Source organism: Punica granatum, chromosome 3 (genome assembly GCF_007655135.1).
Source record: "Punica granatum isolate Tunisia-2019 chromosome 3, ASM765513v2, whole genome shotgun sequence".
Classification (NCBI taxonomy): Eukaryota; Viridiplantae; Streptophyta; class Magnoliopsida; order Myrtales; family Lythraceae; genus Punica; species Punica granatum.
The window spans coordinates 34,657,692-34,796,908 of record NC_045129.1 but is presented as its reverse complement, the minus strand read 5'-3'; the positions used below and the strand labels follow the sequence as shown (position 1 = coordinate 34,796,908).

Below are 139,217 nucleotides of genomic sequence, written 5' to 3'. Positions count from 1 at the left end.
CAATATTTTCTATCTAAATAAAAACTATTGACTTAATTTAAATCTTTGAAGTTTGTAAATTATGGATTATAGAAGTTTCATTGGCTATTCCTCACCAAATCACTGTACGGTGGGACCATTTAAGATTTACAACCGGTTGCCAACTAATTTTTCATATGCATCAAATATATAAAATATAAATATTTGCATATGATCAATTTGGCACTATTTAAAAGTAGTAAATGAATCCAATTACGCCGATTTGAAATTCAAATTACCTAGGATGCATATTTATTATGGGACGAAAAAAAAGAGAGAGAGATAAACATAATATATCTCCAATCAACTTTTTAGTGGCAGTTGTCAAAATTTCGCCCCTCTGTTCCTTGATGAACACCACTGTTCCACACACGGGACCCTCGAATATCACGTGAACCTACGGCTTTGTGACCGGCGCACCAGTTGGCTCGGTGGGTCCCAAAGAGGGTGGGAAAACCTGGAAGCGACACGTGGCAGGTTGAAACGTGTCGTTCTCCCATTGGTAGGAGGAATCTCCAGCGTGGACGATGCCAAGTAGGCAACCAGGGTCCCCCCACTACTACACTTCCGGGCCCCACCCCAAGGAATCTCGACGGTTTTGTTTCCTGTTTCTCTCTCTCTCTCTCTCTATAAAAACAAAACGGCAGAGGAAGAAAAAGAGGCGCGCCACTTCCTCCGCGTTCTCCGCCCCGTACAAACTCTCCCTCTCCCTCTCCCTCTTCCTCCTCTCCGGCCGAAGCTCTCTACTCGCTGTCTCAGCAAACCCTAACGGATTGCGAGCACGTCGTCAGTGGCCATGCTCTCCGCCATCAAGGTGGAGCCCCTGTACGCCTTCCCTGACAAGCCAGACCGGCAGCCACCCACCGCCTCGCTGATCGAGATCCTCAGCAGCGACGACGAAGACGCCGGAAACTGCTCCGAGGACTACTCAGACTGCGCTGAGAGCGGCTGCGAGAGCGACTGCAAGCGGAAGAAGACCCGGAGCTTGAAGGATATCAACGGCGGCTTTCTAGCGAAGAGGATAAAGCTGGAAGAGCCGGTGGCCGCCATTCCTCTTGAATTCCTCGCGCCTCTGCCTGACGATGATGATGATGAGGCGGTGCCGGTGCCACTGTCTCTGCCCGTGGTTGTTGCTGATGATGGCACAGTAGCTCCGGCTCGTCCTGTGAACAGACAGTTCTGGAAAGCTGGGGAATTTGGGAAGGATGTTTATTCGGATTGTTCCGAGTCTTCTGGTACATACACTCTCTCCATTGTTTTCTCTGTCCGATATATTTCCTACCCTGTCTCGTGTAGATACGCTCGTATGATTAGTTATGCACTAGAAATTTAACCTCAGTGATACAGTTTTAGACCGAATAATGATTGTTCTTGAGACGGTTCTTGAGAGTTTGAATGAGGATTTCCTTAGTCGGAAACTCCAAACTGGAATTTACTAAATGTGCACATATGGTCATTGTAAACTAGTTCAATTTAACTTGGCAGGTGGATTTTACCTGCATGGGGTTCGAAACCTAGTGGGAGCATTGCCGATTGAACGGATTGTGTTGTTGAATTGTGGAAAAATTAATTAATATTTGAGAGAATTTAGTATTAAAAATTGAATTGAATGGTTTTTAAGATAAAAAAAATTGAAAAAGAAAAAAGAAAAGTAATAATTGAGAAAATAAAAAGTAATGATATGTTGTTGAATTATGAAAAAAAGGAAAAAAGTGATGAATGATTGAAAAAATTAATGATTATGTTATTGAATTGTGAAAAAATAATGATTAGTTGACAGAATTTAATATTAAAAATTGAATTGAATGGTAAAGATAAAAAAATTGAAAAAAAAAGAAAAAATAATAATTGAGAAAATGAAAAAGTAATGATTGTGTTGTTGAATTATGAGAAAAAGTGAGAAAAAGTAATGAATAGTTGAGAGAAAATAATGATTGTATTGTTGAATTGTTGAAAAATAATGAATAGTTGAAAGAATTTAGTATTAAAAATTGAATTGAATGGTAGTTAAAAATAAAAAAAAAATTGAAAAAAAAAGAAAAGTAATAATTGAGAAAATAAAAAAGTAATAATTGTTTTGTTGAATTATGAGAAAAAGTGGAAAAAAAGTAATGAATGAGAAAAAGTAATTATTGTGTTATTAAATTGTGAAAAAAGTAATGAATAGTTGAGAGAATTTAGTACTAAAAATTGAATTGAATGATAAAGATAAAAAAATTGAAGAAAAAATAAAAAAAAGTAATAATTGTGTCGTTGAATTGAAGATAAGTGAAGTAGAGTAAAAAAAAATTACTCCAAAACCAAACAAAGCACTGACGTATTGTTGGTGATGATTTGCAGAGGGCGTGGATCGGGTTAGAGTTCATCCCAGGTTTCTGCATTCCAATGCCACCAGCCATAAATGGGCTTTAGGAGGTATTCTTTTGCTTCTCATGCGAGATGTTACTTGTTCTGTAATAACAGCCCGCTAACTCTGCTATTTGATCTTCGTTTTTCAGCTTTTGCAGAGCTTCTTGACAACGCTTTAGACGAGGTAATATGCTGTAGTCTTGTAAGTTGTTCGTTTGTAGAATTGACCATCTCATTGAAATTCAAATCTTTTCAGGTCTGCAATGGAGCAACATATGTTCTGGTAGATGTGTTGACAAACAAAAGAGATAATAGTAAAATGTTGCTTGTTGAAGGTACTCACTCATATTCACAAAACCATCTTTTATGCCTTTTTCTTTTCTTTTTTTTTGGTTCTTTGTGTTGCAGCCTAGTACTTTAGAAAAAAATGTATGTTTCACAAGTTAGGTTTGTGATGCCGTGGTAAGCATACCATTTGAGTACATGTCTTGCATAAGCCACTCTGCTATATTTCAGATGAAAAGGGTTTCCCATGTTTTTCTATGTTTCAGTTTGGCCAAACATTAGGATATCCGTACCCGTGATGTGCTATGTTTGACTTGTTATCTAAATGCAGACAATGGTGGCGGAATGACCTCTGTCAAACTAAGGCAGTGCATGTCCCTTGGATATTCTGCCAAGAGTAAAATTGCACATACCATCGGTCAATGTGAGTCTTCATATTTCATGTCCTTAGGTTACTTCAGATATTAACTGAACACAGGCATTTGATTGTCTCTTTCCTGTTTTCTGCAGATGGAAATGGGTTTAAGACAAGTACCATGAGGCTGGGAGCAGATGTTATTGTATTTTCCCGCTGTAGAGGCAGCGATGGAAAGAGGTTTGTGTGTCTTGAAAGAATCAAGCTGCAGGGTGTTTGTGAAATCACAAGTTTACAACCAAAAAAAGAAAAAAACCATTGGACTGGCATTAAAGCACAGTCTTTTCTGCCAGATTTGCTGTCTCAGAAATATCACTTATGATACCTTAGCTAATAAAAACCAAATGCTAAGGATTAACTTAATTACGTTTTCTACAGTGCATCACAGAGTATTGGAATGCTATCCTACACTTTTTTGAAATCCACTCAAAAGGAGGACATTTTTGTTCCCATGGTGAGATCATCAATTAATCTTAGCATTTTTATCCTCTCCTCACTATCTGGACATCGGTTACAAGTGGCCTTATATAAATTAACCATCCATAAATGAGATGTGCTACGAAAGAATCTGTCAAAATAAAGACATCGTCCTACCATATTCTCTCCCCTTTTCTCATATTCTGTTGTTTGTATGATGAGTTTGCACACTGGTGAAAGTTTGCTTTACTTATTTTTAAATGTTTTAGATTCTATATTCTTTTGTTAACTAGGTGTTCATGTGATTTTTAAGATTGACTACGAAAGGGGACAATACTGGGATAAGGTTATTCGATCTTCCTTTGATGATTGGAGCAAGAATTTAGAAACTATATTGCAGTGGTCACCATTTACAAGTGAGAGTGATCTTCTTAAGCAGGTAAATTTGTCTCCATATTTATGTTTCTAGCTCTTCTTCGTGGATGTCTACAGAGTAAGCTTAGGTTCTGGTTTGGTTTTTTCAACTTTGGTTTTGAAATTGCCGTTTCTTCATTTCAATGAAGAAGGATTGAAGTTAACAACCCTAATACATGCAATCGCCATCCTGGTGAACTAGGTGTCATATAACTCCTCTTTCTTCAAGCATTGGCAAATTAATACTTCTTAGTAGTTAAGGGTCAAAGAATAACCATAGATACAGAGAAAAACAGCTAACTTTTGATCACACTATCAAAAGTGTGATTCCAGACTTATTGAGGTTTCCAATTTTCTCATATTGTTGGGACCAAATTTTGCTTCTGCAGTTTGATTTCATGAAAAATCAAGGTACGCGTATAATTATATACAATCTTTGGGAAGATGATGAAGGACAGCTTGAGCTGGATTTCGAGACTGATCCCCATGTATGGATTTTTCATCGACATTTTTTTTCTTTCATTTATTATTACTACACATTGCAACTGAAAAGTGGATTTGCTGCTTCTAATTGACAATTGATAATGGCAGGATATCCAAATTAGAGGAGTAAATCGTGATGAGCGAAGCTTAGACATGGCCAGAATGTATCCCAACTCCAGGCATTTCTTGACTTACAAGCACTCATTGAGGGTATGTTGCTCATGCTGAACAGAAAGTTCAGAAATACGTTTCTTTATTATGATTAACCCACACCAAGACTGTCATAGGGCTTGAAAGATGGATCGGTGTTACTGAATTTCTTGGACAATATCTACAGCTTGTCTTCCTCATGTTTCAGCTGAATTTTACGAAAGTAGAAGTACTGCATTCTGTGTTGATAGTTCGCACCATTATGGAGTGACTTTGTCCTTTTGATCTAGACTTTGCCTATACCAAAACCATACTTTAACCAAGATTTCCACTATTTTGCTAGAGTTATGCATCAATTCTCTATCTCAGACTCCCGCCTGACTTCAGAATCATTTTGCGGGGAAAGGATGTTCAACATCATAACATAGTGAATGACATGATGCTGACTCAGAAAGTAACATACCGTCCTCAAGCAGAAAGGGCTGGAAATGATTCAGGGGTAACTATTTTCCATTTTAAAAATTAAGGCTGTACTTAACTCGGAGTTTCCTGATCTTTTCCCTCTGTTGGACAGATGGTGGCAGTCGTGACAATTGGATTTGTAAAGGATGCACATTACCACATTGATATTCAGGGGTTCAATGTGTACCATAAAAATCGGCTTATCAAGGTTAGTTCTAGCATATAACGTGCCTTTATCTTCCCTTTTTTGTTATGATGGATTCAGAGGAATAACATCTTGGTTGTAACAAATGCATTTTTAAATGTGTGCGTAATCGTATACACACACACACACGGGAAGATGGTAAGTTTATTAAGTTTGCTTCTGTATCAGCTATTTCCGACTAATCTAATTTGGCTTCATTCATCGTGCAATCTTGGTTGGCAGCCTTTCTGGAGAGTCTGGAATGCCGCTGGTAGTTCTGGCCGTGGGGTTATAGGTATTATTCTTCTCTTCTGAAAAGAGAAAAGATTATTGCACAACTAATTTTTACCAGCAACGTTGAGTCGGCCGAAAGAATGAACCTTTATTGTGGCAATTATTTTTTGATAACAGGTGTGTTTGAGGCAAATTTTGTTGAACCTGCTCATGACAAGCAGGGGTTTGAGCGGACGCTAGCCCTTTCAAGACTAGAGGCGCGATTAGTTGCGATGCAGAAGAGATACTGGTTTGTTGTCTCGTTCATTATGCTCCATCATTTTTAGGCTATCGTTGCTTCTTATTTTGCTTCAATCTTATAAACCAGGTCTGAGAATAGCCATTACGTCGGTTATTCTGATAAAAGATCAAAGAACAAGATTGCTGTTACTTCTAAGCAAGAAGATGCTCCACCCTCTGATAAGAGCAAGTCATCTTCTCGTTCAACTCAAAATGGGAATGGTCACACTTCTAGAATGAAGTCCTCCGCAGAGCTTGACAGGAGATCAACTCCTGTAGCTGATACAACTGAGGATAGAGGCTCTTACGAGGTCCCCTGTCCCTGCGATGATGTATCTCAGCGAGAGGTAGCAGACCAGAGAAAGAATAATCCCATAACCAGTTGTTCTAACCGAAAGGTAAATTATGACCCCTTCTTATCGTGCTATTTTCATCCTTGGTTATCTCGCTCATCTAAGAATCACTGGGAGAAGATATTCCTTGCAACGAGTATTATGAAATGGGATTCCAATTGCAATTTGCACTAAACTGTTCTGGTGCTTGTATCTGGAAACGTTTCATGGATCACAGGATGGTCTCATCAATGGGGATGCTCACAATTCGGCTTCCGTGACAGAGGGTGTCACCAAGGTGAAAGATGAGAAACTACAGTTGGCGACAAGGTGGTAGGATTGTTATTTTAAGATTAAACCTGAATCTCCGGAAGCAAATCATAAACAAGGCCCTATATATTACGAATATTTCCGTTTATTCTGTTTGTAGGGATGATGAAACCGAACTTCAAGCAGTGGTGCTGCTGAATAATAATTTAACTTCGGAGAATGAATCACTCAGAAAGAAAGTAAGTTAACAGTAACGGATCATTCCAGGGCTATTGAAAATTAGTTATAATGTTAATCTGCAAAGGTTTTTCATCTGTTGCTTGTGTCTTCTTCTCCGCGCAGTTGGAAACAGCAGAAAAGAAGAATGAGGAACTCGAAAAAGAGATAAGGATCCTGACAAACATGATCGCCGAAGAAAGGAGTCAAAGAGAGGAGGAAGAAGAGAAATTGAGGAAGAGATTAATGGTATGGAAGGGATATTATAATTGCTTCATTTTGTGCTTCATGGTCACATCTATGGTGCAACTTGGTTGTTCGAAATATTCCTCTTCTATGTTTGCCAATTGAATAGGCTGCCCTGGTTTTGTTATAGTATGCTTCGAAGACCATTGACGATTTGCTCGAGAAGGTGAGGCGGGGACAGCGGAGCCAGAATTAAAAAACTTAAGAGTCGAAGGACTGTAGGATAGATCAATCTCCAGGGCAAAGGGACGTATCAGTCGGTCCGTTTGGTTCTGAAGGAACTTTTCGATTTCTTTTTCAATGAGAATTTCTCGAAGAGTTTGGACTGATCTCGAGTTCTCGACAAAGTAATTTGAAACTCTTCCATTTCAGTTCGTTTTCAAATTTGTGATTTTCTCATTACCCCTTCCAAATCTGGAAGATACTTATTGTATGTATAGCAGTTTTAGACTGAACCAAACAGATTGATCCTGACCATTGTATTATTGGGAAGAGCTGTATATAGTGAAGAGACCTCACCAATACTTCAGGAATTTGACCGTTGTGTTTAGTTATGTTTTTTTTTTAAAAAAAAATTCAAGTTTTAATGAATTGTTCCTCAAACTCTAATATATTCAGCATATGTCTTAATTAAATCAATTTGATTGATCTTATGCAATCATTGCTACTGAGATTTCTGATCATATAGGTTGTACTAAATGTAACTTTCGAGTAGACATTAGCTGCCAATCTCTTCCCGGTGAGTTGAAAATGCAAGAGGACATCGATCAGGCTGCAAATATATGCAGATATTAGCTCTCTGTTGATTTATATGTTGGTGGAGAAGGGATGAGGAGTTGATGATCGGAAGTATGGTAGCAGATCGATCCGAGCCAAAGAGCTCCGGCTTCCTTGATAAGCGGAACGAGGGTGCTGTTAATGTGGGATGCCACGACCCAGTCCATGGCCCTGATCAGCCTACCTTCATTGAATAACATTTTAGGAGGCAATGGCAACTTTTTTTTTTTTAACTTAATTATTTTCCTCCTATTTTCACTCTATAAATACCAACAATTTCCAACTTTCTTCAACAAAAAAAGAAAACCTTTTCAAATTCTTTCCACAGAAAATCTACTCCTCCTTGAAATTTTTTACAAGCATATAGATATATACTCCTCCCTTCTTCCACAAAGAAATTTAATTCAAATCAATTTAATTTTAATTCTTTCCTCAATTACTTGCAAAATTCCAATTTTTCTCAAAATTCAAATTTTCGAAATTCTCAATTTTCAAATCCTCAAAATCTAAGTCATAATTTTTAAATTCGAAACTTCTTCCAAAAGTATTAAAAATACAAATGTTAAATATGAAAATCATGTTGAATCAAAGTTAGTCCCCTTCATTAGAGAGAATAGTCCTAACTCAGAAAGGGTCCAAATTTTTATCACATATCTTTTTTTTGGTTGCACATGAGGCACGTCAGTACAATGAAATAAAAATCTTAATAGATAATACAGAGACAGGTAATCCCTCTAGGTGTCGACGATGAAATCTTTTGATTACTAAGTGAGAGCGTACGTCAGGACGCTACATTATCTTTCATTTTTATGACATATTGATTAAGTGGCACCTATGTGGTACAGAGGGCCAAACTTGGGACGCAAAATGGAACCAGCATTGGTGATTCTCTAACGAGCCATCACACACTAACGCCTCAACTAGAAATGCAGGATTTTACTAAAGCAGAACACAATTTGGCTTTTGGTATACATAAATGGAATTGAATGGAGTGGAGATTCCGTCCTTTTACTCCATTTGCGAGGGCTTTAGTAGCGCTTCTGTGGCTTTCTTTAGGCTAAATGGAGAGAAAGCTGTCCTCCAATTCGGGTAAATCCGAAAACCCGAGCTGAACCGAATTAAAAATTTGATTCCTTTTTTGCGGTATGGTTTGATTCCCGGTAGTTTTCAAAAAAATTCGGTTCGGTTTCGATTTCCACCAACGGGGAGTCGACCTGAATTGAGAATCAAAATTATTTTATTTTTTACGAGTGAGTGGACTCAAATAGTTCAACGTTTATTTTTCTACCACAAAGTTTCGTGTTCGAGTTTTGTCAGTGGAAAAAAAAATCTCTGAGAGACGGCTCGTAATGCATTAGTTAGAATTTATTGGATTTTTGGATATCATGATACATGTAAATAATAATAGTAATAGTAATAATTTTTTGTTAGTTTGGATAATAATTTTATTTTTATAAAAAAATATAGAAAAGAGATTTCCCGCCTTCCTTTCCCCATTCCCATTGCCCACACTCCTCCTTGCCCCCTCTCTCTGCCTCTCCCTCCCATTCCATCTTCGCTGCATCGGCCGAGACCCTCAGCGGTTCTTTCTTGCCTTGCCTCGCCTCTCCTTCTCTCTCACGGGCTTAGACTCGGCTCTCCTCCGGCTTCAAGCCGAAATCAGCAGCAGCAGAGAGAGAGAGAGAGAGAGAGAGAGAGCTTGAGTGAGGGAGAGATGTTATGTTGATGGAAAAGATGAAGATTCAAGAGGTGCAGTCTACCACGAAGAAGCAGCGCATAGCCACCCACACTCATATCAAAGGCCTCGGTCTCGACGTAAGCTCAGTCATTTGAACCTGAACCTCCCTGCGAAATTGACTGCTGCTGCTGCTACCTACCTGCTTGCTTAGCTCGTTTATGGCATTGGGTCCTCTCAAGTTCTCGTTTTTTTTTTTCTTAATCATAATAATATCCATGGAGCTGACGATGTTGTTGCTGTATGTATCTTGAGGTCAGTGGAAATGCGATGCCTATGGCTGCTGGTTTCGTGGGTCAAGCGGAAGCGAGAGAAGCCGCTGGTCTCGTAGTCGATATGATTAGGCAGAGGAAGATGGCGGGTCGAGCTCTGCTGCTCGCCGGTCCTCCCGGTACTGGGAAGACAATACTGGCCCTCGGAATAGCCCAGGAGCTCGGGAGCAAGGTCCCCTTCTGCCCCATGGTTGGTTCCGAAGTCTACTCTTCGGAAATGAAGAAAACCGAGGTTATGATGGAGAACTTTCGGAGAGCAATCGGCTTGCGTATAAAAGAATACAAAGAAGTCTATGAAGGCGAGGCAAGTCGCACGTCCTCTGATCTGATTAGTGACTAGCACGGACCTCCTTTGCTTTGTTTTTGTTTCTTCCGACTTTGATGCATGCAGTTGGTGATGATTGCTTGCTAATACGATTTTATTTAGGTTACTGAGCTCTCCCCAGAAGAAACTGAGAGTGTCACCGGTGGCTATGGTAAAAGCATCAGCCATGTTATTGTCGGATTGAAAACTGTTAAAGTAACTAAGCAGCTGAAATTGGACCCGACAATCTACGATGCCCTAATCAAGGAAAAGGTGTATTTCCATTGAAGCCTGCGCGGCTGAAATTGCATTGAAGAATTTGGTTCGGTTATGAATTGGATTTTGCTTCATGGTTGACATTGCATATAGGTTGCTGTTGGTGATGTTATATACATAGAAGCCTATAGTGGAGCTGTCAAAAGGGTTGGTAGAAGTGATGCCTTTGCCACAGAATTTGACCTCGAAGCTGACGAGTATGTTCCACTTCCCAAAGGAGAGGTTCACAAGAAGAAGGAGATAGTTCAGGTAACCTGTTCTCGAGTTCCATGTCCAAATTGATGTGCAATCATTTCATCTTACTCCTTTGCTACTCGGGACACTTAACTGTGTTATATTTCATCAGGATGTAACACTCCATGATCTAGATGCCGCAAATGCCCAGCCTCAAGGAGGACAAGACATATTATCCTTGATGGGTCAGATGATGAAGGCCAGAAAAACCGAGATCAATGACAAGTTACGGCAAGAAATAAATAAGGTGAGATTTTTCAGAAATGTAATGGTATTTCTTCGTTTGCATGTCTGTTCAATGATAAAATTTTTCTAATGACAGGTAGTAAACCGATATATCGATGAAAGGGTTGCTGAGCTTGTACCTGGGGTTCTGTTTATCGATGAGGTTCTTGTCATTTTCCTTTTAAACCTTGTTCATGCTGTATTCAAGTAAAAATTGTGTCCCTGATGTCACGGTTTGCAGGTTCATATGCTGGATATGGAGTGCTTTTCGTACTTGAATCGTGCTTTGGAAAGCTCACTATCACCTATTGTGATCTTTGCAACAAATAGGGGAATATGCAATGTAAGGTATAAGTTATAAATTATCTTTTTGAGCCAAATTTTATATATTGAACTCTTTCAAGGACTTATTCTAAAATTGTGCATTGCAATGTGCAGGGGGACAGATATGCCTAGTCCTCATGGCATACCTGTCGACTTGTTAGACCGCTTGGTGATCATCCGGGCACAAACCTATGGCCCTGCAGAGATGATACAGGTTCTCCGCTTGCCTGTCCTTTCATATTGCAATAAAAATCCCTTTTTTTTCCTGAAACCCGGATCATTATGTCATACCTGCTGATTTTTGTACAAGCTTTTGTTCTTGGGCAGATTATTGCAATCCGTGCTCAGGTGGATGAATTGATGGTGGATGAGGAAAGCCTGGCCTATTTGGGAGAAATCGGACAAAAAACATCTTTAAGGTCTCGAATTTCATATGGAATTTCTCGTCGAGTTTAAACGTGATTCTATCTCTAATTCTCTTTTGCGTGCTTAGATATCTCAGTTGTTTCCTTTCTCTTTTCCTCAGGCATGCAGTGCAGCTGTTGTCCCCTGCCAGTGTCATGGCCAAGATGAACGGCCGAGATAACATTTGCAACGTATTTAACTTTTAGTGAGTCTTGAATCTCTCAACGTATGAAGTTGCCTGAACCCTTAACTTGTCATTCCATCTCTTTGCTTTCTTCTCTAACAGAAAGTTCCCTGTGTTTGTGTTTGTGTTTGTGACCTGGTAGGCGGACATCGAGGAAGTAACCAATCTATATCTTGATGCCAAGACATCTGGAAAGTTGCTTTAGGAGCAGCAAGACAAGTACATCTCATAGGAACACTAACGTTAATTTACTCGAGGAAACATAGTTTTGAGGAGATAGAAGAGTTTGAAGTAATTTTATTGAGTTTTTCTTTTTGGAAGTCGGTCGTTGTTGGACTTGGAGGGAAAAGGGAAACTGAGTTTCAGGAGTTAGGACTTTGAGATCAAAATCAATGTTAAGAGAAAATGTAAAAAACTTTTGTATATTGTGCATATTACAGTTTGATCTGGTAGCAAAATGTGGACGGTCTCTTGAATTTCATATATGGTTAAAGTTCTTGTTTCCTATTGATGATTCCTTTCCCGAATCTTGAGGAAGTCGTCTAGTCAGCCTGTCACCAAAAATATTAACAAAATATTGATTGTTGTGGATTTGCAGAAACGTTACAGACAGGGCAAGTATGTGTTGACACATTGAGCTGAGCTGAAACGAAATACTGAACATGTATTAGGCTATATGTATATTTCTTTGACAAGAGCTGACCTGAACCGAAATGTCTAGTATGCATTGAGCTGTGTCTGTATTGCTTCGACATGAACCGACCCTGGACCAAAACCCATAGCCCTTTCCGCTCCAGTCTTGAAGAATAACAAGGCCTCCAATGCTGCCTCCATTTCCGCTCAGGTCTTGAAGGATAACAAGGCCTCCAATGCCGCCTCCATTTCCCCTCAGGTCTTGAAGGATAACAAGGCCTCCAATGCCGCCTCCATTTCCACTCTCGAACTCAACGACAAAGCCCTCTCCGACGTATGACTGCCTCTCTGTCTTCGGTCTTTCCTTGCCTGCTGCCAGTTTCCATGCACTGTTGGCAGATGTTTTCCTTCTGTGATAGCGAGAGTTAAAATGAATCATTGTTTGGATTTCAGCTCTCTTCTCTCATATTGCCAACTTGAAGCCATTGACTCTTCACTCAAATCATGCATTGAGCTAAAAGAACTGAGGCTATCTCACAATAACATCAAGGTAAATATTCGAGTCTTTAGCTTTTCAATCATGTAAGGGGAAGCTTACCATTTCGGGGATCTAATGACTGCTTTTCCCGAGATTTTGGGACAATCTGGCTGCAGAATCAGGAAGGTTCTGCCGAATCTGCAGATATTCAATGGCAAGCCTGTAACAAGAGTTCCAAGAACGTAGAGCCATAGAATTGAAGCTGTTGATGATTCCTCATTCGAGTAAAATGTCAAAGAGGTTAAACAAAAGGATAGTGTCAGGGAGAAAATGCAACCGAACCATCTGTCACTCGCTAAGGAGAAAGATAAAATTGGTGATCGAACTGATGATCATCTTCTGGAGGAGGATCGGAAGAGGAGACGACAGAAATCACAAGATGATTTGCCGAAGAAAGACAGTCGAGCCCCTGGAGGGATACCGAGCCAGTGGAGAAGAAAGGGAAAAAGAAATCAAAGGGAAAGGTGAATACTGAGATCAATGTCATTGATGATGCAGAGGCTGCATTCTGGAACTTTTCCAGGCTCCGAAAAATTATTGGCTTGGAAAGAATTCCTAATGGTCGGATTTGTGATGTGTATATATATGGCCATCGTAAACTAGTTTCAAGTGTAGATTGCGTGTTTGTTGCTCTATCATGCTGCATTTGGGATTTGGGCTGGGATTAAACTCGGAAGTGGAATTTTTATTGATGATAGTGGTTGATGATTTCCAGAGGACATGGATAGAGTTAGAGTTCATCCCAGGTTTCTGCATTTCAATGCCACCAGCCATAAGTGGGCTCTCGGAGTTATTGTTTTGCTCCTCTTGCAGGAATTTATGATGTAATCCTTTACTTTTTCATGATTGTTTGAAAGAGTGGTCTTCACGTCTATAATAATTGCCCACGAACTCTGCTATTTGATCTTTGGTTTCAGCTTTTGCCGAGCTTCTTGACAACGCTTTAGACGAGGTAATACGCTGTAGTCTCATAAGGTGTTCCTTTTTAGCATTGAGCTTCTAATCAGTAATCACAAGTCAAAAACTATTCAGGTCTGCAATGGAGCAACTTATGTTCTGGTAGATGTGTTGACAAACATAATAGCAAAATGTTGCTTGTTGAAGATATTTCATACAACTTGGCTCTCATTCCTATTTTGATTTATATTTGTTGGTACGGAGGAAATAATGTATGCTTCATTTCATGCTTCGTATTCACATACATGATGCTACTTCGTTCTTCAAACTATTCTCTTCTACATCTGCAATCTGAGGTTTGTCCTGTTTTGTTGTAGGATGCTTCGAACTCCATTGATGATTTGCTCAAGAAGATGAGCGTTTGGGACAGCAGCCAGATTTGTAACCAAAGTGGAAGCACGGTGAAAAAGATCAATATCCAGTGTGCGTGTGGATGTATCGGATCGGTTTTTTTGGTTCTGAAGGAACTTTTCGATTTCATTTTCAGTGAGAGTTTTTAGGAGAAGTCATGTTGTCCCCGAAAAGCAAATCGAAATTTTAACTCTGAAACTAAACGCACTGGAAAAGTTTAGACTTAACCAGACAGATTGATCGATCGTTGACCAGAGCTGGAAGCTATTGATGAAACCTCACCATATCTTTAGGAATTAAACCGTTGCATTATATATATATATATATATATATGCTTTGACATGTTCAAATTTAAATGAATGAATTGCTCAGCAAAACTATGTTAATATATTCAGCATGTTTCATTCAAACTTACTTGATCCTCTGCTATCATTACTACTGGAATTGATGAACATATAAATCGTACTTTACGTAATTTAAAAATCAGACATTAGCTGCAAATCTCGTCCATTCCCCGTGAGTCGAAAACCAAAGGGACCCTCTGCCGTTAATAAGACATATATAGATATAGACCCTCTGCTGTTAATTATCTGTTGTTGGTCGATAGCAGATCAGAGCCACAGTGCTCCGGCTTCTTTGAGAAGTGGGACTAGGGAGCCGTTGATGTGTGAGGCCATGACCCGGTCCATGGCCCCAACCAACCTCCCGCCGATGAACACGACTGGGACGGCTGCTGAGCTCCCCAGCAGCCTAATGAGAGCCCGCTCTATATCCCTGCCCCGAGGGTCGAGGTCTAGTTCGTACACGGTGGGGCTGACCCCCATACCGCGGAAGAGCCGCTTCGCCGCGTGGCACATGCAGCAGCTGCTCACGCTGAACATCACCACCGCGCTCCCAGCAGCCAGCCTCGCCACCCTCTCTACAGGGTCCACTCCGCTGCCGCCTCCCCTCGGCCCTCCCATCGCGGCCGCTGCCACGTAGTGCCCCCAAGGCTCTGCCGACATCTGGTAATACATATCTGACGAAGTTGACTATTACTTGCAAGTCCAGGAAGATTGGAATGTGGGGATAATAATGATAGATGACGACTGATGAAGGGGAGGCCGGTGTGGTCCCTATTTATAGAAAGTTGGCCTTGGCCATGGCCATGGCCGGGGCGGTGCTGGCCTGCCTAACGGACACAGGGCCAATCCTAACCGTTGGATTAGGTGGGTCCTAGTGAAGTGGATGGCTGAGATAATTTCAGCCATTGACATTATTGTTTTGGTTTTTGTTTGCAAGTTGTCGCGGCGCGTGCATGGTTTTTGCTTTAAAAGGATACATTGGTTGTCCCCCTGCGACTGTAAAGTCAGGGCAGAGGGTAGGTAGAGGAGCGGCGGATGTCAGCCGTAGACGGCGGCTCCGGGGGGAGGGAGGGAGGGAGGGTGGAGACAGGACACGGACACGGTGACAGAGACTGAGAGTGAAGGGGACGTACTACGTAAAGTGGTACTTTGTTCACTTTTATGTCCTCCTCATCTCTTTCTCCTTTCATGTCCCCATTTCAGGCAGCGTCAGGAGGGTGTTGAAGAAACATTAAAGAGGCGTGTCAAGAGTTACTTTTTATGAATCCTTGGTCGGGATATTATCCGGTCCCTATTAATCGAGTCGTTCCTTAATTCCTCTAAGCCGTTGGATCAATACACGTCAACCCAACAATCCCTATGGACTAACTGACCATCCGATCCGGCTAAGCAACCATAGAATTTTCCACCATTTTTCGGGGATAGGTTGAGAGACTGCATGACATACATACGGAATGATCTTGTCTCTAAGTCGAAGTCTAAGCATACTAAGTACCCCTTTTCGAATACCGGTTAATTAGGTTAATACTTGGAATCAATTCTCTGTGTCCCCCAATTTTCTGGTTCTTGGCTGGCCGCATAATAAAATCTGCTGTGGTCTCAGGAGGACTGCTGCAGGCGTACCCTTACGCACGCGGTGAGTACACGGGGCTGCGCGATTGACTGACTAATGGATTAAACCTTGGGATATTGTCATGAGAGGATTGGGCCAATGACGGGACTCTCGACAGCATCTGCTTCTGCAAGGTTTGAAGACTGATGAGGTGAGATAAGAGATCCAACGTCAAGGATCAAAACGACGATGACTTGTGCAGGATTTTTCGGGTCGAACCGAATAGGATCTGCTCTTGTGGACCAACCCGACCCGATTATTTCATGACTGTGATTATCTAGAGATATTTGTGAGATCCGACATCCGATCTGTAATTACTAAATATAAATAGATAATTTTAGCGAACATACGATTTAGAGAGGGATTTCTTACTCCCAAAAAGTGAGAGAGTACAAGAGAGGATTTTTGTCCGGTGAAATTAGTAGTCTTGGCTCGACCTAGCAGCAAGGCCTCCTGCCGGTATTTATTTATCTTGCGGGACGTGATCATTCAGCCCGATTCTGGAGGTCCTAATCGAGATATTCAACAAGTAAGCCTAAAACCTTACCGATTCGGGTCAATTCTCCGACAACTTGGAAGCAAAATAGATTGGGTTGACCCTGTAGTAATTTTATTTTATATTTTTGCATTACAATGAAAGTCTATGAGTTTGCTCCTTCAATTATTTTCTTACTCCTGAAATAAGTCCGCCTCCCTCCTTCATTCAAAAACATTTTCAACTATAGGAGCCTGCTCTGTTTTTCTGCTGGCATCACTATTAAACGTTTTCGAGACGAACTCAAAGTTTACTCTGAACAACCGGTCGGGTCTATATGATACTCAACAATCATAACTACTCGCGTGATTGTTTCAATTTGGTGTTTCACCATTAGTAATCTATACGGCCACATGTTGTGCCAGTGACATGAAATACCTCCTCAAATTTTAGACATCGATATGTCATAGGAAGTTTTATTTGGCAACAAACCATAACCCTTACGTAGTTTTTTTTTTTTTTGGCTAACCCTGGGTGTCCAAGTTTCACCTGATTGATCTCCGAGGCTCCGTGAACCCCCGGCGGTGCACGGAATGGATAATCACGCCAAAAGCGCTCCGGTAGCTCTAAGGGATTTCGAATCCGGAATCAGATGGATACTTAATCTCCTCCTTATCACTAGGCCAAATTTCTTGAAATTATAACCCTTACATAGTTGATATTTGATAATGATAAATAGTCCATATAGAAACATCATCGCATCAGTTGAAACAAATCCGGGATTCGACACTAGTGTGTGTGGGATTGATTTATCATGGATCAACAACAAATCGTTTGTTGCCTTACATCACTCTCCTGATCTTCCGTGTCAACAATTCCATTTCCGTATCATCAAACAAGACAGACCAGATGAAGTATATGCATAATTTTACAACAAATTTACCAGAACAAAAATGCATAATATATATGTATGTGTATGTGTGTATGTAAACCAAAAAAGAAAAAAAAATTGTAACAGTAAAAACCGAGAATGATGAAATCCGTATCAGCTGCATATGGTCCATACCTCTATGGTTGCATCATGGTATGCTTTTATTCTATGTTCTTCGCCTGGCCATGGAGGTCCGGTTCCCGTCGAACAACTCATCGATGAGTGACTCAATATCCTCGGACTGGTACTTGATGTACTTCTCGCTCTGCCTCCCCGGGGCGAGGTACTGGTTGAACCGCCCTAGGAAGGAGCGGTATGCCGGGGTGACGACGGCGGAGATTGAGACACGGAGCTCCGACTGGAGCTGCTCGTCGCTCACGACCCACGCGCTCTGCGTCTTATGGATGTCATCGAACATGGCGTTGAAGCTCTTGAACCTCTCCTTGAGCACTGGCTTCGACACCTTCCCGTTCACCAGCAGCCCCTCGTGGCTCAGGCACTGCAACAGCCGGTACCACGTCTCCCGCTGGTAGTTCTTGTGGTAGCTCCGGAGGTCCGACGACCTCCTCCGGCACCACGTGTCTCCCATCACCTCGTGTATCTCATTTGATCCTTTAATCTTCTGCAGGATGTAACGCCCGTTATTCATCAGGAATATATACCGCAATGAAGGGTCCCGGTACAGCCTGGACTTCATATCAAGGTTCGCGTCGAGCAGCTCCATCACCCTCACCAGCTGCGCTGCAAACTCCGTGCGGCCTGTGCTTGCCTCATCCTCATCTTTCCCTTCGCTGGGTTGCGATCCAGCTCCTGCTCTGCGGCAATTCTGACGGAAGACCTGCTCGAGTGTATCTCTATACACGCACGCGTACTCAAGATAGTTCATGGTGTATCGGGTGAGCGGGTGGACCGCCCCGCTTGGGACCGGGGTCCGCCCGTTATCGCTTTGTATTGAGTTTTCCAGTTCACAGAACATGCTCACCGCAGCCTCTCCTATATGGGCCTTGGCCTCCTCTATCTCTGACCTTAGACTCTTCTCCTCAGGGTCGGCGCCATCCTCGGCCCCGCTGATGGAACTGCCGAGGTCCCGCATGGCCTCGTAAATATCCAAGAACTTGAACAGCTTCTCTGCTGACCGCTTTGTTAGCACAGCCGCCTCCGCAAAGTTCAGAAAGTGCACGCACACTGCCGTCTCAAGGTTCCCAAACAGTCCTCTAGCTATCTCAAGATGATTGGAGAAAACTGACTCGCATAAATTCCGCTCCTTCGAGAAGAGGCTTGTCGAACACTCCCTCACGATCCCGATCCATGACGCGATCTCCCCCTCGAGAGATTCCCATTGCATCTTTTGTAAATCGTCAATGCTTATGATTTCAAACCCGAGATTAATTAACGCGGACTTGAGAGTGTTCCTCCGCATAATGCTGTACAGGATGCAGCACTCATTCTCATAGCCTGCGTGAATCATCGCGCTGGCGATCTTGTTCATCTTTGAGACTGCCTCGGCGGAAATGCCAGGGAACGTCTCTTCCTCAGAGCTTCCAGCAGGCTCGGGCTCAGGCTTGTGATCCGTCGACTCGTGATGATTGTTGTGGTTATTGAAGGAACTGTGCTTCGCCGCGGACTTCGAGTGCTTCTGGTTGATGTTATTATCCGGCGGATGGTGGTGATCGACCTTGCCACCTCCGCCACCCTTTGCATTCTCTAGGATGGTCCGGAGCTCGTCCTCGAGACACAACATGGCCCTTTGCAACACTGCGCTTGTCCGGTTTAAAAAACTCGACGTGGTGGGACTTGGGGACAGCTCACCAAGCTTTTTGGTGACCTTAGAGAGGCGATCGATCGCATCAAAGAAGGACGAACAATCCTCATCATTAATCTGGCAGCACTTAGATTTCCCTTCGCCCGGGACGTAGTTACACTTTTCGATCACAGATTCCACCGTCCTTGACAAGACCTCGATGGCATCCGGGATCTCCATCGGCACGTTATTCTCGTCGGAGCCATTGGACGATGATAGTTTATTGAGGAAGGCGTCCACCTCTTCCAGGACCTGCGAGAGGCTTAGGTCGGGCAAGGGAGGCCGCTCTCCGTCGCCATCCGATCCCTTCTGCTCCTCCTCGATTGGTTCTTGCGACACGGCATTGACACTTGGTGAGGCAGGGCCAATATGCTTCTCGTTCTCGGCGTGTACGGAGCTGGCAGACTTCTCGGGCGGCTGCAAGGTCGGATGAGGCATTTTCCTATGATCAAAAAGTTCGTATTTTCGAATGAATCCCTCGATAATGGCACAACGATAGATTGAGTTGGAGATGAATATGGATTATCGTTTTGATCAACGAAGACACATTGGATTAAGGTTTTGATTTGGTGATCCTTTTTTATTTTCTTTTGTTTTTTGTTGTCGAATTTTTTTTTCTCAGTTTCGGTGTGTTCCTGAACAGAGTTTGCTATTTTGGTGGGATAGCCTGTGAAATGTAGGGAGATGGGGAAGCCGGTGGGGTTGACCGTTGACCTATTTTAGAATATCAATTATTTTTAATATATATTAACAATTAAAATGGATTTTTTATATAATTTTCACGTCATACTATATAGAACTACGAGAGGAATGGGTATTTTTAATTTTATACGGTTACCTAAAATGTGAACTCTTTCTTAATCAAGAGATTTTAAATTCAATCTTCACTAATGAGATTTATGTATCACTTTATTCAAATTTATTTTCTATTTTTATATAAAATCATGGATTTCCTTTACCGTAAAAGTGTGTATATATATATATATATGTATACATATATAGAATTATTATATGGGGTGCTCGCCACGTCTTTCCATCTGTACAATACAATGTATGTAGCTCTCACGTCCTCTGCATCAAATTATTCTTTTTTTTTTTTTTCGGTGATATGCATCAAATTAATTTCCTAAGTCACTATTGTAATCTATTTGATTTGATTGGTCAACGCTTTTGCTTTGCATGTTCTTTTTTTTTTTTTGCTGAGTTTTGGTTTGCATGCCGTTATGGAATATTATGACACGTATCGAAGCCAATCTTATGCAACATATCTCGTGGTTAATGGGCTGCGGCCTCAATGACTCGAATTTGATATGCATCCGAGCAACTGGATTCCGAACCCGAATAGCGAGAGAGCTTTTAACCTCATGACAAGTTGAATCTGGACATTTCTTAAGGTTCCATCAACCTAATCTGATCGACCAACAGTCGATGACTGAAGGACTACCGGTCATCGGACGTTATAACTACGCCCCCCAGGAGCCCTTTGGATCGGAGGAAAGTGCGTCGTCCGGCAAATAAACGACCGGAAAATATCTGGGCCGTCAATGTTATTATTGGGCTTCCTTTGCAGGTCTTGTTGATCAATCTGTAAGAGATAGAAGCCCATTTGTGGATAGGCCCAATGGGCAATTTCTGAGGCCCACATGAGCCCAATTTGGGTCGTCCATTAATTAATCTTCTACTAATTTGACAAAATGGCAACCTTATTCTGATCTGTTTATTTTGTTTCGCTGTCAATTATCAACACCAGTCGGATCTCAAAACCTAAATCGTGATCGAGCAGTGAAACGCCGGTTCGGAAGGTGCCAAATATTTGAATTGTCGGAAGTTACTAGCATCACCTGCATCCGATATGTGGATCCTGCAAATCCCTTCATGGACTATGTGCCCACAAACTAGTGTGTTTTCAATCTCTTACTGGCCTACTAAAGATGTACGCGGATCGTGTCAAGCCATTTCTCATTTCAGCACTTGTATTCGGTGAAATTTTGAGGTAATTATAACCATTTATTTCGATACATTAGCTTACCCAAAAATAAATTAAAAAAACTTTGATAGATTAACGAAGTTAGAGAGGAGGTGGTCTATTCATTCATTTATTCATTCAAAAATATTCTCCTCATGCTTGAGTTGGAATAATTTTAAAGTCCATCTTGTGAAGGTCACTATAAATAGAGTGGGGACGCGGAATGGGGTGGGGTAGGGCGGGAAACGCGTATGTTGTGTTTCAATTATGCGCGCTTATATTGGATGCGGTATAATTTGTTTATTTATTCGCTAATATATTCTGTCGAAATAAGGGAACCGCGTTCTTGCTATTTTTTAGGATGTGATTATTTGACGAGGTTGTACTCATATCATGCCATGCAATATACGTTATATGGGCATACGGCGCGACGCGAATACGGCTTGGTGGCATGGAAACTGCTGTCTCTATTGACTTATGAATCTCCTCGAGTAGATTATCTAGACATATCTGTGGCTTGATAGTGATCTGATTCCACACAAAACCAGAATGAATATCTCGACTGTATCCAGGACTTGCAATTTGTTGATTAAGGACACGGAAACCTTTGGACCACTCCACCTTATTTTAATATAATCATATATAATATAATATAATTCATTTTTTAATAAAAAATACATATTGCAAGAATCCAACTCAAATAAAAATTATTTAAAATTAAAATATAATGCAGTAACACTCGATTTTAACTCAAAATTAAGTGGTCTCGATTTCAAATTTTACCGGTAACCCGCCCTGAATTTTTTATGACTAAGACATATTTTTCTTTTTTCTCCCCTTCTCATGTGTCCTTTACGAGAATTTACCCATTTTATTTTAAAAAAACTAAATTTTATTTTTATTTAATTTGATAGAATTTTTTGAGACGGTCTAAAGTAATTGATGGGCCAAGGTCGCATTTCGGATGACCCACAAATTATCCCAATGATTTTGTAGCCTTTTTGGAAGCTTATTAAGCTTTGTTTCTTTATAAGCGTAGATGGCCCACGCATTCCTCCTGACTACGACATATTTCTATCCCAATGTATTAAACGTTTGTTTAAAAATATATATATGATATCTATTTTCAATAACTAAAAACAAAGAGAGAAAATCTTCCTTGATCAAATGTGTAAACGTTCATTATTTGTTTATTGTCTAATTACATATAGTATAGTTATTAGTTATCATATTTGGTAATATTGCCGAACGCAGCTATTCGGTTGCTCGCTCGATGCCATGCATAAATAGAATAGTTCACCACAGTTGAGGTTCGGTTGTGTTTGGTATTAAAGTTGAATTAAGTTGAATTTTAATTTTAATTGGTTTGTAATAATTGTTTTGTTGAATTATGAAAAAAAATTCTGAAAAAGTAATAAATAGTTGAAAGAAAGTAATAATTAAGTAATGATTGTGTTATTGAATTGTGAAAAAAGTAATGAATAATTGAGAGAATTAATATTAAAAATTAAATTGAATGGTTAAAAAAAATTTTAAAAAAAAGTAATAAATGTATTGTTGAATTGAAAATAAGTAGAGTAGAGTTGAGTTAAGTTAAAAAAAAAATTTTAAAGCCAAACAGAGGTGCTAGTAACACAACTCCAAAAGATTATGATCTCAGAAAAGTTATATGTGAGGATTCTAAAGAAACGCCTTATTAATTTTGTAGCGCATTATCACTTTGAGAATAGAGAGAATAATTATTGGGACGATTTCCATTCTCGATCGGTGCGGGGAGTATAGTGGTGGTGGCACGATTGACCTATGTCCCACGCGTCTAAAATGTCAACGTCAGACACACGGGGCATATTGAGCACAGCAACACCAAAACCAAACCCCCACACACCCCCAACCGGCCGCCCGCACCGCACGCTTCCTTGGATTTAAGGTTTGGAAGCCCCCTCGGTTGGGTCAAACCCCTTTTGGGATTGACAGTTGGTCTTTGGATTTGGAATATATATATATATATATGTTTGAAATATATTAATCCACACGAAAAAATTAAAAAAGAAATCACAAGTTTATGACTTGAGATCAGTAATCAATAAGCTTAAACTTTTGGATTGCAGATAAGTTCAAGTTCATGTAGGTCAAAGTGAGTATTTTATATGGTATAAGAGCAAGTTACACTTTTCACATGCACGTATGGGCTTAGACAACGCCATATTCGATTTTGAGGTGGCCAAAAGTGCGCCTCATGTTAGTTAGGCTCAAAAGTGACCCGGTCCAGTTCCGAAAGAAAAAAATTGTAAAAAAAATTACAAGCTTATATGAGGGCGGGTGTTAAGCTTTTAGATTGTTGAACACGAGTCTTATATGAGAATATATATATATATATATATATATCGGTGTGCATCATAGTATTTGGAAATTCAAAAGGTTCTCGACTAATACAGTAAAGTCGGGTCGGCCCACTAAGGGTAAAACTCTCCCAATGTGAATTTTTCACATTCACAAGATTCGAATTCGAGATATTGAGTAAGAGGAACAAATTTCAAACAGCTTGAACCAACTCATGTTAATATATATATATATATATATATATATTCAGAATATACGGTGAAATTCATGTTTTAACTAATCTAATTGGATCCAATTCGGCTCACTAAGAAGTAAAACTTTCACAATCAATAATTTTTCACATTCATAATATATGAATTCGAGACCTTATTTAAGGTGAACAAATATGTAATCGCTTGGAAAAATCCTTATTGGTCAAAAAATAATTTTTAATTCCTGAAACACATACACATAAACCATAATTAATTATATGCATGTATATATATATATATATATTGTTTGTCATATGAACCCTTACAAGTTGTTTGAAAATGAAATTAGAAATGACTGGCTGGCAGATAAATATGGATATACGCGTATTTTATATGCGACAAAAGCCAACTCTCATCACAATTCCATCCAAAATCTATGTACATACGTAAATATCATTAATTTAGAAAAAGCTGAAGGGATTTATTCCATCCCTTTGGGACATTGTCACATTTGCAAACTCTTGAACATAACAAAAAGTTGATCAAACATCTTATAAATATAAGAGATGACTTTTTTAAAGGACAGAATATATATATATATATATAATTTTCTAAAACTGACAGTGATATTTTGAATAAACTTAATGAATTAAAGTTTTTTTTCTTGCAATTATTCAAGGAAAGACTGAGATTTTGCTTCTTCTACAAGATCAGGTTCATGCCGACGTGTCTACTTTTCTTGTCAAATTAGAAAAGAGTAACATCTCTATTCTCCTGTGATATATCTGCTTCTATAGGTATTATTCATACCTATATATTTATCTTTGCACTAGCTGGTGATCTACTATCCTATCAGAATATACCAACTATTCTTTCAAGACTAATCATCATCATTATATTACGATAAATAAAAATAATGGAAACATATCTTAGTGAAAGGGAATGTTAATTAAGATCAACCAATGCTTCTTTGAGTTTTGACTAATGCAGTTTCTGTGACATGCCTGAAAGAAATTAATATAATAAAAATTAATTTTCAAAAACGAAAAAAATGGAAAGGGAATAAATAATGTGGAAAGAAGGAGAGGAGGGTAACATGGGATGCGTAGAACTTCCCTATTTATTAACCCTTTCATGACTCTGCACATACTCTTTAGGGCACACTGTTAGATATTGATTATTATTTCTCCAACCCCTTTGAATCTTTTAATTAATGGGAGAGTAAACTCGTACTAAGTCCCAGCATTTAGTTGTTTTTCTGTTTTAGTTCGCGTTGAACGCGGTTAGTATTTTACTGATGTGATAAAAAATATTGAGAAAATTAATAATTCAAAAAACACAGAAAATTATCTCTATCGTCATTTCCTTTAAACTTATTATTCTTCGGCTAGCTTCATTTCTATATCGGCCTCCTAGCGGTTCCTTGCAAGTTTCTGATCAAGGCTAGTGTCACTGCAACTAGCAACCCGCATAATGTCTTCCAACTTATGTAGTACAAATATTATTATTTAACCATTGCAAGAAATGCATCAACCGTCGAAAACGACACAGTTTAGACAGGAGTTGCTATAGATTCAAATTCAAATATGTGAGTTATAAGTAATGCCCGAATACTTATGAAAATATCTTTATTTTGGGCAATATTAGGAAACTATTCAAAGATTTTGCAGGACAGAACATCAAGAGGGGATAATTTATCACTACAACACAAATGAGCTGTTGAAACCATATTATATGCCTCTATATGCCATTTATTCGCCTTTATAACTTGTAGAGACAAATAAATTAATTGACAATATCGGTACTGTTCCTATAGACCTTTAGAGACAAATTTGACATTTGTTTCTAACTAGTGCAATTAGAAACAAATGATTTGGCTCTAAAAATAAGTAAAAATATCACATAAAATTGTCTTTGTATACTTTTTAAAAATAAATGCAATTGCCTTTATATTTTTTTTGATTCCTATATATAAAGCTCTACAAAAAAAGTAAATATTTACTCCGGAACTAAGTAGCAAGTCCCAAATTAGACAAACCAACTCAATCCATACTAACACAATTAATTTTACAACAAAAAGATTCCAACTTGCAACCTCCATTTTATTATTAAATCGCCTTATCCAATGCGCCAATGATCCTCACTTGTCTAAATTTACTACTTTTATTATTTATTATACTTGAATGATAATATTTACATTCTAAACAAAATCACTAATATTAACGTATGAAATAACAATATTTTTCTAATCAAATTCGTGAGAATTTATCTTTTCAAATAAAAACTTTTGATAGATTCTTGTTTGAAATTATATCGAAATTTTTTTAAAAAAAATTTGTAAACAATTTATATGTTGACCAGAAAGGTCTGAAATTCTTCGTTGATTTTTTTGGATAAGTGGTCTTTGAATTTAAGTAGAGAATGAAAAGAGAGATATGGTGGGAAGGAGAAAAGATCAAGAAGTATATGTAAAGCATGACCAGTGAAAATACTTGCACTAAAGAGAAGACCAAATGAAGAATATATAGATAAGAAATGGTCCTTAGAAAAAAGATAAAATAATGAATAAAGTAAAAATTTTATTATATGTTTCTTTATTCTTGACTTGTAAAATTTTTCCTTCGAAAAGTAAATGTTTTAAATTCAAATTAGCAACTCTCTATTAGTCTCTATATATGTTAATACTCTTTAAAATTGTAAAAATTACTCTCCTTTGTTCATACATCAACATTAATTAAAAAAAAATTAAATTAATTGTGTTGGAGAAAATAATATATCATATAGAGATACAATTTTATTTGTCCCTAAAAGAAAATATTTAGAGACAAATAAGACCATATATAGAGTCATAATTTTATTTGTCTTTTAAGGTAAAGAATTAGAGACAAATAAGACCATATATAGAGACACAATTTTATTTGTCTCTTAAAATAAAGACTTAAAAGGCAAATAAGACACTATATAGAGATACATATTTGTCTCTAAAAGTGAAGATTTAAAAATAAAACAATTATATGACTCTAATTTTTGTTTCTATAGATTATTTGTGTTGTAGCGTACGTAACATCATATTTGAAAAATGAGGGAAATGGAGTGAAAGGGAGGGAAGGGAGAGAAGAGAAAGTTCTTAAGAATGAATGATATAAAAAACCGAGTACACTTATTTACAGAACTTTTCCTCACTTTTCATGTCTTTCCTTCTATTTCTCTCGATCCAAATAGGGTTTAAGAATGAACGATATGAAAAAAAAAAAAAAGATGCAATGAAAAGTCGAGAACTATTGGTGGACTTTCTCTTGATTAATTTGTCGGCTGTAAAATCTATACTAATTTGCCTTTTACTTTTTAAATTTATATAATAAAATGATTTTTTTTCTTTTGCCTTTTTACCTCATTTTGGCGCCCGTCAGAGTTGACAGAAATTAAAATAGAAATAAAAAGTGGGGGATTGAAAAAAAGAAATCAAACCCTAATTTAGAAAAATTAAAGTTTGTATGCGAATGTGGAAATATGTAGTGGTTCCCACTAATGCTATGAAGATGGGAAAGGTGAACCGCGGCCGATTCCGGGAGTCCCGCCATTGTGATGTCTAATTCTAGAAATATTACCCCGTTTCATTCTTTTTTTTAAGCGAATTATCTCTATTCTTCTTACCGTAAATAAATAAGCCTCGACAAAAAATACAATCTCAAACCCATCAAAGGTACAATGTGCAGTTGTCTTAAAATATATATATTTGGCTACGGGCTTCGTCGCTAAAAGGAAAGAATCAATCTCGAAAATCCTATCAGAAATGAGATAAACATGGCTCCAACAAGAAAAGTCATTTTTCTTCGAGAAAATGTTAAATGGTCACCTATCATCGATTAAGAGATGCATTATTTTCTAGACACGGTATGCCAAACTCACTGCGAATTGATTTCGGAACATGACTAGTTCTTTCTTCTTTGGGCTTGGCAACCACATATTTTACCATTTCTTCTTGGTCATGAGTCAAGTCCAGCGTTTAAATCAATACCACTCCTTTCAGTCGAATCTTAAAAGCTTTTGAATTACCTTCAAAGCAAAAAAAAAAAAAAAAAAAAACTGGAAAGCCTTTTAATGGCATCTGAAGAACTCTGACACAGAGTGAGAGAGAGAGATCAACTGTCGTTAAAAAGGTGTGTTTTTATGAGGGAGGGAGGACAGGACAGGACAGGACAGGATAGATAGGAAGGATTAAACTAAGGGCGAGAGAGGGGGGCAAAAGCCGTTCCTTTCTTCCTCAGTCTTTATTAGTTTTGCAGTTTCTTTTCTCCTCCTCCTTCCTTATTATCACCAAATCCCCCCCCATTTCTGTCGTTGGCGTTGCTGCTGCTGCTGCTGCTGTTGTTTAAGCATCTCTGTCTGTCTCTTCCTCCTTTATCCTTGGCCTCTTCCTTCCACCACCACTGTCTGCCTCACCTTAACCCGCTTCCCCCACCATTAACTCCATGGGAGTGATTGCCCCTCACAGTAGCAGCTAGAGAAAGAAGCCTTCCCCCCACAACAGACGACACTGTTCCAATAAGTTTCCTTTTCTTCTTCTTCTTCTTCTTCTTCTCTTTTTCTTTTTGGGTAGGGGAAAGGGGGGGAAATGGGTTGCTTTCCCTGTTTCGATTCGAGGCAAGAGGTGAAGCTGAACCCCGAGAAGGAACCCGATGATCGGAATCAGAAGCAGGCCCCTCCTTCGGTGCCCGTCTCCTCGAACACCTCTAGATTGCCCTCAGGTCAGTTCGAACCAATCATCAATTTCGATTCTTTATCGAGTTTCAGCTCTTGATCTGATCTGGGCGTGTGCCCAATTCGCCAGTTTTCAACCTTGAGGGCAGCATACTGGTTTTGATGGTTGTTTAGTTCGGTATTGATTCATTAGTCCTCCCATTTTCCTGGCTTGATTTGATTGATGCGTGGCTCATGTTTCTGTCTCGGGCAATGAGATCTCATGGTGAAATTTGGGAGCTTCGATTGGATCTAGTTCAGCTCCCTCTTTGACTAATGAGGTCATAGCTCAGTTGACCTTTGGATTGAATGAGTTGAATCTTTGATCTTCATAAAATACTTAATTCGTACACTTAGAAGTGATGTGATTAGGTGAATATCAGCTTTGGGGAGTTTATTGAAGTCCTTATGTGGGACAAAGCATTTGATTGATTGACCTTTATGATGTTTCTTTAAATGGTTATTATGATTATTGTTGGAGCAGATAGACTCGGGATGAGAAGCAATGGTGGATCCAAAAGGGAAATACCCGCTGCCAAGGATGGGCCTGGGGCACAAATTGCTGCTCAGACCTTCACCTTCCGGGAACTTGCAGCTGCGACGAGCAATTTCAGGCCTGAGTGCTTATTAGGGGAAGGGGGATTTGGCTCAGTGTACAAAGGGAGACTCGAGAGCACTGGTCAGGTGAGTTATTTATATTCTGGCAGCACTCCAAATTCTCCATGTGGAATGTTTTTGGTGACGAAGTCGATCCCGAATTCGGGAATTTTCAAGGTTTAGTCCTTACATTATGTGCCTTTTGACCAACATTTTACCTTGACCAATAAATGCAGCTGTTACCTGTCTTCATTGAGATGAATTTATGCTTAAATGGGAAGTGGTGCTCTTGATTTAGAGTTAAGGAATTTATGCTTAAAGCCTTAAATGGAAAGTGGTACTCTTGATTTAGAGTTGAGCTTTTTTTGTAATCGTCGCCATAACTCGGTGGAAGAAAAACTAAATGAATGACAACATAGATTGGTAGTACGTTAACTAGCAGAACATTGTCATGCGGACTTTTGTCACCTCCACTTCATAGTACCGATTCCGTAGCAGCATAAATGCTAAGCACCTTCTCTGCTCTTCTTTCATTGGTGATACTGATATATGTGGACGTCCTACTTGTTCAAGAATCTACCAGCAGCACAGGCGTGGTTGAAAGACATACATAGTTCTAATTTTGTTGCTCTTTCAGTTCATTTAATGGACTTATTAATATGTAAGCTCATAATTTTAACTATAAGTTCTACTTGTCATATAAGTGCGCAGTGATGCAATTTAGAGTTGGCAACATCATGCTGCAGTTTAATTAGATTGTCATAAGTTAGAGAGACCAAGCTCTTGTTTGACTTGTGGAAACTTGTATCATGGAGTGATGTTGACTGTCCTTAACTTTCGTTTCAATCATTTGTGCTTCCTTTTTCCCGAATCAAATGTTGCAACTCAAGATAAGTTTGGGCAAGTTTGATTGAACTTTTCTGCTTTTGTTGTTTCTGGTATTCGTTTCCAATAAATGTAGGTTGTAGCAGTCAAACAATTGGACAGGAATGGTCTTCAGGGAACCCGTGAATTTCTGGTGGAGGTTCTAATGTTGAGCCTTCTCCATCACCCGAACCTTGTGAATCTCATTGGTTACTGTGCCGATGGGGATCAACGGCTTCTGGTCTATGAATTTATGCCCTTGGGGTCACTGGAGGATCACCTTCATGGTAAAAATTAAGTGAAATCAACCCCACTTCTTCAAGCTGAATTTTGGCTTCTCTTTGTGATTCTGTTCTCTCTTACTATTAGCTATAACACATAGTTCTTTGAGTAGTGCTTCACCATATACCTCAAATCCCGATGCCTCAATCATTTAGAAGATTCATTAAGCTGGGGCAAATTGAGCAATGTTGCATGATGTAAGGGAAAAAAGATAGGTTTGGCATGAAAGGAACAAAAATAGGATGAAACCAAAATACAATGGAATGATCCATTTCTGTATGAAGATTTCATTTGGCTTTACTTCTATTTCTTTTTATAAAACGTGAAATTTGTACCATTAGTATTGAAGTGCCTTGTGCTTTACCTAATAGATCGATTAGATGAGAAATGAGGTCGGATAATTCTATCTCATCGATATTGAGTTTCCTTTTATTTTCTCAAGTATGCAAGTGAAGTATTTTTTTATTGCTTCTCCAAGATAAAACAGGAAAATTAATTTCCGCCAACTGCTACTGACAGTGATGGGATTAACTTTGTGCAGATCTTCCCCCCGATAAGGAACCACTGGATTGGAACACCAGAATGAGAATAGCAGCTGGCGCTGCTAAAGGTTTGGAGTATCTTCATGATAAGGCAAACCCACCTGTTATTTATAGGGACTTCAAGTCATCAAACATATTATTGGAAGAAGGGTTCAACCCAAAACTCTCAGATTTTGGGCTAGCAAAGCTCGGTCCTGTTGGGGACAAGTCGCATGTCTCCACTAGGGTTATGGGTACGTATGGTTACTGTGCTCCCGAGTATGCCATGACGGGGCAGCTCACTGTGAAATCTGACGTTTACAGTTTTGGGGTTGTCTTTTTGGAACTGATCACTGGCCGTAAAGCCATCGACAGCACGCTTCCTCATGGAGAACAGAACCTCGTCACATGGGTATGTAATTCTGCTCTTATGAGACGTGCTGCATGCCTTCACTTTTCTTAAACTTGCTTTTATTGGATTTCCATATTAGAAGTCACGGTTGAAAGCGTGGGTTGATTAGATGAAGGCTTGATTCTCGGTATTATCCAGACTGCCACATAAAACCTCAGCCCCCCACATTTCTTTTTCCATTGATATTCCCTCTTGTATAACTAAACTAACCAATTACAAAAGATTTGAGTTGGGCATGTTGGTAAGTTTTTGATGGTTATCGACAAACTACCTAACCGACCACTGCCCAGTTGAACACTTTGGTGGGCTGTCAGTCAGGACTTAAATTGAAATTTTATTACTTTTCTTTCCCACCAATAATTTTATTGTCACTTCATGGTTTAATGATTGCTTACTACATTCATTGCATAAGTTCTTCTGAAGTGTTTATGGTCTAGTTCATTGTTATATTCATGGGTCGGCGGATGTCTATGGTTCACTGTCATATTCATGGTTCATACTACTGCATTAACAGGCACGCCCTTATTTCCACGATCGCCGGAAATTCGTCAAACTAGCAGACCCACGGCTTCAGGGGCGATTCCCGATGCGCGGGCTCTACCAGGCACTAGCTGTGGCATCAATGTGCATTCAGGAACAGGGAGCCGCTCGCCCTCTCATCGGAGATGTAGTCACAGCCCTATCTTACCTCTCTAACCAGGCTTATGACAACTCTTCTCGAGGGTCGGGTAATAAGGAGGGGAAGGCCAATGGAGAAGAGAGGGGAGGAGGGAGGATTTTGAGGAACGAGGAAGGGGAAGGATCGGGTAGGAGGTGGGACCTTGAGGGTGGGTCGGAGAAGGAAGATTCACCTAGAGACACCGCGAGGATCCTAAATAAAGACTTGGAGAGGGAACGGGCCGTTGCTGAGGCAAAGATGTGGGGTGAGAACTGGCGAGAGAAGAGGAAGCAGGATGCACAGGGAAGCTTCGATGGATCTAATGGTTAGTCTTCCCTTCTAGACTTGCCATCTCTGTTATTGTAGAATTGTTTAGATTACTGTACCCTCCTTCTCGACCTCAAGCCTTCCCTGAGGTGCCTTTGCTTTAATATGCCGAGCACCAAGAAGCTGGAACTCACAGAAAAGGTCATAGTGTTTCGCGTTCAAATCTCTTTGAAGCACATTTTCTTCCTTTTCTTATGTAATAAATACAACAAGATGGGAGTCGGTTGAGGAAGGTAATGTTATTTCGGCATAAATATAGCAAGGGCAGAGTGTTGGGGGTTGCGATGAGAGTTGAAAGCATGTCTCAGGACATTCGGGTTTGGCTCTTGTGAACCGGAACGTTTGTGTTGTCTGTTGTACCCTTGTACTCATATATTTTTCCTTCAGCAAACATTTGTCAACCCTGAAGAAGAGAAAGTTTTGAAAGTAAAGATGTCTCGAGTCAGATGATTGATGGCTTGCTTTAGGTTTCTCCTTAAACTCTGGATGACGCCTTAACGATTCTTTTCTCTTCCCCGACAACTTGGGCCAACCATTAGAGACTAAGGTCATAATAGAATGGAATGGAATGAAGTTGCTTTCATGGAATGAAATGTAAGAACATTGAGAAAGAATTGTTGTTGTTGTTGTTGTTTTTTTTTTTTTTTTTTTTTGTTGGACAAACTCTAAAAGGAGTATAATTGATACATTGGATTTGTTTATCAAATGTTATCATATATGTATACCTCTATATATATATATATATTTGTAAAAATATAAGACAGGCAGTTCTTACTTGAAAATTAACGTTGAATTGAATATTATCTAACTATTTTAAAGGAAGAAGATAAAGAAAAATCCTATTATTGTGAATTGAATATTATCTAACATTCGTTGTGATTTATAAAATCAACTCCCAATAAAAAAAAATCCTTCATTCATGCGTATCGCATGACATTTTAAGGGCGACAAGCTCCCGAGCTGTCGATCCGGTTTTGAAGATATGAACTACGATTCACCGGGACAATCTTTCCTTGAAAACCATATGCTGTTAATTCCAACTCATCTCTTTATGAGTCACAAACCTCGAATTCTTTAGTGACATGTGAGTTGGCTACAACACTGCACATGCCCATGTTAGTTGCATATTATTATTTCTTAAACCATATCGAAAACTTTGTGATCTTATGTGAATGTCCACTTTCCTTGTCACCACGCACCTGTCGTATCAGATGTCTACTCCGGAAGAGGAGTATTCAAATTCTTATTGCCCTCTCTAAACTATAAGATGACCTAAACAGAACCCCGGGTTCGAAAAGATGACATTTACCGACTGGAAGCATAAAGCGATCAAGTACACAGAAATGCAGTGTTGGTATCGCTCGTGTACTTGCTTCATTGCGAATGGTCGTTCGTGAGCTCCTCACACGCCGCATCGACCCGATCCACTTGCAGCAGCAGCAAAGCGAAGCCATTATTGAAGGGAATTAGACTGGACATGGAACACATACAATTTACAAAGATCGATTCCCTGTTAGAGCTGATGGTGAAGTGCCCATTATCTTATATCCTTTGATGCCTGTTTCTGGCTGCAATGGGCATGTGACTGAACTGTTATTGGCTGCTCTAGGAATCTTCTCTGCTCATGATTGACAAATGAATTGAAACGAAACCCGTCTTTGTCCCTTTTTCATTTTTCACGTTCTCCACGGACAGGATCAGTCCAAGCGTGTCATCTATGTTAATACTAGAGTGTTCGAGGGGAATTTCCCGCACTTCAGGTCATATACGACCCCAACTCAATAATGTGAAGAATTGAGTCGGAGCCAAACCTATTTTACACCTTCTTTAATCGCATTTCGAGAATTAAGGTATATAGCTGAACCACACCATTCTAATCTAGTACTGAAACACAGCCTTAAAACTGTCGTTTGGAGGGATCGGCAGAGATACTTCCACTTCGGTAGAACTTTTGTATGATCAACTAACTGGTCATATCATTTCCAACTATGCTCGGCTCTACGAGGAAAGAAAAGAGAGGGAAGTTTTGCCGTATGGAAGCCACCCAAATCCTTCTGTTTTATATTAGATGAACTGGTCACATCTCTTTTGTTTTGATTGCTGCTCTTTTAGAATATTCTCTTTTTGGTTTCTTGTGCGTAGATACGGATATCTCGGTCTATTGACTAAAATCGATCGTGGTCGGATTTTAATTTATCCATTTCATAAAATGCTTTCTGTAAATTTTATATAGATAATTTATAATCTAATTTCACAACTTGTCGTCTACATTAGACTTTGAGTTCCGTATGTACTAGCCCAGTGACCTCAGTGTTGTCCAAGAAACTGTCCTTTTTCATGTTCGCAGCTGAAGATGGACGTGAAAGTCTGAAGTAAACGAGACGGGCAAGATAAATAATGAACCAACACCATAGTAGATATAACACCGTCCCTAGACTAATTTAACAAGTGGTGCATCACTTGTAAAATTAGTCCCGATTTCACCCTCGCAGATTGGTCTCATAGATACGACCTTAGTGCCTCCGTCCACATAGATATCTCGCCCCTGACAGAAAAAAAAACCGATTTCGATCCGCTATCCTCTAGTTTGGAACGTTATGTTCCAGAAGAGAGATATTGTAGACTCCTTGGCGGGCGACCTCCTCACTGGGCGAGGTCACCGACCTGGGGGCAACAAACTGGGGCTCCCGTGGCGAGGTCGCAAGAGACCCCTGATGCATCCAGTGACTTCGTCGGAGAAGGCGGTTGCTGGCTTTAGGCCCCGCTTTCCGGCGCCAACTCTCCCCCCCCCCCCCCCCCTCCTCCACATTCCGTCAAAGAAAAAAGTAATCAAAACAGAAAGGAACGCATGAGAATTCTTGGAAAGTTTGGATTCAATCTGGAACATAACGTTTCAAGTCAACCGTATGCTTTTTTCCCTCTGTCAGGGACTGAATATCTTAGGGGATAGAGGGACTAATTAACGCGTGTAGAATTTGAAGTCAGCGACATCAATCTCTCTAATTGAAATCTTTTAAAGACTAAATTGTAGGTGCTTCATGATTTGACATTCACGAGCTAAAAATGAGAACGAGGCGAACAGTCTCATCTTGTGAACTATTAACCCCCATTATCTCCACCCCAAGGGATTTAGTCTAACGGTTAAGGTGCGCCTAAATTTATACCCGATTCCGGGTTCGAATTCTCTTAGAGCCACTGAAGCGTCTTTGACGTGATTACTCACTTTGTGCATCGCCGGGGTTCATAAAGCCCCAAAAATTAGTCGGGCGAAATCTGAATTATACGTTAGTGCGAAAAAAACCCCACTATCTCCAGGACTTTCCACGTTGCTTCCTTCAATGGTCTGGAAATATCAACCCGTCAATAGACCACCACTTTTAAATAAATTGATTTATGTAATATTTTCAATAAGAATATCATTTTAATCTTTCAATTTTAAGGGAAAATAAGTTAATTCTTTTTGGCGGCCAGAGAAACTTTTCAACTATTTATTTCTCGTGAAAGTCGACGTGATCTGCTCCTTCCACGTACATGTATATTTGGCATCAAGATCATATGGATTGAGATAGATAGATAAACTAGATCTGGACAGATGGAACTGTCTTGTTCTTTTTACTATTTTTTAGGCTGAATAAAAAGAAATTATTCATTTAATTTTATAAATTTTAATCAATTGCTCAGCCTATGATTAATTGAAACATAATATTACGACATCAGGATCATTTATTAACTATAATCGAACTTGAAATATATATAAATATATATATATATATATATTTGCTGAGTAAAACTTAAAATACCTTAATTACATGAGAGGGCATGTACCTTTTAAAACTATATTAAAGTAGCAATTATCTTACGCGTTTTGCTTACAGGAAATGAAAAGGGAGCAATTATCTTGATCCCCACTTTAATGCAATTGTCATGTATGAAGTAATCAAAGTTCGAATTACCCCATAACCAAGGAGAACCTTAACCTTACTATCAACGCACGCGTATCAAATTTCCCCAAGACCCTCCCTTGCGTATTTCTCCACCATTACTCCCCAATAAGGGGGCTCGGGAAAGTTAAGTGCATAGTGTTAGCTCTGTCCACACGGCGCCATTGGAGAGTTGCGACATGTGAAAACAAATCGCGATGAATTTCAATATGTAAATACCCTAAAACCCTAAATTCTCGGTACGTAAATAGTATGATTCCTGGCCGGTACCTACCTTCAATAACCATATGCATCTCATGCAATCCCTGCCAAAAAAAATAAAAATAAATAATAATAATACATCTCATGCAATGCAACCGAAGCATGGTCTAACTGATGGATAGAACATATTTAACTAATATAAGAAAAACAAAAACAAGAAGAATTGGTCCGTTGGTCCGTGAGGGAAATTCATTCAGGGCCGTCCCGTGTCGGGTCAAATCAAACGGCAAGACCGTCCCCCGCGACCCACTCGATTATTCCGCCTATGATATGGTCTAGGGGCTTCGATTGAGTTTCATTCATCAGTCTCTCCGAATAAAAAGAGAATATTCCCCCAATTTTTTCTGGGGGAAAAAAAAACCATCCAATTTTTTTAAAAAAAAAGACAGGGAGGGCTTTAAATACGGGTCCCGTGTCCCCTTCGTCTGCCACCACCTCCCCGGTCAGGTTGAGGCTTTTCAATCAGCTATCATCTCCTCTGTCTATCTGTTCCGGTCGTCGTCTTCATCATCATCTGCAAACAAGAATGGCGCTCAAGGCCGTACACGTCTCGGATGTACCCGTTAGCCTCCTCGACATAGTCCAAGAAAACATCGCATTAGCCCTCCCTCCGGCCTCCTCCACTCCTCGCTCCTCTCAAGGTACCGTACGAATTTAGAATCAAACATTAATTCGTTTCATTGTCAAAACATTTTGTTTTGCTGCTGTTGTTAACAGAATGTTGTTGTTGTTTTTGTGGTCGTCGTCGTCGTCGTCGTCGTCGTCGTGTATTGATGACGATCAGGAGTGGGAGATGAGAGAGGGGAGAATGGTAATGAAGTCGCATACGGGGTGCTGCCGGCGGAGAAGTTCGTGGTGATGGGGCACAGGGGGAACGGCATGAATATGCTGCAGTCGCCCGACCGGAGGATGAAGTCCGTCAAGGAGAACTCCCTCCGGTCCTTCAATGCCGTCGCCAAATTCCCCATCGACTTCGTCGAATTCGACGTTCAGGTGAGCTTAAAATTACACATTTTTTTGGTTGATAATTACATCAAATATCGATCGATTAAACAAACGATGGCCGATTGAATCACATCTGATAATTTTTTTTAAAAAAAAGTAATTTGGTCATGAAATGAAATTAATATAGTGAGGTGGTTGGGGAGAGGGGGAGAGAGAGTGGACAAAGGCAGGTGGCAGTTTTGGCTGTGTTCTGTCCGTTCGCCGCGGAGCTCTCGTTTTCTGTCTGTCACGGGGGCCGGAACCGGACCGGCCGGCTGTCAGATCGCGCACGTGGATCTTAAGGGGGGAAAAAAAAGAGTTATTAGATTACTTGTACCTTATTATTACAGCTACAAATATGGGATGGATGCTATGTGTACGTGCACCTCTCAATTAACAATTTGGACAGTCAATCGATTTGAAAATCGAATTCTCTTGCATTCTATAGATTTATATATCGAATCTGGAACTAGCATTCAAAATTGTTGGCCTGGTAGACCGTTCCTCGAGTAATATTATTATAGCTATTAAATTTGGTGGGTGTTGGCACCTGAAAATTACCATAATTTGGACAAACGCGATGACAATTGGGTACCAAAAGGAGCTATTCGATCGATATTCGTTTTTTTTCCTCCCCCCCCCCCCCCCCTCCTGGGATTTCTGCAGTAAAAAATGGCGGAGATTAAACGTGTCGGAATTTTATATACGCTTTTTTACTTAGAGATACGCCCAACTATCCATTTATCAGGTTAAAGAAGAACCGACAGGATGACAAATTTGGCACCATATGCATTTGCCTACGTGCACACAGTTTTATGAAATGTGGCACGTTTGACAAGCACTCGATTTCATCTAAACAATATCAAATTGTCTTGTTAGGCTTAGCATTTCAACCTTTTCACGTACCCAATCAATGATGGCATGGTTTTCGGTTAATTTAATTTTTGAAAAGTATCAGCGGGGCAATATGGTCATGCATGGAATTCAGCACATGAGAATATTATTATTGTTATTATTATTATTTCACTCCAAATTTATGACTTAATATAATAAAATAAAAATTTTAATATATTCAAAGAGGTTTAAGTAAATTTTCAATAAATATCAAATATGAAATTTTTTAAAATTAATTGATTTAATAATTGACTGAATAATATATATATATATATATATATATATATGAGAAATATCTCTTTTTTAGGAGGGATCTTTCCTTCTTCTTCTTTTTTCCCCCTTTTCTTTAGCGGGATTATTTATTCAGAAATTCGAGGTACTGATCGGTTTACTTTTGTGTCTTCTTCTTTTTTTTTTCCCCCCTTTCTGCCCTCGCCAATTTTGTTGCTTTTACTGCTATTGGTGCACGAAGATGATGACTGTCCCAATAAGACAGCAATTGTAAAAAAGTAAAACCCGAAAAAAAACCCTATTTTTGTAGGTCACGAGAGACGACTGCCCTGTCATTTTCCACGACAACTTCATCCTCACTAAACACAAGGTCAGTCCTCCATCTTCAATTTCTTATTTTCCTAATTAATGTTCCATGTTATTAAATCGGGAATATCATCCGGTCCAGTTCTGGACCGTTCAAGAGCCTCTGGGTCCTTAAGATCAGCACTTTGAGGTAAGCCTCATGCTGGTCTAACGACATCCGGTGGCCCAGCAGTCAGAACATAATCTTTTTCGATGAATTAATGTCAATTTAACATTTATCTTTTTTCTTGGAATGCAGGGTGAGATAATTGAGAAAAGGGTTACAGACCTTACCTTGGAAGAATTTCTCACATACGGACCTCAGAGTGACCATGAAAATGTAATGCAAAATTTGTATAAATTCTTTTTTTTTCCAACTAAATTAATTATTTTCATGAAATTTTCTTTCTAATGGGCAATGAGTTTCTCAGGTTGGGCAGCCCCTCTTTAGGAAAACAAAGGATGGGAGGATTTTCGAGTGGAAGGTCGAGGACGATGCTCCTCTATGCACGTTGCAGGAGGTCTTCGAGAATGTGGACCATTCCGTTGGCTTCAACATCGAACTAAAATTTGACGATCATGTTGTGTATCAAGAGGCTGATCTCACCCGCGTACTTCAAGCTATTATAAGGGTATATCGTCTTGCTAGTCCTGATTATGTATCGAGTGAATGTCTTGGCTTTAATCATCTTAGATTGTGAAATAAATGGTGCTGATTTCGTGGCTTGTCATGTGTAGGTGGTACGTGACCATGCCAGGGATAGACCTATTATCTTCTCGAGCTTTCAGCCTGATGCTGCGCTGTTGATCCGGAAACTGCAGAGCACTTATCCCGTGAGTTCTAACACAAATCATATGCACTTCAGGATGAGGGACTACCATCTAATGATGATCTTTTTTATAATTATTATTAGCTAAATAGCTACTCATGAATCATGATCTGTTAAAATTCAGGTGTATTTCCTGACCAATGGAGGAAACGAGATTTTCTCGGACGTAAGAAGGAATTCTTTGGACGAGGCAATTAAGGTATGCTTGTCTGGTGGGTTGCAAGGGATCGTGTCCGAGGTGAAGTCTGTGCTGAGAAATCCCGGGGCCGTCACCCGAATCAAAGATTCTCACCTCACTCTTTTAACTTATGGCCAATTGAAGTAAGCTACAATGCCACACTTTCACTTGGTTTCAATAATTTAAATTTTTCATGAAGCCATTAGATTTTAATCTCCAAGAAGAATTAACTAATTTATATATTTGCTGGTGTGGTCCAATTGCAGTAATGTTGCTGAGGTTGTGTATATGCAACATCTGATGGGTGTGAAGGGCGTGATCGTTGATTTTGTCCGTGAAATCACCGCAGCAGTCTCGGACTTCATAAGTAGTTCGGCCAAGGAAGCAAGGGAAGGTGAGGGATTGCTTGGAAAGAGTAAGGGCGACGAAGAGGCCAAAGTGGCTAAGCCCCAATTTTCACAGCACGAGCTCTCGTTCCTCTTCAAGCTTATACCAGAGCTGATCCAGGCCTCAGGTCATTAGATTAGTAGACCGGACTAGTTTTAACTCTTACTTTGTAGCCTGCACTCTAGATCGAATATCAAGACTTAGTTCTAGGGGAGACCGAAATCATTACTACTCAAACTTTAGGGTAGCCATCTTCGCGTAGTGGCTCGATGAAATGGGTCATAGACCTCCTGCTCTGGTCTCGGGTAGGTTCGGGCATCGTGGGGTTACCATTGCTGCTATGGAGGGAATGAAGCTGGGGGAGTGATTGATGTGGCATTCACTGTAGTAGGGAAGTCTTGCATGTTGGTTGTTGTAAATGTAGTGCCGTAATAGATGTAAGCCAGTACCAAAGTCCCTTGCTTGATCTGCTCTGTGTCTCATCTCTCACACTGTGCATTCCAACGTTCAAAAGTTATCGTGATTGTCGAACTCGAATTCAAGATCTTAGCATCCAACAAATCAGGAAAATTTTGGAGGGCGTTACGCACAGACCGATGAATGCCTGTGCTTCCATACACATTATGGAGCTGGCACAACTAAATTGACGGGCACGCAATCTTGTATCTCGAGTTGTAATCTCCCCGCATGGAGCCTCATTATGTTGAAGCAACGTACTGATTGACGAAACCAAGTTTGCATAGGAAAAGCACCATATCATTGCAAGAATGCGCTGAAACTTAGCGGGGCCTCTTTCGATGATAATTGAGTGGGGCCTTCAATTGAGGCCAAATTAGGTATCACGTAATGGGCTCGGCCCAGCCCATTAGAAATAAGTTCTAAAGTTTCGAGCTCATGAAAGATACAGATTTTGACATTTTGTATTTTTATATGGTATCAGAGCTCGCACACTATTCCTTGGAGGAGCGAACAAAAGATTGGGTGGCAGACTTACGTCAGAAGAGACATGTACCATAATACAACACAAGCAGTGGTTCTTCCTTTACGTGCTTATATTTACATAGTGACATCAAAAGTTGGTAAATAAAGCGAAACACAAAGAGCCAGAGAGAGTGCGTTTCGGAAATAGGAAAAAACGTAATTTGCTTCCCGGCGTGAGATTCAGTGACTTGCAAGTTTCCAACAACTAGGATAGATAGGAGGAGAAGGGAAACTCACAACAGGATCCTTTACAAGGAAGAAGATGACCAAAAATCTCACACACACACACACACACACACACGCACCTCATATGACAAAAACTTTTTGTTTTCTTGCCATTTGGGATCCAACCTTTACGAGGAAGCTTCTTTAGAAGAAAGCTGTGTGTTGTTCGGTGTGGAAAGCAATTTAACCCAATTGGTGGTTGGAGCTAATTGCTGACAACTTCCCCCACGCATAAATGGGTACTATTCCATGTACAATCATACGTACAAACAAGAAACAAAAGCTGAAGAATCCCATGATGTCAAGCACACCACTGGTCGTAAGGGTGGAAAAAAGTGCTAGTTGATGTGTGGAAGTTTCATCAACATCAGTCACTTCCACTTATTCGTAGCTTTCTTATGTATTATGGGTCAGATTTCGAGTCACCTCTACCTCAACCTTTTTAACGCAGTGGATCAGTTGCGCCCTGAAGTCACGTATTCCGTTTAATGCAGTTTTGGACGGTTTGAGCCAGAGATATGTTTTTCCCTTTGATTTCGGTAGAGTTATCGGAGATGGTCGTGTTTTTCCCATGAGGGTTCAGCGTAAGAGAATCCAGGCATTGCCCTTGGACCGCGGCGGCGACGCAGCATGGTTCTCGAGTACGACGGGACACAAAGAGTCAAGATTCCTATGATAACATACACCATTACTTGAGAAATCTTAAGATTCATTGAAATCGAATCGATTGATTTCACCTGTTTCCTTCTAAAAAGGAACTAGCTAATAAATTTCTTCCTCTCAAGATACACATCTACAATTCACTATCTTACAATAAAATTGCACCAACACATTTCGTGCACTTCGTAAGTTAACCAACAATGATTTTTATAGACCTTTTGGGAAAAAAGAAGAAGAAGAAAAACAGAAATTGTCCTCGGGCTGTATCTCCACCCATCGAGATAAATCCTTAATTATGTATAATTTTGGTAATTAAGCTTAATTACCATAGCAGAATGCGAAGGTGTTTCGACAGGGTGAAACCTACCGAGCAGTAAATACATAAACCATATTATACCTAATAAGATTAATTTTTATATTAGACAGTAGTGGTACCTCAAATTTTCACATGGTATCAGAGCGCGCAGATGTGATACACTGCACGCGTTTGCCTCAAGTACACGCATGAGGAGGAATATTAGAGTAATAAATACATGAATCATGTTGTGTATAACAATATTATCTTTTTAAATTAGACGGTAGCAAATATTGATGGCCTAGCAGCTAGTCCGTGTTTATCAAGCGCCATTTCCCGATTATGCAAAGGATCTTTCGGCTTTTACTTTACATATGAGAGCTTTTTGTTTTTTTTTTTGATAAGTACATATGAGAGTTTTCGAACGAAGTCCAAGTCTTTAATCAACATTGTGTCCCGAATAATGCTAAGCATGCACTAAAATCAAAAGATTTATCGCAAGATTGACTGGCACAAGGATCAAAAGTTCAAGCTCGAGTTAGATCTCATGTAAAATGAAAGGACCAAACCCGAATTTTATAATTTATATCTCATCGTCAGCGTGATTTTTCCTGGATTATTATGTGGTCAATATCCGATTGCCCGATCTAGCTGGTGCCGTTTTTAACATTCTTCAATTATTTGATCTTTTAATGACATATGACCCCCGATTGACTACAAGCAAGATGAAGAAAGAAATTCAATATGGAGGCTGATCAGATTATAAATTTTCTAATTTTCAATTGGAAGGGTTGACAAAAATTCACTTCAGATTCAAGAAACGGAACACGGAAGTTACTGGGCATCATATGATCAGATATTGGGGGTCAACTTTGAAATCGATTGAGACTTTTGAATTTCCATAATCCCTCGTGCTTTTATCTATAGAAAGTCCTCTCATCTCATTAGATCTTTTCTGGTTTTTGCTTGTTGATGCTTCCAATGATTAAAGTAAAAATAAAACTAAAAATGTCAGCAAGAAATAATGCATTGCATATATATATATATATAACACTAGTGATTCTACACGTGCGCTGCACATGAAAGATTTCTCGATTAAGTGGTAAGACGTAATACTTACAAAATGCTAGAAAATATATTAAAAAATTAAATCAAATTTGAAAAATATATAATTATATAATATCATTAATAATCTTATTGGTTGATTTAAAGATACCAAATCAATAAATATAAATTACTTACTATCATTAATGTAAATTGATCAATTTTATTTGAATAAAACATAATTGATATTATAAATAATTAATTCAATTTTCTTGCAAGAATTAAGTAGATTTACCCTTAAAGGAATTGAGGTTAATATAAGAAGTGAAGGTATAATCTTTTAATATTGCACATTACCAAACTATTATATATTGTTGGACTTTTGAAGGAGTTAATTGAAACAAAATGAACGAAAAAGCAAAGTAACAAAACAAGATCGTCTAATTGATTATAATTCTAATTCTTTATAAAAAAAAATTATCTCGAAAGTAATGAATAGCTATTGTTAATCTTCTTTTGAGTGTAAATCATATATAATTTTAGTTCTTCTCAATTTTTATTTGGGATAAATACAAAAAAAACATTTGAAGCATTTTCTCTTTCTAACCAAAATGGTTAATTTTGTATAAACATGACATGACATTTGTAAATATTTACATAAGGCATATTCAATATTTTTAATATTTTTAAATTTCAAAAGTTAAACCTAAAATCTGCAAAAAAAAATAGAATAATTATATATACACACATAAAGAGCAAACTAACGGGATCGAAGAACGAAATAGAAGGCAGATCTAGCCATTGTTGGTTCATCGGAGAGCACCACTGCCCCTTGCGAGGGCATTGGTGCGTGTTAGTTGTTGGCCATAGGCCCCACCCCCTCAATATCCTACTTACTGTAAAAATATGAACAGGAGTACGAAAAATATTGACAAGCAAATAGTATCTCGAAATATAGAGGAAAATCTATGATATTCTTAAAAAAAAATTATGAAGAATAACAGATAAACGATTATTCAAGAACCATACATAAATATTCTTTATTAAAGACCTATAAAGAATCTATAATTTATAAGAAATTACATATTTTTTGAAATATAAGAATACAAGCATTGAGATTTTCGAGTAATAAAGACGAGAATCTTTTAATACATCTTAATAAACTATCTAGGAGAAAAGTTTAGAGGGAGAATGGAGTTGAAATGACTTTTCATATGTCTATTTGAAAATTGAAAGGTAAATATATAAAAACAAATGCAACTCTTTGAATAGTCACATTCCAATGGCGATCACATCCTTTCACCAAAAAAAATCATATTTCACCAAATATGAAATAGTAGTTGATGAATGAATTTATCAATACTTACTTAACTATTAAATTAATCTTTTTATTAAATTATAACTTTCTCTTTTTCTTAATTGTCGAATCTTTACATTTTATTATTTTACTAAAGAAGATATAATTTTTTAATATAAATAAATAAAACATTAAGTGTTGTATGACTTACATTTAGCCCTAGGAGATGCAAGGGCTTCTTGAAATGTTGTTTGAGAAGTTGCTTTTCTTATATTGTTTGAATGAATGGACATTTACTAGAAGGTACGATGATTTCAAGAATTAATTTGGTTTTGTTAATGTAAAGCGGCAATTTTGTAATATCATTATATAAGGAAGGGAAAATGGGAAGAAAAGATGGAGAAACACCTCATACTTTCTTCTTCTTCTTTTTTGCCACTGATAGCGTGAAATGGTACAGGAGTTAAGGATTGTGTGAAGTCACAGGGCTACGAACATATGATATAGCGAAGTTAATTATATATTGATATGAAAAAATAGAACAAACATACATGCAATAAGGGTTACTTGGTTGAAATGGATGCAGGCGGAAAAAAATGTCTAAAATCAGTGATAAATAAAAAAAAAATCAAATATAAGCATTATGAAAGTATGTAACAAAAAAATAACAAATTCAAAAGGGTGTAACGAAAAATCACAAGGGTAAATGATATTTTTTAAATAATGAAAATTAGAGAAACACCTCATACTTTTATATAGGGAAAATAGTCCCATATAGCACAATTTTTACCTTATTTTTCACTTCTTAGCACGTTTTTAAAAGTTGTCACGATCTAGCACGAATCACCATTTTATTCCCGGATCTAGCACACCGTTAAACTCCGTCTAAAAACCGTTAGACGGGGGAATAAAATGGTGATTCGTGCTAGATCGTGACAACTTTTAAAAAAGTTATAGGAAGTGAAAATAAGGTAAAAATTGTTTTACATGTGGTTATTTTTCCTTAAAAAAAATATTTACCACTCTTTTCAGTGTTCTGATTTTGATAGTTTTTGTGAATTGTATAATTTTCAAAACGAGGTGAAACTTTTACCCCATGTTCATGATGTTATTATAAAGCTCAACACCAATTTTTAGATTTTTCTAGGCAGGTGAATTTTCAGATAAAATATATTTACCCATCTTTTCAATGTTCCAATTTTGATGGTTTTTGTGAATCGTCTGGCCTCAAAACGAGATAAAACTTTTACCCCATGTTTCTGATCTTATTATAAAGCTCCACACAAATTTTCAAATTTTTCTGGGTGGTGAATCTTCAGATAAAAAATATTTACCTCTTTTTTCGGTGTTGTGATTTAGATAGATTTTATAAATCGTCCGATCTCAAAACGAGGTGAAACGTTTACCCCATGTTCCTAATATTATTATAAAGCTCTGTACAAAATTTCAATTTTTGTAGGTGAATTTTCAAATAAAAAATAATTACCATTCTTTTCGGTACTCTGATTTTGATAGTTTTTGTGAACCGTCCGATCTGAAAACAAGATGAAACTTTTTCCCCATGTTCCTAACATTATTATAAAACTCCTCATAGATTTTTATATTTTTTTGGGCAGTAAATTTTCAAATAAAATATATTTACCTATCTTTTCGGTGTTCCGATTTTGATAGTTTTTGTGGGTCGCCCAATCTCAAAACGAGATGAAACTTTTACTCCATGTTCCTGATATTATTACAAAGCTCCACACATATTTTCAGATTTTTCTGGGCGGTGAATATTCAGATAAAAAATATTTACCCCTTTTATTGGTATTCTGATTTTGATAGTTTTTGTGAACCGTTTGATCTCAAAAAATAGCTTAAACTTTTAATCCATGTTTCTGATATTATTATAAAGCTCTACACTAATTTTCATATTTTTCTGGGCGGTAAATATTCAAATAAAAAAAATGAGAAAATAGCCTTATATAGCACAGTTTTTACCTTATTTTCACTTCCTAGTGCGTTTTTAAAAGTTGTCACGATCTAGCATGAATCAGCATTTTATTCCCGGATCTAGCACACCGTTAAACTCCGTCTAACTGCGTTTAATGGTGTTTAACATTTTTTAGACGGAGTTTAACGGTGTGCTAGATTCGAGAATAAAATGGTGATTCGTGCTAGATCGTGACAACTTTTTAAAACGTGCTAAAAAGTGAAAATAAGATAAAAATTGTGCTATATGAGATTATTTTTCCTAAATATGGAGAAACACCTCATACTCTTTTTTTTTTTTGCCACTGATAGCGTGAAATGGTACAGGAGTTAAGGACTGTGTGAAGTCACAAGGCTACGAACATATGATATAGCGGAGTTAATTATATATTGATATGAAAAAATAGAACAAACGTACATGCGATAAGGGTTACTTGGTTGAAATGGATGCAGGCGGAAAAATGTCTAAAATCAGTGATAAATAGAAAAAATTCAAATATAAGCATTATGAAAGTATGTAACAAAAAAATAACAAATTCAAAAGGGTGCAACAAAAAATCACAAGGGTAAATGATATTTTTTAAATAATGAAAATTAGAGAAACACCGGGTACTTTTATATATATAGTATATATATATATGTATATAACTTTTACCAAATAATACACCTATATTTTTTGTTATTATTTGCATGTGCATGTGTTGCACATAAAGACGCTATAGTATCACATATTTCTAATATATCAATTAATAAATTAATAATTTCAACTACTTTTAGTGTCTCTTTAACCAAAAATTATGAAATACTATGAATAATGAAATCGATTCCTGGATTTGCTGCTCAGTCAAATATAAAATATGTCTGCAAATGCATCCAAACTATAATATATATGTGTGTGTGTGTGTAATATCAGGTGAAATTAGCAATATGTATCTCTAGTTAGGTGGCTGCTTAAGCCGATGAAGGAACTCAAGCTTGAGATATTTCATTGTGAAGTAAATTCGAAGGGATTTGAAGATTTCGTTTCAATTTCAATCTGGCTGGCGGCGTGTAAGAAACCCATTAAAGCTTATAAGGGTTTATTTATTTTTGTTTCTCTTGAATAAACTTAAGTTCAAGCCCAGGGTTTTCTTTTGCTTCCAAGTATTAGCCTTTCACCTTTCTCATAATTAATTAATAGAAGTTGCTCATGTAATTAGTGCTATTATGCTCTAGCTAGGTCACGCCACAAAACTTCAACCAAGAAAAACGAAGTCACGGGATATTATGTACGTAAACTGCGCGATTGGAAAATCTAGTAAGAAGAGCTGAAGCTGAACCTTGCTTAAATGGTAATGGAAAAATAAATATAGAACATAATTATGACGAGAACAATGGGTTTCGAATAGATGATGACTGTAACTTCATGTTGATATGTGCATATTGATATGCTAGTCCGGGAAGCATGGTTTAATGCGAAGCACATGTAATGTGACAAAAGATGGGCATGTTGCTATGTGCATGTCCCTAATTAAAACAGTGCCAATGGAATCGAAATGCTTCAAAGGTGGGCAACCCCCAAAAGGATAAGCCAATTTGGAAAAACACCCAAAGTTCCCATTTAAGGGGCGCCAATTGGGCAATGGCAATTGCAAAATTAATCAAAGGAAATAATAAATAATAAATGAGCAGAGTGAGAAAAAAATGTGAAGCGGAAAGACAATTTACACTGAACAACATATTTTACTTGAAAACACAATAATTGTAGACTTTGACGTTTCTTTCTCTCTCTCTATCTCTCCCTATCCCTCTTTTTCCTCCTTATAAAACTCCCATTCTTCTTATCTTTCAATTCATCACCCACACGCAACTCAATCTCCTATTAGTTTTTGACTATCCCCAACCATATGATGATATGTATGTGTTTGTATACGTATATATGAAAGAGAATTTAAACCACAAGGGATGGAAAATCGTAGCCGCAATTTAGAACTAGAACGGGAGGTTCATAAGCCATTCATGATAATAAAAAAAATTACAAATAAATGAATACCTACTGTTGAGAGTCTAATTTAAAATCTGCCAGATATTTTTGTTTCAGATCGAAAACGAATGAGGTTCACTGAATCTCCTTTCTTACCAAAGCCGTAATATAAGCTCATCTTTCCCCTTCTTGCTCACAGCATTATATGCAAGTGGGCTTGAGACCATTTATTTGCTTGTGGGGCTCTCTTTTAATTTAAATTTTTTTTTTAGATTATCAAAAAAGTCTGTGGGTTCTCTTTATTTCCACTGATGAGAGTTCAACTATATACTCCACCGACGAAAATCAAATTTAAAACTTGTTAATTGGTATATTACAGCGTAAATTATTATGTTACGCCGTATTTTTATTATTTTAATTTATTTTAGTTTTTCCTTATTTCTATTTTCCCTTTGACAATTTACACGTTGTCATGCTTTTCATGTAGATTCTCCTTTCCCTTACGGAATCATCAGGGTTTCTTCAAGTCATCATGTTTCACGGTGAGAGGTCAAGGTCAAAAGTATAAGGTTGTCAATCAAATATGTATTTAGAAGCTACAAAAGATTTGTCAAAAACTAAATTACGTTTTACACTCTTCCAGGTTTCATTAAAATAAAAAAGTTACTTATATTCATATATTTCTCGAGATTTTACGCCATATATCCCAAAATTTTACCATTTTATCAAACATATCTCATATTTTAGAAATTATTCAAAAAGATCTATGGTTTATATTTTGTTTCAATTCTATCACGCCATCAATTTGTCCGTCAATAAAACTTATGTGGGCTCTAAATGTATCCAATGAATTTAATTTTTCTCTCAAATCTATTTTATGATTTTAATTTTTTTTCTCAAATCTATTTCGAGCAAAGGGCCATGGTGACAAGAATGGGCCCACTTACGTTCTACGTTAGCAACACCGTTAAATATTGCCAGAGAAATGAACACCAGGATAGATATATAAACCATAGACCTTTATGGATAATTTTTAAATTATAAAATAGATTTGAGAAACTGATAATGCCATGGGATATCGTAATAACCCCTATTTCTTAAACCAGCTAGTTTACTTGTACTTTTTGTTTCAAGTATGCTAACACATCATTGTTTTCAAAAAGACATCGAAACCCTTGTAATTTTATAAAATGACACAAATACCCCTGCTTGTTCGTCATAGGTTGGTTCGAGCGTGGGCATAGTAAAAAACCTAGTCTCAACAGTTTGAGTCAGTCATTCCATTGGCAATGCAGTGGCGGCTTCTTGTAAGTTATAATTAGAAGAGATTGTGAGTGAATACGAATATGTCAAGTTATTGGACGATCCTATTTGAGTTAGTCATTCCATTGGCAATGCAGTGGCGGCTTCTTGTAAGTTATAATTAGAAGAGATTGTGAGTGAATACGAATATGTCAAGTTATTGGACGATCCTATTTCGTCATGTGGCGTGAGAAAGCACCAATCAAAATGCACGAAACTAGAGATTTGGTGCTAATCACTCGGATAATTACCATAATTATTTTTCATTAAAGAATTTTCATTAGTTTTTCCTTACCAAGTCATTTGATGTAGGATCATCTAAAATTTTATTGTCAAACATGCAAGATACCGTGTCTAATTTGCGAAACTTCAAGGAAACTCGAGCGCTCGACTGATTGATTTGCCTCAAGATCACGACATAATTTTTTTTTCTCAAAAAAGAATATGATAGGATGTCTAAAATATGTACATTTCAATTTTTCGTATAATAAATTTATTTGCTGATATAAACTCTCAGGTAACTATCACTTCGTAAGAACATTAATCAAGAAATGGAGAGGGGCAGAACCGTCCCATCGATGGGGGGAAAGATTCTTGAAGCAGCGGAGACGACTTCTCTTGAATTTTCACATCTAATCTCAAAATCTAATCCACAAACAGTGAGACAAAAAGAGATTTAGGAAATCTTGAAAATAAGGATGGCACTTGAGGTTGGCATTTTGTCAGGTACCATTGAATCCGACTCCCGGTGCCCGTCGTTTTGGAGGCAATGTAGGTCCCTATTCTTTATGCTAATAGCCCACAACCATTAATTAAAAAAAATCAATTTTCCCAATTGAAGAAAAGGGCATAAATTAATTTAAACCGCTCATTAATTAGATGGTGCTTTTTTTTTGGTAAATCCTTAGTGTACATGTGTTCGTTAATTTTGATCTTATCGATACTCATCTGATAATGACTCTAAAATATGCGATGAAAGTTAATAATTACCATAGAGGAAATTTGGACTTTTTTTTTTGTTGGGAGAAAATGTCATAGACGAAATGTCAATGTCAAGAATCCCAACTTATAAGGGCATCTCTTTCTCATATTATACCATCCTCTGGCCGAAATGTTCTACTTGTTAAACACGCACCCCTCCTCAGGTATCCCATGCGTGCATTGCATCAGATCCTCAAGGAATGTCTTTCTTTTCTTTTATATTTTTCTTTTTTTCCCTCCCTCATATTATATATTCAATTAATTAATTTTGCTTTTTTTTTATATCTGTACACCGTAATTAAATCTAAATTAAAATGGTACAATAAGTATATATAAAAAATAATCAAAACTGTCGTTAACAATTACGCATTCCAAACACATTATTTGGCAAGGAACGTCGGCTTCAGCGAACTAGGATCTGTACTGTATTAGGAGGCGCTATGCGGTTCTTCCTTCGTACAAAAATAGCTACGGAGTGCTTCCTTGCCTGCTGAAGATGGTCTCGAGTTCGAGGAACCTCGTATATGTTTTTCCATGTTAATTCTTTTATATCCTCTGAATATATTTTTATGATGAAGTTTCGCCAATAATTAATATGGCTGGCAATAATAAGCAACTTTATATGGGTGGGTGGGTACTACGTTAACGTACGACTCCGTCAAGTGACGCGCAGTCATTTATCCACTTTGCGTGGGCAACTGCGCCGTTACCGTCAGTTGGGGGGCAGTTTCGTACTTCTGCCGTCATTAATCTGCGTGAATGTGAGCTCCAGCTGTGTTGCATGACAAGGGCTGACTTCATCCTTACGAGGCAACCTTTGCCGTGGATGTTAGTGAACTGGGCTCTTACTTGAATGACCAAAATGCCCATCTAATCCAGTTGCGGAAGGTCCATATTGCCCTCCAGGTGAAGAAACCTATCTCATATTCCATATTTATTGTAGACAACATTTGCTGTTGTCGACAACGACTCCATGCACCGGGACAACCGTACGGGCTGTTGGCGACAAGTTGTAAGAGAACCAAATCTAATCTACGATGATATACGATAAGTCTATTAATGAAATTGCTGTATATTTGGATATCGAATCGATCTTGTCGGCATGCTATAATAAGCTCTCAATCCTTGCTATTTATACGATTTTTCATACGCTTCTTATTCGCATTTTCGGTAACGCCTTCAGTGGTCCTATAATCAGCGTGTCTCTTGTTCTCGCAACTAGCTAGAACAAGTTGAATCTGTTAAATGGATATCGTACGTTTTTTTTCAGCATGAATCGTCGCGACGTTCAAACAGCAGGAGGAATAATTCAAATATCCCGGATGCAGTACACTATTTTCTCGGAAAGAATCTTCTGGAAGAGGAAGCCCAAGAGGACGTTAATCGATTCCATGAATCCCCTTGCAGGAAACGAAAATTATGAGTGCGAAGGAGCGATAACTCCGTTGCGAGATGACGCATCCGAGCGGGCACAACTAAGCTCTATGTTTTTTTTTTTCCCCCCTAATCCGGTTTCGTTTCGTTTTTATATTGAAAACTTTGGTTCGTTTATTTTGTAAGTAAGATTTTAAAATTTTATTTTAATTTAATTATACTCACAACAAAATAAAATAATTCATATAAAATTAAAGGGTGAGCTCCGTGCATAAAATATTTATACCACTCCATTATAATATAACTCCATAATTAATAAGTTCTCTACACCAATCCTTCAAAATCTGATTTTAAAATATTACTGACAAATCAAACGCAACGTTAACCATTTCGTGCATGTCCAAGAAAACTCACACAAGAAAATAAATAAATAAAATGAAAACAATCATAAAGGTAATTTATTGAGAAAGAAAATCAAACTGCCCTTAATATGCTCATCTGTTCGGGTTTGAAAAATATGGCGTCAAATGAATAGGGGAAAGGGATTGAGTCTACTTCACGCAAATTGCCCCAACGGGTCTCCTCTTCCTCTTCTTCTTCCCTCTTCCCTTCTCCTGCCCTTTTGCTATAAATAAAAATCAATCCCACACTTCTCCTCCACACACGCGCACACACACACCAAACTCTTCCTCCTCCTCTTCCCAACATCAATCCCTTCGCATTGTCCATATCACCGGGGAGGACTCGTCGTCGCGGCGATAAGCTTCGTTGCGGTAATACGGTCACCGGGGATGGATAACAATAATAAGGTTGGCTTTGTAAGGAACGGCGTGCTGAGGTTGCCACCGGGGTTCAGGTTCCACCCGACCGATGAGGAGCTCGTGGTCCAGTACCTTAGGCGGAAGGCGCTGTCGTGCCCCTTGCCCGCCTCGATCATCCCCGAGGTCGATGTCTGCAAATCCGACCCCTGGGACTTGCCAGGTTAGTATACGTGGACATCATCACTAATTTATTCCCCTGATCCTAGGATTTCACTAAGTTTAATGATCATTATTGAAACAATTACAAGTCGACCGACCGATAAACTGAAATATGGACCGACTTCGGGTTCCGGTGTTTTTGTGTGTTTTTTCAGGGGACGGAGAGCAGGAGAGGTACTTCTTCAGCACGAGGGAGGCTAAGTACCCGAATGGAAACAGGTCCAACCGGGCAACTGTGTCTGGCTACTGGAAGGCCACTGGGATTGATAGGCAAATTGTGACCTCCAAGGGCAACCAATTAGTCGGCATGAAGAAGACTCTTGTGTTTTACCGCGGGAAGCCTCCGAACGGCTCCAAGACCGACTGGATCATGCACGAGTACCGCCTCGTGGTCTCCGATGGCACCTCGCCCCGAAATGCCCACCTGAAGATGAACCTTAACCAGGTAGCTATTTGAGCTCCCTTAAGGAACCTTGTGTTTAAGTTTTTAGTTTTCCGGCCGGAAAGCTCGGAATTCACGGGTTTGTGTCTCGGTTTCCTGCAGAGCCCTGAGGCGCCAATTGAGAATTGGGTCCTCTGCCGGATTTTCCTGAAGAGGAGGAGCAGTACTAATTTGAAGAATGAAGACGTGAAGACAGAGGTTCACGAGGACGAAGAAGTTCGTAAGGCCCGAAAGAATGGCAAGCCCGTGTACTACGAGTTCTTCACTAGAAAGGACAGGACTAGGACCGACCTAAATCTCGTGCCGTGCTCATCCTCCTCTGGCTCGAGCGGGCTCACGAACATCTCCTCCAACCATAAGAACAAAGGCCTAGAAGATCATGAAGAGAGCAGTAGTTGCAATAGCTTTAACTTCCAGTGTTTTGTAACTAAACCTTAGCAGCAATATGGTCCCCGTTTCTTCATTCGTCGTGCCTTAGTTTCGCAAAGAGAGGTCTTGGAAGATAATTTAGTAATGGATAAATCGGCATTAACTTATGTTTTCTGACAAAGAAGTATCATAACGTACATATGTTAGCTGATTGGTATTTTGTGTGTATAAATCCCCCCGACTCTCAATGTCTTTTCTCCGAGCAAACGAAAAAATCCATTTCAGGTTCTGGATAGTTATGTCTTGGCATCGTTTAGCTTAAGCATGGAAGAGATGCTCCTTTTGGTAAAGGACGCCATTTTGGAGGGAACAAGAGGGGTAAAGTTGAAAAAGTTGCCTACGTAGAAGGGGAGATTTAAAGGAAAGGAAAGTAGAGGGGGTGAAAGAGAGACGGGTGAACTTTGTTAAAAGATGATGAAACTTTATAAGGAGCACAAGAATAAGAGCAAAGATCTTATCACCAACACGAGACTTCTCGTTTCTTCACCTACACACTAATCTAAAAGAGGGTTCTCTTTTCTTTCACATTTGCATGAAAATTGAAAGGGGAGGCCGCGAAAATCGAAGAATCCGATTCTCGTGGAGCATTCTCACAGTTGTTTTAGTTACACGTGATATTATCTCAACTTTGCATTCTCGAACCAACCCTTACAATCAACATATGACAGTTAGGATGCATTTGATAGTACTGTTGTCTGTTCGAACGAGCCAAGTTCGTAACTATCGAAATTCTATTGAAAAATGAGCTGGCTCACAAAAGATAAGATAAACTTCATAGAGATTTCTAGATTATCAAAATAAATAGAACCGCATATGTCATGGTGATTGGTTGCTCTTGAAATGAGGCGACAGCTGCACATCATGGTGGAAATAATGAAAAGGGCATGATTTGCAAATCACTTGTTCCATTGAAAAATGTTCTTCCACAGCAAATATTCCCAATGAGATGTATGTATGGGATAGGAAAGGGATCCTTCCACTATCTCCCAACCACTCTCCCACTTTGGCAATAACTGGTAAATTTTCTCCTCGACGGGATTGTCCCATATTTTCACTTATCAAACTTGCTAAAACTCATCGATAAACACGTAACAGGTTTCATTGCCGTTTCACATTTTAGTCATTCATGTCCGCTTATACGGAGGTAAAACTCGTATCAGGAGACAGAAGCATTCTCGTGACCGGTCATACTGTCTCTCCCCGAATATCAGACTGGATCGTCATTACGCGCAAGAAAGGCTTGACGCCATAACGATCAGGGAGTGGCGGGTTTTTTGGTTTCCGAGTGATCTCAAAATTGGTAAGCATAATTAGGAAAGAGTGTGGAACTCACATGGAGCCGATTGAGGTGGACCCAAGTGGGTCTGCCGGCATTACGAGAGGGTCGGCAACATAAAACAAATGGAAAAGACCTTTGGGTTTTGAGCACTTGCTACGATGCCATAACCGGAAGGGAAATGAAACCCATTATAGGAAATGAAGTTTTGAAAATGAAATTTTAGAAAAATAATTAATATTGCCGACCAAAAGTTTCTTGTCATACAGGTAATCTTAATTAGAATAAAACCTAATTAAGGATGTTGATGTTGGAGTTGTTCACGTCCCCACATCTCCCAATTTTTTCAAATACTCTCTTCTGTATAAATCCCCCTATCCATTCGACTTAATAAGAGTCAGTTCAATGATGACTTGAAACGTAACAGAACGAACCTAATGAAATGTCACATGTACTGGGATGGTTCTCGATATTTATGTCCACATATTTGTTTTTTTTAAGTCGGATTTTTTTGTAATGTTTGCTGAGAAAAGTATATTCGGGATGATCTTCGAAAACGAATTTGAAGGAGTGAAATCACATGGAAAGGCCACTATGAGGAGTGGTGGGCCACAAAAAATTTCTTCTTTTCCTTAGGATCACCTGATTAGGTCAAACTCATTAAAGAATCGAAGCTGCCCAAGAGGAGAAAAGCAGAGACGCTTGCACGTCTCCTGGTCTTCATTTAAGTCCAGGGGACGGGAAGGGCATTTTCGGGTTTTTGCATGCAGTTTGCCTTGCAGGCAGGGAATGAAAATTGAGATCAAAAAGAAAAAAAAATCACGAAGTGTAGTGCACCTGACAAATTGTATTTAAATGATAGACTTTATTTGCAGTGTTAGATATAGAAATCCAGTTGAAGTATTTCATAACGAGGGCAAAATCAATGTGCAAGCAGAAATTAATTTTGGCTAATAGAATGGAGATACTCCGTAATCATGTCGAAAACAGGAGAAAAAGATTGAGGTTGAGATTGAAAGTTTGAAAGAATTATATTATCAATCGATTAGAACGTTGACCTGTTCCAAAACCAACCACTCCTAGCTAAATGCCGTTTGTTAGGACAAAATCAAGCTCATGAAGGTTGCTTAGAATCAATGCAACAAGGACATCTATAGTTTTTACTTATTTTAAATTATGATAACATTATAACTCGATGAATATACCTTTTCCAATGCAAACATACATCACGTATTCAGGATGGGTCACTATCCATGTATTATGTACGTATGCATGTACCAAAAGTCGAACGATGAGCATCCGCTATGACAGATCATTACTTGCACACTATGACAAAAATCCTTACTAGAGACAAATAATGAGAGACAATTATAATATTAGTCTCTTTAATTTTCATTTTGAGACAAATACAATATACGTCTGTTATGTAAATTTTTTTTGCCTCTAAAAACACCTAAAATTAATATTTTACTTATTAGTAACAAATAAGTATTGCCTCAAAAGAATAACTTTTAGATACATATTTATTGAGGCATGTAGCAAATTTGTCACTAAATACTTTTTTAGAATGCAAAAGACTTAATTGCTTCTAAATTCAATTTTATTTGCCCCTAATATATTCTTTTAGAGGTTAAATGTAAATTTCTCCAAATCTAATTCTCATTTGCCTCAAACTTACGAAATTTTACCTACAAAGTAAGTAGATTAAATGTTGAAAGTTTGATGAATTATTTTTACCTAAAATAAGTAATTTATTTAACGTGAACTAAAGGATATTCAAATTACTCTCAACATAAGTTGAAAATATTTTTTATTTATTTATGGATGTGAATCACATTATGCAGATTTTGAATTAAATAAAATAGTACATTAGCATTCGTTTTTGTATATTTTACTTCATCTATTGTGTTTATATATGATTCATTACATAATCTTTTGGATAATTTAACAATCTTCAACTTACCACCCAAGAATTAACAATATATATGTGCACAATGCTTGATTTAATATTATATGCCTATTAATTATTCTCTTAATTTTAAATAATTATATAAATAAAAATTTTACATATTTATTTAGTCTTGATAAAAACATTTCATATAAATTAAATGCAATTCAATTCAAAGATGTATCGGTGGCGAAATGGTAAAGGCGCAAGACTAAAAATACTGTGCTAGAGGTTAAGGATATGAGAGAGATAATAGTCAAATATAAGTACCATCGTTTATTTTGAAAAAAATTTATAGAGGCAATTACAATTGTCCTAAATATTAAAATTAGTACCAAAATTTGTTGTTATATCTCCTTTTGGAGCAAATTTAATTAACACTAAAAATACGAATTATCGACTTTTATTAATTGTCGCTAATTTGCCTCTATAGATCTAAAACAACACAAATAAATATGGATAATTTACTCTTTTGTCTTTAATACCTTTGTGGGGAAATAAATGGCTTTTAGAAGCAAACATTATTACTTTTAAAAGGAGTTTTTATTATAGTGGCGCTCATATATAGCAGCAAGAATGATGTTACTTAAGTATGTATAGTTGTATCTACCCAAAAAAAAAAAAGTATGTATAGTCGTCGGTGTCAGGGCTTGAGCCTTTGCTGTCGTGAATTAATATAGATCGATTAAATATATGCACGAAAGTCGGCCGTGTCAATTTTCCATACAATTGACGTTGAAGTGTTGGTATATGTGAGTGAAAATCATACGCAACAAGGCAGCAACCAACAAGATTAGACACTAAATATCAATTGATAAGTACAATTTGTGACTTAAAGAAGAAAAGGAAGGTTATTGCATTAAGAATTGGTATGGACATAGGAAGGGACATTACGTGTCTGAAACTTTAAGCTCATTTGATTAACTTATTCAATGAAACCTAAGTGGGCAAGATGGAAGCATACCAAAAGCAATCTCTCTATACGGGGATGGCGAAGGAGAAATTACTTGTCGATCCAATCTCGTCACGTAATGTGATAAAATATCAGATATAATTTCGATAAATTGATGAATGACTTACTAGTATACAGGCTCCAATAGATCGTGATACTGTACAATGAGATAATTCTGTCAATTCTTATGTCGTCGATTAGGAATGATTATCTGAGATAATTTTTTTCTGCGTAAAGAGTTCCCGAGAAGTAATTAATTATCTTTGAAAATTATAGTTGAGGTAAATGTACGTCAGAGAATGCAAAACTTTCATCTGACCTCTTAAAATGTCAACATCCCCAGACATGGAATTTTCAAAGAGACCTCAATTCCCTTCCGGCGGCTTTAGTTTCGTGTCCCCTCCTCAAACCCAACCGACGCATATATTGCCAGTCTCATAATTTTCCTATCAATCCTCAGGTCCAATGTTGGACCACACAACACTTACTAGCTTCCATGAAAATTCGCAAGCTATATATTCATTATCTTGACTCTCTGATACTGTTTTCACGTATGTTGCCGAATATGTCTGTATATATTTATCTATATTATGATGTGACAGAGACCGTACATATATAAAAGCATGTTATCACATATATAACGCATGTTATGCGCACGGGAGCAATATTATGAGCCCGAGCTGCCCGTTTCGAGGTGGAGACGGACAGGGATCGAGGAGGGGACTCGATCGGGACACTAGCTAGGAACCAAACCTAAACCCTAGCATATCCATGGTAAACAGTCATATCCGGAGATTTGTTCCAATTGCCTGAAACCAACAACCAACCAATTGTGTGTGTGTGGCATCCATATCCATATCTAATCTAATCTAATGCATGCTAGTTTTCTCCAGCTATACAAATTGCTTCCATTTTCATGAATTGACTGAAATGGTGTAACTCAACGTTGTCATCATTTTTATGATATGATGAAGAATCTCAACAGGATCTATCTTTCATTTTTTTCAATTTAAGATTCGGATATAGACAAGTCGACCAAACTAGCGTTTAATCAAGTCATGGCGAAAATTGCACGAAAGAATGTTTATAAACATTTGATTATAGCCGGTGCATCCGTAGCACGCTGGGAAAAAGGTAAAGTAATGAACAAACAACACATGATGATTTTTGTGCATACTTATAGAATTGACACTCCGTCTTAATCGATCTCTCCTGACATGTTGAGTGGAGTCTAACACCAAACAAACTGATCGATTTTGTTGATGCTAAGCTCTATATAGAGTTGGGAAATGCATAGTAAGTTGTGTAAGGTGCCGCGCCTCTGACTCCTCTTCTTGTACGAGAAATCAAGAATTTTTAAGTAAAATGATCTGACAAATATGAACCACAAAATGATTGTAAAAATTACATTTACATTTTACTGCTACCTGCTTAGAGCATGTGTCATACATGTACAGTAATATATATATATATATATATATATATAAATGCCTACTGCTGTGTTTCGCTATAGAGCCATATTTGTTGTGTATACAAATCCTTTGTTTTTTCTCCAACTAAGGGAGAGTAGAAGTGTGCATCCACACTCTCCACCATAAGGTCCAAAACTACGGACAGGACTTTACTGTTCTTTGAAGAATTGCTGCCCGGCTCACTAGCCCAATCTCTCAACCGTTCTTCAGTTGGGCCTCTATGTTTTTGTACATGTAAAAGATTCTAATGGGCAATGGTCAACTTATGACTCATGGACTCTTCTTCTTCATTTGCCAAGATTAAAACAATTACATTCGAATCGGAACCCGGCCCACATTACACGCAATGCTGCAGGTAGCTTTAAATTAACTATATATATATATATATATATATATATAATGGGGGAAATTATTATCCGGGTCCGGGTATCGGTTCCGATTATGGGTACCTATATGCAAGAATCGAAACCGAAATCGATTTTTACCAATTTCATATTTTAATACCTTAACCTTATCTTCTTTTTCAATACGAGTTACTTGGACATTACCCTAATGGGCAGATTTCGAGCGGTTCTAAGTATACCCGGTATCCGTGCACATTCTTAGTTTTAATTCACCGTCCTTATCGTGCCATAGTGCTAATACCTAAAGCAGTAGACCATATACCTACTACAGGCCAAGCAACTAGGAAGAAATGTAAAGAACGAGAATTGTTGAAACTAGCGCATTGGAAGCTGTGTCTCTCACTCGATATACGTCAACCATTAATTATGTCGTATAGAGTTTATCTTATTGATGGTGTTTCGGTAAAACTATATTTCATTTAAAAAGTTAACCTGCAAGTATCGGAGAGCGCAAAGGAGATAGAGATGGTGAGTCTGGAAATAACGGAATCGATCGAGGCCAACATCTTCTGATAGGCTCACGAACTAGAACTTGATAAGAAAGAAGGGTGGATGGTAGAACCAACTAAATTCACTAGATAAAATAACTCGTCACAAGTAAGAAAAGTCGTTTTGATTCGCCACGCTCAAGGATGAACGATAAGAATCGGGATTTTTGCCACCAAACAAAGAACTTGTTTAGATAAGAAAAGAGAATAAACGCTCTAAGCAATTTCATTCAAAAATATTCAATCATAGTCTCTGATGTTCTCTTACAATAAGATGCATATTTATATAGAGGGAATACACTCCCCTTAACTCTATAATAGAAAACTGATATCTAATCTCTTTTATATTACTTTCCTAAAATAGAATAAGGTAATAATATGAAATATGAAACTTAAGAACTCTGGACACAAACTAAAATAGGAAGTAATATCTAATTATAAATATCTTTCTACCTAAATAAAATATACTACCTGATTAAGATTATATTATTCCTAATTTTATAGATCAAGACATATCATCTTTTTTTTCCACATCAAGATAATATTTCCTTGATATGTCCAAGATATGCTTCTTTGGGCATGAGCTTGTTGAGAAGGACATAGGCTGAAATCCGAAGCATATCATCCCCTTTCGATTGAAAAAATACTCGACCTTGAGTCTTCGTCGATCTTCCCATGATCTTCATGTGTGCGTTTCGGTTCTTTTTAACTTGTCACTTAACGACTAACTTTTCTATACGAACTTTCTCTTGTAATTCCTCATAGATCATATTCTTTGTTCTTCCTCGTCGATCAACTCTCTGGCTGGATTGTCCCTTCCTCAGCGGAGTCATATGCGCTTCAGGTAGCTCAAGTTTCACTTGATGAAACACCATCGATAGATCTTCAATAGCAAATTCTTCCTGAAGTTCTTCTTGGGCTGAGCTTAAAATAGGTTCTTTCAGGACTTGCTTTGGAGAGTTTGAAATCAGTACCTTTGGAATGTTCTCCAAGCACTCCCGCTGTTCTTCTAATTTCGATTCTGAACTCACAACTTGTTGAACCTTGAGCTTCTCACCCTCATTAGCATATTTCACTTTCTCCTTACTCATAACTCCACAAACATCTACAATGGCCTCTTCAACTTCACTTTCGACAGCGTGAGGGTTTTTGATGGTCACCTCTCGCCAATTGGGGAATTCAGAGGTAAAGTGTCTGAATCCATGGAATTCATAGGTAAAGTGTCTGAATCCATAAAATTCAAGGCACTTAATGTCTTCGAATCCATGAAATTCAAATTACAGCCCAACATGTATTCGAATTTTCAGGACCAGATACGCATTGTAGAAGACTCCGGAACAATAATTTGGCTTAATTAGATATTAAGTTTCCTATATTACTATAATATAGTTTCTCTTAGTTAGATATTATTTCATATATTAGCTTGAGTCAGTAATCTTAAGTTTCTTATTCCAAATTGTTTCCTTATTCTATTTTAAGAAAGAAATCTATAGGAGAATATATGTCAGTTTCCTGTTCTAGAGTCAAGAGAGGTGTCTGTCCTCTATATATATATTTGCTAGGAGGAGATTTGAAAGCAGACAAATGAATGAATATTTTTGAATGAAATTACTTAAAGCGTTTCTTTTCTTTTCTTATCTAAACAAATTCCTTGTTTAGTGGCGAAAACCCCGATTCTTATCATTCATCATTGAGCGTGGCGAATCAAAACGACTTTTCTTACTCATGTCGAGTTATCTTATCGAGTGAGTTTAGTTGGTTCTACCCTCTACCCTTCTTTCTTATCAAGTTATGGTTCGTGAGCTTATCATCTTCCGATTACATAAGGAGGCTATGGGACAATGAAATAGAAATCCCGATAGCTAATATAGAGACGTTGTTGGTCTCCAACGAATATCAAAGGCGTGCGTCACTACGCTATGCCCTCTTTGATTAATCTAAAATCTTTACGGTATGTCGTGACAAGAAATACCCTTGTTAGAGACAAATAGTGAGATGCGATTATAACATTGGTCTCTCAAATTCTCATTTGAAACAAATACAACATATGCCTCTTTTTTATTTTATTTATCTCTAAAGCAGCTAATATTAACGCTTTAAATGATAAATTTTATCATGATTACTAGAAGCAATTAAGTTTTTTGCCTCTAAAAAATAACTTTAGAAAAAATATATGTAGAGGCATATAAAAAATTTATCTCTAAATTCTTATTTAGAAAGCAAAAGATTTAATTGCTTCTAAATCCAGTACTTTTTAGAGGTAAAATTACAATTGCCTCTAAATCTAATTCTCGTTTACCTCCAAGTTATGAACTTTATCTACAAAGTAAGTATATAAAATGTTGAAAATTTGAAGGGTTATTTTTAGATAAACATAGAAAAATTATTTGATATGAATTAAATGATATTCAAATTACTATTTACATAAGTAGCGGATATCTTTTTATCTATTTATAAGTGTAAATTGCGTCATTCAAATATTAAATTAAATAAAGTAGTAAGCTAGTATTTTTGTGTATTTTATATCATCTATTGTTCTAGAAACGTTTTTCAAATTTACCATCCTTGGAGAAAAAAAAAGATTAATGACATATATGCGCGATGTTTGATTCACTATTATATTTGTATATTAGTTATTTGATAATTTAAAATAACTATATAAATAAAAATTGTACATATTTATAAAGGCTTGACATTTTATTATGAGATATAAATTGATTTTGTAATTCAATTCAAAAATGCCTTGATGGTGAAATGGCAAAGGAACGAGAATAAAAATGTTGGCTTGAGGTTAGAAATTCGACTTGGATTCAAAATACAATATAAACGTATTAGAGAGATTAAAGTCAAATATATAGACATTACTTTTCGACAGTCGCAAAACTTGTTGCTACCTCTCCTTAATGGAGGCAAATTTAATTAATACTAATAGTATTAATTAGTGACTTTTATTAATTGTTGTTAATTCACCCCTATAAACCTAAAACGACATATGTAAATGAGACAATTTACTCATATGCCTCTTATATGTTTAGTGGCAAATAAATGAATTTTAAAAATAAATTTCACTGTCTCTAATGAAAGTTTTTCTTGTAGCGTATGTTTTCAGTATATTCATCTTCGGAAAATTAAATTTTACTGGAAAAAAAATGATGGCTGTGGTGATGTAGATATGGATAGACTACATTCGAAGAGAGAAATGACATTTTGAATGTCAACTTTAATGAAAAAGAAGAAGATAAAAAGAATATATTCTCATATTTTTTTGTCGATGCCAGTCGCCAAGTCCTTTTCTAAAGTAAATTTTATTGCATCTTATTTTATAGGATTTAATGACACAGAAGATCACGTACATCTTTATTTTCAGAACTAGTATGTGTCTTCAAAAAGATTTTATTCAAAATTTGACGTTTATAACTTTATGTTGAAGTTACAATCCCATCCTGGTATCAAATTTTTGTCAAAAATGACGTTTATGTTCTAGAGAATTTTGGAGATATTAAATGCAAGATCGACAATCGTACGTAATTTGTATTACCCGACAAGAGACAAGAGTACCATATAGCGCGACTTTTACAGGTCGAGGCTGAAAAAATCAAGGGTCCACATTGTCTTATTATGCGTAAAAGATAGTTGCCCGTCAATTCTGAATCATGTCCCCACTCCGAAATTAGATATTTTCAAGTGTTGGAGAACTATACCTAAAAAAATTGGCTTATTCCGAAATCGAGTCCCTCCGCAATTTAAAAGTTTAATCAATAAATTATTAGATCATTATCTCTTATAAATCTATAAATTTTCTCTTAATTTTTCATGTGAAATTACTTTCAACACCCGCCCTTATTATATAATATTTTTTATATAGGAGTGAAACTGTCCTAATATGCCCTTCATAGTCCATTGTTAGCACGAAATTAGGCGGATCGTGCGGTCCGATTAGATGTAAATATACTTGCACGAGCTTACCTATCCTAAGACATTGAAATTCATGACCTCTGGCGTAGACGAAGAAGTACCATTATTCGATGCTTTGAAAGCTTAACACTTATAATTAGCCTATAATTTTATATGTAAGTTCTTTTCACGCATTAAAAATGAAATACAATCATGATTCAACGTATGTAAACAGATTATCCTCTCCTATTAGGTCCTTAACCATATTGTTCTCCATTAATGTTATCAAAATCAACTCATGTTGGGTTAAGCAGTTTAGCGCTTGTTCACATTAAGTAATAAAAAAAATTTACATTATGAGAACTTTATCCCTTTAATGGGTCAATTTGGTTCAAATATGATTAGTGGAAACCCGTTGAGCTTAGGATATATCCAAAAACAAAAAAAATAGATAATAAAAAAGAAATACATGATAATCATCCAATTAAGCTGGAGATTAACTTTAAAGGGTTCGACTTAGTGATTAATGTGCACCCAAGTTTGCATTGAGACCTGGGTTCGAATTTCCTTAGGGCCACCGGAGCGCCTTTGACATAATTATCTGCTCTGTGCGCCGCCGGGATTAGTTGGGCTAAGTTCGAACACGTTGGGTTAGCAAAAAAAATAAATAAATAATAAGCTGGAGATTATTTGCCTGTGTCGGGTTTTTGTATATGTATGGGATGGGATGGGCAAGATTACACGTAGGAATGAATAATAATAATAATCAACGGCTATGATTAATCTGATGTCAATTAATCCTAGAAAGCAAGAAATTTTCCTATTCAGAAAAGGATATAAATCCAGTGCCAAACGCAGCAGTAATCTTTTGACTTTCCCAACTGGAGAAATGGAATTTTATTTTCTTCTAAATTCTAATTGTATTTTCCATATTTTAAATTCTTAATTTTGCAAAAGCTCATCAGAGAGAATGAATAGATAAATGAGAAAAAGTAGTAATAATTTAGTGAGCGTTTGGTTGGTACCGGTAGGCAGAGGCTCTCCTTCACCTCCATTTCCCGATTCTGGTCACCTTCTCCATCCCCCTCGCGAAGCTGAATCCATCCCCACAGCAGCTTCGACGGATTTGAATCCGCGAGTGGTATGCTTCCTCTGCCCGTTCCCTCGATTTCGATTCGCCTTCCTCATCGGATTCGAGTTTTTTACCGCTGATTAGTTGCCTAATTAGGTTTTAATCACCCGCGGATGCTGGTGTTCGATCAGAAGGATCGGTTCCCGGCTCGGGGTTTCATGATTTCTCTTTTTCCTGTGTTTTCCGTGCTTAATGAGCTCGCGGAATGACCGATCTGGACCGTATGACTTTTTGATTTTGTAGATTGTTCAGTTCGGGAAGAAGATGTTTTCGATTGTTAGACAGAAGGTCTTCAATGGAGGCTCCGCTGCTACGGTAATGTGGTCGAGAAGATCATGATGTCTTAAATCTTCGGGTTTGAATGCTGCTTTGTTGGTTGAAGTTCTGTCTCAAATTCGATCTCCTTGTGTTCAGGCTCTAGGGCAGACATTGCAGAGGATTCGTCCTGCTGTAGCTGCTGCTAGGGGTTACTCGTCTGCGGCAAAAGAGGTGACTTTTTATCGTGTTGGTTTTGTGCTGTCTGGTTTACCTTCGTTTCCCAAGCAACTTGATACTGGGATAAGTTATTTATTGTGTGCATTTATCGAGTTGATGAAATTGGGAGTACAAAGCTATTACTGCTCTTTCTAAACATTTATATATAAAAAAAAAGAAAAGAAAAGAAATTTTCTGTTTCCAATAATTTTGGGAGTTTTGAAGGGATGGAAGAAATTTTATCACTCGGTTATGTTCTGCACTACTTCCAGCTAGTCTATCGTAGTGTGGCAAATGTGATGAATATCAACTGGGCAGTAGCAATAGTATTTACAAGTGGCACATGCATGAATTTTGATACTCTAGTCTTCTAATATCATTGGCACCACCTTTTCACTCTCGTTTTATTATTTGAGAGGGAACTGCGGATTATTTACTAATTCTTATTAGCTCTGTTTAGATAATATTCCGATTGAAAGAAAATGAAATCAGGTAGAAATCTCAACGTGTTGCAGATGACTGTTAGAGAGGCTCTAAACTCTGCACTTGATGAGGAAATGTCTGCTGATCCAAAAGTGTTCCTCATGGGTGAAGAGGTAATGTAGCAGATCAGCCTGGTTTCATGTGGTTTGATTGTTTTTGTCTCATTTCTTATCATTGTGGTTATGTTTAATGCAGGTCGGGGAATATCAAGGTGCTTACAAGGTCAGAATTAGCCCAATTTGTATTCTATGGTTGACAATTAGCTTTGAAATCTCGTGGTCATTGTGTAATTGGTTTTTGATTCTGTTTGGTGTAGATATCTAAAGGTCTCCTGGAGAAGTATGGGCCTGAGAGGGTTCTTGATACCCCAATTACGGAGGTTCTTTCCTGGTCCCTCACTTTTCGATATAATTGTTTATTACACATGATTGGAATGTTATTGCCATGTGTACTCCGGCACTTAAGACTATTGCTCTCCTTTGTTTGGGAAGATGAGTTCTGATTTGCTAATATTTCCTTTTTTGATGCTTCCTGCAGGCTGGTTTTACTGGGATTGGAGTTGGCGCTGCTTATTATGGTTTGAGGCCAGTTGTGGAGTTTATGACATTTAACTTCTCTATGCAGGTTGGAGTTTACCCTTTCAAAACAACATATCAATATCCTACTCTGTCTCCTTTTCATATTAAGCGAATGCTATGGATGACTGCATATTTGAATGGGATCTCCTTATGCTTCATCTTTTTTGTTTTATCATCTTTTTTATTTTTTCGTTCTGTTCTTCAACGCTTCTTTGGTAATCCAAATCGGTTCAATCCTTGTCTGTGCTGCTAATTACTAGGCTGATCTCTTAGGCCTGCAGCATTTAGATTGGCCTTCAGTTCTGCTGAGTGATCGACCCTTGTTTATGGTTCCTCATGCAGGCAATTGACCATATCATTAATTCTGCTGCAAAGTCAAACTACATGTCTGCTGGTCAGATATCGGTTCCTATTGTTTTCAGGGGACCTAATGGTGCTGCAGCTGGAGTTGGTGCCCAACACTCGCAAGTATGATTAGTTTGTCTGCTTTTTGCTCATGGTGGCAAGTTTGATTAATCAGCATAAATCTGCACTCCTTGTACTGAAGTATTAAACATGTTCAAATGTGTTACTAATTCTTCTTTTTATCAACTCTCTTATAGTGTTATGCAGCATGGTATGCCTCCTGCCCAGGCTTAAAGGTGCTGGCCCCATACTCATCTGAGGATGCTCGTGGCCTGCTAAAAGCTGCCATCCGGGACCCTGATCCTGTGGTTTTCCTCGAAAATGAATTATTGTAAGCGTCTCACTTCTCTTTAACTGGAACATTTTAGAAGTTTTGGTTTAAAATGTTATTGCTGACTTGAGATTTTGTGATATAGATATGGTGAATCATTCCCTATTTCAGCTGAAGCCGTAGATTCAAGCTTCTGTCTTCCTATTGGTAAAGCAAAGGTACTTTCTCTGATCTAGGAAAACTTTCTGTGACAAGATACTTCTTTCCTTTATTTCCTTAGTTGCTTTCTATTATATTTTGCATTAAACTAATCTATTCCCAATAGATTGAGAGAGAAGGAAAAGATGTGACTATTACAGCATTCTCAAAAATGGTCGGCCTAGCCCTAAAGGTTAGTAGTTCTGTGCAGTCTTTGAGCTTTGTATTGCCATGAGTTATAGTTTCAGCATATAAATATTTGATCTATGGTAGATGAGAAATTATAGTTTATCAAATATTGGACTCTTGCCTTGGCTTCCTATTACATTGCGTGAATATGATCTTTTAATTATGGACATGAAGTGGCCAAAAACGGAAATTATGGACATGGACATCCACGAGTTTTCTTTCATGGCATGTGCAATGGATATGCTTATTTCTTTCTGTTGAGGCAATTGCTCTGGTGGTTTTGTCATATCCTGTGGCAATTATTTCCTCGCAAAATTTAGTTCTCCATTGTTTAGATCGTCTTTCATGTAAGGCTATATTTTGCAGTTGATAATATTTCCTTTTTTCTACTTGATGTTCAGGCGGCTGAGATACTTGCAAAGGAAGGAATTAGTGCTGAGGTACATAAACATTTGCACTTGAGAGTTCTCTAGAGATCTAGACGACGTTCTAGTCTGATCTAGTTGTTTGATGCAGATTATAAACTTACGCTCAATTAGACCTCTTGATAGAGCCACGATAAATGCTTCAGTAAGGAAAACGAACAGGCTCGTAACACTCGAGGAAGGGTTTCCTCAGCACGGCGTTGGCGCTGAGATCTGGTTATATTCCTTCCCCCGCAACATTTTGTGCTACCACCTGTTGACTTGTGGAAGCACCGTATACTTACACTTATTTTTTACTCTGTACAGCACATCGGTTATTGAGGAAAGCTTTGGGTATCTCGATGCACCAGTTGAGAGGATCGCCGGGGCTGATGTTCCCATGCCTTATGCAGCCAACCTAGAGAGATCGGCAGTTCCTCAGGTTGATATTCCATCACCTGCTTGTGTTCTTAAAACTTCAATCTGATTCTGCTCATTATATTATATGCAACTTCATTGGATTTTTCTCTAAACGGAATGCATTGCACAGGTTGAAGACATTGTCCGTGCAGCGAAGAGAGCTTGCTACCGAGCCGTTCCCATGGCTGCCACTGCTTAAGTTTAAGAAGTACAGTTTGAAGAACTTCTGAGGTCTCGAGGTTGAACGGCACTTTCCTTTATTTTGTTAGAGACCTGTCTTGGGAGTGACCATCTGGCAAAGGTGCCTGGTGTGGGTATGTCTTTTGCTGTTCATCTGGTTCTTAGCTTTTCACATTGTTCTGGTAGGAATTCGACCTGAGCAAAAAGGAAAAGGAAAAAAGAATCTCACTCTTCTCCACATAAGTGTACAATCTCCCATACTCATCCTGAAGGAGGTGCTTCTCCTGAATTACTTTTGAGAACGCTGATGGCGGTGGGAACATTCTTTTTTGGATTGCTTATCGGTTAAGGTTAATTGTATCTGTCTCTCAATAAAATGTTGCCAAGTTGGTATTTTCGTTTTGGTTCTCTTTTGGAAGTCATCGTGCCCGTTGTCATGTGGGGGTGGACTTGCTGAATCATCACAAAAATTTGCTTTATCGTGTGAAAGGCTTCCAGTTTTGATTGGCAGTCATGAGTTTCAAAGGACAAGTTGTTTAATCTTTTAAGACTTGGTCAAGTTTCGAGCTCCTGCCCATGTGATATTAGTCGATCTCTGCTGTAAATGTAGGTTCTCATGGCAAGTGCGTACATGTTACATGGGAATGCCCTCCTCAGGTAGACAGCCGCCATAGGCTTCAAAGCCTCATGGTTACGGATATATAGATGGATGGATAGATAGATAGAGAGAGAGAGAGAGAGAAGGGGGTATGCTCTCTTGGCCCGCAAGTTTTGAGTATTGACCGGAGGAGAATGGGCACTGTTTTGGTCGAAGGTCTTGCAGTTTGATTAAGTGGTGATTTTGGTCTTCCGTGTCATAGTCATGAGTATAGTTCTTCGTACCAGTGGGCCCAGCACAGATGTTTTGAAGTCACGGCAATCTTCCAGCCGGTCGTCAACATCGGATGGAATAAATCGACAAATTTGGTAGCATTTGACTGAGCAGCAAACACAATCTCTCTCTCTCTCTCTCTCTCTCTTTGAATGACTTGCAGCTTTCCTTTCCAACAATTCCTAACTACGCCTTCGACGTATGCTAGCATGAAATATGAAATAGCAATAGAAAGTCGAGGGGTTTAGCTCTGTGGTTGTAGCGATAGGATTCAAGATTGTGTAGTTCAGTATTTAATCGTCTTTTAGCCCCTTCGGTTCACGCGATACGGACATCATCTTGTGAACTTCGTCGGGGAATGTGGTGGCCTTAGACTTGTCCGGAAACTTGACATTTTCCGACTTCCATGCAATCTGGCTTGTACCACTCGACCGCCTCATTTTATGGAATAGATTGATCGTGCAGCAACATCGGTTACTTTTTTTTTTTTTTTTTAAATTATGATTTTACTTTTTTGTCGAACTTTTCGTAAGATTCATCTATTAAAAATGTCGTCACACATTATCTTTTGCTGAAGTTATGATGATCTAGTGATGACCTGTCGAACGAAATTGATTAAATCATTAAACCACCGTTCCCCTTACAAAAGAAAAAAGAAAAAAAAAAAAGGTAAGACTCTTTGTTATTCAAAAACAATGCCAGTCTATCTGCTAAAGTTTGCCATTTTCTCTTTGGCTCCTTCACTGTTCAAACTCGTTCTTTCTTTTTGCCCAACTTCAAAAACTTTTTATCCTTTCTTTCCAAACGTTTTGCTAGCCACGTGAAAGCTTAAAAGACCATTCTCCAAATTTATTCGGAAAATCTTTATCATCCTACTATTATTTGTGATCGCTTATAATCGTCTGATCAACTTTAACCGATCCAATAGGTACGTACGAAATGTTTGGACCGGTCATGATAAGCATCTTTTTCTTCCCCTCTCTTCTAGTTGGATTGGGGGCTGTGCCTTCTTTAGAATTGCTGTCATAACTTTCTTGCTGCTTTTGCTTTCTAGCGTGGTCAAAACAATCAAATTTACCCCATTCCATTTCATTTTGTTTTACCAAATCCGGATACAGGACGAAGGCCATAGATCGGAAAAAATAAAAAAAAAATTGAGGTGTTGCAAAAAAAAAAGAAAAAGAAATACGCATTCCTTTCTCTGTAGATTTTTTAATAAAATTAATTTTAATAAATTCGAGTTGTGACTAGAAAAAATTTATACCGGAAGAACTTAACATTTTTAGTGACCAATTCGGCTCGAACTAAAACGGTCGGAATCCATCGAACTTCCGGATTTTAGGGTCACACAGAAAAAGATCCCTGTGCATAACACGAGTACATGTTCAGTATTTATTTAGATATATATGGCAAAAAATTGGGGCCAAGCGAGGCAACAAAGGCGAAATAAAAAAAAGAAAAAAAAAAAAGGGTGCGTACATTCAAAGACGCACGGAATTGCCGCATAGTGCAGACTTACCTTTACCTTTCCAGAGAGAGAGAGAGAAAGAAAGAAATAATAGAGAGAGAGAGAGAAGGGATATTAATTTCATTTCATTTTCATGTTGGGTTCGTTACTTTGACCTCGTTTACCAGCCAAACAACAAAAAAAGGAAAGAAATCGTCGACGACGACGACGACGACGAAGAAGAAGAAGCGAACTGCGATTTCCCTCTCTGAACAATCCTCCCTCCCTCCCTCCCTCGCCATTCTCGTCTGCTTCATCGGCGATCGACGAGCTCCGCATGAGATACGCTCGCCTTGCTCCATCCGAGAAGGAATCGATCAACGTCCTGCGGAGGAGCAGGAGGAGGAGGAGGTAGGGTTGCAGTCCTGTACTGTTCTGTCCGTCCGAGCTACAGAGCATCGAACTGTGGGAGGAGAAGTCGCTTTCCTTGGATAACAGCGTCAATGAAGACTTCTCTGAGGAAGTTAGGCCGATTCACTCTCCACAGGCACGTAGACCCCACGCAGCGGCGGTACCTCCGATCTCTCTCTCAATCGGACGAGCTCGCTCAGGCTTCTCAGGTACATCTCTCTCTCTCTCTCTCTCTCTCGCTTTCTGTGTGTGAGCTTTTGTTGCCTCGGCCGTAGATGGAACTCTGCAGTGGAATTGAATTGATTCGCTGCTGGAACGGACGGGTAGTTACTCGGATGGGATCATCTCAGGCTTGATATGTTGTTTTACATTGGATTTTCTGGGTACTTATCATGTTGGACTTAATTCACGTGCTACTGTTACGAGATCCCATATATCACTGTAAAGAAATCCGTTCGTCGAGAATTTGACGCACGTTTTGTCCTTGTGGTGAGTAAGAAATGTTTTGCTCTTGATCGGAATTTTTTTAGCGTCAGCTGCCATTTATGCAGCTGCTAGATGTTCATAAACTTCCGAATCTGTTTCTGGATGTGTGGCCTGTGATTTTCCCGTTGGCTTTTCCTTTTCATGAGCTCTTCATTTGGTTGTTGTTCTTTGCAGGACCTCGATGACATGAGGGACTGCTATGACAGCTTACTTTCCGCCGCCGCTGCTACCACCAACACTGCTTATGGTATTTGCCTCTATCACGTTTGATCAATATCATGTTTCATGAACTTATTCACGTTTGTAATTTGTTGCCTCAGCTCTATTTGAAGAGTTGAAAATTGGTGGATTGACTTCACCTATATAAATCCTAATCTTAGAATAGCAGAGTTTGCAATGGAAGGAAGGAAGAGATATAGCATATAAACCACAATTGTTAGGTTTCTGTTGCCTAGTACTACGGCTGAATGCTAAAGTCTTATCGAAGTGTAGAAATCTGTATTTCGATTAATAAAAATTTATAGTTGGTAAAATGCTATTAATGGAATTGTATGCCAAAGTACTGTAATGATTCCACGCTGCATTACAGGTGCCAGAAGTTTCATGCATCATGGTACCCATTTATTTACTATATGAATTGGTCAAAATAATATTAAATGGTTTAACCTAATTTGGCAAGCGATCCATATCTGCACAACATGGTTGGATACCGGTGGTATATCTATATTGTATTGCATTGTGTGTCGTATATTATGGAAAATAGGAAAAGTTTAGCATGAGTTACCGTTCTTTAAGGTCTTGTCATTAACTATCCGAGATTTTGTTTTTTGTTTTTTGTTTTTGTGCCTGAGAAATCTTATGCAGTTTCATTGTCATTGTTATTTTCCAGAGTTTTCAGAATCTCTGAGGGAATTGGGTTCTTGTCTTCTTGAGAAGACTGCATTAAACGACGATGAAGAAAGTGGTGAGTGAGTTCTGGTCTTCAAACCGGTGTAATTTATTGGGAAGTTCTAAGAAAAGGAAAAGTTTCACTTTCATGATCTAACCCAGATATAGCTGAAAAGATTTTGATACAATCAGCATATTTCTGGTTTCCTGTTATAACCGTCAGACGCCGTTCTAATGGACCACCCTAGGCACACTTTTCACCACCTTCAGTTCCACATTGTAAAACCAAACATTAAAGGCTCACTCTGCCTGTACTATTGGGTTACCTGGTAAGGAATAGTAGATGTAAATGACCATTTTGAAGTGCTGATATAAAGAAGGTGCGGCCAATCACTATTTTGACATGGCTCTATGCATAGTATCGAGCTTTTGATGGTCAAATTGGCTTTAAGCTTGTAGTTCTGCAAAAGTGTATTTCTATGTCATAATTTTGTTTCTCTTCTAATGAAGGTAAAGTCCTGCTGATGCTTGGTAAAATGCAATTTGAACTTCAGAAACTGCTTGATCGCTATGTAAGTCTTTTGAAACTCTGTAGTACTGTTGGAACTTTTTCTTGATATTAGCATTCACCAATGCTGAAATTCTTCTGTGATTATCTTCAGCGCTCTCATATATCTCGAACAATCACAATACCTTCGCAGTCTCTTCTTAATGAACTTCGGACAGTTGAGGTCAGTTTATTTGATATCTTTCTAGCCATGGTTATGATCAATTAGCTGATCGATGGTGAAAGTCGAACTTAGAAGTGAGTAGTTGTGATGGTTTAAAATATCTGATCATGTCCTTGCATATCTCATAAATGTATAATGCTAATGCTTCTGGTGTGAGCGATGTTTATTATAGACCTCATCAGTTATTTTAATCTCATTCATGTGGTCTATGTTGTCATGCTGTTGCAATATGCTGTATGAATTTTTAATTGCGGTAACCATTAATAAAGGTCCTTCTGTTGATATTATTGCAGGAAATGAAGCGACAATGTGATGAGAAAAGGTACATAATCCGTGCTCTTAATATTCTTGATTTATAGCTTTATGCTAATTTATACGACTAACGCCATATCACTTTCCTATGTTCCACAGAAGTGTGTACGAGTATATAGTAATGAATCGTCGAGAAAAGGGAAAGTCAAGAACTGTTAAAGGAGAGAACTTTTCCATGCAGCAGTTGCAGGATGCCCGTGAGCAATATGATGAGGAAGCAACGTTATTTGTTTTCCGGTTAAAATCTTTAAAACAAGGACAATCTCGAAGTCTCCTCACACAGGCAGCTCGCCACCATGCTGCTCAGGTTCTCTCCCCCTTCCTTTGTATGTTTGGACAACATCTTCTCGTTACAAGCCAAAGCTGATTGATCCCCCTCTTTTCTTGACAATAGCTGCACTTGTTTAGAAATGCCCTGAGGTCACTTGAGGAACTGGAACCGCATGTGAAGCTTGTTACTGAGCAACAGTATATTGATTACCAGCTCAATGGACTTGAAGATGATTATTGTCATGAAGTTGATGATGACGATGACGACGACGATAGCCACTATGGTGACAGTTATGTTGGGCATGACGATGGGGAGTTGAGTTTTGACTATGGGCAAAATGGCCACATTCAAGTTGACAAATCCACATTAAGGCATTCTATGGAGGTGAACATCTACTTATGCCACAATAAAGAAACTCTTTCCACTGCTCTCTCATAATTCTATAGCTATGGGGTAAGAGTTATAAGAGCGAAGCTACAGACAGATTGAACTTAGGCAAAGTAGCAATAGTAGAGGATGCAGATAGCAGCAGGACACTGACCAGAAACCCTAAGATCTGTCTCAGTTCAGGATTCAAAATGTTACTGTCTGACAGATGATAATAGAGACTTCACATAGCCCTCTTTTGACAGGGCGACCTACTAGTCAATTGATATCTTATGTAAACATAGGTCAACATAATTCATAATTGAATAAGATATTACTCTTATAGGATTAATCAAGGTGCATGTCAGATTGCTTGTATCATGGAATTATTATAGCATTGCCGGAGCCAAATGGATTTTCACAACAAACGAGGAGTGCTAGCTTAAAGCAGATAGTTGAGGTTGGAGTGACGGCTTTAATCAATTTTTGGAATGCGGAAAAATGCATACATTCCTAGTCAAGCATCAATTTTAAATATGGCATACATCTAGCACAGATATTATTTCATATCGACTCGCTGCCAAACATTGAATATTTTCTGCAGTTGGATCCGGCGGACCTTACATTTCCTCATGTTGCAACAACTGAAACTGTGAAGGTACTAAACTACTTTCCTGCCTATCACTTGATCAAAATATTCCATTATCCTAACCCAACCACCATCATGTAAAGGAGATTTAAGCTGAACGCTCATGTGATAGAAAGGATCATATCAATTTATGGTAACAAAAACTGCTCTGATGCCAATAGTTTGACCCAGGGGCCTGATTTCGCCTAGCTTTTGGTTGATAGAAGAGTGTTCTTCTAGATTTTGTTCATCTTTCAGGTTCTATTTTTAAGATGACCCTATCAAACGTCCAACGCAAACTTGTAAAGTTTAGGAATGCCAATTTGAATTTAGGAAGTTATAATATTGCAATTATAGGCCTTGAACTTTGAAGATTTACGGCTCAGCTTTGAAGCTTGTGGTTGGTTGTCCCTAATGCACTTTTAACTATGAGATGCTTGAACAATTAAGATGCAGCAGAGTTGTGTCCAGAGACATTGTGCATATAAGAGACACTATTTTTGCTAGTGCAATGGAAAAAAAAAGGGACCTGACTTACCTCTCTTATGCAGGAAAATTTGGAGAGAAACCCTAGAGAATTTATCGCTTTCAGTGGGGATTTTAAGGCATATACCCAGTCTGCTCCTCTATTTGCAGAGAAGAAATCATTAGATCTCGCTGATAGGATGCCTCCAATGCGGCAATCATCGATTCGGAAGCTTCAAACTTATGTCCTGCCCACACCAGGTGACCCAAAGAGTTCAGCTTCCACAAAACCAGTCGAAACTTTTGCTTCTACGCCAAAGGCCAATCTAAATGCACACAATCAAATGGTATGGCATTCATCGCCATTAGACCCACCAAAGTACGGGAAGAAGTCAGCCGATGAGAAGTACTCTGGAACTCCTGTCTCAAATACTTTCCGCATTCTGAAAGAGAGTAACAAGAAATCTGCTCCCAACATGTTACCTTCCCCTTTGGCAGAAGGTAGCCTGTTTTTGCAGTTTGATCCCATCACAGCTTCTAGTTCCAAAAAATTTAAAAGGCAAGCCTACTCTGGTCCACTGACCAAAAAACCGGAGCCTAGCCAACCTCTCCCAGAACATCCCCAGCTGTACTCTGGACCTATACTACGAAACCCGATGTCTCAACCGCTTTCATCTTCTCCAAAAGCATCGCTCATCTCTTCCTCTCCTCTTACATCTTCACCTAAGATAAGTGAGCTCCATGAGCTCCCAAGGCCACCTGCAAGCTCCACTGGCATCTCAAGTAGACCTCCTGGGTTGGTGGGCTATTCTGCTCCCTTGGTCTCTAGAGGACCACAAGACTCGTCAGTCAAGAGTGAAAACGTGGTTGCTGGAGCGGCTTCTCCATTGCCTAGGCCTCCTTCAATTATTTCTCGAAGTTTCTCCATTCCCACGAGTGGTTCAAAGCCGAAAATCTCGGGGGTACTGCAAGATACGCAAAATGGCGAGTCGCCTGATGCTGGTTCTTCACCTCCATTGACTCCGATATCCTTACCTAACAGCCGGCCCTGAGGAACTGATCAGGGTACTGCCCTATGACTGTTCAGAGGACAGGTATTTATATCCACGATCATATCCTATCCTGTGATTTATCCTATGATGTGATGTTGTGATTTATGTTCTAAGTCTGCTTTTTTAAAGGGTCGTTCATATTTTTCATAAACTGAACTGAAATTCTGCGAGACCCCTTTCATTGCAGTACCATGAACTTTTAATCTTATAACCAGTGAATTCTGTCTCCCAGTACCCTATGCTTACAGCTTTTGCTTATGTAATGATTCATATGCAATAAGAGAATTTACAAGGAGCGGCACGCACTTGGAAAAGAAGGCAGTGTACTATGTTAAATTGTTAATAAATCTGTAGTATTTAGATTTCCTTGCCAAATCAAATGGAACAGCTTTGCATCCCTAATGCTATATATGCTGTTAAATGACTGACTCGGAAGACCATTCCTGCATGACATTTTATTTGTGCAATGAAAATTTAAATATCGAAAATCGGTATCTAATAGTTGCTCATTCTGTATCCGTATGTGTTGCTAAAAAAGTCAGACTTAGCGCCCTTTTTGGACTGGGACGTTAGCATTCTTTGAATTTGGACCAGCTTTTGTTCCCTTCATTTGCTCATTCTTGTTTGGCTTTCCATTGAATTTCTAATTCTCAAATTGGTGGATACAGGTGAATTCAATTTTGTTAGTTTGCTGGGGAATTACTTTCGAAGGTCACTGAATGGCAAGAATTTCTAGGTAGCTTCGGGTCTCGTGTGCATGGTGCAGATATGTATATATATATATATATATGTTCCTCGTTCTTGTCCCGTATTGGTCCCTTCTTTTTGTGGCTAGCCTGCTGTTTGATCCTTTGTCAATCAATCTCTGATTCCGGTCGAATGTATGCGTATAGTAGTAGTTGTGAATGAGCCCTTTGCAAGAAATTTGTATATATGGTCTAAGTGACAACAGGGATGTGTAAGTGAATCCTCCTCCAATTTTATGTATCACAACATTTCTGAGAAAAATAGTTTACATCGTTTGCACTTTTAGTTTGTCACATTAGATCTCTGTGAGTTACAGGAATGCCTTCTCGTGCTCCTCCTGATCATGGCATGAGCCTGAGGTGCTGGAAACAGCCCGACTTGGGCGTGAGCACTGAACCCAATATGGAGACCAAGATGGTCCGGGTATGGGCCAACTTCGAGCATAAGCGGCCAAGATTGTTCCGTGCCTGGACCAGACGCGCTCCAGACATGTTAGTCTTGTGATGGGCCAGAAATCAGCCCTATTGAGCTAACATTAGATTGTATGGGCCTAAAATGGACCAGGACGAAGCCTAAACTGAACGCTATTTGCGTCTCGGATCGGAGCTGAGGGCTGAGACAGGTTAGGAGCCTTACCCTGACGAGTATCCGCCAACTCAAAAACAACCAAATAATTTTTCCAGTGCTGTCGGACGACCTAGCCAGGTCCATCATTATAAAGCCTACACATCCACCATCCTTTCTCACAATTTCATTTTTTAACGAGTGTGGTCGAGGGTAACCGATATATAAATGATCCAAATGTATTCGAGAACTTTAAGTCAAAAGGGCCTTGATTGTGCGGGAACGACCTGGAACTCTACTTGCCCTCTTGACAAATGCCAGAAGAAATTTCACGCTTTGCTCACATAACAAAAAAGAGCACAACAACCAGGCAACTTGGTAAGGCAGGAACAGCTCATCAGCCCCCATGAGGGGAATGATCTGAGGATCTTTCGTTGGGAGGGATTTCTCCCCAGTACCCGTGTTGAGGCCCAGTAAGGCCCAACAAGGGCCCAAAAACCCAGTCCACCAACTCTTTACGTAGAGCCAGTAAGTATGAACTCCAGCACGTGACCTGCTGTTCACAACAATAACTATTCATGTTGAACTGATCAACGAAAATGGTAAAAGGATAACAAAAGAGAGAAGATGGTCTTACCTGGTGCGGATGACTCAACCATCAGAGGCTTCAGTAGACTTAACGAATCGGCCCTTCACCCGTTTCCTTGTGTCAGCTCTTGCTTTTCTCGACTCGTACCTTATGTGCTTATCGTATCTGATGGAACACACAGGGTCATTTTCATCTCATCCCATAAACACAAGGTTCAAAGTCTGAAACAAAGAGAGAAGGCAATTGGTTCACCAGCTCGCACCTACGAGTCTTTTTCTTCTCCTTGTAGCGGAGCAGAATAAAATAATAAATGAAAAAGAATGAAAACGACATAAAATAAGAGATGTTATTGATTGATTCGATTTCCTCATCATTGTTTATTTCGAAGAGCGTCACGTAAAATTTTCTATAAAAAAAAAGAAAAAAAAAAGATTGGTGCTATCTGCACTGTCGCGTCATTACGAGTTTTAATCTACAAATTAGTGGAGGTTAAATGTCAGTAATTAATTTATATCATTTTTATTGGAAAGAATTTGAATATACTTTTGACAAGTGAAAATTCATAAATAGAATATATATATATATATACAAATCTCCGTCAGTTGTCTGGAAAATGGAAAAGATTGAAGAAGTCGTCCCCGGCCAGAAAACTCCCCGTTGGTTGGTGCGGCGAATTGGTCATTGGTCACATCCAAGAAAGTTCTATTTCTCCCTCCTCCCCTCTTTTTTTTTTTTTCCCATTAACATTCCTTTAGGAATTTCATAGGACAATATGGTTCCTTCCATATCTATTTACATTATTATTATTGCATTTATATTTTGATTGTGAATTGAATTGGATAGCTGGCCCATTGATGATGACGATGTTATTATTATTATTATTATTGGATAGCTAGCCCATCGTTGTTGTTTTTTTTGCTGGATTATTATTATTATTATTACTACTGTTAAATACTAACCATGATAGTTGCATTTCGCTGTGGATCCAAGAACAACATCAAATAATTTGAAAATTTTCAAGTGACATTGAGTAACGGAATTTATGATGTATTCTGAAAAAAAGAAAATGTTCCCTATTTATAAATTTTTGAAAAATAAATTAACAATGATAATCAACTTTCATGATTAGGCCTTCTTATATGGATAAAATAGAGAATAACTATTACTTATAATATAAAAAGATAAATGTACTGTATAATCTTTAACAAGATAAAATATAGAAGAGGTCAGTAAATGAATAAAAAAAAGAATACACATCGAAAGGAAGATATAATATTTGTAAAAAAAAAAGTGTAGGGTATGTGCATAATTTTTTAGAAAAAAATATTAGGTAGAGAGGATAAGTAGAACGTTGTGTCAAATGCTATAGTATTCGAGAAAAAATAGAAATGCTAGTACACAATAGGGACAAAAATGTGGGCATTAGAAACGATCAAGTCCTTTCGCTTGATCATTGAATTGTAAAATATCAATTGCTTGTTGAATCTTGTGAATTTCATGAAAGTATGAGCTTTAAAAAATGTGGGCATTAGAAACGAAAAATTAGATATCCGGGAATGAGAAAAGGTTCCTCACTCACAACCTAAAATTTGAAAAAAAAATGATCTCATCATAACGATTGGGTCCTTTCATCCGATCGTTTAATCGTGAAATATCAGTTGCTTGTTGAATCTTTTGAATCACGTGAAAATAGGACACTTTAGATCCGAGTGGTCGAAGAACTTTGAAAAACATGGGAATTAGAAACAAAAAATTAGATGCTAGGAGTGAGAAAAAACTCCCTACTCGCATATTAATTTGGGAAAACAACATCGCATATATCCTAGTTTCTACACCTAGCATTTTATATACGAAAATTTCTTCGGATTTTTTTGATGAAAGTTGGAGAACACATATTTCTAAAGAAAAGGTCCAATCACAACAACCAAATTATTTACCTGGACGGGTTAACCGAATTACTTGTTACCTTGACCTCATTGGGGTTAAAAGCACATTGAAGAGGAAATTTAAAAATTGTAAACAAAAAAGGAAATTTGAAATTAAAAAAAAAATGGTAACTTTCCATGGGTTAATCGAATTACCTATTACCTTGCCTTCATTGGGGTTAAAAGCACATTGGAGAAAAGAGGAAATAAAATAATAATAATAATAATAATAAAGAATAAGAAAATTTGAAATTTAAAAAAAACATGGCGAGTGGGGAAAAGTGCCCCACTCGCCATCTGGTCCCATTATGGAACCTGCTATAACATCTTAAAAAAAAATTGTTGTTATTATTATTATTGTGACGTTGACACAACCCACTGTCCGGCCCATTCGTAAATGGTCTGCTCTAATGGGCCATGCAATCCCTTGGGCCACTCCGAGACGCAAATGCTTTTGGATGAGCAATATGCATATGAAGCATGGTTTGACACCATCTCATACCCAGGCCAGATAACACGAGCTTACGTTATAAGGGACGCGATCAATATTACAGTAAGGTATCATAGCTTTTGGTCATAGCCAGCTGTCGATGACTTGGTACGGCATCCCGAATCGATGCCCCTTCAAAGAAGCCCACATATGTATACAGCAACATCATGCCAATGAAGAAGGAAAAATTCCGTGATAATGATTATTGGTGGTGCTAGAAAGTGTGTCACGGTATAGGACATGGTTTTGGAGGTGTTATGCGTAAACAGTATTTGAGTATTGAATCGGTGTCCGTAATATCACGGAAGTGGTCTCTTTTGATATACAAACCGGTCCTTTTCACCGTCAAGGCGATTGCACCCCCATGCTATAGATCGACGAACCAATCTTCTGAACATTATACATAACGGTCTCGCAGTTCCTCCCGAATCAAAAGCCGCAGCACTGTCGAAGTCATGCACGTGAATCCGACACGATTGAACTTTTACCGTTCAAACGACCCAGAAATTCTTTCCAGAAGAGTCTCCAACGTTGAAGATACTCGTGCTTTGAACGAGTACCGGCTGCACAACAGCAAGTCAAGAAGAAAGAAGAGTCCCAAATCGTTAATTGCGCAATTTCCACGAAGTCCATGGAATGGAAGCACAACAGCAACAACGAATCAAAGGAGCCCTATTCGGTCAACAGTACATATCATCATCATCATCAGCATCATCATCATCATCATCATCGTTATATTTTTTCTTAATAATTCGGGCGTTGCTGTCTGTCTTGCCTGTCGGCAGTTGGGGAAGATCTTATCTGCGGGCGAAGGAGATTCGTTCCCTTTATTACGGTAACGTGAAGAAAATGAGGATATCAAGAAAGAAAATCACCAAGCACGTGTTTGAATATCCCCGACAAACGTACCTTATGTTTTACACTGCTGCGACTTATCGCTATCGCGTTACTCCATTTCTTCTCCAGCTCTTTTTTTCTTTTTTCTTTTTTATAATATGAAATTTAAATTTTATATTTGAAACCCAATTATACTATGGCGGGAGTAATAGGTGTATCAACGAGTCGAGCCGAGCCGAGCCGAGTCCGAATATGAGAGGCTCATGCTCGGCTCGATCATTTGCTCATGTGCTCGAGCTGGGCTCGAGTTCGGTCGAGTCTGAATATCCGAATTCAAGATCGTCTAGTTATACAAATCGAAAGCACGAGCTTGGATTTGACAAGGCTCAGCCAACGTCAAGCAAAAGAGCTTTGGTTTGTAGAGGCTCCGATGAGTTCGAGTTCGCATAAGCTGAAGCTTGAACGTAGTGACCTCTTACCTGTGGGGCTCTATATGACTATATGCATAAAATCAAGAAGCTCGATTAAAGTCATGAGCTACTCAAGTCGAACACTATTGAGTTTCGCATGGCTTTGCTCAACTAGCATAGCAGAATTTGAGCTTTTATAGGGCAAAACTCGAACCATTTACGAATAGTCTCATATCATTCATACCTTCGGGCAAAAGCATTAAAATAGTATAATTAGATCCATCTACGCCTACAATGAAGATGGCCGATAAAAAGGTGTTGGCCGTTTATTGATTGTTGGAGATTGGAACCCGTCACCCGACAGTCCGTTAGGAAGGAAGTATAGGCCGAAGTAGAAGGATTTAAATGTGAAAAATGAGACAACGTAACAAATGCGCTGAGAACATAATATACGGTGAAGTACAAAACCATTAAGGGTGTGTTTGATTCTGGAGTAATATTCATTATTCTATTTCACTTTAATTCCATTTATTTTCAATTCAACAGCATGATTATTACTTTTTATTTTTTCTTTATTTTTTTAATTTTAAATACTATTCAATTCAATTTTTAATATTAAATTGTCCAAACTTTCATTATTTTTTTCACAATTCAACAACACAATCATTATTTTCTCTCAACTATTCATTATTTTTTCATACTTTTTTTTTCATAATTCATTACAACCACAAATTATACCCAATAATTTTCTCTCACTAAATTTCTTATGAGATGTCTTTACCATATCAACTGATATTAAAAATCTTTTTAAACACCAATTCTGACGGTATTCACGAGATGCATCGATCCAATAAATTCGAAAAAATTATTATAGGTAAAATCTGTTCACTTAAATTTCAGTCGGACACAAATAAGGTGAAAGAAGTTTCTCAGTGAAATGACATTTTTATCCAGCACGAGGAAAACGTTCAAGCCCAAGTCGTGTAATAATTCACTGCCAAGTGCCATCATACCAGTGGGTTAGGTGTACTTTTCCAATTGTGTCCTTCCCAATCCTATTTTTCTTCTCTCTCCCCATCCTCCATAATACGCAGCCAGCCTAACTGCCGACGTGCAAAGGGTGTAGCCGTGTAGGGTCCTCGTCCTTAAGGCTTTGTTGAAATGTCAAAAGAAAAACCATATACATAAACAACGACGTTCTCACAAACGCGGTTTCGCGCATGTTTTCGAGTGTCTACGTTTAATTAGGTCGGCATTCTGAATGTACGAGAGAAGTTATGCGCAGAAGGGTTGTGTTGTCTACGATGGGACGATGCGTTTCCTCTTCAAAGCGGGATACCGAATGCGATGAACTGTTCAACTCATCATGCATGTACAAAGGGATGAGTTTTCATCAGAATAATATCTTATCATCACCATCCACCGCTTTCCGATAGCATATGGTTTCGACTGTCACGGGTCGAAGATCACATGCGTGTGAACAAGTACTACAGAATGTGCAGCTTGGAATTTAGCAGGGAGGAGAGGACACTGCCATACAAGCCCCATAATGTCCTCAACAGTCTTGACAGTGTTTAATAAATTTAGAAACTAGCGGGGTTTTCTACTTCAGAAAACGCGTAGTAGGTAGGTCCACACATGTTCCACATTGGAACATCCTAAAAACGAGCAAATTATTGAGAATTTGTTATCCCACGTGGAAATATTGATAAAAAATTTCATGCATTTATAAGAGTAAACCCTTCGGACTATTGAGATTTTGGATTTAGATTTTACTGTATGGTCGTACGTTGAAAATAGTTATACGCTTGCGCTAGGTCTAACAGATCGTTTAAGCCTAGCGAATCCTAATAAATTCCGTGAGAAAATATTCAATGAGAATTGTACAGTCACATGACTTTGTAAAACTCTATCAACATATGATATGCGTAATAAATACAATTATAATACATAAAATCTCTCTCCAACTTCACTTGTATCGGTTGTTGATCGAGTTTTATACAACCGCTTGACTATATAACACATTAATACTCACGGAATATTTTCTCCCAAACTGTATACTTGATAGGAAGAGAAAGGAAAATAAGAACACACACGTTGAAGTAATGCTCTGATTAACCGAATATCTCCTTGTCCCACAAGGCACAGCAAAAGTTCCATATATCTTTACTGTCTCCAGAGGGACCGGTCATTTGCCCCGATTATAGTTGGACCGAGTTAAGTGGTGCTGGGATGATACTCGAGTTTGAACCAACAGTCATAAGTGACTAAGATGGACGAGATGAAATTCGCACTTATTACACCCGATTTTTGCATGACTCTGGTGGGGGCGAAAGGAACTATGTCTCCGGCTGCACCGAGAAGTACTATAATCGGCTGAGAGTGTATATATGATCAGTACATAGTTCACAATCGTGGCGAACACTATAGTACGATATATATCAGACTTCATTATTGATTGATCATAAGAAATGACAATTGCAATGAACACACATAAAATAATTCTTGGGTGGAGCCAATAGGCAGGCGAACTTTGTATTATTCGTCATGCCACCCCATCAAATGTGCTTTCAGGTTTCACAAGCTACACAGTAAGCGCGCCTGCTCGTCACTTATAATCAAAAAATTTTAAAATTAATAAAGTGAATTAGTTCAAATGGTTGAGTGTTGTTCATCTTAAATATAGTCTTATGATTGAAGAAAATACACGTCGGGAGCGGAAGAGCTTTCGTCCTCTGGTGGACCGACCCGGCTCCAATAGGATTAGTCGGATTAATTGGACTTGTGGATATCACGATGCACACCGTAAAAAGAAAAAAAAGAATTTTAAAATTTAAAATTAAAACCCAAAAAAAGGAGGCGGCAAAAACCTCGTGGAAGGCGTGTGCTGCCTGCTTCCTCGGTACCTTCTCTTCCGCTTCCTCCTCTTTCCTTTCGTTTCCTTTCCTTTCATGGCCTGTGCTTCCTCATTCGTTTAATAATAATCCCTCTCTTTCTCTCTCTGTCCACTCTCTCCCCCTGCGCTTATCTTCTTCTCTTGGGCCTCAGAGAACTGCTCGATCCATGGCGATAGAGACCGTCGAGATTGATTTCTTCGGGGTGCAGAGGGAGGAGGAGAAATCCGCAAAGTCTCAGCTACCTCCGTCTCTCGACCGCCGGAGGAGTTTCCGAGGTAATTTTGGTTATACTAATTTCTCGCGCTTCATTTCCATTCTCAAGCTAACCGTCCGTTACTATTACATGATCGCACACTGAAATTGTAAGGAGAACGGCGTCGCTTGATTGTTGTGATTACTTCGGTGTAAAGTAACCTCTGTACTTTTTACCGGCTGATGACTGTAGGAATTAATGGCGCCATTTCTAAGATCAATCCCGAGCTTCTCAAGTCGGTGATCGGCTCTGCTCGGACCGCGAACCACAAGTTGGAATGCGGTCTTCAATTTCCGCCTTCAGTGCCCACAAATCCCTCACAAGACAATCCAAAACGGGAGTTTCAGAGTCCGCTCCTCACCGAGCTTACTGCTGAGCACAAAGATAAGATTACTCCCCTTACGATCTTCTACAATGGAACCGTCATCGCCTTTGATGTGACCCATGATAAGGTATATCGTCCATTTCTTTTCTGTCAGCGTTACCGTCCTCGATGACTTGAGTCGCCGAATCTTATGCGCTTATCCGATCAATTAGGCTGAGAACATACTGAAACTTGCGGTGGAAGGTAGCTCGCAGAATCAGCTGATGGAGACTCTCAGTGGAGGTGAGTAACTGTCAAGTTTCTCAACCAAGAAAAGATTTTTCCTTCGGAATTTCCAGTTATAATAACAATCTGCATAAATTTGCGATTTGCAGATCTTCCGATTTTCAGGCAAAAATCGCTGCAGAGATTTTTGGAGAAGCGCAAGGAGAGGTAAAACTAATGCAACACCGTCTATCTAGTCCGAATATCGACACGATCCAATTCACTGTTCCCGAATTTCATTGCAGATTTTCAAGTTCTACTCTGCTATTTCAATAGAATTGCTTCGAACACATCCAAAATCCGATGTCGTTCTGCTGCCATTTCGTCATCTGATTCCATGACTAATTGTGATGTTTATGACAAACACATCTTTGCAATCCTTTGACACATCCAAACTTTGTAACGTCTGCAGGCTGACTTTCGTACACCCGTATGCCTGTCACGAGAAGTAGGCCATCACCTTAAGACCCGAAGTCTCTCCGTCGACATATAAACTCCCGATATAATATCCTATTTCCTCAAAGTATCTGATCTAGTCATAGAACTTAGAAGATCGCTATGGATCCTTGTGCTCGCGGTGGAGACAATATCAACTGCGCTATCGGGTGATGCAGTACTAGATTCACATTCTCGGTCTTGTAATGCTTTTGAGACAATTTCAAATGCGCTATATATGTGCAAGTTATGCAGTACTAGATTCGTGTTTTGCGTCTGGTGAACTAAATTTGGTCTTCATATTTTGTTCTAATACACAAATTCTTCTGAACTGATCCTAGTCGAGTTTGCACATCAAGCTAAATCACAATAACATCAATATATTCCATTAGTTCAGGAGCCACCAACCTATCTTGAACTGGCTAATCATCTTCCCCATCGAATTAAATTCGACAGTAATCCTGGTACGGTTCCCAGTAAATCATTTCCTTTCAGATCACTTCCCTTCAAGCATTACCAGATACCATGGGTCAAAAAAAAAAAAAAAAGGGCATTGCCAAAAACCTTTTTTACCTCTTTTTGTTTTTTTTTGACAGATCAAGAACCACCTATGATTTTGCCCAGAAAGAAAAACGCGAAAAAAGAAAAAAAAGAAAAAATATTGGAAATCTGAAAGATGGAAATCAAGGGAGAATGGAATGGGGAAGGGGCTGAGCATCAGTTTTAAAAAGCTCGATTTTTGAAACATCATCCAAATCAGTGTTTCAATCATCAATAATTCTCATCATCTGCTCAGCTCAGACAAGACCATTCCTTCCTTCTCCCCTTAACCCTCCGTTCGGATCGAAGTAAAGGAAAGGCAAGGAATGGAAAGTCGCATGGGAGTATTCGAAAATTCTATACAACTTTCCCTTCCCTCCCCTCCCTTTCCTTCCCTTTCCCTCACACACAACTCGAATCATAAGGAAAAACTCGGACATCGCCATGAAAATTGAACAAGAATGAAGCCTTCAGAAGCTCACAGTAGAGAGAGACTGACTGACTGAGAGGGTCGGCGGCTGCTCTTCTTTTATAAAGGGCAGGCAGGCAGGCCCTGAAACCCTAATCCTCAACGGCGTCGTCCACAGCCTCTTTTCAGCGGCCGTGCGTTGCTCCTGTTCTTGATGGGCCTCGTGGCCTGCCAACAAGGCTCCGTTTGGTGAACCAAAAGTTGAGGCCCATAGATTCATTCAAGACCGCCCGCTGCCGCAGGATATAGATGAGAGTAATGTTGCCTCAGGAGATGATGTACGTGCATGTATCACTTGCTTTGCCGCCTACTATCGCGAGACGAGAAAATCCAGATCGATTTTAGAATTCAGATACGGATGCTAGTGGTAGTGAAATGATAATCGGTGTTGGACCGCTACTTCCTATGCCGGCCTCCTAGTTTCCATGATGGCCCGAATGGACGGGCTTCTTCGAGTGCACACAGCCAGCTTATAACCTGGCATAGCATTGGATCTGGGTCGCATACCGGACTCAGCTAAGGCTCATGCTGCGTCTACTTAGGCAAATGTACAAGGGACGGCTCGGGTCCGTTCTGTTGTTTTTAAAGAAGCTCAGTTAGATGGCACCCAGAAACCAAACCAAACCACAAGGGACATGCACTCTGAATTCAGCATCCCTCGATACTGCATCTTCTTTCCCGGCCAACCCAGGAATCATTGTACTGTTGTCCTAGCATCGCCACGACAAATGTGTCGGCGGTATACGGTGTTGTTAAGAGAGTTACGATATCAAGTCCCGGAAATTAGTCTCGGGGGTCCAAAAGGCTTTAGCAGAATGCACTTTTACGTTCCTCGTGCAGTTGCTGTGAGTTGGGGGAGGGGACCTGCCTAGCGAGTACGGACACCGGCTTTGCAACACTGAAATAACGGCTTTTAAAGGCTCAAAAAGACAAATTTGTAAAAAAGAATTATTATTAATAGGGTTAATAAAAAAACATAAATTTTTTCATATTTTAACAATTTTACCACGAATTTTTTTAACCTAACATAAGCTTTCGATTTGATAACAATTCTAGCACGACATCAATTTTTTCGTTAAGTTGGACGGAATCGAGGTCACAGAGGGCACCGGCGACTCCAATTGGGAGTGATAGGTGGGGTCGTGGCTCCACTCATTGGAATCGGGAGAATTCACAATTTGAGAGTTCCTCTTGATTCAAGGAGGTCGGGGCCCTCAATTCCGACTCCCACTCCTCGATTGAGGTCACCAGTGCCCTCACTCGATTTGGATTGTCGACGTCCTCTGTGGTCTCAATTCCGTTTAAATTAACGGAAAATTTGACGTCGTGCTGGAATTATTATCAAATCGAAAGTTTGTACATTTTTAAATTAAGAAAACAAGATCGTGTTAGAATTATTACAATATGAAAAGTTTGTATTTTTTTATTATTAATCCTTATTAATAATCAGAGAAAAAAAATACCACTTTTGTAATTTTGTCATTTCCTCAATGGAAGTTTACATAACGGCCCACTTTTCAGACGGCTCTCCCGCCCCCATCCTGAATTTGGGCAGTCCTTTCCATCCTAATATCTAATCCTTTGAGGTCCCCAATCTTTTCCCTTTTTAAAAAAATATTTTGCCCCACTCTCACTGGTCTATTTCAGAGCACGCGCCTTGCCAGTTTTATTTTTAATCTTATTTTATTTTATTTTCAAGCCCCCAGTAAATAATTATTAAATTAATTAAATAATAAATATGCATTCACATTAGATTAGCTCGGAGCATTGGTCTCGTCCGCATGGAAATCAGTAATAACAAATAAATTCAGAATGCTTAGTTGATCGAACCGATAAAACGACTTGATGCCACGCTTAATTGTACAGTATGGGTAAGCTACTATTTATATAGTGAACAAAAAGGGGGACAAGAAGAGTAAACGGTAGAAGATGGTAACTTGGGGCAGTTGTTGGGCATGTGGGTCAGTGGGACTGAGGGGGCTGCCATTACCAATAACTAAGTAAACAATTCAAAAAGAAAAAAAAAATAGAGAAAAAAATATTTATATGAAAAGAATTCTTTTTGGGTGGAAAAAGGTGCGCATGGGAAAAGAAGAGGGAGACTGTCACTCCATCCCCCCTCATTCTAAAAGGCAATTTTGACCCTAATTGATCCTTATCTTTACCCTGGTCTTATTAATTAATCTTCATTTACTATATCAAAGAGCAGTAGCGCACGCTTTCGTTAGATATTCAAAAGATTTCGAATTCGATACTCATTGCAGACTACCCAAACCCTTATATTAAGTAATAGCATTTTTATTTTATTATATTAAACTCGTGTATTTTCATTGTAATCGAAAAATTCTCCTTTTATTGTTCCCTCTCATAATATTTGATATTTACTTCACTGGGGGGTTGAACTTGATATTCACATACATATTTACTTGGGTTCATGAAGTATTTTCTTTTTGTGAAGAGACAAACGAAATAAATCGAATGAAACAACCATGAGATTGCTGGCAACAGTCAAGCTTGACTATTCGAAAAATCTCGACCTGAAAGAAATGCTTTGCAACTTCTTAGATCCTAGGTTATTGTACTTCTATATATATGCCTCATTAATCGGTCGGTATGTGCTTGTGCGATTATGAGATCTTGATTCGATTCTTATCCTTCAAGAAAGGGATTAGTTAACAGGAATAGGTGGCGTTGCCTACATTGTTGGGCTTTGCTCATGATTATTGTGGAGAGGAATGATTAAGGTGGGGTAACTGGATTAATCATTACTGTCAATTCATTCATTCTTCTTCTTCTGCACTGCAGGTGCCTCCAGATGTCAAAGTTTGTGTGGAAGGGAAGTTAGTTGAGGAGAAGGTTCCACTTCACTCAACAAAAAAAACTATAATTAAGGAAAAAAAATCAAAGAAAAAACATGAAATTAAAAAGGGGCATGCTATTGCTCTTGCTTGCTCCACTCTAGAGAAAGGAAGTGGGCCCTCCCTCAAGGTTGAAGAAAAAATAGTACTGAAAATGTGCTGTGCTTTCTAATTTTTCTATTCAATTGGATCTCTTTCTGTCTTCTCGTGGCCTTGTTGTCCCGCAAGATGGATTGGTTTGGTTTGGGTTTGGTTTGCTTTGGTCTACTCTTAGCTTGATAACTATATAATATAACATAGTGCGTTATAGTCGATAAATTGCGCTGTTAGTCAATGGATATTCGAAATTCACTGAAAACACTTTAAGAGCATATATATTCTTTCTCAATCAATACGATATTGAGGAATTTATCGACCAAAAAAAAACATATAATAGCATGACCATTATAAAATAAATTGGTTATTTGATTTAAAAGATGATTAAGAAAAGAAGGACAATGGGGCGGTGATGTGAAGAAGACTGTGAGTTAGTGAGATATGGAAAGGATTCTCTTTTGAATTGCCATAGCCTTTTGATGGTATTAATTTTCTAATTTAATTAAGTTTAATGCCCAAGTGGATATCATTGCCCTCTTGACCTCATCATGACCTGTGCTTCCGTATAAAGAGAGAAAGAGAGAGAGGGAGAGTCAGAGAGATTGTCTTGTTACTGTTTGGGCAGATTTGATGTATATTCCATTCCTTCTTTTATAGATCAAAATAATATAATAATAAAAAAATTCTAATATGACTTAGTATCCCATAATATAAGGAGTCCCCACTATTGAATGTTTAGTGGGTGGGGTCCACATGCATCCAGTGAAGGAGAAATCGTGATCTCATGACACGGAGTCGTGCTATCAGATCCGTAATAAAAAATAAGCTGCTCCTTCAACCTTCCGTTGGAGATTTGTTTTAAAATTGACTTGTTTCGGAAATTTATTGTTTTCAAAATAATCTTATTCCAAAAATATTTTCTTATATAAATTTTACTTCTGAATTTTTTTTTCAATTCAATCCCCTTTTTTTGACCTTTTTAAAAACACCCTAAGAAAATATTGTCTTATTTGGATTAATTGCATATATTACTAATTATTAAAAAAAGGGAAACTTATATATAAGTCTAGAACTGGAAAATCAGTCTTATTCTCACTGAACCTCTACCTTCGATGGCCCAACCAATCGTTCCCAATCGGTTTCACCATATAATTAAGGCAAAATATTTCGCCTTCGTTGGAGTTGATAAGCGAGCCTGAGACCTGCAAGCTCTGGATGACCTAGCCTTAAGGTCACTCGAGCTGTAGTAAGAGAGCTCGAGGCTTGCAAGCTCTCGATAAACAGCCTTTGTCTATCGAGTTAAATTATGTATATATGGGTCACAAATTAAAAGGGGCAATGAGAAAGAGCGAAATCATGTGACTGACTACCAACCAAGGTTCGTGTTTTAATTATGGGAAGACACACATGTAGTGGTCTCATTCACTTATTTGAAACACATGATATGAGCTTAATTATCCTAATTAATCATCACATGATCTTTCGACCCCTGGCCCCCATTTTATTTTGATTTTGGGGTGAATGAATTTGCGGGGTTAAGTGTCGGATTAGAGTGGGTAAACAATCATAATAATGTGCATAAGCTATGATTAAAGATGAGAACATCAACAATTGAGAGGTCACTAATTATGGGTTATTAGCAGCATGCAACTTATATATTTACAGCTCAGCTACATCAAGCTTAGAGAAATTGATTAATGAGTCCCCCCAACCACAACCTCCCCCACCCACCCAAAAAAAAAAAACCAATTTCAGTTTGATTAAAAAGTGAGGCTGCTTTTTCTTTTTTTCTTTTTTTTTTGAATAATTTAGAAATAAAAGGAAGTGAAGAACTTTACTTGAATTTCAAGACTTGAAGAAAAAAGTTATCATACGACTTCTTCATTGCCTGCCTTCCTCCAATTCCAATTTCTCTGCACAATTCCCGGTATCTCACCTTTCTATTTTTATTCTATTTTGAATTTGATTCTTCCATTTTCTAATAACAAACCTAATCCATATTCTAATCCAAAATTGGGAAAAAAAATGTTGACCCGAATGAGATTCTTTTGAATGTTTGTTGAGGTTATACAAACAAGCACCGCGCGTACAAAGAATCACATTTTGATCATGATGATCGGTTTCATTAATCGTTTTACCTGAGGAGGAATCATATGACATTATCCGTACAATTGAACTCTGTACATCTCGATTAAAACGGATTCAGTTACCATGCGCTTCAAGCCAAATCACACGAGGCTTTAAGAATACAAGATAGGAGTCTTAAGCGGAATTTACCAGTTACCACTCACTCTCTCACACTTCTCTTATATATCGATCAATTTAATTAGTCGAACTCGAATAAAACCTAGGAATATGAGAGGTGTTGTGAGTAATGTAACAAAGACAAGACGGGCCATGGAAAAGCGAAGGGGGGGGGGGGGGGGGGGGGGGGGGGGGGGGGAAGTGGTGAAACAAAAGGAATCTTTGGGGGTCAGTGTCTAATTGCTATCGCAATGAGAAGATGGACACCGAGCCTTAGCTAATGAGCAAAGGCAGGACCATGCATGACTGTAAATTATTATCCCATTGAAAGATTAGGACTTGACACAGGCACACAGATATCATGTCCATATATAGGACCCTGTCCCTGCTGTGATAAACAGGAAAGGAATAAACTTCTTCTTGTCGTTTGTAACAATTCCATCCATGTGATCAAGAAACACACACTTTTTTTTTTTGGGGGGGAAATACAGTAAATATTATTTCTCGTTCTTCTTCTTTTTCTTTGCTGAGAAAAGAAGATGAAGTTACAAGCGGGATGTTCGAGTCCACAGTGACTCAGTCGGTCGAATGAACAGTCATTACACTATTGGGGAAAAAAAAAAAAAAGAATGTACGAGGGGGACAGAAAGGGAATGTGGAGGAGTGCGGGACAAGTCAAAATCTCAGCAATCCAATTCCGTGTATTTTTGTTTTTTTTTTTTATGGAAGGCAGTGTGAACCCATCTGCATGAAAATGTATTTCATTTATTTATTTATCCTTTATTTATATTTTTTTTTTTGCATGAAAATGCATGTTGTATTTTATTTTAGAGTTAAGTAAAGTTGAATTTTGATTTTTAATTGGGTTGTAATAATTATGTTGTTGAATTATGAGAAAAAAACGAAAAAGTAATGAATAGTTGAAAGAAAGTAATAATTGTGTTATTGAATTGAAAATAAATAAAGTTAAGTAAATAGAGTTAAAATTTATTTGTGAAAATAAACAAATCAAATGTTCTATTATTTATTTAATATGGAAGCATGATGAAAAGTATAGATAGATGTACAGCAAAAGGATGAATGCCTCCCCTAATAATCATGTAAGTGAAGACTAAAACCTATGCGGAATGAATGATCATGGTGAATGTTGACCACGTTACCTCGACACCAACCCGTATCCTACGCTTAACTTTAATTCTTTCCGGAAATGCTTTGATTCATTTCCAACCCGACTGTGCATTCGAGAAAAAAAGATAGCAGGAAATCACGTGCTTAAAAATCCTCTTAATACTTATATAGAAGACATATCATCATCCGATTTACACCTTCACTCCTGCAATGAGATGCGCACGATATGTCGGGATGCAGGATGGATAGTAGTATGAACGCTAAAACACATTCGAGATGCGAGGAAAATCAAACTGAGACGGGAAGTTAAATGTGAAATTAATCTTTGCTTATGTTATTATTAAGTTGTGTATTAGTAATTAAATAAAATAAAATTGAGAGGCATGGATGAAGAAGAAGAAGATGGAAATAGGGGCTTGTCTGGGGGTGTGTGTGGTACCTGGTGCCGAGGGAGAAGGCACAATCACTCCAATTCCTATCTTTTCCGTTTATGGGAAATCTAAAAAGGGTATACATGTCATGATATAATATATATATATATATATATATATAGACATATTATACATTACATTTATTCTTCAAGCATCATCATTCTGCCCTTAGCTTTTTCTCGATGTCACTGTTTCATCTCATGTGATGAATTTTTCTTGGGGCACATAATTACAGTATTTATTTATCTATTAAATTTTATACTAAAAGGCGTATGGGGAAAGAAAAACCCATGAAAGCCACTTCTTACTTTTGGATCGCATGAAAAATGGAGATATGATAAAGAAACATGAGTAATTCATTTGGTTTCGCAGTTAAAATCATAAAAATTTTAACTTTAATTTTAACTCAACACACTACACGATAAAAATATATATTTTCCAAGTAAAAAAATTTAACTTTAATTTTAACTTTAACTCAACACGCTACACAATCATTTGTCATTTTTCACAATCAAAATTAAAGTTACTTTAACTCTGAAACTAAACGCATCAGAGAAGTTCCGTTGATAAAAATCAAATTCGAAACTTTTGATTTCTAATAATAACCACATGTATGGCTGGACCGCACCACATGAGTTCTCCTGAGGAAGCTCCTATCTGCTATGTTATTGGTATGTTTTATGAGACTTTCTGCATTCTCTTCTCTTCTTTTCTCTGTGTCAGTGAAATGTATTCTGGTCAAAAAATGCTAAAAGCAATGAGTTTTTGTCCAAATTAGATCTCTTTTGTAATATATTTTCCATAACAGATTTCTTTACAAATTAATTCCCATAATAGACTTACATTATTTTATGTATTTATTTACATTCCCTAAAATATTTTATTTGTTTGATTTAAGTCATTGGTCCAATAAGGAATAGGTAAGATTATTTTTTCTTTTTACTTACATTCCCAAAACATTAAAGCCTCTTTAATTTCTAAATTCGGTTTTAAGATTTTAACTATAACTTTAACTCTACATACTACACAATAAAAATTAACAACACACTTATTACTTTTACATATGTCTTCAATTTTTTAAACCATTTAATTCAATTTTTAATAATAAATTATCTCAAATATTCATTACTTTTTCTACAATTCAACGATACAATCGTTACTTTTTTTAACTATTCATTACTTTTTCACATTTTTTCTTATAATTCAACATCACAATCGTTACAAACTAATTAAAATCAAAATTCAACTCAACCCAACTCTAAAACCAAACACACTATAAAATTTGTTTGATTTAAGTCGTTGACTCAATAGAGGATAGGTGAAAAACAAAAATACCATTATCATTCATCCTTAATTAAAACCTTAAACGTTTGCTCTTCTGCAAATCCCTAAGGGTGGGTATATTCGGTTAAAAAAATTTGAGGTTGTAGGTTGAGGATCAATTCTACTTCAATTAGGTGTGTAGCCAACAATCGATTTCATTGGTGACTTACTATGATCACTTTACCCAAAATTCACCGATCTTTAATTATAAATAATTTTAAAAATATAAAATATAAAATACTAAAATAATAAAAATAATTGAAAATTAAATTGACAAAACTAAAAAATCCACAAAATCGGCTCCAATTCAGTTTGACTCTGAAAAATTGCGTCGAACTGATTAATTTTTATATAGATTTCGGTTAAGCGAATTGAAAAAATGAGTATAGTAAATAAAACATAGGAGTATCGGCTTTAATTCATACTTGACTCCTAAGAATTTTATCAAAAATAGCCAGACCGGTCAATTTATATATCATTTTTTTAAAACGCGATTAACCGGTTAATCGAATTGGCAAAACGGCTAATACTTTTTAATAGTTATCTAGTTATATTTTTTTAGGGTTTTTTTAAAAGAGTTTAAAAAATGTGGATCGAATTGAAATGATTTTATACAAAGAAGTCTAGATTGGAGGTTATTTTTAAACTAAATCTAGTTTAAAAATAAGTTTTAATAACTTGGGGAAAAACTCAAAAAGAACCGGGAAAGTGTTTTGTTTTCTTTTGGGGGTTTTAACGCAATAAAAACCGAAAAAACAGGGCAGGGGAATCTCTGCAACTTCCGTGAACCAAATTCACAAGGCAACTTCATGAGCATGTAAGCACACATCCTCATCTTAGTTTTCACTTTTCACATTCATTCTCAATTTATTACGTCATCCATACGTGGGAAAAAGAACACTACACGGTCGGATTCTTTAAGCTCCTGCTAAGTCTGCTATTAATAACAGATAATTGTTGTGAATCGTATGAACATATTCCGAGGATAATGAGATATCGCATGGGTACGCTTGCGAAAGTCGAGTGAACAGCGCTATCAACTGAAATGAGGCCCGGGAGGAAGTATGATTGACTGATGAATCCATTCGGAATTCGGGATCAAACATATCGTGTTAGTCTTATATTTTGCTTCATCTATCTATCTATTAAAAACGAACGAACACCGGGCGTAGACAAGAAATTGCCTGTATTTGCGATTCTTATTAGCTCAATATTCCCTTCTTTTTTTTTTTGCTCGATAGCAATGAGCATTTTATCATTACTTAGAGAATGAGTACAAAAGCAAAATGCTCAAAATAAAAATTACAGGATCAGAAAATATCGAAGTGATTCTGCATGCTAACTATGAAGGAAAATCTACGTGAAAAATCACATCAGCAAGGCACAATAGACGGTTGCAGTTGACCTGCCAATATTGAAATCCTACTAATCACACAATTCCCTGTCGATTTATATCAACCATAGTGAAAACTGAAAAGGAGGTACAATATTCTAAAGGTACAAAGTTCATATTATTATTATTATTATTATTATAACTATTACATAGGAGAAACAGATATGCTCTTTACATACAAATAATGCACCAAACCCACAGACCCATCACCTAAGTCGCCTCCTCGGTCTCTCTCTCTCTCTCTCTCTCTGCCCTCACCCCTCTGTGTCCGTTTGTCTGTGGGTTATTTGCTCTCACAGAACACTTCCTTTGTACTCATCATCCACCATCAACACACAACAAGGAAATGCCTGCTCTAAGATGGGCCGCCATGGCAATGTCCATGGCTCTGCTCCATCTGTTCTGCTCGGTCACCGAGACCGAATCATTCCCCGGGATGCGCGACCTGGTCGTTGGCTTGCCGGGGCAGCCTCCGGTCGGGTTTGGGCAGTACTCAGGCTATGTGGCTGTCGATGGGAGGAAGCAGAGGGCTCTGTTCTACTACTTTGCTGAAGCAGAGCAGGATCCTGCAACCAAGCCCCTTGTTCTCTGGCTCAATGGAGGTCCTGCTTCCCTTCACAGACAACTGACATCACTTCACTATACTATACTATACTATACTATACTATACTATACTTAACTACCTCGGATATTGTTTTTGTCATTCTCACCATTATGTTTTGGTGGGGTTCTTAAAAAATTGCTGCAGGGCCTGGCTGTTCTTCACTGGGGGTTGGAGCATTCAATGAGAATGGACCATTCAGGCCCAGTGGAGAGGTTTTGGTCAGAAATGAGTACAGCTGGAACAAAGGTTGCTAATGCTCTCACCATGTTTTCCCCCTCAAAGTCCTTCTTCCTCTTTCTGTTCACAGAAAATTAATGAGGATGTCCTTTTTTGTTTGTTGAAACACTTTGCAGAAGCAAACATGTTGTATTTGGAGACACCAATTGGGGTTGGTTTCTCCTATTCAACAGATACCTCCTCCTATGAAGCTGTCAATGACAAGATTACAGGCACGCAACTGTCTCATCTCTCCTTCTCCACTTCTGTGAAATGCAAAGAAAGGAACAATTTTTAGAGTCAAGAACTTCTTCTGGGTTCTAAGAAAGATCCTTTCTTTCACTTCATGATGATGAGTGATGGGCTGCACTGTGTGTCTACAGTTGTGCCTTTGTCTTGTTCCTTGTTGGTGTGACAAAAGAGAGTGGGCAACCCTTCACAGTTGTTTACATATTGTCTTTGCCTTTTTCAAAATTTCCCCCTTTTTCTGAGAAGACCTTCTTCTTCTTCTTCTTCTTCTTCTTCTTCTTCTACTTCTTCTTCTGTCTTTCTTCAATAGCCAGGGACAATCTGGTGTTCTTGCAAAGGTGGTTTGTCAAGTTCCCTCAGTACAAAAACAACAGCCTATTCATCACAGGAGAGAGCTATGCTGGTAATAAGTCAAATCCCCCCCGTTTCCGCTTCAAACATTTCATGCCTTTTGCTTTGTTTGACAAGACAGATATCTAATAATATAGAATCCAATTATGGCGAATAGGTCACTATGTGCCCCAGTTAGCAGAGCTGATGCTTCTGTTAAACAAGAAGGAGAAGCTATTCAACTTGAAGGGCATTGCTGTGAGTTGGCAATATGAGTTTTTTTCATGGAAAGTCTGGACTTTCTTCCGGACAAATATGTTACAGAAATTTTCCATTCCTTTTTACTTTGATTTCAGCTGGGCAACCCGGTTTTGGAGTTCGCAACAGATTTCAACTCGCGGGCAGAGTTTTTCTGGTCCCATGGACTTATATCGGATTCGACATACAGGATGTTCACTTCGGTCTGTAACTATTCTCGGTACGTGAGTGAATATGCCCGAGGCTCAATCTCTCCTGTGTGCTCCAAGGTGATGGGACTGGTGACTCAAGAGACCAGCAAGTTCGTGGATAATTACGACGTCACTCTCGATGTTTGCTTATCTTCCTTGCATTCTCAGTCCAAACGGCTTAGTCCCCAAGTAAGTCCCATCCTATTAGCTAATTTGGCTTGGGTTATCACTAGTAATAGATTGTTCTTAGTTGGTTTGCATGTGTCTCTTCAGCGAGTAACCGACGCAATAGATGTCTGTATTGAGGATGAGACCGTGAATTATCTAAACCGACGAGACGTGCAGAGAGCTCTCCATGCGAGGCTTGTTGGGGTTCGGAGATGGGATGTCTGCAGCAAGTAAAAACTATTACTCTTCCAAATAATCATTCTATGATCTTTTCATCAGCTACTAGATGATGAATTTTTTGCTGTCCGCAGTGTGCTAGATTATGAGTTGCTTGACATGGAAATACCGACAATCATGATACTGGGCAAGCTCATCAAGGCAGGCATCCCTGTACTAGTTTACAGGTGAAAAAGCTACTCCTCACTTAGGAATAGGATGTCCATCGATGCTTGCCAAAAATCTCTGAGTTTAAACGTTCAATTTACTGCATAAATACCTCAGCCTATAAACATATGGCCTCAAATTGCAGTGGAGACCAAGATTCTGTCATCCCACTGACAGGAAGTCGGACACTGATTCACGGGTTAGCAGAAGAATTAGGACTAAACGCCACTACAGCCTACAGGGTTTGGTTCGAGGGACAGCAGGTGAGAAAGATACAGAAAATCGAACATTTGATATTCCGAAAACTGAACTCTGTAGATCCGATAGTTTTGATCTCATTGAACCCAGACTTAAGAGAGACAGAGGACTTACAAAAAATCTCATGTTTTATTCTTAGTCAATCCGAACATTTCTCATTTGATAATTTGAATGGGTTAATGAAAATTTTTGCTATGATTGTTGATTTTCAGGTGGGTGGTTGGACTCAAGTCTATGGGAATGTTCTGTCATTTGCAACCATAAGAGGAGCATCCCATGAAGCACCATTTTCGCAGCCCAAGAGATCACTTGTTCTTTTCCGAGCTTTCTTACACGGTCAACCGCTACCAGAAGCCTTCTGATCCATTTCCGAGCAGCTTTCCCTGTACAATGAGTCAGTCCAAGCTCCGAATGTTGATTTGACCCTGAAGAGAATTCGTTTTGTTTTTTGGTTTGTTAGCTTTGAGTTTGACCCCATGGCTGTGAAACATGTAGAATTTTGTAAATTTCTCGAGAGGAAAAGAAGACAAATAAACATTAAGAAAGTTTTGCTTCAATTTTATGAATTTTCCTACCATATTTGTGTATACAGTTCTCTGTCCAATTAAATAGTTTGTTATGCACTTTCTAGTTTTACCAATTAGTGAATTGCAGTAAGATATGCTGAAAGGCTAATGAACACGAACTCTTAACTAAGAAAGACGGTCGAGATGACAAAGGCCTCAGCATCAACTTATTTAGAGCAATATCGTATCAAAAGAACATACATGAAAGAATCGAACTAAGAATATCTCAGAGGGGATTTTGTGCAGTGGGATATTACAACAGGAGCTTCGACCTGCATCTTCAGGCAACTGAACTCCAATGCCAATATGGGCTTGGACAGCATCACTGATAAGCTGAGGTTCTGCTCATTCTCCATTGAATCCAGTCTTCCAGATTCCGCGACACCGGAACTTCTGCACTCATGATCTTCTTGTTCCCTTGTGATGTCTCCCATGTGAGAGGAGAGCTTGGTTACTTTCAGTGGACTGACTGCTCGGACTCTGTTCCAAAAATCAGTAGCAGATAATTAATGAAAATTTTTCCAAAGATCGCGGCCAAATCGGCTAAAAAGCTTAAGCCTTATAATAAATGTTGTTAATGATCAGTGCCCAGTATTCAAAGTTGAGTACAACGGAGGCAAATGAGTGGGTGCAAGAATCCACCTAGAGACTCCGACATCACCAATAGAACGGCAGAGTTCAATTTATGCCAACGAAAAGAGAGCGAAATTTGAATCAACTTATACAATTCAACATTCGCTTTGGTCGATACTGGAGAATAGGAAGAACTACCTGCAGTCGATCTGGCAATTGTATTTGAGGAGGTTGAGATTGTAATTAGTCCGACCACTGCGATTTCACGAGAAAACACAGTCAGCTGAAAAAGTACCAGAAATTATGTAACACAGTTGCTGTAAAAGTTGGCATCAAGTTAATGAATGTCTGTCTCTTCATTTTTTCTTGAAAAATGGAAGATCACCTAAAACTCGGAAGCCACAGCTTTACTGCAGGCCCTCTCCACTTGTTGACTCTCTCAGCAGGCACTGCACCGCAAATCCCGCGTACAAGAACAAACTAAGAACCAACTCACTAAAGGAGATTAAATGCCGAGATTTCATTTCAACCCAATCAAACATGCTGTGAAGATAGCAAACTAATGTGATTCAACAAATTACCGAAAGTTGTGAGGTTGATATGACATGGATCTGCACTTGCTGGACTATTCATTTCGGACACCGAGACCTCCATCTGGTTAGTTGCACTGGCACCACCAAAGCCGAGTATGCTTAGAAATCGATTCTTTCTCTTGGGAGGTTGCTGCGGAGCTGGAGTCAGTCTCTGTCGTGAAAAATTAGCTTATTGTAGGACAAATTTGTACATCCCCTTTATGCTACTAATATTAATCCCTTTCTCGGTAGAAAGATTTAAGTACAGTGTATCGGCTAAAGCAGATGGCATCATACAACACACGAAGAAGTCCACAAACAGCAGCTTTCACCAAAATGAGAATTATCAAAGACCAAACTTCCATGTACTGGTCTCTTCGGGGACTAAAAAGACATAGCAAATTTCGTGGCTAAACTTGAGCAAACAGTAATGTGCTTGACAAATATTATGCTTTTTTTTCCTTGAAAGAGTAATTCCCTAAGCATCATTGAAGAAAAAAAATGTCCGATTTAAAGCAGAAAGTGAAAGAGAGTTGAACATGATTTGGAAAGTGCACCTTTGAAAAGGTTGCAACTTGACTCGGAAGTCCCACGTCCTGTGCAGGATAAATTGGTGCATAAACATACAGTTAGCTCACTCGACTAGTTATAAGCTGACGAAAAACTCGAGAGTCAGGAGATATCTCACCTTCCGCCCATGTTCGCAAGCTTCGTCACTGTTCACGAGCACCTTTGCTGCCCAACTATATATATAGAGACACAAACCAAAAGCAGTACCTCCTTATGAGCTCGCAAACTTAAAAACTGTTAAAAGAATCACCACCACTTTGCAAGCCTATTGAGTCCATATATGTATGTAAACTGGGGTGTGTGTGTGTGTGTGTGTGTGTACACATAACGTATGTGTTGCAGAGAGAAAGAGACACGGAGAGACTATCCTTAATTCGAGATAAGAGTATCCGAAAAATTTCCAGCATTTATGAACATAATTTTTTTTTGAAAAAATCCAATATACAGTCTTGATATTTGAACAAGGCAATTCCTATGAACAAAAGAAAACAACAGAAGCATTCTCAAGGCGGGGGCATGTGCTATAATTAATTTAGTCTTCCGACAAAAAATGTTAACAAGCCTTGTATTCATCGGCGTAATACTGAATAAGAAGGAGAACAGGGTTGGTTCGGAAACTTACGCGCAAGATGTTGGTGGGTTCCATACAGTTCCTGCAATCACCACCAGCTGCAAAATAAACGGTTAAAATTTAAATACTAATGAGTAACTGAAAACGAGGAAAAAGAGAAAGATATTTTCGTCCAGATTGATTTACAAATACAAGATGCCGCAGATATCGAGCAAAACCGATCATAAAAATATAATATATAGATCATCAAACCAACCTCATCGAAGACTCCGGCTGGACTATCTTCATAGCTAGCGAGAAAGAAACCGCCAAGAGTATACCTGTGAAATAAGGAATTTAAACCAAACAGAAGAATGAACCTTCTTATAGAAACTTTTACCATTTCTTGTCTCGCTTGAGATAACCAGGCAGCAGAAAACATACCCGAAAGCTTCGACTAGTCTGAATTCCTTTGGGATCAAAGCTCGTGCTGTTTCTGCTTTTACGAGGTGGAGCTGGTACAGTGCTCTGAAACAAGACAGTAACTAGACACTTACCTATGAAAAATTTACAGAAGAACGACAAAAGAAAATGAATGAAAAAAGAAAAGAAAAAAAAAACACGAGAATTATGGTTGCTAGAGTACTTGCCTGCCTCTGAATATCCACGGAGGCTTACCATATCCCCGCACCCGTTTCGTTTCTCCGCTATCCATTTAGCTACCATAAAGGACTACGAGCCTTACAAAGATTTACCCTCCTGAATTGACAAAGAAATCATCTTCAGCCACAGCAAAGATAGATAGGCATCTGCCGAGCTTATCGGGTGCACGGCACGAGTTGTAAAAGCATAGCGCCCACATCGGTCACTCGAATAAGGGAGGTAGAAAGAAGAAACATGCCACAAGAGTTCAAGTGAAATTCTGCCTCACAGCATTGTGTATTGTATGCATAGGTGCATTGCATTGAATCTCTCAACTTGGGGGCCATCCCATCCTCATTTAAAATGATTAGAAGGCTTCCAAGGAAAAGGGGGCGAAGGGCACACAGTTCAGTGAACTTGTACGTGAAAACCGCCATGAATGGAATTCTTTAATAGGGGCTGAAAAGCAATCGAACCCCATCACTAACCGCAACTTGTCAGACAAAATAAATATTAAAATGGCCAAAATATAATAAAAAGTACATGTGCTGGAATTGGGTTTCTTTCTTCCCCCCTTTCTTCATCAAGAACACACCTCTTTGATTTAATTAATGGGCCAAAGTTACGATCTTTGCCCACTTTTTTAAGCATCCAAAGAAGAACTAAACCCCATGAAAACGAAAATGAACCCAACTGGGAATAAATTATGGACAAAACCAGACATTATTTCCGGTGTGCTTTCTCAGCAAGAATTCTTAATGCCAACTCCCGTATTCAATCATTTAGAACCTCGGGACGAACAGGTTGCTAAGTGAAGAGGAATTCATACAGAGACGGAGCATGGGAAATTGAAAAAAGAAACAGAAACAGAGCATTACACGCTGTACTCGAAAAGCTACGTACAAATAAATAGAGATTTTGTACCCGACAAAAGGAGCAACCTTTCTGATTGAGCAGGCAAAGGCTTGACAGAGCAAAAGCTGCCAGAAGAGGGAGAATGAAGGGAGGGAAGGAAGGAAGGAAGCTTACAGCTGCAGAGGTTGTCTTCTCTTCTCTCTCAAAATCTTGATTTATACTGGTGATTGGAAGAAAAACCCGGAAAGGGTTGGTTGAGATTTGCAGTATCGGGTTCAATTTTCGGGTTCAAGTTCATCAATGTCAGATACAGATAAACTGAGAAAGAGACAGCAGTGAGAGCACAGAGAGAGGGGGGACGGGGGGAAGGGGAAGGGGAGGCTTGCGATTGGATAGGACTGGATATATATAATTATCCACTGTAATACGTTTGGCGCCAACGGAAAGAAACCAAAAAACCAAACCCCTTCCGGGTCTCCAAACCGTTCCCAGAAACCTCGTCTGTCTCTGTCTCCGTTGTAATACTGACACTTCTCGTTTCCTTTAAATAATATTTTGAGTTCGAAGTTTGTTTCTTATTCCCTTTAAATAATATTTCGAGTTTGAGAATTATGAATCAAGAATATTTACACTAGAAGAGCTTTATTTCATCGTGAGCCGACTGTTTATTCGGAATCAATTATACTTTCGAATATCGGGTGATTAAAAAAAAAAGAAAAAGGAAAGGCAGAACCAATGGTTCTGTCTGCTCTTTCTGGCCATTTGAGTCGGTTCTCTTCTCTTCTCTCTTTTCCATTGGTTAGATTTTCATTAAATTTGTTCTGTTGTGTTTTTTTTTAGATTTCTTTTTTTTTCCCTTTTTCCAATTTCAGGATTTGTTTGTGACCCCATTAGCCGAACTTGGATATTCTTGCAATTCTTGATGACGCAGACATGTGAAAATTTGTGGGATTTGATCCGCTATCTCTCTTCTTTTCCAACTTAATATTTTAATGAGCACTCGACAAGGGGGCCATGATACCGTGACTAGATTCAAAGCTGAATTCGTGCTAGCCGTTAGTATTCGAGTGTTAATGGCGGGGTTGATCGGATCACAAGGAGAGTTTTTGTATGCTTTTATGTTGAGAATAATAGGGGGTTATGATCCAAAGCAGTTTATGCATTCATGAGAATAGTGCTTACCATCGATTCAACGAGAAGAGAGTTTAATTGCCGTTGGAAATTATCGTCATGCAGTTGGATGGAGGAGCACACCCGTCAACAATTTGACTTAAAGGACAAATTAACGGGAAGGTCCAAGGGGATCATTTATTAAAGGAGTTTAAAATTAAGCGAATTAGATGAACTGCAAGTAAATTGCACATATTTTTTGAAATAAATTATTGAAATTTTTAGTAAATTACTTACATTTGAAGTAAATTATACATATATCTAAAAATCTTTGCTTATGTTATTAGTAATTTCATAAATTTTGAGGGAATTTTATTTAAACTTTTAAAAATATTTGAGTGTATCGTACTGCCACTTTTAGTATTTGTATCATAAATTTTTCTAAATTAACCATAGTAGTAAAAATGGACAGTTCCATCTTCTAAATGATTGAACTTCTACCATAATTTGATCTTGGCCGACGTCGACCTTTGATTTCCAAAGCTTTCCTCGTATTCACCGACTGAATATGCACTTCGGTGTCAGCAGAGGTCGTTGTAAATAATTCCGTGATCATTAAATGGAAAGTGTGGGATGTGTTACATCAAATCTCACGCGTGAAAGGTTGGTCTTGCCAATTTTCCACTAGCCCCGACAAGAGAAATAATATGGGTGATTACTGAGAAGAATGCGGCTCATATAAGGGAACAAAATTGCCGATATCATCGCCAAAACTTTAGTAAGTAGGGCTAAGTATGCATCAATGTCACCTTCAACTTCAGATGAAAACAAATGAGTAAACTCTCTCTCTCTCTCTCTCTCTCTCTCTCTCTCTCTCTCTCTCTCTCTTTCTCAGTAGATTGCCAGAAATGCTTCCATCTGCCTTGATGCCCTAATAAACCTCAACTTGACAAAAAAGTTCATGAGAAGTCAATCCCGAAACCAATAAAAGAAGAAACTCTATGGAGGAAACCCCTTAAACCAGACCACCCAATGGCATGCCTTAGAAGCCCCAAACGTTTGGAAAGCGATTAAAGGGTATATATATAGGAGGAGCACCAAAAGAAAAGAGAGAAGGAAAGGTAGGTTGATTGGGAGGGAAACCCAGAGAGGGAGGGAGGGAGGGAGGGTGGGAGAGAGAGAGCTTGACATAATGAACTTTCGGGGACTAAAATAATGGCCGACAAATCTTTGAAGGACCAAATTGACAGTTTACTCGAAACAAATTTACGTAAGATTCTCATTAATTTATATACATCATCGAAGGTAATTGGTTTTTTTTTTTTTTTTTGCTTGCGGTTAGAAAAGGCAATATTAGGGATTATTTTATCTGAATGAATCCGCCAGGCTCCATATATAACAGAGCCGCTCTGCCCAGTCCACCAAAAATTATAAAGACAGCAGACAATTTAGTCCTATCAGATTACTTGAACGCAACCTGCCTGCACCATTGTCCACTCTTACGTCACCATTCGTTGGAGTGTTTCTGTCAAATTTAAATTCAATCTGATCCCATTCATTCAGCCCAACCAATGAAAACAAACAGAGAAAGATTGAATCTGGTCTGACAAATAAATAAATAAATAACAACAATTTCATTCAAACTTCATGTAATAATTCGTTTCCTAAAATGTCCAGATAAACTAGTTTACTATATATATATATATATATATATATATGGGGAAACTATTTACGTTGTTTGTTGCTAAATATAGAGAAGTTATTAAGTAATTCTACCTCTTCATGTGAGGTGAAAAAATTCAATCAAATTACATAATCACTCGGATAATTGTCATAATTATTTTTCATTAAAAAATTCTTATTGATTATTCATCATCACGTCATTTGAAGTAGAATTATTTAAAATTTTCTTCTAAATATGATTCTATGGATAAACATATTACTGGGAAGCTGATATGACTCGATAACATTGTTATCAGAACCGGACCGGACCGGCCGGTTCGACCGGTCGGCCGGGAACCGGCACCAAGTCCGGTCCGGTTCGCCTAAAAACCGAAATGGCAGCTTTGAACCGTCGGACCCATTGAATGGGCCGGTTTTAAGCAAAATTTCATTAAATCGGCCGGTTCTATGGGTTTTTATGGGTTTCCTATTTAATGTAAAAATTGGTTGGTTGTGTAAGGATTTGAACTCATGACCTCTTGCTTTTCATATTAGCATACTACCAACCAAGCCACCACCACTTTTTTGTTCTTTTAACTCTACTTTTAAGTACTTATTAAATAAAATATTTATTTTGAAGTAAGAAATATTAAATATAGATACTTTCTTATACTATTGTTATATTTCTTTAAAATCATCATACTTTTATCTTAATTATCATAATTTTTTAATAATATGAATATTTATTTTATTTTAAATAAACGAGCGGTCCGACCCATCGAACCCCCGGTTGGACCCATAAATCCATGACCCCGTACCCCTTCCAGTTCATCATCCGGTCCGGTTCTGATAACACTGCTCGATAATGAGACTAAAAGACATAAATTACGGATAGATATTTGTTTAAGTGAATAATTGAAATAAATTTTCTTTATGGTAACTGCTTTGTTATCCATTCAAGAAAGAAAAGAAAAGTCTTTCATCATATTTCCTATATGTGTAGTTTTTGCACATATGGACATAAATATGATGCAATGGAAGATGTATGGCTTATTTATGGCCACTTGCAAAATAAAATATAGGGTTTGATCCTCAAACAATGTCGCCGAACCAATGAGAACGAAATAAACAAGCTTATCAAGAAAGAGAGATACAATTATTAGATAATAGTATTTACACAAAGTGGCCAACACATATATATTATCGTCTATAAATTTTCCCTTTTGTTCTCGCATTCAATAATCAAAATTAGAGTAAACTACCGACCAAACGTGTATTAGTTCAAGTGGTTCAACGCTTGCTCCGCTTAAATAATATCTCGGGTTCAAGTCGTTTTGAATGTAAAAAATTCACGCTGTGAGAGATTTATTTCTTAATTGTCCGATCCGACTCACATCAGTTGGGGGATCCTAGCAAACTAAAGTTCGCTGAGATTGTATTTTCCTTTTTTTTCTTCAATTTCATGAAATTAATTTAAAAGAGAAAATATCTTAGAGAGATAATAGGATATTTCTTGAGAATAATAGGTGAATTGCACAATCGGTGCAAAATCTTTTTACGTATGTAATAACACTTTGGTACAAATTTTTTTTAAAAAATATAACAATAGAGTAAACTTTTTTTTTTTCAATTGTAACAATGTTATACAAATCGAGCAATTGACGGTATTAAACTCTTGCTGACGCATGAACCTATGGTTTTTTCTAAAACTTAAATCAAGTATGGTGGGCTCGAGCAATGGGAGGAAGTTTCCTCTCCATAGAAATGCTGGCAATGGAGGGGAAAGGTGGAGGATGGACGCCACGCTGGCAGAGAGAGAAATCTCTCTCCTCGCCAGAGATTCTTAAAAATGAGATGGGCTTCGGCCACGTGTTGCGTCATTGGCCCATTATTAATCTTTCCTTATTTATACATTTATTTATTATTTTTTTATCCAGTTCCACCGAGGGGACACCCCGCCAATCACCGGCGACGATCGGGGTTCAATCGCGTCTGCTGACGTGGCTCCATACGGATGGTCAGTCTTCGAATGGTGATGGTTGAGGTTATTTTGGGGTTGGATAGATGTCGGGGACGAGAGGCGATAAACGTGTAATGAGAGGAGAGTAGAGGATGTGTTCGCATGTCGTTGCGCGTTCAGCAGGTCCCACTAGTTTCATCCGATTAAGAAAATATTGGATTAGTGTTATTTAGTCACTTAATTTGAGCTCATACACGTACTCTTCTACTTATACATATTTGAATTGATTGTTATTCTTATTCATTTAGAGTAATGAATAATACTCGCAGAATATTTAATCAATCATCCTTTAACTCTTGTATATTTGAGCGTGTCACCTCTAACTTTATGAAGTTTCCAACATATGACCAAACAATATATCAAAAGATCGTCAGAGTAATATGACACTCATCGTGTTTTCACCCAAAACTTGGTAATAATTGAGTGGAACCTTCTTGTGAGCACTGTCAGGATCACGGCGAGTAAAACAGGAATCTCTTTCCTATCTTGTGAAGCTCGGCTTTGCTCTTTGCCGCGCTACTTCCGATAGCAACCTAGGGATCTCAACTATCTCGAAAGAGCCAAGAGAGAGTCGAGCTCATCGGTACTCGGCTCATGTAGCTTACTATTAGTATTATGATCATACGAGTCTAATTCATTGGGTTCGAGCTCAAGCTGTCCGTTCACATCTTGAGTGGAGCATGAGCTTCAATATTCAAGCTCGTTTGAGCTTCAAACTCCGGCTAGAGCTCAAGCTCAATAAGTCAAGTTCGCAGGCCTGGATCAAGATCGGATCTTTTGGGTGCCTAGACAACGGGCCGGTTTGAGGCTTGTGAGGTTTGTGGGACCTCACCTCAATCTCAGCATTCCGACCTCCAGTTAGTAGTCACAGCCATTGGCCTGGGCTGGGTGGACCTCTTCACGTCTTGCCTGGTATGGACCCTTCCATGGCCGGATCGAGGTCGGGATTGACTAGAGGCTGTTCCTGGCCCCGAATGAATGACCAGAGATGGCCTATAGTGGCCAACCTCCAGCTATCCCACCACAGCCACCCGCCCCATGGTCTTAACCAAACACATGGCCTCACCCTGTTATCTACCATCGGGAAGAATACAAGATGTACGTTATAATTTTAAAGAATGGTATAAACGAGAGCAACTTCCAAATGCACGATTATCGGAGTTCCTGAATTTCAACTTCTCTAGAGTATCTTCACTGTGCATACGATCTATGTCTGTCATTCGAAGTAGAATGAACCGACCCATGTTTTCATCTATTTATACATCACCCCGTTGGCTTAAGATGATTCCAAATGTTAACCAAGGAAAAATGGAGATGCCATGTGCACACATTTGAGTATTATATACAAATTCCATCCCGTAACACCGGCAAAGTTTCTACGAGCTAAGAAGACCAGACAAAGATCAACAATAACGATGTTTTATCATATGCTATGTACATGGGAGGATACAATCCCGCACAAAAACGTGAACTGCCAACTGCTATAATGCTTGCTATAACGTGGTTCATGTCAGGTATGGACATCCTACTGCCGATAATACACTACCCGGGCCATTTACAATAGCTTCCCCCGGTTCACTGTTCTCCAGTTCATTCAAGGAGAAGAAACCTGGGGGGGCAAGATCTCATAACTAAATCAAACATCGAATATACAACTATAGTTCAAAGAGGGGAAATCTGGCCGATTAACCTCCTCAAAGGATCCGCAACCTTGTTGGAAGGATGAGTTCCGTCCTAATGATCTGCAGGGTTATCCTCCCAGTCCGTTCCGTTCAGTGGATACTCCTCAATTTCAGGATTTGAGTGTGGTGGAACCATCCTTTTCACCTCCTCCTTAGTGTAGACAAAGATCTTCCGCACCATGCCGCAGAATTCCCTTTCAATGCAGAGAAAAAAAGTGACTCAGCCGAAAAATCAGAGAATCGAGAAATGATCAAACAGCTAAACGCTTGCATTCGAACAGGTTGGGCATATGAATGCTTACTGCCACGGATCATCTCCCACAAGCATCATATCACCCTCATCATCCGTAAAGACAACCAGCCAATTCTTGTATGGAACAACGAGTTCACCATTAAATTCAAAGATTCTGTCCAGCTCTGCTATTAATTCACTGTAGCCACTGAACTTGCTCAAGTCCACGGATCTCCCAACAGCAATCCCTTGCTTGTGCACCTGAGCTCAGTGAAAGATCCAATCAAGACACAGATTTTAAAAAAAAAAAAGTGCCCTTTGGCAGAAAGTTGAATTGCAAGGTTGATAAATCACCTTGACACAGCTTCTTGTAAAGCTGGCCTGCTGCTTGCCCTGTGTGTCTCTGAAAGTCTGTTCTGGAGATTCGAATGCCTTTCCAGGATCATCACATGTACTAGCACCTTCTGTAAATTTTGAAACTTCTTTATGCTGGTCAGATTCGGGATTCTGCGAACCGTTCGAATCGAGATTGACTCGCTGCAGCGGCGCACGTGCTCTAACCGCTTCCCCTCCAACTGGGCTGCTATCCAAGGAGATACCAAAGAGCTTACAACCACCGCCACCATTAGAAGTATGCAATTGCTGCATAAATGGAGAATTTGATTGACGAGTTTTGGGAGGATTCAAATCCTCAGCAAATTTAGGTGACAAGAGGGGACGGAGCCAATTTCCAGGACGATGCTCACTCCCAAGACCATGAATACTATTGTACCCAGCAAATGTACCACACCGAACATAAATCTGCGGCTGTTTCTTCTCGACTTCGACTGGTACTGCCATGTTGGATCCCAATAAGTTCAGAGAGGGGCTTGAGTGCATAAGAGAGTGCAGATTTTGCAAGTTGCCCTTGCTTTCACTGGCTGAGTCACGTTTCTTCAAGGGGTCAGCCATGATATCATCAGTCTTGTACGAAAATGGCGGGAAAACCCGGTAAGGTGTGTGCATAGTAGGAGAATCTGATATCAAATTCATCCTAGATTCTGGCATTACTGGAGGAGCCCAGGTCTCCGGTCTAAGTTTCCCCTGACCACAATTGATTGGATCATCACTTTGAAAAGCAGCCCGTCCACTAGGGATCTCGACAGTCTCGGAATCATTATTCAACGCTAACATGTCCTTCAGGCTTGGGACTTCTTGACCTTGCAAGGCCTTCACAAAGCCTTTTTCTGCCGGGTCATCCACAATGATCCTAGAAGAGCCTGAAAAATACAACAAATTTATTAGGGGCTCAGATTAATGAAAAGGCAGAATAAGGTGTGCAAGAGAATTGCATATTACCTTCCCTTGCTAGGACAGAGGAATCGGTAGATGGAACCATGCTTCCACGGGGCCTTTTCATTCGGGAACTCGGAGGGGGCTGTGGAGCAACAGTGGCTGGCTCTACATTCCATGGAGAGACTCTTTCTGGACGATGAATGGAGGAAATCTCATCCCATCGTACCTTGAGGCATCTCCATTTCGACCCAGGCCACCGGACATGATCAGCATCATCGATTCCAACAACTGTGCCTGAAAACCTGCTAAATCACAGATTGTGATAGGATAAGAAGACCACCTTATATAAATTGGATGCAATATACTCTTGTCAGAGTCAAACCTCTGCTCTGGAGCTTCTTCACCTTCAAACTTCATCTTGAACCTCATACCAATCGAATAATTGACCTTGGTAGCCTCCATGTATTTGTCAAATGGGATGATGAATTCAGCAGGGCTTGTCCTGTAGGGTCCCCATACATTTAGGAAAAACTGGAATCGTGCTATCAAGAAGGAAACCTGATACATGAAGCTTAAGCACCCACCTCGGTTTATAGTAGACAGTGAACATCGTGCCAGTTGAAATGGCATGCCATGCTGTTGCAAGGACGCCAATATGCATACTGTGGCTTGGCATGATTGAAGATGGAATATTATTTGGTTGCCTCATCGCACGCCTGACCCCCACCCTAAGTTCCCCGTTTTCGCCCCTAGAAAGTTGAAAGTCAACAGAGAGAAATGCTTATAAGAATCAATCAAACGGGCTATTTTCAAATCTTCTTAGCTAGCAATGAAGCACAGTTATCAGAAGCGACAGGTCAAATCATGATTTTCTCTGCAGTTATAATAATACAGAGGAAACTCATATGTATGCCACAACAGCCAGACAAAGACAAGTAGAGAGAGTACCTGAGAAAAATAAAAGCATCTCCAGCAACAAGCTTTTTAGAGCTGACAAATAGAGACCATCCGCTTTGGAGGAGGTGCCTCCTAGGTTGACCTGCATTTCAGATTATCGCACATTAGCTAATTTCAAATTTTAATGACTAAACGAGATCTATAGGTATTGCAAGTTCATAAGTCTAGCAAGCAATAACAAGACTGAGACACAGAGTAAACATTGATAACCAGAACTCTGCAAGATTTTGAATTTCGTATTTCGTTAATTTCCTGAAAATACTGATGGCTTCTGATAAATCATAATGTTTTTCAATAAAGGAATAAAAAGCTGCACCAAAAAAAAAAGGAGAAAGAGAAAGAGAGTAAAAGCAAGATTTTCAAAATTAATGCAAACTCCAAGCCAGCATGGGGGGGCTTAGAAATTAATATTCATTAGTGAACAGAAGGTTCTAGATTTGCTACTAACATATGAAACCTTCTGAATTGTTGCTGAAACCATAAACATGTGAACACACAACTCGCAGTAACAACCATTGCAGTTATGTTAAAATGAAAATGTCCAAAACAAAACACCTCCAATAATCATGGGGAATCTTCAAGCCAGATCATCAATTAAAAGATTAATGGCCTAATGGATCATGACTCAGGAAATTCCAAGGAAACATTCAAGATTGTATCAAAACCAGCCACCTCTGAAGATATGCCGAAAGCGCCACTCGGTTCCATGTAAATCCTTGGCCACCAACTCCTGAGTCGGGGGTTGCTTGGACATATCCTGCTCAACATCAATAGTGAGTGATACCATCCGAAAGATTTTGCTGATGAGTGAACATTAATAGCAGAAGAAGGTAAAAGAAAAATCTAACCAGTGGAGGCAGGCATTCATCTGCATGGCGTCTCAATACAGAGAACCCGCCATGAGTGCTCGTGTCAGAAGCTGTGAGTGTTTTGCAAAAGGAATGAACACGGGGACGTGGAGCTGGGGGAAGTGCAGATTCTTTCACCAACATATTCTCATCTTGCTGTCCAATGGCAGCCATACCAATAAATGAGACACGGCATTCAGGAATTCATTTCTTAACAATACCACCCTAACCTCACACGAAAACTGAAACAGGGAACCTACGTTAGGCTCGGGAAGCAGAGTCACTTGAGCAAACAACTCATCCGTATCCGGCTCGGCCTGCAAAGAAGATGAAGGTCCCCGATCAGCCAACTTAAAACCCTAATCTCAAAGGCTTTCGCAGCGAAGAGAGGAAATTCACCTTCAACAGCACGCAGATCACACGGCAGAGGATTTTCGAGGGAAGATCATAAGCCGGCATTTTCTGATCGGAGGACTGATTAGTGGACGCCTCTATCTGCCACCGAGACATCAAACAAGCAATCAAATCAGCACGGCAGTGTCCACGAGCCGAACAGCGCACGCCAACACATTAACACAATCGGCCCAGCCTCACGACTCGGAACAGCTCGCAGAGGGAGCAATCAGTCGACACAGAGGGCAAAACGATCAACTCACCTGCTCGATATGGCCCTGCGGGAAGTAGTACACGAGCTCTCCTGCCCGGGGGACGGTGACGAGGGGGCCGGCGCAGGCGTGCCACAGCTCCTTGTACAGCGCGTCCTCGGAACCTATAAAAACAACAAGATTAAAGACTCCTCCATTTCCTTTCCTGCAACCAGGACCGGAGAAGATTCGAGAAATTGACTCACCGGACTCCTCCCTGCGGTCGGCCCTGATCATAATCGAGCCCTCCGGAGACACCATGTTCGATCGGACTCCGACGACCAGAAAACCCTAGACCAAGAGCAGAAGCGAATGGAGAGAGAGAGAGAGAGAGAGAGAGAGAGAGAGAGAGTGGGGGGGTAGCTAGTTCAGGTGCTGGGGCTTGGGGAGAAGAGATAATGGAGGAGACAGCGACTTTACGGAAGGGTATGGCACCATGGAAACCAGTGGTTGGACGAGAAGCAGCAGGAGCAGAAGCAGCAGCAACAGTCTGACGGGTCCTCTCTCTTCTTCCTCTTCCTTCTCTGTAACCATTTCGGCCAGTACGGGGCACTGCTGCCTGCCTGCCAATTACTTGCCACTAATCGCTTCCCAAGCGTCGAATATTCACACTCCACGCAGGCCCTTCCCCTCCATTTTCCTTTCCACTCCCCATACTTCCCCTTCTTGCTCTACGGGTCATGCGTCCTCGCGATCGTTATTACTATCCCTCGGTTGCTCGAAATCCGTTTAAATTACGATAACCGCAACATCATAGAACTAATTTTACGGCATTTCTTGTGGTCATTGGTCCCTCTGGGATGTAAAGGTTGCTCGTATTGTGAATCATTGAATAAAACATGACGTTTTCATGAACTGTTCCGAACAACATTCTCATCGTCATAATTAGCATGTGCGAAAACGATTGGACGTTTCAAGGTGTGGAGTTCTATAATACTTGTGATATGAATGCGGCGTCTTCTTTGGGATGAGGGAGACACGGTATGACTATCTCCAATTAGTTGGAGGAGGGTTGGGATGGCCGCAAGAGAAACAAATTAAAGTTGCCTCATGATCTTATTTTGCAAATTATTAAAATCTTGGAGTGTTCTATAAATTGCTTGAAATTTATGACATTTTGTTAAAGTCACATGCTTAATATGTATAATAAGTACAACGCATTTAAATCCTCTAGTGCATGCCAAACCTAACATAAATGAGTTACTAGCTATCCAATTTCGTCTTTCTTTGCATGACAAAAGTTGCCTAGAAAGCTCTTGACATGAACTTTTTGGAAGATTCTGGCTCCCCTACTCTTGTTGCGGTCTATAATTACAATTATTATGCAATTGATTTTTTTAAATGAACAAATACAAAAATATCGATATCTCTTTTCTTACGTGATTATTTTTGTTTGGTTTAATGCATCATATACTTAGAATTAATTTTCTACTTCTAATATTTACATCGCGTTTTGAATAATTTTTTGAGTTTACATGACGACTGATAACAAAAAACTCATTGTACATAGAATATATGTTTGTATTAATATAACTTAAATGGTTGTCAGAATAAATTGTTGAGTGACTGAATCTTGTATATAAAATTCTTTGTTGATAAAGCGACCTAATGGTACGTGCACGGCACAAAATCATTGGAGACTAAAAAAGGAAAAAGGACCGTCCTTTTTGCTGTAACAAATTGAGTTAGATTCGGGGCGCGTTTTGTCAAATTCAGAGAGCATGAGGATGCCAATTGCTGAAATCAAAGTTCAGGGGCATATTACAATTTTTCCAAACCTTAGGGGACCAAAATCACCAAAAGTTAAATTTGAAGTTGAATATTGCACCCCGGATGCAAAGTTGGGGTTCTTTTTGCAATTAGCCCAATACTTTATAACACCTGTACTCCTTGTCCACCGGCAACCAACAATAGAACGCATTGAGTAGATGAAAAAGTGATGGGTGGGAGATATTGGGGCATATTGTTGTCTATATACAAGCACGTGAGTTGTTCTTTCGCAATATATGACCTTTGTATTTAAACCGTGGACACGAAAATTAACTAGTTGTGGTTATTGTAAAATAACCTCCCTCATTTCATAGCGTACATAAATATTACTAGCGAAAATATGAATCGAGTATATCTTATAGTTTGCCTTTGCAATGCAGCAAGGGCCGAGGAATGTTATAATGGGTCGGACGGCCAAAAAGATGACTTGTTTAAGCATGACTGCTTGTCATATCATTACATGGTAGACTGGTATGAACGGGATGGACTAAATGAACATGTATGGGAGCAAAAAGTGATGACCGATGAGTACGTCACGTCATTGAAAGGGAAGAAAAATAATACAATTACAAATCAATATATCTGACAGACGAGAATATTGTTTCAATATAATTGAGCATAAATAGCTTAGAGAGCACGATAAAGTTGTATTGCCACAACCATGAAGTTGATATAGGAAACCGGCATTGACATGTTAGGCAAGTATGGAACCTTAAGAACATGCCATGCCATATAAGATAGTCTGCTCAACCATTTACTTTGCAGCGGAGCAAATGTACTCAGCTCTTAGTGTTCCTCTGTCTGTTGTCTGTAATTTCGTAACATGTTCGAAGTTAATTAGAAATAGATTTGTTGTTTCCGTTAAGATTTAGTAATAAAAGACATCAATTGTGTCAATTTTCCATCATAATCATCTAACTATTGAAAAGAAAACGACACATTCCATATGATCAAGCATATTCAATGCCACCAAAAAGAAAAAAAAGTGTAAAAGTAGAAAGGAGTTAAGTTTAATTTAACTTAAGTGTACTTTACTTTTTTCTCAATTCAACAATATAATTATTAATTTTTTTATTTTAATAATAAATTTTCTCACATACTTTTTCTTAATTATTAATTTTTTAATACTAAATCTCCCAACTATTAATTATTTTTCCTTAATGCAACAACATAATCATTAATTTTTTTATTTTCTTCTTCAAATTTAATAATTATTTTTTTAACTACTTTTATTTTTATCCCGTAAAATCAAACTAAATCAAACTGCACTCCGTTACCAAACGCAATAATAGTCATGTGCATGTACAATTAATGACCTTTATATATAAACCATGGATACAAAAATTAATTAGTTGTGGTTATTGTAAAATAGTGTACACATAGATTACTAGGGATCGACTATACCTTATAGTATGCCTTTGCAATGCGGCAAGGGCAAGGAACATTATGGTGGGTCGGACGGCCAAAAGGATGACTTGTTTATAGCATGACGACTTGTCATATCATTACATGGTAGATTGGTATGAATGGGTGAACTAAATGAACATGTAATGGGAGTAAAAAGTGATGATCGATGAGTACGCCACGTCATTGAAAGGGAAGAAAAATAATACAATTACAAACCCGTATATTTCGACATATGAGAATATTGTTTCAATATAAATGAGCATAAATAGCTTAGAGAACACAATCAAGTTGTATTGCTACAACCATGTGATTGATATAGGAAACCAGCATTGTCATGTTAGGCAAGCATGGACCCTTAAGAGCGTGACATGCCATATAAGATAGTTTGCTCAATCATTTACTTTGTGGTGGAACAAGTGCACTCAGCTCTTAGTGTTCCTCAGTCTTTCGTAACATATTCAAAGTTAATTTGAAATAGATTTGTTGTTTCCGTCTAGATTCAATAATAAAAGACATCAATTGTGTCAATTTCCCATCGTAATCATCAAACTATTGAAAAGAAAACAAAACATTCGATATAATCAAGCATATTACAGTCTCTTCTCTTAAAACGCTGGATAGGTCAACCCAACAATTATTCAATGCCACCAAAAAGAAAAAGTGTAAAAGGCATAGTCATAGTTAATTCGAAGGGATTATTAACCTTTGGGAGGATCTATCTTGTTCTGTTAATTTTGGACCAAATTTTTACAGAAGTTAATCAACAATCAAATAAAAATGGTCCCGAAACAATGTTGCACTGAACGCACGCTTGCATGTACGAGATAAATGAAAGCACGTGTAAAATGTGCTGTCAAAATTAAAGGCCAAGATAATTGAATTGAGTGCACTTGGCTTTCGTGCTTTTGGGAAGTGAAATGTCTTTTCCATACTAAAAGAAGTGAGAGAGGTGAGGGGAAGGGCTTGTACAGTTCACAGGTGTCGTCCGAGCTTTTTTGTCATAGGGACAGTTCATCGTGGGTTCACTTCCCTTGAACATGTGACCACTTGGATGCTTCTCCTCAAACATCCTTAGCTCCCAAGGGCTTCCAAGCATAGGATATTATGTGCGTGTGCATCCAACGTTCTATACATGGGTTACGGCAAGAGACAGCGGGACGATACGCGCACGCACATGAACGTGTCGATGATTCTTGTTCTAAGATGTCGTTCCGCATCGAGCTGGAAGAAGGTCACTGGTACAGCGAAAAGGATCCAAAATATCAACTTATGAGATGATGGACGGCTGCTACAACATACAGTTGAAATGACCAAACATGATTAATTTCTACCATTTTGGGCTTTCGAGCATAGACGTGGTCCAATGTTAGTAGAGTGGAACTGCTTGGTCAATATATGTGTGTGTGCATTCAATGTTTCTCTATACACAGGTTAAAGCAAGAGACACGAGGATGACATGCTTGCGCACGTGAACGTGTCTGTGATTCCTGATCTAAGATGTCATTCTGTATCGAGCTGGAAGGTCACTGGTACATCAAACTGAATCCAAACGTCAACTAATGCGATGGACGGTTGCTGCAACATGCGATTCAGATCTACCAAATATGATTAATTTCTACCATTCCTGTGCTTTCGAGCATACACATGCTAGTCGAGTAGAACTACTTGGTTAATAACACATGAAATCGAATAAGCCCTCAAACTATTAATTGATTGAGCTCCCTAGGTAATGAAGCTTGAAAAGGGTGGAAGATGATTATAATTAGATATTGATTTGTATATAATCTAATCCATCGCCTAGCGTAACGATAATATCTTAGGGGTGTGAATCATGATTTGTCTCGTAATAAAACGACTAAAATTCGGACACGAGAATGTGAAATCTCAATTTCTCTTATAGAAATATTTATGATTTTGCAGCGGTCACTCTTTTGATTGAATAATAAAGGGATGCTTTGCCAATTGAGTCAAGTAAAGCCCTTCTCTTATTTTTTCCAAGATGGCCCAATTCTTTCTCCTTATCCAACCCTCGCCGAACAAGAAGCAAAACATTCATAATTTCAACCACGTTGGCAGCAAAAAAAGCATGCATGTTTCATGTGGGTGTTGTTCGAGGCTGAACAAAGTTTTGATCAAACCCACCCACTCCTCTCCCCCCCCTCTAACACACACACGCGTAGGCCGTACGGCCTAGCAAAAATTTGATATGATAAGGATGGAAGTTGTGCACTGTTGATGTTGATAGATGATGTTAGGTTGTCTGGAACTTCAGATACATCCCCTCGGATTAACTCTCACAAGGCCTTATGATCCCAACATGACCCGAAAATAAAATATTGGCAGTGTTTCGGGTATAACTGGTCGAATGTTCTAAGAGATTCAGGCTGAATCAACGATTTTGCATGCGGCAATGGGGAGCACACTAACTTGGTAATTTCTTTATGAGCGTTGGTCTTATATTTAGATGCAATATATATATAATAGGGACATGGACCGAATTTTCCTTTCCAAGTTACGGGGGTGGCTGGCACACCTTTTGTTTAGACAAATTGAATTCAGACTCTTCGAGCCCCCAAAAAAGAAAAAAAAAAAGAAGAAGAAGAAGAAGAAGAGGACAAAGGATGAAGCCAAATAAGACAGACTCATATATTTATTTATTTATTTTCTTTTGTTCCTAAGAGATGCAAATTAATAAAGTTTCATTTTCCATTTCACGAATATTCAAGTGAAAAGTACAAAGTTTTTTAGATCCCACTTTTATTTTCGAACATCGAGTTCTATTTTGTTGTCCATGAGCCAGGCAGGGGCTAGTGAAAGAGGGAAAAAAAAGGATACGAAAAAAACTTAATTATCAATTAAAATCGAATCCAAAACCCCTTAAATCAGGTTGAGTTGAGTGCGTTTTGCACTAAACTCTTAAATCTCACTATAGCTGCATTTTTCATGCGCACATATAGGAGCCAAATCCTAGAGATAGTTAAGTAATAATAGACGTCAACAGACCTAATTAGGCATGAAATTATATATATTTATATATACATATATATATTCTTAGAAATGAGAACGATGAGTTCTGAATGAGTATAGAAGTTAAACTAGTGAGTAAAATCAGAGGCCTGATAATTCCAAATCAATGCCAATTTTCACTGCATTACACCACTTTCTTGGCACGATTATATTTAGTTGGCGATAGAAGAGCCTGCATTCTTAATTAATTATTGTATAACAAAGTGAAAATGCATGTTTAACTCTTAAGGGATGTTTGAGCTGAAAAGCGGCCTTGCGAGTTGAATTTGTCCTTAAGCCCTATACCATCTATGGCATTACATTAGGCTCATTTATCAAATGGTAGATCTAGATGGGGTTGCCATGTAGCACGCGCATATATGTCCTTAGGATCAGGTATCCCCATTGAACACCTTGTTCATTAGCTAGATTTTCAAGCCTTCGATAAAAGCCTTGTTTATCGAAGACCTTTCTTCAATCTTATCATTCTCTTTTATGTGAAATTTGGTTCGTTGGACTGAAATTAGTTGGAATAAAATTGAAAAGAGGAGGGAATTTCAACGAAGAGAATTGAGATTTTGATTCAAAAACTTGTTTGTTTGCACTTTGGAATTGGTTCAGAATAGAATAACAAAGAAATCAAACAAACAAAAAACGCCCGTGATTTATAAGAAAAAAATTTTAAAAGAAAATTTTAATTGACCTCTCCTTGCCAAGCTGCCACGGCAGTCTTCACCATTGCTGTCACCGCCCATCAACCTTGCCTGCTGGACCTCCAACTGACGTCCCCGTACCGAACTCGGCATGGTGGAATTTGACCTCGCCATGGCTATATCTCACCAGCACTGTGAGATTTTGTTGTCGGAGGCTCATGGAAACCCTAGAACCGGAGGTCCAGAGCTGAAGGATGATCAGATTAACAAGCCACAAATCTCGACGATTGACAATCGACAGCATAATCAAAATCACAAGCTACAAGCGGCAGAAAACCTGCATCGGTCGCTGGAAGAGCTAAATGGAAAGGAGAAGAGATGTCGTGTTACCTGACCGAGCAAAGGGAAGGAGTCAATTCTGAGGAATGGGACAAAAGCTTTGACCCTAGATCGAAGGAGATGCAAGTTTCATCGCCGGGGCCGAAACAAGTCAGCTTGAGGTCCTCGCCTCAAGGTCGTTTGATCAAAGAAGAGATAGCCTTCAGAATCAGGGCATCCTTGCCTCGAGGTCGTCTGAGCTAACGAGCCCAAAGTGAGCCAGGCGAGCCATGGCGAGGCCAGATCAAGCCTTGCCGTGCTGAGACCGCCCGGAGACGTCGATCGGAGCTCTATCAACAGAGGTCAGCGACAATGCGATAGAGACAGTGGCGAAAGTAGGCTGAGCTGGGGGCATATTTGGTATCTCACCTCGGGCCTAATTCTAATGTCGTGCTTGGTTTTAAAGTTGAGTTTTGGTTTTAATTGGTTTGTAATAATTGCGTCGTTGAATTATGAGAAAAAATGTGAAAAAGTAATGAATAAATGAAATAAGTAATGATTGTATTGTTAAATTGTGGAAAAAGTAATTAATAATTGAAAAAAAGTAATGATTGTGTTGTTGAATTGTGAAAAAAGTAATGAATAGTTGAGATAATTTAGCATTAAAAATTGAATTGAATAGTTAAAAAATTGAAGAAAAAGAAAAAAAATAATAATTGTATTGTTGAATTGAAGATAAATAAAGTTAAATTGATTAGAGTTAAGAAATATTTATAAAACCAAATGGGATATAAAGAGGTTCTAATTCGAAATCTGGGCTGAGAGGGGGAATTGCTAATCCACATCTAAGGGGAATATGAGTTCCCTCGTAATTCGAAATTCGACCCAAATGGGCTCGAATAGAATTGAGTTTCCACCCTACCAAACAGACGATTAGTCAAGTGAAAAACTTTTTTAATGGAAACTTTTGGAGGTTGGAACTTTCCTTGACTTGATACTCAAGAAATCTACATCTATATTTATGAGCTTAAGAAGAATAATGATAGTCATATCTTCCTAAACGGTAGAACGTAATTATATATATATATATATATATATATATTATATTACAGTTTTTGCTCTCTACTATTTTCAGCGACAAAAACATGACAATTTAAAGAGGACACCTTATATATATATATATATATTACAGTTTTTTGCTCTCTACTATTTCAGCGACAAAAACATGACAATTTAAGGAGGACTCCTTACATAAATTTTTTTAAAAAAACTAAAATATTTATTCACTTTCTCTTTACGCTATATATTTTTATAGTTTTTCTTTTAACTATTATCACCAACACAATCCCATACATAAGTACTTTTACCAACTCGTTTTCATTTTCTATCATATTAATATAATTTTTTAAAATTTTCTCATTATTTTTTCAGTTCCAAGTTTTCAATGGAAGTATTTAAATCTACATATATTAAATTTATTTAGACTTTATAAAAATGCTAAAACAAAGTGTCGACGAATAACGTAAATCAAAGGAATTATTATGAAGATTTTTTAAACAATTGGGATTGAAATATGTTATACATAATAACTTTTTTCTATGTGAACATTTAAATATCTCTCCATATTATATAACATAATTATCCATACAAAGTTATAGGATATAATACTATTGGCCAAAAATGAAAAAAAAAGGATATAATACTATATTTTCATCATTAATTCGCAATATATAATGTGTTAAAAGAATTTAAATTTAAATCAAATATATAGTTGCTTCGAAATATTACATACTCTTTGTATATACATGGAGTAGAAAATATATATTAACTGGTTGTGTTTGGTTTTAGAATTGAGTTTTAATTTTAATTGATTTGTAATTATTGTGTTATTAAATTATGAAAAAAGTGTGAAAAAGTAATGAATAGTTGAGAGAAAATAATGATTGTGTTGTTGAATTATGGAAAAAGTAATGAATAGTTAAGAGAATTCAGTATTAAAAATTGAATTGAATGGTTAAAAAAATTAAAGAAAAAAGAGAAAATTAATAATTGTGTTATTGAATTGAAGATAAGTGAAGTAGAGTTAAAAAAACTTTAAAATCAAACGGGCCAAAATTTGAACCCAAAAAAAGATGTCACGTCCCACAGCAAAAATGCGGGCTTATCACTAGTGAAAGTAAAGGCCTTTTTCCTGCAACTATCTTGAAGGCCCAAACCAAAGTGACTAAGAAATGCAGAATAAATTCTTTTACTGTTGCAAATTCCGAGTAATTCCTCGATCTACTTGTGTATTTTAGTTTCGATGGGATTGGATCTTTTTTATTGTGACCATCTGCTTATTATGGAGAATAGTTTGAGTTGTGACCTCGATGATCGACTGGGGTGGCTGGGATGGTGTTCGAGAATTATGGCCAGGCCATGTTGAGATGGACAGAGAGGGGCACAAGAAAGTGTACAGCGTCTTAATGTAAGTCGAGCAAGATCTAACTCTGCTAACGATGCATGATGGACCTGACCATACTTTGTAGATAGTTTCAGTGTCCGATTCATTAACATCTAATCACTTCTCATCATTAATGGTCAGAAACTCACATAATATAATGACCGAATTATACATTTAACGTCCTCACAAGTTAAGAATCTTGATATGAAACAGTAATACGGGTGAGCAGAGCCTTTGAAATAGTCTCTACCTCATAAGTTAAGACTCGGTTAACACAGTTTCATAATCATATTTTGAGAATCCCATAAAAATTATAAGAACGCGTATTCGAGTTGCATTAGATTGTAAATTTTACTGCCATATAATATCAGTTGAAGTACAACTTTTGATACGAGATCACCTCGGATAGGAGTAGGAGTCCAAATGATCAACTAAAACTGTTATTTGAATTTGCTTTATTATCTTTTGTGTAGGAAAAATGAAAAGAAATATTTTTAAGAAAAGAAAAGAAAAGAAAAGAGAAGGAAGAACTACTGCAAATAAATGTATACACAAAATGGCAAAAAGGGCGAAAAGAAAAAAGAAAGAAAAGCAATTAGAGGACAAACGTACTTAAATTTGAATGATCTCTTTGCCCCCCACCAATTCTCTAACCTCTATGCCAATAAAAGCTCTCCTAATCCTTTAGCAAATTGGGATTCACTGTGATATAACGAAACCAAACATGCTACAACCTATCCGCGATCTTCACGAGAGCATCCGCCAGCTTATTGAGAACGCCGAGCAATCCGTCCGCCTGATCTTTCCTCAGGTCTCGGTCTAGTTTCGAGTTCCTATCTTGAACTTCTAGTTGGTCGGTTAGCAATCTGCTGTTTTTTTCTAACAGATCGATCAGTCGATGCTGGAGACCGAGCGTCTCCTCATCCCCCGCTTCTGCTACTGGCCGTTTTCGCTTCCTCCCCTCTTCGGGACGGCGTTTGGACTCGGGGGCTGCGCTCGTGAGATTCTCATCCAACATGCCTGCAGAGTATTATAAGTTAGGAGGGGAAAAAAAAAAAAGGAGTGGAATGGATAGTCTACTATGATCAACATCAGAAGGGCCAAAGACTAATGCCCGGACGGATAACAATTGACGGTATAATTAGAATTGTTCCGTGCCATGTAATTGAAAGGAAATAAATTAGTCCGGCGGTGCGTATAGAACCGTCGGACTTTAGTTGAAAGATACGATACCCATAGCATCGATAACTTTTTTGCTTTTAATTCAACCCTAATCCCGATCTATGGGTCCATCCCTGATTGCGCACCTGGCGAACCAATGGATAGATAATATCTTAAAATGTAAGCCAAGCCCGACCATATATTTTGGACTTGTCAAATGGCCACTTACAGCCAGACCCCTGATCTGCCTATCCTATTAATCGATTCCTATAGAATTAAAACGAAGAACAAGCGATGGCTTTCGAAAATTTGTATACCTGTTATTCTAGTTGAAATCCTCAGAGGAATTGGAGTCGGAATCGCCGCGACCTCAGCTTCCGCCTCCGCCTCCGCCTCGTCCCTTGGGCTGCTGGCGCCACCCTGCTCCTGCTCGAAGTCCGAGAACAGCCCGTCCTCTGCCACCACCTTCCGCCCGCTATCGAATATGACCTCCTCAGCCTCCTCTGCTGCCGCCGGAGCTCGCGCAAGGGCCAGCGGGGGTGCTGGCACCTCGGCCCTGTGGTCGAGGATATCGAAGACTTCCCTGTCGAAGAACCCCGGCAGCTTCCTCCCCCGCCTCATGTCGTTCCTCATCGCCCAGAACGACTCCGCTGCCTCGCCGGCCCGGACCCTCGCCTCCCACTCCCTGATCTTCTTGAAGTCCCCAGAGAGGTTGCTCCACCGCTTCCGGCACTGGAGCGGGCCCCGGTTCACCCCGTGCCGCCGGCAATAAGACGACACCAATGCCCACTTCGGCTCAACCAGGCCTCCACCGCTTGCCGCCCGGCCAGCCCGGCGCCCCCTCAAACGCCCCTCCGCCACCCGCTTCCCCTGTATCAGCACCAGTATCTCCTGCCTCGTCCACCGGGGCAGCCTCGCCGCCTTCACGCTGTCATCCCCGCCATTACCCCCGCCGTCCCCCTCCGCTGTCCCGAGGCTGAGCTGCTGCTCCGGCTCCATTGAAAACGCCGAGCTTGCTTCACGATTCAATCACGTAACGTGACGTAACGGCGTTTCCGTGACGGTAACGTCCGTTACGGGGTGGGAAGCATCTCCCTCTCTCGAGCAGAGGGAGAGAGGGAGGGGAAGGTTTCTATTTTGACCGGCCAAAGGAGAAGAGAGTATGGGAACTGGGGAGGAAATTAATAATAAGGGGGAGCCCTAGTTGGGGCTTAATAAGGGATTAAGGGATGATTAATTAGGGATTAAGGGGAGACTCTTAATTTTTTGACAAATTAATTGATTGGTGGGATTAAGGCTATATCTTCTTGTTTTGGACGTTATTCAATATCTTTATAAGGGCACCCAAGCTCCTTTTCTTTCTAAAGTCAATAATAATTATTATTCTTCTTTGATAACAAATAATGAATACATCTCAATTAGTCATAATTTTATTTTCTACCATAATAGATAGGCTAAACATGAGGCAATATACGAGGTCATTTTCTATGAGAGGGATGTACGTAGTGTTTTAATGTGTCTTTTCCAGCTCATATTTTCATTTGACCAAGCTATTGTATTTTCTGTTCTTTGATGAAAAGAAAAGGACTTTTCATGATTCCTTAGACTTGCTTTACTTGGATTCCTTTTCTCCTAATCGCATCGCTAATTACCTTGGAGATATTGCAATTTTTAAAGATTGAATTAAGGGTATTTTGAAAAATAAAATATTAGATGGATTAAGAGCTGCATAATTTTTTTCGCATAGTATATATTATACATTGTTAAACTTGTAAGATGCAATCAAGCAGTGTGAAAATATATCGCGGAGTTTGTCTAGGAAATCAAATTCAATTTTCCAAATGATTTTCAGTAATTATTTATAAAATTCTATATGTGAAACTCAAAAGGGAGGATAGTTGATAAGAGCGCTCCGTGCCAACGAAATAATGAATTGTCCTCAACCTCTCCTTTTTTCCCCACTAATCTTATCTCAATAGAATCATTTGCCCTAATCCATACTTAATGGTTAATCCTAATTGGATGGCCCCTCCATTAAAAAGCCACCTTTTTTCCCCTTGTTTTATGGAATTTGGACAAATATTAGATGAAGATACACCATTGTCCCTCCCTTTCCCTATTAAGCACCATATCATTCCCTACATGCTCTTCCCTCCTTTTCCTTCTCTCTCTCTCTAATTAGATCATTTGACCTAAAATATCCATTTTATTAAAATCATAATTAGATGCTTAGACAGATGCATTTGGAGACATGTCTCATGAGGACTAGTGATTGATAAGGAATGGTCGGTAGAGGGTCGTATTCTGTCCGTGATTTGTGAGATCGAATGAACGCACTCTTCAGTAGACCAATAAAATCTCATATAGATTCAACAATAATATGGAGTTACATCAAGAATTTTTTGGTTGATCAGCGTTACACAAGCATATATATATATAAGAAGCTCAACAAACACAAACATATGAATAAATTCTACCGAAAAATAAATTGTAAAATATGTAAAATATCCATAAAAATCCTGTAATTATCATATAAGATCCAAACAAATAAGGAAGAATTTCTTATAGGTGGCCATCAGTCATTCAAACTTCAATTGAAGTTTCTCAATTCATCTCTTACCTTAATTGGAAAAAGAAAATCAATCCTTACCTTCGAAAAGTCATTTCCTCAATTTTGTCTTTCTTTTAGATTGACTCTCCAATCAAACAACCTTGCTTGGAATGGCATATAAAGACCTTAAATTGTAGGTAGAAGATTTCCGGCACGAGGGGCTTTTCTTTTTGATTTATTTATGTTTATTTTTATTTTTATATTTTCAGTACGTATCTCTTTTAATTATTATTATAAAATTTTTATTTAATTTATCCTATGGAAGGTAACTTGTGGAATTAAAATATGTTCACTGTACAATCAAAAGATTATGACAGTATCATTGACTTTTCTATCATTTTCCTTAAAATCAAACCTCCCTCACTCCAAATCATAACGCCCTTAATAATTCCCTGCTATTATAAAACTCATCACGACACATTTAAACGTAAGACTGGCTAATTGGGAAATTTCATGTTGATGATTATTATTATTATATCCAATGGTGATTCATATGTTCCCAATGTAGTTCTATTATTCTAGCTCCTGGTGAGATATTATGCCTTGTCTGGGCCTCAACTCTAACTATATATATATATATATATAATTGGATTGTAATGATTGTGTTGTTGAATTATGAGAAAAAGTGTGAAAAAGTAATGAATAGTTAAGAGAAAGTAATGATTGTGTTATTGAATTGTGAAAAAAATAATGAATAGTTGAGAGAATTTAGTATTAAAAATTGAATTTAATAATTAAAAAAATTGAAGAAAAATAAAAAAATAATAATTGTGTTTTTGAATTGAAGATAAGTGAAGTAAAATTTAAAATAAACTCTAAAACCAAATAAAGTATAAAACTTCTACAACTATATGCTCTAAAAGATTTTTCTTATTATGATATATTGTCTATTAATACTACCCGTAAAGATAGAATTTGAAATCAATCTCGTATAATATAACTTCAATTGTTATATCCTCTCGAAATTGTAATTCAGGTTTCATATAGCATTTACTTTCTTTTTTCCCCTTTTTTTGGTCTAGAATTAACTAACGGGATCTCTAAAACTATTCGACTACAAGAAAAAGGTACCTCGAGTGACCCAAAAATGTACATGGGGCAATCCACATTTAGGTCACCATAGGTCTAGTGAACCATAACGATGGTTTGGCTAAAGTGATAGTCAGCCCAAGCATTGTCTTGGGACGACCCAATATTCTAAAGTCGTCCAAGGGGAACTTGGGTTGGCAAAATCATGGTTAGAGTCAACTCAAAACTTTTTGGATCGCCCAAAGTAAACTTGGACCGACCCAATTTGGGTCGGGAGAGCATTGCTTGGGCCAACACAATGTTTTGGGTCGCGAGATCCTTGTCTTGGCCGACCTTCAAAGGGTCAACTCAGGCATGATACATGTTTATGTAGAACGTCCTCTGGCAGCATGCTAATAGCCTGCTGTCAATCTACGAGCACAAATAATGGGTGTCATTGTCGGAGCGTTACTAGCATGTTATTAGCTTATTATCAGTATGCGATAATGCAGATTAGCATTTAAATTCTATCAACAAGTTGTGCCATAAATTGTGATATAAAAAAACATATCTATACATGAATCAAATTGACAATCTAAATAATTATGCCCAAAGTCATTACAAAATAAGTTATGAATTCTACGGTTACAAGACCTCACAAAGCCAAATACATGTGAAACAAATTTACACTGTTCTATAGTAATTTTAGCTCGAATTGCTTTTTCACATAGTTCTTATTCTCTATGAATTTTCTTCTTCACTCCATTCTTGTCCTTTGTCTCTGAAGTTTTACAAACAAAACATGTTTTCCTTCAATGTTTGTTCCTCATATTCCCTTTTTTGTAGATAAATTCTCATGAACATGTATTTAAGTATTACCACAAATTCCCCATCTACATCCGAATGCAAAAATCAAAACAAAATCATGAACAACTAGTACCGAGCTAAATGAAATCACATGGAATACAAGATTGCCCAAATGCCTTATGAACTCACCTAATTAACCCCAATAATCCAACCTCGAAACATGTTGTTGACCTACTTTACTGTATTCACCAAATATTTTTACTAAATATAAGTTATACCATAGAAAAAAGGTTGAAATTAAAGCTACAATAGTAAACCCTAAATCCAGAAAATTGAGTAATTTGAAAAATTAAAGAAGAATTAGTGAAGCAACAAACCACTTAAAGCAATATGAACTAGCCCTTTGTGTACATGGCTTCCATGATGGGGACGATAAGAAGGGTCGCCATGAAGAGTGCAAGGCCCAGGTTGATCTTCAAGTAGGCATCGGACTTGTGGTAGTAGAGAAGAGGAGGCAGATGAGGGCAACGAGCATGTAGATGACAACAAGAAATCTTATGGAGGAGTTGATGTCGAGTCACTGCACTGCTAGTTGAGGAGGAAGACTAGCTGAGCTCATGGACGTTAATCGATTAACGTCAGCAAGCTTAAGACGTCGAAAGGGAAAAACATTTTTTGAGTAGAGCTGGAGGTTGAGACGAAGAACCCTATGGTAGAGGAGCTTGGGCCAAGAAGGAGGAAGACGTGCTGAAGGCGGCTAAGGCTCAAAGCTCCGGTGTGCTGCAGGAAGCAAAGGAAGAGACAAAGAAAGATAGAGACAAACATAAATAAAAGGAAGGAGACATTAAGAGCAACACACTTATATTACTTCCAATTTAAATTCTCAAATTCTAAATTTTCAAATTTCCGTATTTTGAAATTTTGAAAATTTCATTTTAGCACTTAATGTCCGGTCTTGGATGACCCATACGTAAGGGTCGACATAGGGGATGTTTGTCCGACCCAAAAAAGATGGGTCGACTTTGACATGTCTAGGCCGATTCATTATGGGTCGTCATAAACCTTGCTTGGCCTACCCAAAAATTTGGATCAGAATAGACTACACTTGCGTACTGTTCGACGACCCTTTGATTTCCCTTTTTGTTCTTTGCTCATTCTGGTGGCATGTTACTAGCGTGCTGCAATTGTGAATATAGAACATTTGAAATAGAATAGACTTTTTCTGACTATAAAAGAGTCGCCCCATGTACATTTATGGCGACGTGTCCAATAAGGTCGGGAGAGAGGGAGACATTTGGTGACCTTTACTCCCGACCGTTACTGATGGGTCGTCCTAAGCACCCGACGAAAAGGTTGGCATACATAGGGCTAAGGTGACTTTTTTTGCCGACTCTTTTGTAAAGATCGGCTAAAGTACAGCATGGGACCCATTAATAAGAGTCGGAGACCCAACCTAGGACGATTAACTTGTGCTGACCTTAAATAATGGATCGGGAAAAATCATACCTATGCCAGTCCCTTTTTTTGTGCGTTGGCATAGGCTTAACAACGATCACCATTTTTACCGATCAATCAAAAAGGGTCCGCCAAAGCATTGTCTTGGGCGACCAACTTTTTTGGGTCATCCCAGACCCGTTTCACATTACTTTTAGCGACCCATTTTTACGGTTGGCAAAAAATAATCACCAAAAGTACATTCTCTTGCAGTGTTCAAGAAATCAGCACTGCATGGAAATATACTGAATTAATCCTCGAAAATCCCAATAGTTCTCCTCGAATCGTAGAGGTTATTTGATAAAAGAAAAAAACTATTTAATAAAAATTAGAGGAAAATAACAAAAGGTCAGTGACAAGTCGATGCTTTTAGGCACTAGGAAGAGACGGTCCACGATAGTGAAATCTTCAGCAGCCCATTATGAATCTTTCTTACCTTATTCGACCAACAGGCGCCGGATCGCTACCACACATTACGTTCATAGTGTTCATAGCAAGTTCAGATGATAATCGTTTTCCGACTTGGCTCAACACGGAAAAAAGAAAAAAGGAATCAGAAAACTTCCGATCGTTACTTGCTGTAAAATTTTCAAAGTCTAGGCCACCTGCTGAGCTGTCTGTCATCGCTCTCCATACTTTTGTTTACCATTTTCGGCTAGCCTAACGGGGAGTAGTTTCCATGTTAAAATTGTTGATCTCTCCTGTAGAGGAGTTCTTATATCGGGGTCCTTCTCTCTAGGCCATTAAGAGAGACCAGGACTTACTTCATCTCATCATCGAACCAGCATTTGTAGGAAAATCCACGTGATAGTAAATTGACTCGACAGTTGCAGGAGAGCAAGACCGGCATTTTTGGTTTTCACAGCGTTTTCTTTTTCCATTTTATTAACCTCTTTCCCTTTTTCTACTTACTGAATTGACCATTGAGTTTATCATCACTTCAGGGTCATGAGAAAGTCAGTCATGACATCATGCAGGTGACCTTGTTGCCATCGAATCAACCATTTTTGCGGTACGAATCACGCTGCAAAAAGAGTTAACTTGAGGCAGATACTGATCCCTGAAAGGGACCAGGGGGATCCCGATTCCCTTACCATATTTATCTACACGGAATCGTCCGAAGGTACATGAAATTTAATTCATATAGGTAAAGTTCACTTACTATTGATGCGTGAGTTTTCGAGAAATGTATATACCATAACATCATTTACGCGTCGAAACAAAGAAAACTAGAATCTGTACGGTGATCACGGTGTTGAATAATTATGCAAGCATCAATGACGAGGAACTTTGGATAGTTATAAGGGCCCGTCCGTGCCAGGTTGTGAAGGATGCGGTTGATTCGCGGGTGGCCTTCTTCGGGGCTTCTTTTCCTTCCATCGACATCTCCAATTGGAAATTTTCTTTGGTCTAATGTAAATTCGAAGTTGGTCCATTGGATACCGCGTGGCTCGCTCTGCCCCATAGAAAAGCAAGCATAGCGACCTTGGTTCAGCATAGCGACCAGGCCGCATCGATTCATCTTGGTGACTCTCCTAGACCAAATATTGAGGTCTGTCATTCAATTATCCACACTGCATACAGATATGTACATGCACAATATCTACTTTTGAATTAGGAAAACATCGGATGAAACTTCAGCTCAGAAAAATAACATAGATGACAGGCTCAATCGGGAAAGGACCGAGACTAGCTGCTGCTTCCTCTTGTGTGTTGCACCAGCTGTTCGATGGTAGCTGACACTGAAGTAGAGCAACCTCCTGCGGCTGCTGGAGAAACAACTGCCACATTATTGTGGTGTGCCGGAATACTGCAAGCAACTCGGTTTTCCGGCAATACGAAGTTGTCTACAGCCAAAGTGAGTTTGATATCCGGAGCTTCTTGTCGGGGCAATGCCATCCGCTGTGGCCAGTTCAGCAGTGCCTCCTTAGCGCTCCACACTTCTGCCTGTCCAAGGAGTATCAACAGGGCCAACAGATCTCCGACCAGGCCAGGCCCACAAGGCTGCCCGTCTACTGGTACGCCACCATCAGGAGATTCGGAGGTTTCATGGACATTCCAACATCGTCCCACAGGTCTCAGCGTTGCAAGGCAGCCTCATGGGCACTCCATGTGGAGAAGAAACGGGGCGCCCTAGGAGGCTCCGACAATTAGGGTGTGCAGGCTCCGGTGATTACATTTGCATAATGTAATTCTACAAAGTTGAGAATAATGCGATTCATCTGTTCCTGCCGATTACCGTCGATTAAGGTTCATTCTACGATATCGTATTGTGCTTAAAAGTTAAAACTACATTTTGAGTACATTGTTTGGTATCAATAATTGGCTATAAAAAAATGCAGAGAGGAGATTATCCATATATGGGCCCAGTCCTTGTCAAATCGTGAGATCTGATGATGCGGCCCAAATTATAGTCCAAATCCAACTCGGCACACGAGAGGCACGATGATAAGGTCGTGTTCGATATCAAATCAATGTCACAACGAATGCAACAGTTGGTTTGATCAAAATCAGGTCCGATTGAAGTTGGTAACCTGAAAACGACGTATCAACACCTTCGCTCCCTGTTTCAGAAATACTAATGAAATCGAACATTTTTGTAAACTGCTCCATTCGAATATAAATACCAAGACTATTTATTTTTGCAAGTCCATCATAGGAGATTATTCATAACTAATGCATGCATATCCGAAATTATATTTTTGGAATTTTTTTGGCCTTTGAATAATTTTGTAATAATTAATTGGCTTGATTATTTTCATGATTGCGCTCCATTGGTTCCATGGTCAAATGACAGTTGTGAGATATCACATGGCAAATAATTAAATAATTTTTCTTATAATGAGTTTGATGATTAATTATCAAATAGGACAGTGCTCGCACTTCGTTGCGAGAATGAATATAAAAAAAAAAAGCTTTTCTATATGTAATATTTTTAATGTTAATGCAATGTGGAGTGATGTAATATAGAAAATTAGATTCCAACTTTAAAAGTAAATAATATTTGAAAATAGAAGTATGATGTAGCCAACATTTTTTCCTATGAAAGAAAAAAAAATTTAAAATAACAACGTTAATGAAATCAAAATAAACTGAGTAATCGGTAACTTATCAAAAGATACTTTGGATATTTATTAATAGAATTAAAAAGTCGAGAAATTATATATCCATTTATTCTTACATATTTCTTAATAACGAAATTTTGTATAATTGGATCCATAAAAGCTCCTCGCAAATTTCTGCAAAATAAAGAAAATTTTTCCTTTCTCTGTTCAATTTTAATTTTCTTTAAAAATAATATAAATAAACATTTTAAGCAAAAAAAAATCAGAAATTCATGACATCACTTAAAAAATCCTCAAAAAGCCAAGTAACCGTTTTCAATGTAGTAATGTGAATATTTGTATGATACAATAAGATTTAAGAAGAATGTAAAAGGAAAATTCGAGAAGTTTCTTGAAAATATTGAAAAAAAAAAGAAAAAGAGAGTCCCGGGCTATTAAGTGAAAAGTGAAAAAGTGGGACATGTGGCTTGAGTAGTAATGGCAATATTTGTGTGATATAATATGTTTTAAGAAGAATGTAAAAGAAAAATTGAAGAAGTTTCTTCAAAATATTGAAATACAAAGAAGTCCGAGGGCAACTAAGTGAAAAGTGAAAATATAGCGACATGTGGCTTAATTAGAAGAGCATAAAAAAAATAGTTGTTTGCGGAAAATCGAACTCGAGCTTCTACCGTAGGAGTGGGAGCTCCATCCTCACAAATGAGATATCGCTCTTTGATGAAATGTAGAACAAAAGAGTTTTTCTTTTTTCTTTTTTAAGGCAGAAAAAAATGTAAGCTTCATAGCTGTCAAGCTAAACAGTTTTAATTTATTAAGAGATTGTTTTGCTAGATTAATCATTGTTATTATTTTAACAATAAACTAGACATGTGCGGGTATTTGCATTTTTTATTTTTAGTTGATGTCGTTGAATTTATGAAATTTATATCATAAAAGAATAATAAATAAATTTTAAAAAAATATTTGGAAATTGTTTCATTAATTAATATATTTAAATATCTTTTCTAGAAGATTAAGTAAATCATTAAAACATTATGAAAATCTGAAAATTTTTAAAAAGTCTTAGTAGATATTAATGGGGAGATTCAAAGAGACGAATGATTGCGAACTAAGGGTTTTTATGTACGCTTACGTGGAAGATCCTCGTTGCACGAACGGAAAAATTTCATGAGAGTATGCCGAATTGATATATATATGTTGGTCCTCTCGAGGGCATTTATATTTATAAATGTTTAGTGAATATTTTGTGAAATAATTTTAGAAATATTATGAAATGATGATTTGTAATATTTTTAGCTGATATCTTATAAATTACATTTTTTGTTACGACTAACTTTGCATTTTTAAAATTTTAGTAAGTACTTTATGAATTGAATTTTAAAACTTTATAGTAATTGTAGATTTCATGAAATATATAATAGTAAATAATTTTAGTACTTTATATGGTAAATATTGAGTCGATGATCAAAGCATTTACTGCGGCATATATAGAATAAAATATGCTGCAATCAATTGTAAAAGTAGTTAAAGAATGGGGACTAATTCGAAATCGAGACTTGAAAAATAATATGAAGAATGAATGGTGAAGTACAACATGATTAAAATATAATATTCTTACTTTTATATTTTCGCAAATGCATCTATAAAAATTACTCATTACTTTTCACTTTAGTAATTTACCGTATATTATTCTTTTTTTTCTCATGAGATTTTTGCATATTCTCTTTCTATATTTTATAATTATAGATCTCGACCAAATATTACTGAGTAAGTATATCAAATGAAAATTATTGATAATATTGATCTAAAAACTCACATTGATTAAAAGGTATATTATCGTTATGTAAAAGAAATGTACCTAACCCACCTATGAGCATACAACTTGGTAATTTGATTGGAACTTGGGGACGGGGGGAGATGAATTTGTTGGCATGCGTTGGAAATGTGATTTCATTATCGGGGAATTGCATAAATCAATACAAGATTGATGTAGGAACGCGAACGGCTGATCAACCATAAGCTAAGGGTTTACCTAAAGTACATATGTGAAAACGCCTTATAAAATGAATGGAAGAATCTGATTGAAGTAGTTTAAATTAATATATATATATATATATATATATAGATAGATATAAATTTATATTTTTGTTTGTCCTAGCTAGTTATTATATATATATAGGTGTTAGGTATCATTCAGACAATGACCTCGACTTCGAGCTCCCTAAGGCCGGCTGGGCTTTTAGTTAGACTTGTTAAGAAAACAATGATATCTACAATATTTGATCATAATTCACTTCGAGAAGCTAAGGAAACCACCTCTAACGAGTGAGAACAACTGTCATATAGGAGACCCTACGAGATGATTTTATGAGCAAATCTTTTGATTGTTGTCATATAGAAATGATCGATCATTTTCTAACACTTCTTTAAAATGAAACAAAAAAAAAATCCTTCTCAGTTTATTTTGTCTAAATTAAGTCCAACAATTCTCAAGTAATAGTGCACTTAGTTCTCTCATAGCATTTTTCATTATTAACTCGCAATAAGAGTAATTAAAAAAAATTAGTTTATTTTTCATACTGGCTCCGACCGCACGAGCTGCTGCGGGCTGGAAGAAATTATTATAGTAATATTGAGTTTTTTTTGTCCACTTACTAATATTGAGTTTATTGAACGAATTTGATAGAGTTAACTTGCATATAATATTTTTTTAAAAAAATTGTATATATCATTAAAAATAATTTTTCAATAATTTTGATTAAAATATATACATATATATGTATATATAAATGTATCTCTATCTGTGAAGTAATTATACTATATTTTTATTTTCTCACGCTTATGTCCTATTAAGTATGAAATTTATAACAAAAAAATTACTAATTCAATATTTTTAATATAAGAGGCATTTTTCAAAATGGACATAATGATTAAATACCATATATCTAAGGGAAAAAAAGGCATAAAAGCATTGACGTGTTATGTTGAAATATATAAATGATTGAAATATATATATATATATATAGGTTTATGGATATAATTTTGCATCACTATCTGTGACGTAATTATATTATATTTGTGTTTACTCTCTCTTATGTCCTATTATATAAGTATAAAATTTATAATAAAAAATTAGTATTTCAATTTTTTTAATATAAGAGGCATTTTGTTAAAAGGGCATAATGATTAAATACTATAAATCCGGGGAAAAAATGGCATAAAAGCATTAACATGTTATGTAGAAATATATAAAATGATTGAAACAATTCAAACAAAAGGAAAATACAATAAAAGGAATATTGGATGGGTTTGATCTGATTGATCCTTGCTTATTTTAAATTTATATAAAAATAACTTAAAAAAAGAAACTCCACCAAAGGACCCCACTCACAAACCTTTAGTCCCAAGAAGGGTGGTACTCGCCCCCCTAAGTCTATAAAAAAATATTATTAATTCAATTTTTTAATATAACATGCATTTTCTAAAATGAACATTGTTGCAAATAATAAAAACTGGTCCCTTCTTGGACTTAGGGGGCGAATAACACCACATTTGGGACAATTATTTTTATACAAATTTAAAATAAGAAGGGATCAATTAGATCAAACCCTCCAAATATTCCTTTTATTACATCTCCTGTTTTTTTCTTGAATTATTTTAATCATTTTATATATTTCTACGTAGCATGTCAATGCTTTTATACCTTCCCCTAGATTTATGGTATTTAATCATTTTGTAAAAATATACAAAATGATCGAAACAATTCAAGAAAAAAAGGAAGATCTAATAAATGGAATATTTGGAGTGTTTGATCTAATTGATCTCTTCTTATTTTAAATTTGTATAAAAATAACTAAAAGAAAAGGAATTGCACCAAAGCACCCCGCTCACACGCCTGTAGTCCCAAAAGGGGTGTTACTCGCCCCCTAGGTCCTAGAAGGGACCGGTTTTTATTATTTGTAATTCTAATTCTATCTGTTGATTGTTGATGTTGATTGCTGATAGTGCCACTTGAAATGAAAAATTAAGCCATATATGATAATATTTTACTCAAGTCTTGCTTGGTATTTAACAGGATATTTACTTCATTTTTAATTTCTTTTGCTGATTCAGATAATTTTGTTTTTCCTCTTTTCCTTAAGGAATACAATATAAGATGGAAATCGAATCCCAACCTCTTTTAGTTTTAAGTCGAGAGCAGATGTTGATTCTAACAAATTATTTGGTAGGTGATACTTATCAGTCACGTTGAAATAGTATCGCTATGTCACAACATATATTTAACATTTAATGGATAAATACAAATTTCTTTTCTCTCAGTTGGATGCAAGGGGCTGAAATTTGGGGCTGATCTATTTACTTTTTAGAAATACTGTTTTTCAATACAAAAACATATAAATTGTTATTTCTCTTTTTCCTTTTAAATGAAACTAGAGCAAACTTGTACTACGTACGGAAAATTTACATAATAATAATTTCGAGATATTTTCGGTCCTATAAATATTTTATAATAGTTAATTGAATGTATTGAGAAGAGGATATATAAAAGCAAACAAAAGCTAAAAGAAAACAAAAGAAAATAACAGGAAGGTCGCGTTGCATGAGGAATAGAGAGGGGGAGTAGTTGAGAAAAAAAAGGGTAGGTTTTGCAAAATTGCTATAATATCCTTTTGATCCAATGGTTGCTATTAATTGTAAATATTTTGTTAAAAGTTA

At 38.1% G+C, this 139,217-nt stretch overlaps 14 protein-coding genes, 2 long non-coding RNA genes and 1 other non-coding gene across 24 annotated transcripts; 10 read left to right on the top strand and 7 right to left on the bottom strand.

Annotated features, from left to right (window-relative positions):
- The first annotated feature begins 676 nt into the window (after nt 1-676).
- On the top strand, nt 677-7,287 carry LOC116198811 (protein MICRORCHIDIA 7-like). Its single transcript, XM_031529055.1, has 19 exons — nt 677-1,253; nt 2,359-2,433; nt 2,517-2,551; nt 2,624-2,702; nt 2,984-3,076; nt 3,163-3,247; nt 3,446-3,521; nt 3,798-3,923; nt 4,288-4,386; nt 4,490-4,591; nt 4,875-5,030; nt 5,106-5,201; nt 5,421-5,472; nt 5,589-5,700; nt 5,779-6,088; nt 6,261-6,355; nt 6,453-6,531; nt 6,635-6,757; nt 6,885-7,287. The coding sequence occupies exons 1-19, from the start codon at nt 815-817 to the stop codon at nt 6,948-6,950; spliced, it is 2,298 nt and encodes a 765-aa protein (XP_031384915.1). The 5' UTR covers nt 677-814; the 3' UTR covers nt 6,951-7,287.
- Nucleotides 7,288-9,043: 1,756 nt separating this feature from the next.
- LOC116198812 (ruvB-like protein 1) lies at nt 9,044-12,019 on the top strand. The gene is made up of 11 exons (XM_031529056.1): nt 9,044-9,346; nt 9,522-9,842; nt 9,966-10,115; nt 10,212-10,367; nt 10,465-10,599; nt 10,675-10,740; nt 10,819-10,925; nt 11,016-11,115; nt 11,229-11,320; nt 11,428-11,497; nt 11,633-12,019. The coding sequence occupies exons 1-11, from the start codon at nt 9,251-9,253 to the stop codon at nt 11,693-11,695; spliced, it is 1,356 nt and encodes a 451-aa protein (XP_031384916.1). The 5' UTR covers nt 9,044-9,250; the 3' UTR covers nt 11,696-12,019.
- Nucleotides 12,020-14,346: 2,327 nt separating this feature from the next.
- On the bottom strand, nt 14,347-15,043 carry LOC116201420 (glutaredoxin-C5-like). The gene has a single exon (XM_031532662.1). The coding sequence runs from the start codon at nt 14,983-14,985 to the stop codon at nt 14,581-14,583; it is 405 nt and encodes a 134-aa protein (XP_031388522.1). The 5' UTR covers nt 14,986-15,043; the 3' UTR covers nt 14,347-14,580.
- A 2,171-nt stretch (nt 15,044-17,214) lies between these two features.
- LOC116199270 (exocyst complex component EXO70B1) lies at nt 17,215-19,723 on the bottom strand. The gene has a single exon (XM_031529566.1). It carries the CDS (start codon nt 19,568-19,570, stop codon nt 17,498-17,500), a length of 2,073 nt encoding a protein of 690 aa, XP_031385426.1. The 5' UTR covers nt 19,571-19,723; the 3' UTR covers nt 17,215-17,497.
- A 7,993-nt stretch (nt 19,724-27,716) lies between these two features.
- LOC116199020 (serine/threonine-protein kinase PBS1-like) lies at nt 27,717-32,501 on the top strand. Its single transcript, XM_031529310.1, has 5 exons — nt 27,717-28,377; nt 28,854-29,053; nt 29,928-30,117; nt 30,654-31,045; nt 31,560-32,501. The coding sequence occupies exons 1-5, from the start codon at nt 28,245-28,247 to the stop codon at nt 32,031-32,033; spliced, it is 1,389 nt and encodes a 462-aa protein (XP_031385170.1). The 5' UTR covers nt 27,717-28,244; the 3' UTR covers nt 32,034-32,501.
- Nucleotides 32,502-36,646: 4,145 nt separating this feature from the next.
- On the top strand, nt 36,647-40,549 carry LOC116199021 (glycerophosphodiester phosphodiesterase GDPD1, chloroplastic-like). Its single transcript, XM_031529311.1, has 8 exons — nt 36,647-36,873; nt 37,017-37,225; nt 38,652-38,711; nt 38,946-39,026; nt 39,118-39,318; nt 39,425-39,520; nt 39,641-39,837; nt 39,961-40,549. Exons 1-8 carry the CDS (start codon nt 36,759-36,761, stop codon nt 40,214-40,216), a joined length of 1,215 nt encoding a protein of 404 aa, XP_031385171.1. The 5' UTR covers nt 36,647-36,758; the 3' UTR covers nt 40,217-40,549.
- A 12,151-nt stretch (nt 40,550-52,700) lies between these two features.
- Nucleotides 52,701-54,216, top strand: LOC116201806 (NAC domain-containing protein 83-like). The gene is made up of 3 exons (XM_031533220.1): nt 52,701-53,158; nt 53,313-53,602; nt 53,702-54,216. Exons 1-3 carry the CDS (start codon nt 52,969-52,971, stop codon nt 54,035-54,037), a joined length of 816 nt encoding a protein of 271 aa, XP_031389080.1. The 5' UTR covers nt 52,701-52,968; the 3' UTR covers nt 54,038-54,216.
- Nucleotides 54,217-65,389: 11,173 nt separating this feature from the next.
- LOC116201431 (pyruvate dehydrogenase E1 component subunit beta-1, mitochondrial) lies at nt 65,390-69,606 on the top strand. The gene is made up of 15 exons (XM_031532671.1): nt 65,390-65,603; nt 65,838-65,909; nt 66,009-66,083; nt 66,584-66,664; nt 66,747-66,773; nt 66,868-66,930; nt 67,089-67,175; nt 67,472-67,597; nt 67,732-67,865; nt 67,951-68,023; nt 68,131-68,196; nt 68,594-68,632; nt 68,709-68,833; nt 68,924-69,038; nt 69,147-69,606. Exons 1-15 carry the CDS (start codon nt 65,445-65,447, stop codon nt 69,213-69,215), a joined length of 1,311 nt encoding a protein of 436 aa, XP_031388531.1. The 5' UTR covers nt 65,390-65,444; the 3' UTR covers nt 69,216-69,606.
- Nucleotides 69,607-71,601: 1,995 nt separating this feature from the next.
- On the top strand, nt 71,602-78,164 carry LOC116200807 (uncharacterized protein At2g33490). The gene is made up of 11 exons (XM_031531723.1): nt 71,602-72,134; nt 72,586-72,658; nt 73,301-73,375; nt 73,810-73,871; nt 73,962-74,030; nt 74,324-74,352; nt 74,442-74,649; nt 74,737-74,997; nt 75,584-75,637; nt 76,159-77,166; nt 77,793-78,164. The coding sequence occupies exons 1-10, from the start codon at nt 72,018-72,020 to the stop codon at nt 77,122-77,124; spliced, it is 1,914 nt and encodes a 637-aa protein (XP_031387583.1). The 5' UTR covers nt 71,602-72,017; the 3' UTR covers nt 77,125-77,166; nt 77,793-78,164.
- A 450-nt stretch (nt 78,165-78,614) lies between these two features.
- On the bottom strand, nt 78,615-79,320 carry LOC116200808. 2 transcript variants are annotated; one of them, XR_004155741.1, is made up of 3 exons: nt 79,287-79,320; nt 79,073-79,189; nt 78,615-78,991 (listed from the first exon to the last, which is right to left on the bottom strand). It is a non-coding gene; the product is annotated as an uncharacterized LOC116200808 (long non-coding RNA). The 2 variants fall into 2 exon arrangements; XR_004155740.1 differs by having other exon boundaries at nt 78,615-78,988.
- Nucleotides 79,321-85,576: 6,256 nt separating this feature from the next.
- On the top strand, nt 85,577-87,195 carry LOC116200805 (protein TIFY 9-like). The gene is made up of 5 exons (XM_031531722.1): nt 85,577-85,858; nt 86,029-86,288; nt 86,374-86,443; nt 86,536-86,593; nt 86,838-87,195. Exons 1-5 carry the CDS (start codon nt 85,750-85,752, stop codon nt 86,875-86,877), a joined length of 537 nt encoding a protein of 178 aa, XP_031387582.1. The 5' UTR covers nt 85,577-85,749; the 3' UTR covers nt 86,878-87,195.
- Nucleotides 87,196-87,571: 376 nt separating this feature from the next.
- Nucleotides 87,572-87,654, bottom strand: LOC116202108. Its single transcript, XR_004155990.1, has one exon. It is a non-coding gene; the product is annotated as a small nucleolar RNA SNORD36 (small nucleolar RNA).
- Nucleotides 87,655-97,529: 9,875 nt separating this feature from the next.
- LOC116200803 (serine carboxypeptidase-like 45) lies at nt 97,530-100,591 on the top strand. 2 transcript variants are annotated; one of them, XM_031531715.1, is made up of 10 exons: nt 97,532-97,944; nt 98,091-98,192; nt 98,300-98,395; nt 98,722-98,814; nt 98,920-98,999; nt 99,098-99,379; nt 99,464-99,588; nt 99,670-99,762; nt 99,888-100,005; nt 100,213-100,591. In XM_031531715.1, exons 1-10 carry the CDS (start codon nt 97,689-97,691, stop codon nt 100,360-100,362), a joined length of 1,395 nt encoding a protein of 464 aa, XP_031387575.1. In that variant the 5' UTR covers nt 97,532-97,688; the 3' UTR covers nt 100,363-100,591. The 2 variants fall into 2 exon arrangements, with proteins under 2 accessions (XP_031387574.1, XP_031387575.1); XM_031531714.1 differs by having other exon boundaries at nt 97,530-97,944; nt 99,098-99,588.
- Nucleotides 100,592-100,688: 97 nt separating this feature from the next.
- On the bottom strand, nt 100,689-104,777 carry LOC116200804 (protein NEOXANTHIN-DEFICIENT 1). Of its 5 annotated transcripts, XM_031531717.1 has the most exons (12): nt 104,398-104,757; nt 103,763-103,932; nt 103,482-103,590; nt 103,276-103,359; nt 103,109-103,172; nt 102,904-102,950; nt 102,400-102,454; nt 102,269-102,307; nt 101,721-101,883; nt 101,525-101,588; nt 101,338-101,394; nt 100,689-101,046 (listed from the first exon to the last, which is right to left on the bottom strand). In XM_031531717.1, exons 3-12 carry the CDS (start codon nt 103,544-103,546, stop codon nt 100,782-100,784), a joined length of 903 nt encoding a protein of 300 aa, XP_031387577.1. In that variant the 5' UTR covers nt 103,547-103,590; nt 103,763-103,932; nt 104,398-104,757; the 3' UTR covers nt 100,689-100,781. The 5 variants fall into 5 exon arrangements, with proteins under 5 accessions (XP_031387577.1, XP_031387581.1, XP_031387580.1 ...); XM_031531721.1 differs by lacking the exon at nt 103,763-103,932 and having other exon boundaries at nt 101,721-101,862; nt 104,398-104,777; XM_031531720.1 differs by lacking the exon at nt 103,763-103,932 and having other exon boundaries at nt 104,415-104,757.
- Nucleotides 104,778-110,424: 5,647 nt separating this feature from the next.
- Nucleotides 110,425-115,410, bottom strand: LOC116200802 (auxin response factor 2B-like). Of its 2 annotated transcripts, none has more exons than XM_031531712.1 (14): nt 115,179-115,410; nt 114,965-115,049; nt 114,771-114,883; nt 114,514-114,609; nt 114,375-114,431; nt 114,115-114,270; nt 113,939-114,023; nt 113,258-113,348; nt 112,894-113,058; nt 112,692-112,811; nt 112,373-112,614; nt 111,389-112,293; nt 111,105-111,295; nt 110,425-110,996 (listed from the first exon to the last, which is right to left on the bottom strand). In XM_031531712.1, exons 1-14 carry the CDS (start codon nt 115,290-115,292, stop codon nt 110,855-110,857), a joined length of 2,562 nt encoding a protein of 853 aa, XP_031387572.1. In that variant the 5' UTR covers nt 115,293-115,410; the 3' UTR covers nt 110,425-110,854. The 2 variants fall into 2 exon arrangements, with proteins under 2 accessions (XP_031387572.1, XP_031387573.1); XM_031531713.1 differs by having other exon boundaries at nt 112,373-112,611; nt 115,179-115,409.
- Nucleotides 115,411-124,779: 9,369 nt separating this feature from the next.
- LOC116200800 (trihelix transcription factor ASR3-like) lies at nt 124,780-126,877 on the bottom strand. Its single transcript, XM_031531711.1, has 2 exons — nt 125,834-126,877; nt 124,780-125,375 (listed from the first exon to the last, which is right to left on the bottom strand). The coding sequence occupies exons 1-2, from the start codon at nt 126,513-126,515 to the stop codon at nt 125,083-125,085; spliced, it is 975 nt and encodes a 324-aa protein (XP_031387571.1). The 5' UTR covers nt 126,516-126,877; the 3' UTR covers nt 124,780-125,082.
- On the top strand, nt 125,032-125,580 carry LOC116200801. Its single transcript, XR_004155739.1, has 2 exons — nt 125,032-125,166; nt 125,242-125,580. It is a non-coding gene; the product is annotated as an uncharacterized LOC116200801 (long non-coding RNA).
- Nucleotides 126,878-139,217: the final 12,340 nt, after the last annotated feature.

What these genes read in the sequence shown, in the direction of transcription:
- LOC116198811 (XM_031529055.1), top strand. Translation starts at nt 815, where the DNA reads ATGCTCTCCGCCATCAAGGTGGAGCCCCTGTACGCCTTCCCTGACAAG. An exon ending in TAAAATGTTGCTTGTTGAAG is followed by an intron (nt 2,703 to 2,983) that starts GTACTCACTCAT and finishes ATCTAAATGCAG; the next exon opens with ACAATGGTGGCGGAATGACC. An exon ending in TGCACATACCATCGGTCAAT is followed by an intron (nt 3,077 to 3,162) that starts GTGAGTCTTCAT and finishes TGTTTTCTGCAG; the next exon opens with ATGGAAATGGGTTTAAGACA.
- LOC116198812 (XM_031529056.1), top strand. Translation starts at nt 9,251, where the DNA reads ATGTTGATGGAAAAGATGAAGATTCAAGAGGTGCAGTCTACCACGAAG. An exon ending in AGGGGAATATGCAATGTAAG is followed by an intron (nt 10,926 to 11,015) that starts GTATAAGTTATA and finishes TGCAATGTGCAG; the next exon opens with GGGGACAGATATGCCTAGTC. An exon ending in GCCGAGATAACATTTGCAAC is followed by an intron (nt 11,498 to 11,632) that starts GTATTTAACTTT and finishes GTGACCTGGTAG; the next exon opens with GCGGACATCGAGGAAGTAAC.
- LOC116201420 (XM_031532662.1), bottom strand. Translation starts at nt 14,985, where the DNA reads ATGTATTACCAGATGTCGGCAGAGCCTTGGGGGCACTACGTGGCAGCG.
- LOC116199270 (XM_031529566.1), bottom strand. Translation starts at nt 19,570, where the DNA reads ATGCCTCATCCGACCTTGCAGCCGCCCGAGAAGTCTGCCAGCTCCGTA.
- LOC116199020 (XM_031529310.1), top strand. Translation starts at nt 28,245, where the DNA reads ATGGGTTGCTTTCCCTGTTTCGATTCGAGGCAAGAGGTGAAGCTGAAC. An exon ending in GACTCGAGAGCACTGGTCAG is followed by an intron (nt 29,054 to 29,927) that starts GTGAGTTATTTA and finishes CAATAAATGTAG; the next exon opens with GTTGTAGCAGTCAAACAATT. An exon ending in AACAGAACCTCGTCACATGG is followed by an intron (nt 31,046 to 31,559) that starts GTATGTAATTCT and finishes CTGCATTAACAG; the next exon opens with GCACGCCCTTATTTCCACGA.
- LOC116199021 (XM_031529311.1), top strand. Translation starts at nt 36,759, where the DNA reads ATGGCGCTCAAGGCCGTACACGTCTCGGATGTACCCGTTAGCCTCCTC. An exon ending in CACTCCTCGCTCCTCTCAAG is followed by an intron (nt 36,874 to 37,016) that starts GTACCGTACGAA and finishes GATGACGATCAG; the next exon opens with GAGTGGGAGATGAGAGAGGG. An exon ending in AACTGCAGAGCACTTATCCC is followed by an intron (nt 39,521 to 39,640) that starts GTGAGTTCTAAC and finishes GTTAAAATTCAG; the next exon opens with GTGTATTTCCTGACCAATGG.
- LOC116201806 (XM_031533220.1), top strand. Translation starts at nt 52,969, where the DNA reads ATGGATAACAATAATAAGGTTGGCTTTGTAAGGAACGGCGTGCTGAGG. An exon ending in CGACCCCTGGGACTTGCCAG is followed by an intron (nt 53,159 to 53,312) that starts GTTAGTATACGT and finishes GTGTTTTTTCAG; the next exon opens with GGGACGGAGAGCAGGAGAGG. An exon ending in TGAAGATGAACCTTAACCAG is followed by an intron (nt 53,603 to 53,701) that starts GTAGCTATTTGA and finishes GGTTTCCTGCAG; the next exon opens with AGCCCTGAGGCGCCAATTGA.
- LOC116201431 (XM_031532671.1), top strand. Translation starts at nt 65,445, where the DNA reads ATGAGAAAAAGTAGTAATAATTTAGTGAGCGTTTGGTTGGTACCGGTA. An exon ending in CGGATTTGAATCCGCGAGTG is followed by an intron (nt 65,604 to 65,837) that starts GTATGCTTCCTC and finishes TTGATTTTGTAG; the next exon opens with ATTGTTCAGTTCGGGAAGAA. An exon ending in AGGAAGGAATTAGTGCTGAG is followed by an intron (nt 68,633 to 68,708) that starts GTACATAAACAT and finishes TGTTTGATGCAG; the next exon opens with ATTATAAACTTACGCTCAAT.
- LOC116200807 (XM_031531723.1), top strand. Translation starts at nt 72,018, where the DNA reads ATGAAGACTTCTCTGAGGAAGTTAGGCCGATTCACTCTCCACAGGCAC. An exon ending in AGAAACTGCTTGATCGCTAT is followed by an intron (nt 73,872 to 73,961) that starts GTAAGTCTTTTG and finishes GATTATCTTCAG; the next exon opens with CGCTCTCATATATCTCGAAC. An exon ending in CGACAATGTGATGAGAAAAG is followed by an intron (nt 74,353 to 74,441) that starts GTACATAATCCG and finishes TATGTTCCACAG; the next exon opens with AAGTGTGTACGAGTATATAG.
- LOC116200805 (XM_031531722.1), top strand. Translation starts at nt 85,750, where the DNA reads ATGGCGATAGAGACCGTCGAGATTGATTTCTTCGGGGTGCAGAGGGAG. An exon ending in CCGCCGGAGGAGTTTCCGAG is followed by an intron (nt 85,859 to 86,028) that starts GTAATTTTGGTT and finishes TGATGACTGTAG; the next exon opens with GAATTAATGGCGCCATTTCT. An exon ending in TTGATGTGACCCATGATAAG is followed by an intron (nt 86,289 to 86,373) that starts GTATATCGTCCA and finishes CCGATCAATTAG; the next exon opens with GCTGAGAACATACTGAAACT.
- LOC116200803 (XM_031531714.1), top strand. Translation starts at nt 97,689, where the DNA reads ATGCCTGCTCTAAGATGGGCCGCCATGGCAATGTCCATGGCTCTGCTC. An exon ending in TCAACTTGAAGGGCATTGCT is followed by an intron (nt 99,000 to 99,097) that starts GTGAGTTGGCAA and finishes CTTTGATTTCAG; the next exon opens with CTGGGCAACCCGGTTTTGGA. An exon ending in TTTGGTTCGAGGGACAGCAG is followed by an intron (nt 100,006 to 100,212) that starts GTGAGAAAGATA and finishes GTTGATTTTCAG; the next exon opens with GTGGGTGGTTGGACTCAAGT.
- LOC116200804 (XM_031531717.1), bottom strand. Translation starts at nt 103,546, where the DNA reads ATGGATAGCGGAGAAACGAAACGGGTGCGGGGATATGGTAAGCCTCCG. An exon ending in CAGCCGGAGTCTTCGATGAG is followed by an intron (nt 102,951 to 103,108) that starts GTTGGTTTGATG and finishes TTTATTTTGCAG; the next exon opens with CTGGTGGTGATTGCAGGAAC. An exon ending in CTGTGGCTTCCGAGTTTTAG is followed by an intron (nt 101,395 to 101,524) that starts GTGATCTTCCAT and finishes GTGAAATCGCAG; the next exon opens with TGGTCGGACTAATTACAATC.
- LOC116200802 (XM_031531712.1), bottom strand. Translation starts at nt 115,292, where the DNA reads ATGGTTACAGAGAAGGAAGAGGAAGAAGAGAGAGGACCCGTCAGACTG. An exon ending in CCATGGTGCCATACCCTTCC is followed by an intron (nt 115,050 to 115,178) that starts GTAAAGTCGCTG and finishes CTCTTGGTCTAG; the next exon opens with GGTTTTCTGGTCGTCGGAGT. An exon ending in CGCAGGGCCATATCGAGCAG is followed by an intron (nt 114,610 to 114,770) that starts GTGAGTTGATCG and finishes TCTCGGTGGCAG; the next exon opens with ATAGAGGCGTCCACTAATCA.
- LOC116200800 (XM_031531711.1), bottom strand. Translation starts at nt 126,515, where the DNA reads ATGGAGCCGGAGCAGCAGCTCAGCCTCGGGACAGCGGAGGGGGACGGC. An exon ending in GATTTCAACTAGAATAACAG is followed by an intron (nt 125,376 to 125,833) that starts GTATACAAATTT and finishes AATACTCTGCAG; the next exon opens with GCATGTTGGATGAGAATCTC.